This window comes from Thunnus albacares, chromosome 8 (assembly GCF_914725855.1).
Source record: "Thunnus albacares chromosome 8, fThuAlb1.1, whole genome shotgun sequence".
NCBI lineage: Eukaryota > Metazoa > Chordata > Actinopteri > Scombriformes > Scombridae > Thunnus > Thunnus albacares.
In genome coordinates, this window is record NC_058113.1 from 28,966,799 (window position 1) to 29,072,674 (window position 105,876).

Here is a 105,876-nt window from a genome sequence, read left to right on the forward strand (position 1 = left end):
ACATCATCCAACCAAATTGTCATTTTGGTTCTCTGTCACTCTTTCATTTGAGGCTAGATAAATATAATTGGCTTGTCTTGGTTTCAATAGAGTTTTACAGTCCCATGATGGTCTGATGATGTGATTGTAATTCTGTCATGATTAACTTCTGAGCACTTCTGCCGTTTTGTGCAAATTGGCCCAATCTACAAGCTTTTATGAGGTTTTTCAACACGCATGATCTTTTCATGGTGCATGTACACACACACACACACACACACATGCGCTCTTACTGTACTTCACAGATGTTATCTTCTTCTGTTAAGTGAAAACATTTGATAAGGTGTTTAGTGAACTCACCATGAACGTTCTGCACATATGTACCGGGGACTAACACCATCTGTAGACCTGTTAATATAACACATCATTAATATTCACACACCTGTTTCTGCTCCTTCAGTTTTCACAAAATCCATCCAGTCATTTACATATTCTGCATACTGTGATGTTTTCGTGATGAATATGACAGTTTCATACCAGTATTAAGATTTTTACATGTATATGTATGCTGCAACTGCTGTGTATGTTATGTAATTTACAGTAGAAATATTGAATCGCTACATGTAAATAATTAGTTTTCCCAATACTAATTCATCTCCACAATTGAATGTATTTCAGCATACAGTACCTTTACTGTATATCACTACAAAATGGTTTATTATGTATTTTGTTATCATTTTGTGAGACAGAGGGGTTTTTCAGGTGTATATTTAGGCCCTTGACATGTTCTGTGGTCACAATTAAGGATTCTGTTTTTTTAGTTTCAAAAAACGCTTAACAAGAAATTGAGTAAAAAATATGGAAATTTCCTGTAAGAAGAAGGCAAGAAGCAAAGGTTCTCCAGAACAAGCATCAATTATGTGTTAGGGACACATGTGCTGCGTATCATTAAGCTCCATGTGGAGACAGATCAATCCAATACTTACCGTTTTATTTTATAATAGAAAATACCTGCTATAACTTACTTTTAAGCTTTAGATTTCCACTTGTCAAAAACAAAAATTACAATTACTCAATGTCTTTTTTTCTATTTCTTCTTGACCTTGCTTGCAGTTGTTTTATTTTCACAGAGGTTCTTTGATATATGTCTCAATGTCACTATAATACTTCGATGTAACGCAGGTGCTGCTTGAGAACAAGGTGTTGATGATTTAAACGAGACTAATGACGGGACATAACAGCACCATCTGCTGTGGACTGTTTTTCACTCCCACACACAAGATCTGGAAGCTGAATGAAGCTTCTTGAAGCAACGCAGAGCTCACATGCTGCACATTCCAGGGTTTCATTTTGCTTCAGGTTTTTTTTTCTTATTTCGACTGGGAATCAAAAATGGAGACTAGTAAAGCAAAATTACACATGTTTTATTGCAGTAACAAATGTAAAATGATACACAGTGTTGCGCAATATTTCAAATCACAAGTGAAATTCATCAGTACGAATAACATTAATCGTACAAAGAGGTATATGTTGCATAGTCAAGGCAATAAAATAATAATTTACACTGTGGATCAGCTGAAATATCAAAATGCTGATTGGTTACTGTAGTGCTTAAATTAGCCCTTAGTTAGCACTTAGTTATATTAAATAAAATAACGGATGAAATATAGAGAAAGAGAAATTTATCAGAAGAAATTCATCATTTGATAAAAAAGTGTTGAGTACATTGCCTTGATAATAATCATACAATCAAACAGTCTTCAAACAGTGCAGTTGTTCCTAAAACGCTGAGTGACTCAAGCAGAAGATTACATCTGTTGAATCAGTTCATGTGTTTTCGTCTACAATAAAAAAAGAAGAATCTGACAGAGGAGCTGGATAAAAGCTGCTGCTTTGGAATTATGTCAATTATGACTTTACTGACATTTTTACGGACAAAAGATAAAATTCCCCCGCCCATCGCAGTCCTTGTTGGCAGCATGTGAATCTGTTTGCACATCTCATGTCGACTCAGACGGCCTTCTTCTTGATTCTGAGCAGCTGAGAGACGCTCTGCAGACCCCAGTACAGCAGAGAGAGGGAGACAAAGGCCTGGAAAAAACCAACAGAGATGGTCAAGATCAGAGGTTTTATATGAGTGCGTTTCATTCAAAGGTGAGGGTTGTGTCACCTTTTAGAGACTCAGAATGTGGAAATGTTTCTGATTTAGGGGAAATGAAAACTGTTATTTAAGCATAAAACACAGTGACGACACTGAACTCTGAACAACAAGAGTAAACAGTTACAGACTCTGCTCAAACTTTTAATACTTCTAGGAGAAAATTGGTCGATAAATTGGATTGTTACATAATGTTGAATTCATATATAATATTATGGGATATTTCCATCAATTAGTCAATTAATTGTTTCAGAAAATTGTTAAAAAAAAAAAAAAAAAGGCCATAAGAATTTATCAGACCCCAAGCTGATATATTTAATTGGCTTGTTTTGTCATGCAAACAGCTCAAAACTCAAAGAATTTCAGTTTACTATAATATAAGAAAACCAGATAATATTCAAATTTGAGAACCAGTAGTTTTTTCTTAAAAAAAATGAATTGATTGTCATTTTCATATCAAAATTGTTTCTGATTAAGTTTCAAATAATTTTAGGTCTAACTGTCTGTCAGTGCTACCACCTTTTCTGCAGCCTTTGAAACCTGAACTCGACCTTTTCCTTACAATTTTTCTAATGATTTAGTCATTAATTATGTATCCTTTTTTTCCAAATTAATTATTTAATTCAAAAGCCTGATTTATTTTAGAGTTGTTTTAATGAGGCTCACCTTGCTTCCTGGAGCTGCTAACACTAAAACAATTTCAATGTTTCATTGCTTTGCACACTTAAAGTTAAATGTTTTCCTTACTTAAATTCTGACCTTTTTGATTAAACCATATGACATAAAGATATGGATATTTTGGTGCACGTCTAGGACACTGAAAGCACTACTGATTCTTCAGACGGAGGGGGATAAAAACCCAATATCAGTTCCTTTTAATACTGATGGACTATAGATTTATGCACTTACTGTATCAGTTAAATTGTAAACTGCAAAAGTGGTTTTCACCGAGCAAAAAGCAAGCTGGATTGTCATACCATAAAAAATCTCTCCGACAAAAATAAGTCATAAGACTTGCAACAGGTATCATTTACGAGCAGTTAACATGAAGGTAAACACTGAAAGTGAAGCTCTAATTGAAAGAAAACAGTGAGACCCTCCAGATGCAGCCGGTCTCAGGATGATGTAGAAAGTGGGCTCTAAAGGTTAAGGAGCTGGTCTTCTCCCCCGATGCTCTCGCTGCGGGGTCAGAAGGGTCACCAATATGGAGGACCACGCTGTTAGGAGAGCGGGGTTCTGCCAGAAACAGTCCTCGCCTCCACCCCTCGCTGCGTTCTGGCCCATAAACTGCATCCTACATTGCAAGTCAAGCCAAAACCAGACCGCTGTCCATCACAGGCAAAAAGCCTGATGGGAAAAAAAGCAACGTTTCCCCTTCTGGACACGGCAGCTGTTTTCCTTTGAGAAAGAGTGCAACACAGACCTCCTCTCTCTGCTTTTCTACCTGCTCTGAAAACAGCCTCCCTGCAGAGAAAGAATAAAAGCCAAACGACAGACGAAACTAAGGAAAAGAAGGGAGAGACTGAAAACATGTCCGCCCTCTTTTGTTTTAGTGGCTCTGATCCTTAAAGTTTCCTTAAATTTCCTCTTCAGTGTTGCCACAGACGTTAAAGAAAATCCAAATTTTGTTTATATAGTTTTAAACTCCAAACCAATCAGCTACGAGATAAATATTAAGACTATAAAACTGTATTCAAATCCGTGGTGGAATTTATGAGTGTTGTACTTAAGTACAGTTTTAAGTAAATTGTATTTCCATTTTATGCTACTTCATACTTAAATATTGTACTTTTTTTACTTCACTACATTTATCTGACAGCTGTAGTTACAAGTTACTTTGCAGATGAAGAAGGCACATAATAAAACAATGGTGTCTTTATAAAATAGGTGGTATTTTTATAGATTAAACTATGTAATAATATCAAGCTACAACATTAAAATGATGTTTACACTTACATACATACATCAGTAATAATAATCTTTCATCTTATAACAAGATATTTTTCATGTCATGATGACCTATTTTTCTCATTTCACACCTGATAATTACATTTTTACAACCATGTGTTGGGTTAGGGTTAATTTTGTCCACTCCATTATCATACATGAGGGGGGGGCAGAATATTAGGAACACTTTTCAACATATTGCACTCCAGTACACCACCACCACCCACTATGACCTCAATAATAAACACAAAGTAGAATTATCACCTTTCTGACAATGCCACAATATGTATATGCTGGATTAATTATCCAATCAAAGGACCATAAAAACTGGGTCAAATGATGAACTGAACACCTTGAGAATACACACACACACAGAGGAAAGAATGCATCTTTTCTGAAACAAATCTGCACTCTCAAAAGATTAGAAAGAGACAAAAAGGTAAATAAGGGCAACCTGACAGAGATTATAGGCCAAAAGGTTGTATTACAGCAGTTAGCTTGTTTTCTGTGCAATGGTGTCGTATTTTTAGGAATTTATCCAAACACTTGAATTAATTTTCCCCTTGATCCTCATAATTATGTCTGTTTTTATTCGATTGCACTTCTCAATCTCTGTAAAGCTCTCTGAGCAACAGTTGCTGTTTTAAATGTGCTTTATAAATAAACTGACTTGATTTGACTTGACTAAGCAACGCTGTGGTGGTGTTTTCCAATGTTATTTAATGTTGCCAACAGGTTTACTAGAGGTTACGGGTAGTGTAGTATCTCACACGGAGATCAGGAATAAAATCCAAAATTAAAATTTGACATTTGGCCTCTACTGGAACTTACTGGATAAATTTGTTTCACCACTTACTGCTCCTAGTCCGCTTAATACAGCTTTAAACAGGACGGCTAAAAAATCTACATTCCCACAAGGAAAAACAGATGGAAGATCACAAATACATGAAGTTACATTGTGTCCATCTCAGAGACGGATTGGGATCGAGAGTGAAGCGCCAGCTTGGCAGAAACTCGCAAATCACATTTCACTCAAACAGACGGAAACATGACAGAGGTTTCTATCAAAGCCGCATGTAGAGGCAAAGGAAGGGCACCTATTTTTCTCTGCTCCCATCTCTCCCTGTTCGCCCCACTATGCTACATTTAATGGACTCTGTAGGAAATCCATGTGGGACAGATTACACAGTGGAAGGAAGCGGGTTTGATCGTCTACAAATAAGCACTACGGCCAGACAGCACCGGCTCCTAAAGTAGAGATCTCAGCAAATCGACTCACACTCACTTTGTTTTGGGGAGAAGGCACTTTGTTAAGGGTGGTAATAGAAAAAACCCACGAACATGTGGTTTTTGTAGATTTTCCTCTGCTTCTTCGTCGAGCTTTATTTACACAGGTACGACGAGGAAGCCTTGCTCAAGAGCAGCTAAGTGTGGGTTGTGTTAAATAAAGTTTAAATAATATTTTAAAAAAACATACTTTCAGGCCAAGTTTCATATGAAGAAAAGCACAGAGGACAAGAGGTGATACTGTAGTTAATACTTTTCAGCAAAAAAGCTCCAACAAACCTACTGTACACTACCTGCTCAGCTCCTAACAGCTGACAGACAAAGTTAGCAACTAGCTGGTGAACATAGCGGAGCATTTAACATCGAAAGAGATGGTGGAGATGCAGCTTTAAACCTGCATTAGCTGATTTTTTTGGCCACTTGGGGGCAGCAGAAGCAAGTTGTGAACACACCACTGACATATCATCAGCTTATAAATCGATAGGCTATGTTGCACTTGTTAGCAAACAGTTGTTTATTTGAACTACAGCAGTTACGGAGCAACATCATTCTTTAGCTGCTAAATGCTCCACTATGTTCACCAGCTAATCTACAGCTAACTGTGTCTGTTTGCCGTTTGGTGCTTAGCAGGTACAGTGTACAGTGGGTTTTTGGAGCTTTTTCTCTGAAAACAGCTGCCTGCTGCGGTCGAAAACGATGATATGAGGACTGAGAGTGAACCCAAAACAGTAAAGTTGCAGCTGGATAGCTAATAGCTGAAATTCCCTCGAGTCGAGCTGCAGAGTCACGACGAGCTACATTTGAAATGACACATTGTTATTTGATACAGTATAAAAAAATATTGATAATAGCTGCTTTAAGTACCTCAGGGGCAAACATATTATATAATTTGCTCCACTAGTGGTCAGGAGCTGTCTTTACATTTCATCCAGCATGTGTAATAAACAGTGAAAGTGATACTCAATGGTCATTACCAGGTTATAGCCTTTCAGCAATGATATTGTAATATTCAGATGTCCTATTATAATTCAAAATTATACATGCCATATGAATTTCCTGAGATGAAATGCTAGTTTAGATAACTAAACAGCTGCTACATCTAAAAAAATATGTCTTTGTTTTGTTTTTCAGTGAAGAGTTTCAGTGTCCCATGATGGTGTAAACACTGTTAAAAACTGTGGCTACACAAAAATTCTGGGGAAAATGCTGAGTATTTAAAACGGAATCAAATATAACATTAAATATGAATACAAAAATATCTGCAATAACCTTTAGAGAAACTCTGGTCCAACTCTACATTAACCAGAGTCATGTGTGTGCTGTTGATGGATATGAAGCATCAAGCAGATACGTCAAACACCCCAGGGTGCATTTTGGTGCCCCAGGCAACTGTCTTCCAGCCTTCGGCGGGTTAACATGGCAGAGCCTCAGCGCTCTCCAACGCAGCTGCACTCGTGATTGAAATGAAAACAAGGCAGAATGGCTGCTGTCAGACGTGTGATATATGACCTGTAATGGGATGTTTCCAGAGCTCCCTCTCCATATGGCTGCCTACAGTCCACCAGACCTGGACTGAACTGTATCGGAAAATAATTCAGAGCTTTTTGTTTTAACCTGGCTGCAGTGCCAGAGGAGGGGGAGTCTGCTGCATCAACATGCTACAAAAGCTGGTTAAAATAAACCATAAAAAATATTTGTTAATACTCTTTGTTCCAAAACTACAATGTGGAGCAAGTCAAAGAGAGAAAGAGACAAAAATGCACTCCTCACATATGTGCAATCTGAAGTTTCACTTATGTTTTTTCTTTTACTTCTGTAAGAGAATCTGGTTGTTTTGCAACTTATGCAGCACCTCTTTTGTATACGTAGATACTTTTTCTTCTTAGAAACAAAGCTAAAATCTGGTTTAAAAACAGTTTCTCCTGATATATTCCTATAAAAACTACTCACTTCAGTGAAAACCTGTAAAAAAATGACACTTATATCAACACTTAAAACAACTGGTAAAGGAAGGTAAGAATACATAACATGTACACCTACGAACATATACTGTGTGACATTACACTGTAAATATATTGTTAATCCTATCACAAGCCTTGTTTCCATCTAATTTTCAAGTGAATAAGCAAACTTTTCAAATGTTGCAAAAAAGAAAATGTGAATTAAGCGCGTTTCCATCATCTGGTTTGAAGTGAACAAACTAGCGTAGTTTGGTCAGAAGTTGGCGTTATAGGCTCCCTTACACATGGCTGTAATAAACAGAGTAGAAGAAGTAGAGGTTGCTAACAGGAAACACTTTGGCCATATACGAGAGAAAAATGGAGAGAGGTCTTCAGGAATTTGTTTCAATTGGGCAACTTGTAATTGCTCTTTCATGTCAGCTGGTATTGGCCATTTTTTAGTGTGTTATGGGAATATCCGGGAAGACACCGACAGAGGAAACAGCTGAGTCAAATGTTTGCTACGTCCCAACTTATTTGGCAAAGGTGTCTCTATCTTCCATTTAGCTTATTAACTCTTTTCAAAAAAAGCAAAAACCACCTCGAGCAAGCGTAAAAATTCAAGTTTTTTTTCTCAAATTTTGTCATTTCCATCACCCTTTTCTAATGGGATACTTCAAAATGTGCATAAAATACGTTGATGGAAACACGGCTACAGAAACACATGAAACAGAAATGCATGTGTACACACACACACACACACACACACACACACAGGTGCACCAGCACACACATCATATAGAAACACAAAGTCCTAAACAGGCACACCTGCACTTATGCACAGAAACATGTGTACCCTCACACACACACACACACACACACACACACACACACACACACACACACATACATACACACATATATATATACACACATACACTCGCACGTGTGCTCACACATACACACACGCACAGACACACACACAGGACTTCCTGTCTGCTCATTTGAGCAGATATACAGTCTCTGTGCGCGCGTTGTTTGAGCAGACTCAGGAAGGATACGCTAAGCAGGTTAACGTCCCACCAGAGAGTCAGTGTAGTGCCTGCTCTGTAGCACAGCCATGAGAAATATCGCCATCACACTCCCACGCATACACACACATACACACATGCACACACACACACATACACATCGTGCAGCCAGACAAAACACATGTGAAACGGCAGTTGCTGTACGCTGAAAATGTAGCAAAACATTAAGCGGTCTGATTATATGCCAATTTAGAATGATACAGTTGTTTAGAGGTTTTCATTTTCACATCTGGTATTTGTACTCATTTACCATGTGTCTGCTAGAAGGTCACATGTAAGGTCAACGACGACTCATCCAGTCCATTACGCCTCATTGAAAACATGAGACAAATCCCTGGGAGTAACACTTTTCATATCTGTTCAGTTCACTCCAGACCCCAGCAGCTTGGCATCACTTCAGCCTCAATAAGAGAAGTCTTCACCTCATCATTAACCACAGTTCCCTGGGTGGCCACGCTGGTGGACCCGTTGGTGAAGAGTGCAGTAGTCGGCGGAGATTTGAAAGGCAGGGTGTTGGGCACGAGTCCAGAAAGAAGTGATGAAAGAAAAACACAAAAGAGGGAAGAGAGGACAGGAGGTTGCATTTGTTTTTGCCAAATCAAACCCCTGTTTGCATTTTCAGGGAGCAAAGAGAAGACTTCTGGGTTTTCTGTGAATTAGTTCAATGGGATTCCTAGGAGAAGAAGTACAGATGAATGAGTCTCGGAGGGCCAGTAAAAGGTGTATCTTTCCCCCGACTCCTTCCATCCACCCACTGATATTTATAAAAATGATGACAGTCTCTGTTGTGCATTCCTACTGTGGAATTTGCAGCCAACTGTTCTTGAAGTCATTCTGTGTTCCTACCACATGTGTGGCATTATGGTTACAAAAGGCGGTAATCAACAACAATCAGCTCAACAATCAGAAAAAAATGTCCGTCTCTCCCAGCTTGGTCCAAGGTGCTGACACAACAGTATAATTAGTAAATTAAGATATACTGCCCAATTTAAGTTTATTTGACTACAACAACGGAACGGAAATAGGATCAGGTCAACTCATTGACACACTTTTTTAGAATTGCTTTCTCTTGAATCAGTTATTCTTTTTGTTTTTACTCTGTGTTTCAGTAATTTATAGCTCAATTGTTATTATTACTGCATCAATTCTACTTTTATCTAATATTCATCTGGTAATTTTGCGTGTTTTTATGTCTTTGTAACTTGTTTTTTAAAAGTGCTATATTAAAAAAAGTCGTCTTTAAAGAACAAGAAAATCAGCAACAGAGATATTATTTTGACATTCAAGGATTTGGCTGAGCAGGCAGACAAAGAGGTCATGCGGCAGTACAAAAAGAAAGAGAGCAGCTCAACTTGATGTTTCAAAAAGAAAAGGAAGTCTATCCCGAGAGGCAGCTCAGGACCTCTGAGAGGAAGAAATCCATCACCTTAAAAAGCAGCTCCAAGGAGGAGAATACATAGTGTGCTGAGACCTTCACGAGTTCAAGCCTTAGAGAAGCTCATGCATTAAGGTAGAAAAGGTTCACAGATTTGACCAACTGGGTCCAACGACATATCACTGTGAGTGTCCAGATGCAAACTCAAAGTATCGGGGAGTCAGAACAAGGTGTTGAGGGCTCGCACATGGTCCCCGAGCCAACCCACACACCATCTCCTCTGCGGATGTGTGTGCAGTGTCAGCAACAATCATTGTGTACATACTAGTCAGTGTGGGAGTTGCCATCGGTCTCTGAGACTGTAGAAGGCGCTGTGGACAAATCCAGAACACAAGAACGCTGCTGTTGAAGAAAAAGGCAATTTCTTTGTTAAAACTTTTACAGGGGCTGCATGTCTCCATTGAAGAGCACGTGTGTTGTTTTTTTCTTGCCTCTTTTTTTCTTCTCGTCCTTAAGAATATATTGCTATCTGATCACCGTGAGTGTTTTGGAAGGAGACAGAGGAGTAGATGATTGGGTTGGGGATACTATAGACCGACAAGCCAATCATCAACAAGAAGCAACACACAGTGGCTAAGACCATGGTGTTTAAAATTTCCAGAAGCCCTTGCTGGGTCCACGTGCCAGCTGAAATATGTAATTGCAGAGTTTTGCAGGTGTGCCCGCAAGTTTGCAGAGCATGACGCAACAGCCGTGCAGTGGGCCTTAAAACGATTTGGAGGACATGACTTAAAAGGCAGAGAAGACAAAAAAAAAGGCTACAGAAGCCTAACATCAAGGTCTGAAAAGAAAAAGGATTTAAGGAGGAATGCACTGATCAATACACTGGAGCAGTAATATACACTGATCTCTAATAAAATGATACATGGACAGCATTTTATATCACTTTCATAACAGTTTTATTCTTCATTCTTATTCAGTTTTATCCTTTCACACACACAGTTACACACTAATGGCAGCGACCTACCTCACAAGTCAGTTTCCTAACCATCGGGAGCAATTTGGGGTTTAATGTCTTGCTTAAACTAGTCACCTGATATGTGGCCAAGAAGTCAAGCAAAGAAAATTTTAATTGGGGAAAAAAGGGGCACTTAGATCGGTATTCCTTATCAGAGAATACCTTGAGTTTAGATATTATAATGGGAGATCCAAAGTTGGATCTTCTCACAAGAAATATATAACCTTGGAGCTTCTCATTTCATCCTGTCAACTGATTCTTTTTTCGATATTGAAAATACAGATTGGTGGAGCTTTTAATTTGTGGAGTATCTTTGCAGGAGGACATCAGGGAATAACATTATTGTAGTTTAATCCATCTGAGACAGTGGCTATTCCCAATTTTGGAACCTTAGATCTGAAGTCTGCCCAAAACTCGTGACCCCCTACCACTCACAAATCCTGGCAGCAGGAGCCATTTTCCAGCTGACTCCAGGCAAGATACTATAGCTTGAACTATTGTGAAAAAAGGACCATGAAAAATTTCATTTTACTAGAGTATCAGACGTGTGATTGTTAGCCAGTAAGCCAATGAGCGTGGCAGAGAAAGAGAGATTAATAAACTGAGCAGAGTGATGAAAGCTTGCACTGCAATAAAGATTGCTAAATTAATACAGTAAGCCTTCATTCAGCACTGCTCTGATAGATTTTATAGTAAAATTCTTTGACTTATTTATATTTGAACATTATGAAAGTCTTTTATCATTTGTTATGTTTTGAATTTGTGAGCAGACGTCTTTGGAAATCGCCGTTTTTAGTTCTATGAAATCGGCTTTATGTGCATTTTAGAAGAGTTAGAAATTATACTGTAAGAAAAAAAAAAAAAAAAAAAACAGCTGCTATCGTCAGGTTCAATCAGGTTCACATGCTGGCTCTGAAGCTGCATCATAAACTGGATGAATGTTGTGTTTCACCCATGAATTAAAGCACAAATAGGAAGACAAATTCAAAAGAAAGTGAACACTGGCCACAGAAACTAACTCCACAAAAGCCAAACTAAATACTGCAAGAGAACTCCCAAAGGGCCAATTGCTGTTGGATTTCCATAGCTTTACCTGGCAAGTGGTTTGACAACATAAACCAAGCGGTTACTCTTTGACGGGCACGATCCCCTGCACATTGAGTGATAATATTTCACACTGTGTACGGTCGACCACCCCGCTGTTTACTCCAACGGAACAGTCCTACCCAGCATTTCTCTTTCAAATCCCTCCATTTTCTCCCTGGGAGGAGATTTCCTTTCCTTTCCATTCCTGCGAGCTCTCAGATGATGTCATGCTCACCGAGTTTCCATAGCTCCAAACAATCCTGTTAACCTCAGAGCGGCTTCTTGCTACCACACATTCCTGCTTCAAAAAAAGGCCGCCAACCTCTCGCACCTGAGATTTAGCGGGTGGAAACAACGCAGTCAGATAACGGTGACCTCTCACCGTTTGCTTTCTTATCTGCCCCGCTCATGGCAGGGACGGCGGGAAAGACGGGGTGGGATTTGCAATTTTTGTCGACAAGTCAGGTGATGTGTCGAAGATAAAGCTGCTTTGTGCTTAGGCCGGGCCTTTGTGTTTGACATGAACTTCATAATATTGTTCTGACCTCTTCTTTTGGCCATTGGGCATTTATGTTTCCCTTAAAAGCCTGACATAAAAAGAGCTCTTTGATTGGAAAACACTATCAGTACAAAGCTGAAAAGATGGAAAGTCCAATGGGGTTTAAAAACTATTTAGATGACTTCTTTTTATATTTAGGATTACGTAGCTTTAGATTGCCTCTCATGTGTCAGACTTGCATGAGCTAATATACAATGTTTTGAACTATTTTATTACAAGGAAACATCTCAGTCATATTGCAGTAGTAAAGCAAAGCGGAAAAGTCTGAACCTCTCAGGCTTCCTATTCTTTTTATTTGGGGAATTTTCCCGTTTTATTTGATAATAATGAAAACTGTCAGAATGGATTTTAACTAAGAAAGTCAGCCTTAAAATACTTTGTACCTGAGCCAACAGGAAGCCCTGAGAAGCTCTCTCCTTCTCCACCAAAGACAAGTGTATTTTTACGAGCTCTCCTCTTAAATTACTGTGACTTCACCAGCAGTTAGTGGCCGTTTCGAGAGAATCGCTGCTTAATTACTTTGGGACATACAACGTCTAAGCTCTGCTCTGCAGCGTGTTTCCCTGAGCCTTCAGGCAAACCAGGGCCCCACACAGTAATACAACCATGTGTTACATCATTACAGTCCAAACTACACAAGTGCCCCCCTGACACAGAGTAGACAGAAATACATGTGGACACACACAGAGACAGGGGGTGGACAGAATAACACTACACATTATAGTGCAATCACAGACAGCATTTTGCGAGCTTTGTGAAGTTAAACTGTTGTTGACACATTGTCAGAAAAGTGCTGATTTGACATAATGACATAACGGATCTTCTGGTAGCCATATTGGAGATCCTTACTCAATAGCATCTTCTAACATCTGCTAACTACTGCAGCATCATCCCAAAAACACACCTGATACCGTAGCTAAAATATCTGGTAGACACTTGGCTGGTAAGGGGTATTTAAACAGAGCCTGCAGGCTAAGTGGCAAGAAATCAATGGAACAACTACCTTCAGGTTCTGTTAAATGAGCTGGTTTGTCTCAAGCTAAAATTGCTTTCGGGTGCGAGCTGATTATATTGCCATACAGGTTTTTAAAGACGAAATAGGAATTACAGCTTCTAGCAAAGAGTCACTAGACGCTGTTAAATGGTGTCATATTGTTGCTTTTGAGAAATTAATTTGATATAAAAGTTTGAAAAGTTGCTGAAAGTAGTGACAAAGCTCAGTGTTACTATAAGCAACTCTACCTTTGTAGGCTACTTACTTTAATTTATCATATTACAGAATGGATCTACAGCCATGTAAACCTGGAGTTTAATGCACTCCAGTCACTCTAGGATGTGGGTAAGAAGTGAGCAACAGTGTTTTCTTGATATTTTTTTTTTTAACAAACTGCAACAGCAGGACAGTATAACAGACCCAGCATTACTCTCTTGGGGGTCACATCAGACTCCCTGATATACTGACGATTGCCCCTGATAAAAAAAACTACAACAGGAACTATAATTACTGGAGGCAAAGGGGCATGACTGTATAGGCATATTAAATTTTACAGTTCTACAAATATTCATAGTATTCATAGTATAATAAAATAAGTAGTGGGGAAATAATGAAAAAATAAATCTGCAACAGTCCAACGAATTCATGTGAAATTATTCCAAATAAAAGTATATAATGTACCACAGTGTATCGTATAGTTTAAATACATAAATGATAACTTAATAAAATAATTAACAAAGGTGTAACAGGAACAGCAACTAAGGTTGCAGCTTCATCATAACAAATTCTTGTTAGTTATTTCTTATTTTCTTGTTAAATGACTTTATAATCAGCTATTATTTGTCAAATTGTGTGGAAAATTAGCCATGCTGATATTAGCATTTCACGGATATAGACACAGATTTTAGCATATTGTGTATGTTGGCCAATATGTGACATTTGCAATCCAGCGATGTCAAAGGTATGTTTGTATTTAGAAACTGTGTTACCATTAAATAGTTTGTTCAAAAGAAAACACTGACAAGTTTATTTTTCAACTGTGAAATGTCCCACGCAGTACATATCTCGGTCATAATTCTTCAATAATCAAATCAAAGTGATTAACTGTCAAATAGCAATCTCATTATCTGCCTCAGTCATCCAGTATCAGTATCCGGTATCAGTCTGGCTCTATTTGTGTACATCCAATTCTCCAAGATGGCACGAGCTGAGGTTGCTATGATCTATACACACAAACAGATGCTCATATTGGGTGACAGCACAGCGCACACACACACACACACACACACACACACACACACACACACACACACACACACTCACAACACAACTCGCACCGGCAGCTTTAACCTCACACCCCCCCCCCCCCCCCCCCCCCCCCCCCGCCCCCTTCCTGCTCCACCAGCCCCGCTCATTCAAACGCAACACACGGTTGCCAGCCTCGTCTTGTCTGAAGCAGCGAGGCCTTCATGTGAGCCGCACAGACGTGGGTTTTGGGCGGACGAGTGGGAGGCTGGGAGCGAGAGGCAGCCCTGGTTTACAGGTCAAGCCTGCAGCTTTACAAGGGAAATCTCCAGAGCCACTATAAATACCACTGTGAGCTTTGAGGGTGCAGTATATCACACCACTGGGTTTGAAGGACCACAAACCGACCTAGTTTTTGTAGTTTTTTTTTTTTTTTTTTGTAGTCCCCCCCCCTTTGCACAACTGTACAGTTGCATGGGCCTGAATACAATTAAATGTGAATTTCCCCTCCTCCATTTCGAGTGACTGTTAATTGATTGGCCCGACTTTAAAACACGCCCCCCTCTGCAACAAAGAGCTGGCCGTTCACCTCACGCGTCAGACCCATATATCATTAGAGTACCTTAAAGTTTGGGGGTGGTTTCACGTTTTTCCCCCTTTGCTGTAGTTCTGAGCAAAGGGCACAAATATGTCAGGAACCATTTCAAGTAAATTGTGAGGATTTTCAATGAGCCCCACCTGCAAGCAAGACATTTATTCGGCTCAACCTGATGTACTGCGACTTGAAATGAGGCCTAATGATTCACTTACGGAAACGGCCGCATAAAACTTACAGTGCTGTCAAAGTGACACAGCCGTGCAGCATGTGCAGCATAAATCAGGACATTTTTGCTCTGAAGCTGATTGGATATGCACTTCATTTTAGACATGCTTTTAAAAAAATATAATTCATTCAGTTTTAGTCTATTTTATGGTGAGGGGGGGAAAAAAAAAGAAGAAAACTGGGGAAAGTTGTCTTTTGAACACCTGAGCAGCACAGATGTGGAGTCAGAGGACAATAAAAGCAGCGACTCAGCGCTCACGTGCAAATCTCATCAGCCAGCTCTAGTTAGCGGCAGACAGCGCTAATTGGTTCCAGAAGTGTTGCTCTCGTTCACACTGGCTGAGATGGCAAGCGGCGAGGGCGGGCAGAGAGAGAGAGAGAGAGCAGAAAGAAAAGAGAGGGAGGAGGGCAAATAATGAGAGGTCAGCCGCCATCTACAGTTGGGCTGCCAGAGCCAGAAAGGCACGCCAATTTTATGGTCAATTGGGCGACGCATCTGGACTCATAGATCACAAGGCTGCAGGGCTGGACTTAGCACCCAGCTCACACACATTTCACACACACAAAACAGACCACACAATCACAGGCAAATACATACACAAGGTTCCAGACAACCATCTTATAATAATAAGATTTCAGTATGTCTATGTATAGACTTTATACTGGCATCACTGAGTCATCTTATTATAATAAATCACTATATACATTAAAACAATTCTTCATATTTCCTTCACTTCATTTTCCAGCACTTGTTTAATTAACTTTCCACAATTACCAAGACCTGGAATGATTTTTTCAGAATGTTCCCAGACTTTTAAGATCAAGTTAGGGACTCTAGATACAATGCACTAACTTCCAAGTAATGTTAAGTATCCCACCAATGTAATGCATCTTACTGAATGTGTGCAAAATTGGTCTATTTGTCTATTAGAGCGGCAACAATTAGTTGATTAATTGATTGGTCAATCGAAAGAAAATAAATTTAGCAACTGTATTTTGATAATCATTTAATAGTTTTAGGTATTTTTAAGGAAAAATGCTGAACATTGCTGGTTATAGCTTCTGGAACGTGAGCTTTTATGTTTTATACATGATAGTTAACATGAATATATTTGAGATTTGCATTGGTGACCAAACAAAACAAGACATCTGAAGATGTCCTGGGCTCTAAGATGGGCATTTTGTACAATTTTCTGACATTTTATAGACAAAACGATTAATCAATTAATCAAGAAGATAATCAGCAGATTTATCGATAATGAAAACAATCATTAGTTGCAGCTCTATTGGCTATAGATGGTTATAGATGTTATTTTGAATTGCTACAGAGCAAAACAAACTGCAGGTTATTACCTCTGTTGGAACAGCCAGTGAAGGCAGCAGGGGCTTCACGTGGCCGTACCTCTGCAGTGTCACCATGACGACACAGCGTAGCATCTCCAGGACAGCAGCTGTTGGCCTGAACAAGAGGACACATCAACCGACAACATTACACTGGGGCTCAATGACATTTCATCTTGATTTGTTCACCTTACAGACCTCCCGGCTTCCACGTCGAAGACAAACTTTGCACTGATGATGTTACAGGAATAATGGAGTTTTTAATGGGAGAACCTTCAATTTACAGAGCTGATTGAGTTCAAATAGATGTGTCCCCTGACGTTTCATGAAGAGAGTCATGGTCTATTAGCAGGTCAATTCCAGTGCTACATGGCGGATATATGACAACAGCAAGTATGTTGAAGAGACTAAAACCCCATTCAGATGAGATACATTTCTCCAGGGGAGGTTGGATGATTTTAATAATATAATCTATCAGTTTTTGCATTTGCTGTTATTGAGTTTCATAAGTGCCGCACACAGTTTGAGTTCTGTGTGAGAAGACTAGTAGAAGGGTTTTTGTAAACCTGACAAGTGCCAACTCACTAACACTCATGTCTGTTCTCATGTAGGAATCTGAATAACCAAGGAAAAGTTATAATAATTTATGACAAGAGTAAGAACACCCAGCTCATCAAATGGGCTAAATGTCATATATTATCAGTCCCTCCAGGAAATTGCGATTTTACAATTGTAATAATTAACGCAAATTCAAGAAATTTCCGCAATATTTGCGAGAGCTTGCAATTTTACTACATTACTGCAACTTTTCCGCATGAAACGGCCAAATCAGCAGACCGCTTATTTGGACCAATTGGTGCATTTCGTGTCATACTAACATGTTATCGCAGTGTGCGTTCAGCAAGGAGAAGCTACTACAAACCAAAACCTCTGAGCCTTATTTTTTTGTACCACAACCAACGACTCTGCTGTTAATGGATTTATTTTAATGGCATTATAGACTGATTGTAGTTGGTGCTATTGTTGAGGTGACAGTTTATGTAATAAAGGTTTATACATGGAACGCAGGTACAGTATTTTCTTTTTTTATATAACTTTGAGTCAATGGTTCTCATATTCAGAAAATACATTTAAATATTAACACTGAAATATAGTTGTTTCTGTGATATACAGTATGCTTTTTATCGAAGGAAGTGAAGACATATGACTCTTCATTGGTAGTAGTTTTTTTTAAAAAATCACTTTATTTTCCATTGCTTGCAATTAGAGATGTAACGATACACTCACCTCACAATTCGATAAAATTCACAACACGGGGTTCACGAATTTCTTGCAACTTTTTTTTTCAACAAAATGAGATTGACGACAAACTATGACTGAAACAGATTCCTTTATTTCTCAGACAAAAATACACAAAATATATTTTCTCTTCACTTTTCTTTATCAAAGTAAAGAATCCTTTTTTATTTCTGAGGTAGAGTATAAACAATGCAAAACAATGCATATGTCCTTTTCTTTGTGAAACTTAAAATATCTTAAATCTTAAATAACAAAAAAACTAAATTCACCAGGGACAGAGGTGACTGGTTTGGAGAAGTATGCTTTTGCTACAGCTGAGCATTTTCTTTCCACCACTTGAGCAGACAGCTTGTGAGGGTAATGGATGTCTCATTTCTGTACTTATCCATTTCTGCCTCAATCCTAGTGATGGACTGTGCTGCTGCTGGTTTAGTGAAAGTCCCTCCATAGAGATCTTCCAATGCTTTCTTCTTGGGAGGAGTTTATTCCAGCTCAGCTCCATATGCACAGTCTGTCTGGTCAACAGTCTGTTCTGCTGCAGGTGTGGGGCCACTGCTACCTGCCCCCCTCCACCGTGAAATGGGTCTGTAAGTAGCAGAAAACACTAAGCAAATCTAGGTGTAACAGATACAGGGGTTTCAACTTGTTATCATGGAAGCAACACTTAGAGGACCTACACTTCTGGAAGACATTTAGAAAAAATATAGGCCATAATAAACCAAGTCATTAAAAAATCCCTGGACACATTCAGAGAGAGAGAGTAAAATAAATACCTCGTTGTGTTGCAACTGCACAGCTTTCTCCTTCAGCCTGTGGAACACATCTTGGCGCTGGTCTTCCTCTAGAGGAGGCAGAGTTAGGAATGTGGGGTCCAATGCAGTGCACTCCAGCAGGTAGTTGTATTTCCTAGTGTATCTGTCTGAAAGGTTGTTGAGTATATCTCTCTTCACATTGCTCACGGTGAGGGAGTCTTCTTCGTTGAATGCCATGCTATGCTCGATCATGTGCTTTAAAGGCACGTGTCTTTTTTCTTAAAGGGGACCTATTATGTTTTTCTTTATTTTCAGTCACACGGTATAATGTTACAATGTCGGATTTTCATATTAAATGTGGCGAAAGTGTCAAAATAATGACAACGTACATAGAAATAATCCCTGTGAGCAAAAAGCACCAGCTTCAGACTGCTCTGAACACTCGGTTTCCAATGTTTTTTTCTACTTTCAGCCCAGGTTGATGTCAACTCATGACGGATTTATATGGTCATCTGCTCCACACACAGTGCGTGAGTTCACTGCTCCGCTCTGCTAACATTATGGCATTTTTCCATTGTTTTGGGGCAGTCACGCCGAGCCTTGACTCGAGTTGAGCTGGCATGCTGTGAGTGTTTTTCCATTATCCAGCGCAGCAAAGTAAAATAAATTGTTCACATCTTGGAAGTGTGTTGGTCGTCTGCAGCTCTTCATCTGACATCATCATCACTGTGGCTGTTTCTTCTTGTAATATTCCTCCCTGCATTATTTCTAACTGATCCGCTGAACAAATAGCTCCAAATATCTCCAGATCTTGTTGTGTCGACCGTTTTTTAGCGCTGCTAGCAAAGCTCCGCTAATTCGGTGAGGAACATGTTTCACTTCATGTAAATTATTCACAGTAAATGTCCCATTATTGGGTTCGCATCAGCAGTAACTTAACACAACTCTGATACAGTCGGCAGGCTTCCGGAAAGCTGGCCAATCAGAACAGAGAACATTTATGTGAGAACAACATGTGACTCATCTCACAGACACTCTTGGTTGACTTTGTAACTGTCTGTCCAAATAATTCAATTTTAAATAAATCAAATTACTGGCAAATAATTGAATACAATATGGCCTATCACAGAATTACCTTATGTAATTTGGCTCAAATGCTGTCCAGAACAATGAGTTTATATTTTATTAACCATTTCATCTTGACCCTGGGGTCACAGTTTGCATGTGTCTAAGAGATGCAAACAGCAAAAGAATGATTTTCCCTTCTCGGCTTGTTTCATTTGAATAGTTTTAGAAGCCTGAAGTTATATAAGTATCTAGTATTTCACAATGAAATGCATGGATTAGATAAAACATATTTGTGTGGTTGAACTGCACAAATGAAAACAGTGTAAAATGTAAGTCAGGAGTTCAGAACACAAAGTAGGACTTTCACTTTTTTTTAAAAATAAATCAGGTTTGAACTAATTTGCACTCACACAAAATTTCTTTGAACTAACTTGAATAAAAGCCCATGTAGTTGACTGACAAGCTAACGTTACAAGCTATGTGCGTTTTACACAGTCATCAAACAGACGGACAATACAGTTTAGACATAGCCTTCAAATTTTACCATGTTCAAAAAATAGTACACATTCAAAGTCATTTTCAGTAAATTGACTAATAAAGTAATCATTTCAAGACTACTAGCAGTGTGTTGTATTCCTTCTTTTCTGTCCTGTAAACCATCTCACGACCCCTCCTATTTATCTAGCGACCCCTTGGAGGGTTTCAACCCCCAGATTGAGAAACCCGAGGTTGAGCCTTCTTTCCTGTTCCTCCATAAACTTTGTCTCGCCCAACATTTCCCATCTGTCCACTGAAAAAAACAAATGCTTCTATAGAAATAAAAAACAAACTAATGTCGGTACTGTACCTCTGGTCCATGATGAAACCCAGGGAAGTGAGAGTGAACAGAATGTAGCCAGTCATCCCCAGAATGGTTAACTGAGACAGCATCTAGGATTGAGATACATTTGCACACCATGAGAGATGAGGTTTGGGAAAAAATACATTAGAATCTAAACCTTAAATCAATATCATGGCTGGTTAAGTTACAATCACAGGAGACCTTACTGGGAGAACAGTCATAAACCGCACGGCTGTTGGACTGTTTACTTGGCAATGCCAACCAAAACATGTCTGACCTTCAGAATATGTACTGGCACATACAGTATCCTGGAGCAAATGCACTCCGCCTCTTACTTTACACTGACATGCCTAGTTTACATAGACGCTCTAATCATCTCCGATGGGTCCTGACAGGGGACTTGACCACAGTGGAAGAGACTGCAGTTTGAATCCCGATAGCCTCCTAACTGAGCCAAAACAACCAACATCGGAGCAGAAATCCCATGCAGATTCGTACTGACCTTTTCCGAACAGGGATACACACACAAACAGAATCGCACAAACACACAAATGCTGCGAGTACAGAACGTGATGTACGGTCTAATTTGTGTTCTCTAACCTACGGCCTTGGCTCAGGGCAGCAGCTGGAAGCCCGGTGTCTCCTGAGGATGCCGTGGGCTGTCAGCTTAGGTTTATATTTCTCCGACACTCAATACAGAGCCTAACAGCCAAATCTCGCTGACTGCTCCCATACTGTACATACCCAGAAGGCCATATATAGTAAGCATAAAATCAACCCATCAACAGGATGCAATAAAACAGTATTTCTTTATATTTATCTGAAACTCATAATCCATAAGCCCCCATAAGAACTATTAGCTCTCACATGGGAACAGAGAGGGATGATATGGTGATGTTTTCCAAGACTCAAACAGGAAGATTCTGGGCTAAAAAGTCATCCGAGACTGTCAAAGTTTATTAAATCTGAATGATCAACAGCGAGTTGCATTAGAGTTCAAAGGCTACAATACAGTTATTTTTGGTAAGAGGTGTAATGACTGGAGAATAATTATGGTATCAAAGGTTATGTGAACTTATCTGTGTTTAATAACCCAGGGGGGGTCCAGCACACCAGACATGTTTGGTCACATGATCTTATTTGTTTGACTATCTGTCACCAGGAGGCACGCAGCCGAGATGCTACGCTCGAGAGAAAATCCTTCAGTGTAGTCATCTGGGGTCACATTTGCAGGATTTTTTTTTTTTTGGAAAATGGAAATTTAAGTGTTTTTTGTGCTTCTATCATTGTGTTAATTTTCAATGCGATCAAGTGTCAAACTGCAGCAATATCAGCAGAGGATAGAAATGAAACTTAACATCTGGTGGCAGCACGGTGCTGTAAGCAGCAGGCTGATTATGTTTTTACTGCTGTCCCCTGAGACAAAGCAGATTAACTCATTATTCAGGTCATTATTGCAGCCATTATTATGACGACATTCATGAAGGCTGGTTGGACAGAGTTACCTCTGAGAAAAGGCACCAGTACCTCATTAGTGAAATGTTACTGCATTAAATTACAAAGATGATATACATCTTACACCATTGATAATTCACACTGTAATCACACTCATGAGTGTAAATCTTTATTGAAACTCCACATTGAGATTATTTTGTAGAAAAATTGTTGTTACTTTATGATCCAATCACATATCAGTGCCCATTTTTTGTTGCTGATGGTTAGAAATGATGGTGAGGACATGGAAAAAATAGAAAATGAACCATACTTATGCAAATTTTTTTCCAAAATACAACATGGATTGGAAAGTCTGCTTTGAAAGCCACAAATCTTGGAGCTTGGTGAAGAAAATGCTGACTCACAAGTACTGTGTTGTGAAAATATTGTCATTTCAGTCTATGGTACAGTAAAAAATGCACTTATTACATCATGAAATGGGAGTCCACATAATTAAGCAAATTTAGGTTGCTATATTTTGACAAATATACAGGCTTTTTGTCCCTGTATGGCTTTGAATTATAACTTATATCACAGCAGGTACTCAAGTTTAAATTGTGCAATCATAAAAACACTAATGGAGAGCTGTTCTGAGATGAGAATTCTTGACTTGGTCAATTTCCTTTGCTGCCTCTAATAGGAGCTGTTTAGCAAACCTATAATAAAACGTACACATTGGCCTGCTGATGATGTAATTGAAGAGTAGCTTCACTTGTTTGAAATAGCCATGTTTTCATGGCTTTGAATTAACGCAAAAGCCCATAAATTGTCCTGCAGTGTATCATCAATTGTCAAGCTAAATAAGCAGCTAGCGAACATGTGGGTATAAATACATAACAGTGACATGATTTATTGTTGGGCCAGAGTGCTCACTTTGTTATTTTCCCTCCAAGTCCTGATTGCTGCATCCTGAAGGCTATTTGGGTTGGGAAATGGTTGACTCGACAATTAAGGCGTTTGTGTTCACTGCTGGACCACCAGCTGGTGTTTCATTCGCCGAGAAGGAGGGGAGCCTTCGACCCTGGAGGGGAGATTTGTGTGTATGTGTGTGTGTGTGTGTGTGAGGGAGGACCACAACTGAAGGAGCACCATGGAGGTAGTGATCACAAAGACAGGCCATTTTATTTGGGAGTTTGGAGGAGCTGGGCGTGACAGCACTTTTTGGCTAACCAAAACTATGCCTAGGGAAAAAAGCCTTCCAAAGATAACTGCTGAGGAGACCTGTTTCTTTTTTTTCTGAAGACGGAGGAAGGGGGTCTTTTGGCTCGTCGAGTGGAAAATAATAGACAAAGGTTGTTCTAAAGGGGAATGCCGATCAGTCATTCTGTCATGATGTTAGACAGAGCTAGTCTTTTCCTGCTGGCTAAGTAGAGGACTCTGCTCAACCACAGACCAGCCACAACAAACTGCATAATTAGGTGAAATAATGTTGGCAAACAAACATGCAGAACTCCAACAGTCTTAAATTAAGAGCTCTGGACCACCTTGTCATACTTTATATGAGTGATTACAGTAGCCTAAACATAACAGTAGTCAGTTTGTGACCAGAAGGTCACCAGCATCAATCCAAGGACTGAGAAGTCTGACTGAGGAAAAGGAATGTAAAATGTGCTTTTGAGCAAGGCAGTGAATCTTCTCATGAGGTTCAAATAACAAAAATCCTCTGTTTCTTTGCCTCTGATGACATTTAAAGTTTTCCTAATGTGACAAATACATACCATCTTGTTTTCAAACAAAACGTCGTAAGTCCGCAGCACCAGCAGGAAATGTAGGACCACATAAACTTGTAAATGCAGCGGCCAGCTGGGATCATAAGCCACTTCCTTTCCTGTAACCTGCACATGGAAAAATAAAACATGTTTAAATCACTTATTCTTTTGGGGGTTTTTGGAGTAATTTTCTGCACAGAATCTCACACCTGACAGCATTCCTACCCTTCAATAACACAGACAACAGCAATTCGTTTGGGCAACATCTAGTTTATTGTTGCATGTTCAGACCGGTTGTACTTTGCAGTGCAATGAAAAGCTTGTACACTACATGGCAAGTGTAAATATAGAGAATAATATGTTGTGTGTATTATTTTTGTATTAAAAGGACAATTAAAAGCCATAAACATGAACTACATGTCAAAGACAATTATATGCAGTGAAATAAAAATAAATGAATAAATAAAAAATTCAAACTTCTAATCTTGTGTCCTTTTGTATTCCCTCTAGTGCCCCTCAAGTATTCACTTATCTCTTGGTCCATGCTAAAAATACTGCATGTCAAGAAAATCATTTATATGTCAACACTCCTCTCTTTTTCCCCTGTAAAATATTCTTGATGACTCATCTTGAACTCAGGGGCGTAAACATACAGTAAATGTATCCAATCAAATACAATTTGGGAAACTACGCAGCTCACTGCAACCATCATACAAAACCACATTTGACCTTGTTGGCGGTAGCAGCTGGCAGAGCGGGGATATTATGGGTCAGAGGCGTATGTTTCGATCGCTGTCAGTTGACAAAAACTTTCTTTACATTTAGAAAAACGGTGCTCAGTTGTGCTCTAATTCATTAATATCTTCCTCATCCTCCACCTCCTGATCTCACAACACAGATGAGGGAGGTGTAGATATCTGTTTACAGCGCAGTCAAACAAAATGTAGACTGAGAAGATTCATCGCATCTAATGTTTTAAAGGGGGACATATGTTTTTTGTGATTTCCTGTTATTTTTATACTGTTATGATGTTGGTCAAAGTTCTAAAACATGAGGTAAAAGCTTGCTCTGAATGCTTCGTGCGTAATATTGCCCCTACTTCCTCCTCATGATGACATCGGATTGTTCGCACATGCAAACATATACAAGCCGCCATCTGTTCCCTAGCGTTTGTTGCTAAGGTTGTTCCATGGGTTGTCTGCGTTGTCCACTCACATATTTTGGGGCAGGTTTACGCTCGAACATGTACAGATGTATTTGAGAGGTTTCCATTTTGAGTAAAGTAAAAGAAAAAGAAGCAAAATCCTACTTACTACTGTTTATTTGCATAGCCCCCGAAGCTACTGGAAGCTGGCCAATCAAAACAGAGTGGGCCTATTGGGGGGCAACTACACTTTTCCAAATACCCACACTGGCTGTTGTCTTCAATATCACGTTCAGTACGTGCATGAATCGTTACCCATGAATCCCATGTGCATGAGTATGCAATTTGAATCCCACAAGAGAGAGGACTACTACTTATACAGAGAGGCAAATACTGAATGTTCATATAAAAAATGATCAAAATCTTAGGGATTATAACTTTAAGAGACAATAAAAAGGCAATAAAAGCAGCATTAAGGCAGGAGTTGAGTACAAAAAAGACAAAAACAACAGAAAACAAAACTGAGTTGAAGTCAATGATGGGGCCTTTAAATGTCTTTTAGGAAAATTTAATGGAGAAACAGGTTCAAACTTGTCTAATGACCTTTCTCACTTCACAAATCCTTTCTACTTCTTACTGTATGTGTATATTTTCAAGATGTCAGTACTTCACAGTAAAAAGCTGTTACTTGAGTCTCTTACTGGCTGAATTTCAAAACTGGTGAAAATTAGTTTGTTGTGTTCCATCTACAAAGTCATCCAGGATTTATTGGGTGTAGCGGTTTCCCCCAAACACTGAGGAACATATGAGTCCCTCTGTAAGAATTCCCTGAGTCATTTGACCTGTTTTTGTCTGCCTGTGCGTCCAAACGATAAGTAATTAGGTCTGAGGGCTTTATGTTGAAACTGTGTCCTCTTTGGGAATGGAGTATGAAAAAAAACAACTGGCCAATCACAGACGCCTGTCTCTCATTCAGGGGGTTTCCCAAGATCCTGAGGAACCAAACCACCACATGTGGGTTCCCCCCGCATCCCATCCCCAACCCTGTAGGTATTCCAGCACGCTGCTCTGCTTAGTCTCAAAAAGCTGAAACACGTTCAACACTCTCTCTCTCTCCTTCACTCCCCTCTCTTTCCTTTCCTTTCCTTTCCTTTCCTTTCCTTTCCTTCACCGGCAGATATCAGTGAGCAGCCGTCTACGAGAAGCCTTTCAAGATATTTCTGTTAAATGCCAGCTCTATCCGTGTTTAGAATCACCCCGCTGAGTTTAAGGGCCAATTTAATCGTAAAGCCAAAGGGGAGTTTTTTTTTTTTTTTTAAGTGTGAAGCATGAGGGAACTAAATATGTGACACCATCAGCGTTATTTCAAAGCTAACCGCTGGGTCATTCAACTGGTGCCTGTATTTCTTTCTGCACACACACACACACACACACACACACACATGCACATTTGCTCTCAACTGCATGCGGTTTTAATCCCGCAGACTGCGTTTAAAGACGGTGAAAATGAACTTATTGTGTTCCATCTACAAAGGCTTTGCAGCTTTTATTTGATGTGGCAGTACCTTGTAAAACTTTTTGAATATGTGAATCCTGCAATAAGGAATGCTCTGAGTCATTTAGGCCTGTGCTTTAAGTGTGACAAAATGATATGTAACGAAGTCTGAGGACATTATTGTGAAAAACATGCCTCCTTCGGGAATGATGGAAACAAAGAATATTTTTAACCAACCTTGGGAATTTCCAGGTGGTCACCCAGCCGAGATTTACCAGGGCTCCAACTGGGACCTTTGAAGAAAGTTGACAATTTGTTGCTGATAGTCTTGTAAGTCTTGGACTTTGTCCACAAATACCAATAGTAGTGAAACTGGAATAGAAAAAAAAAAACAAGTCAAACATCAATTTACAATCAAACGCTACATTTAACTGATCAATGTTAACGGAGCAATAGCTGCGATAATTAATCCTGAATAGAAATGTTTCTGCTTTCATTGGGCAGGACGTTGCTCTTGCTATGCTCTGCCAATGGTAAGGGCAGCAAAAATAATCATAGCATCTACCTCCTGGCATTTCATTTTGTTGGCCTCCCTCACCTCAGCTGGGAAGTTTGTTTAGAGTGGAGTAATAATGTTATGGTTACAAAATGGCCAGTCAGCCAGCGAGGGAAACATGAGCTCACGCCTCATCTACTGAAGGTGTCTGTACTCAGATGGATGCAAGCAAGCTGCTTGACCAGTGGGCCAATGGCAGCGATGCCATCGAAGGAAGGCGGGACTGACCTGAACATAGAGGATTTCAAATGTCTTGATAGGGAATACAAGTCCATACACCACTCTGTCTGTCTCTTCAGCAAAGGTACCTAGAAACAAAATAATATGAATAAATACCTTAAAATTGTATTAAAAGGATTTTTTGACACTTGGGACCAGTGCAACCAATTAGATAACATGTTTAGACATCCAGCATCCAACATTAGCATTGAATTTAGAGTTTCTGGCCACCTGGCTAATGTAAGTCCAATATTCCCTCTCTTTTAGCTCTGTTTTTGGTCTCTACCATCTCCTGAGGGAAATATCTGGCTCTTTAGCAGCTAAATGCTCCACTATGTCCACCAGCTAGTTGCTAACGGTGTCTGCTGGGCAGGTAGGGTACAACAGGTTTATCAGAGCTTCATTGCTAAGAGCTACCTGCTTCTGGAAACAAGGCTGATGAGACTGAACCAAAAGAGTGAAGTTGTGGGCCGTAAAACCAAAACAAAGGAGCTGAAAGACACTAAAAACTCTGTAGAGCTGAGGAGAACTGCAGAGTTTGTGATAATTCTCTGTGGGTGTATTAGTACATGTGATACCTTACACATGTTTGCCATTGTTGATATTACAAAAAGAATAGTGCAAAACGAGCTGGTCTATAAATGATAAAGCTGCATTAGACAGGATGTATATACCTAGGAGTAGAATATAAAACATGCTAGTGAGAAGCAGGAGGAAAGTTGTGATCACTTTTAGTGAGATCAGTCTCTTAAAACAATCCAACCGCAGAGAGATAAAATTGGCCCAAGTGATTTCTGGGTAATGTAGACCTCAAAATTTAATCAGTTGCCTCTTGCTGACAGTTGATGCAAAACTCAGTCCAAAGTTAAAAAGCTATTGGCGAACCTACAGTTTATAGAGTCACCTTTTCCCTTCATTTTGTTTCCCTGACTGGAGTAATAGATGACACCACAACTTTTGGTTTCTGTCTTATACATATGTAATGAGAGGGCGCACATCACAAACACTAATACACATAAAAAAATAACATCTTTGAATTATTAGTTATTCAACACATTGATAACAACACTAGCAAATATATATATGAATAAAAGCACATTTTACAGTGCAAAACTTCATGTGTATTACTTTGGTGCTTAATACATTTTTCCTGTGGAGATAATAACATAATAGAAAATAAGTTTATTCATAAAGCACTTTCTAGATCAGACGTCCCAGAGATGTTCAGAATATGAGATAAAGGAGAAAAAAAAGCAAATAGAGACACATTATAACAATAATAACTAAAACAGAGATAGAAATAGATTAAAAAAAAGAACACTACACTATTCAAAGTCTAAAAATGTGGGCCTTGAGCTGCTTTTTAAATGGATCCACACCTACTCTCACTTTAACACATTCTTGCTTAAGAGCCCATAATCTTTCAATAATGAGTGTGTCTGTGTGATGTGTTGCTGTGAGAAGGCAACTAGTAAAACTAAGCATCATGTTTGGTATAAAATGCACTTTGATGGCTTATTTTCTCCTAACATGAAGTAGTGATAATGCTTTTTTTGTATAAAAAACAGAAGAGGAAGATTACTATTTTGCAAAAAGATGCAGGTATCACAATATAGACACATTTTTGGTATTGATCCAAACATCATCACCACAGTTAGTTGTTAATACTAACATTCATTCTTAAAACAGCTGTCCTGAGGAGGCGCTGAAAAGACGATCAGAAATAGAAGCAAACGTCTGATTACTTTCGCTTACCGAATAATCGGTCCCATATGATCAGAATTCCGCCATAATTCTTGTCAATGCAATAAAGGTTCCTTCCTGTTGAGATAACATTTTGTAAATTTAGCACAGAAAATGTCTTAAAACCCACATCTCTGATGTCAGAATTCTCTTTTCATTACATTATTTTTCCCCACATCTGAGTTGGTACATCAAGCCTGCTAAAAAAATAACCTGATTAGACAAAATTAGACATAATCAGACATTATTAATGATCAACCTTTCAGCATTGAACAAATGTTTGATATTGCTTTTTATGGGGATGGTGCTGGTTGTCATTAATCAGCAAAACATTATAAAATAACATTAGATTGTCCCATATAAGACAGAACTTATCTCACCGTGGTGAACTCTGTGATGTTTCGGGGTATTAAAGACCCACTCCAGAGGTCCGAGGTCTCTGATCAACTGAAATAAAGAACAAAACATTTTAAATACAGCAAAACTTACATTTTGAGGTATTTACATGTAAATAAATAAAAAACTTAATATATAAACTATGGTTACACCAATTAAAAATTCAGGCTATTAAATCTAAGGCCGGGTTTGTACTGATGGTGACATTAGAGGGAAGGCCATGGGGATCATTCCAATCAAGAGATTATCCTCTTGAGAGCGTAAATATGCTCAGCAAATTTCATGGGAATTGTGTGTGCAAAGTTGATATTATGGACTGATAAATATGCAAAGGGGAAAGTTCATGTGTCCAAAACGGAAGGTTCAATAAATTTTGTATTAAGTTTTGATTTTTCTTGTTTACAACTGGAAATTCTGGAGCCCAATCTGGTCAAGAGTATTCAAGATAACTTGTTCTAGACTTACAGACAGACATGTTGTTTGGACAGACAGACCAGGGAGAAAACAAGTATGTACGACCTAACAGATGCTGAACCAAACTGGAGACATCATGGCAAAAAGTAGAATGGTCACAATGTTCTTTGGTCCCATCGTGTTTTATTTACTGTCACCATGCAACGCTTCGATCAATCAGATATTCTTCAAGCACAAACAGCTCTAACAAACATCACATTTTGTATATACAAATATAAATAAAGCTTTGGTGAAAGTTCAACAAGGAAGATCTTTTCCCTCACATTCTGCCTTTATTTTTCTCTGGGTGAATGTCACTATTTCCTCCTGTTCTATGTTTCTCTGCCAACTTCCACTTTCCCACGCTGTCAAAATCTCTACATTTAAAATTCTTATATCGCTTTACCAATGTTCTTTCTGCCCGCATTCATCGAGCCAATCAGAGTCGCCGTTCTTTAAATATCGCTGAAATTCTGCCAGAGCTACAACTGCACAATCCACCTCCTCCTCCCCTCCACCACCACCGCCATGATCTCATGATGTCCAGAGAGACTCAACCATCAACCATCTGCTGGCTTCACTCCATCACCACTAGCGTCTAGACTCCAGGGGATCCTTCCCATATCCCCGAGCTTCATATGGGCACATGCTTTATGAAAACACTTCACATCGATGGAATCTAATCGCCAAAATCATTCCATGCTGCTAATCTCAGTATATATTGTTGTATCCTTATCAAACTCAAAATGATGGCAATCTACCAACAGTGACCGAATTGGAAAGCCAACGGCTGTAACTCCATGTAACCAAATATGCATCTTCAGAAAATAATGAAGTCATTATCAATCACAGGTGCCAACAACCCAAAAGAAAGGTTATAGCCACAGTTAACACTGTAAAAAAAAAGTGTGCTGCCAATATCACTTTCATTCACATTCATAAATATTTATATTCTGTGTTTTTCTTGATTAACAAGCTTGAATAACAATAATTCTTCAATATTTATGGGCCGGTAGCATAACAACTACAGATGTGGGAAAAGAGACAACATTGCTAGTAATGGTTACACCCATTTATACACACACATACAAAAAAACAAGCACATCTAGCGTAGTCTAGTCTGCAGAGTACATTTTGTGCACAGAAATATTAAACTTGAATCATTTTTCATCTTAGATGTCAAACAGATGCACCAGTGAGTCATTAAAGATTACAGAGGTCACACAGAGCATATTTCACACAGTTCATGTTTCTCTTTTGGTTGCGACTCTCAGATATTTTGATGTTTTGCATCAATACGACAGACTTCTCAGTCTGGAGAATTGTGCACGGCTGGACAGATTTTCTCAGTGATTCATTATTTCCATGTAATGGCTGCGTCTGGCAGCCGAGCGTGAGAGTTTTATCTTGAATGAAAAGGGTCCCCACCACTTCACTTCGGCTCTGAGGCTGAAGTGGTGCAGGCAATGGCGTGCCAATAAATTACATGACATCAAAAAAAGCCCATAAAGGAGGCATAAATTACATCCCTTCAGAAAATTGTGAGTATTACGACTGTTTTCACTAATAGTGCACTAAAAGTTGGAAGGCGTTCCAAATCCATTCATTCCCTCTAACGATCGTGGGGATTGTAAAAGTGATACTCTCAGTCACTTTAAAGGCAGGCAGAGTGGTCATGCTTCTGTTTGGAATATTTCATAAAATCTCATTATTTTTTATTGAATGCAGGTTCCACTGCAACACTGAGTCTACAAAGGCTCGACTTAACAGACAGATTTGTGTTGGCACAGGGAAAAAGATAACTCGACAGATGTTTTATTCAGTCAGATTAACTTTTAACTTTTAACAGCAACCATGAATGGAGGAGTAAATTCATTCAGTGGCTGATCATACATTTCCATACTTGATTGTTGTAATATACTGCATGTAGTACATACATACAGTAGTATTCATATAGTGTATAAACCTGGTTGGTTGAAAGAAAAAAAAAAACAGCTACCATGACGACACAGGTAACCATGACGATGACAGTCCTCTAACCTAGACTCACAGGTCAGTGTCTAAACGCTTCACTCATTGAGACTGAAGACAATCTCCCAGGTTTCGTTGTTAAAACTACGTGGAAACAATTAAGAGAGTTTTAAAAAACCCTACATGGCAGAACCAATCCAAAGTCTTTAGGGCGGCCATTTATACTGGGGCTGTGACATGCAGTTTGCTGCGGAGGAGAAGCATCATTTCCGGTAAGGTGTGTCCTTGACAAAATGCAAGGGGTGTAGGTTTGTTAGCGGCCGTTTAAGCAACTACCTTGCATTTAAAAATCCCCAGACTTCGGTAGGCAGAGATCTCTGATTGTCTGGAAATTACATTTGAAAAAGTAGGGGGTCGTCTTATATTTAAGGGCTGGACAGTTACATAGAGTGTTGCATTACGTGTTGTTTATAGCCTTAATGTTGCTAGGTTAGCGAGTGTATTCAAGTCTGTTTATGGCGAGTCTTTTAGCATTAGTCAGCCCGAAAAGTGTTTGGTTTGCTCAGTCTACGCTGTGGGAGTTTCTGAAGGCTTGTGCAACACGTTCTGCTGTGGAGCAAATAAATTCATGATGTGTCACTCATGAGTGAAAACAAGTATAAAGCATCTTCCAACGTCTTCACTGCAAAAACGGACCGAGGACTGAATCGTCACGCCAAGCAGCCAAGAATTATTGCTGTCACAGATGATGAGGAGCTCAAACAGGCAATAAGAAAAATGCTAACTGCTGAAGAAAATAATTTTGACCTTTTCCAAGAGGCTGACAGGAGAGAGTGTGAGCATGTGACTAATAGACAAGCTAAATGTGAGATTCACGTTCTGCTTTAATGGCAGTATTTCACTTTTACAAGACAAAATGCTTTAAGGATGATGACTCTCTTCTCCTCGGATTAATAGTAGTAGTGTAACGGAACGCAGTTGATCCGTGATCCGTATGGATGTGAACCGTGGATTAACTGCAAAATGTTATGTCTCATTGGAGACAAAGTCAACAAACTGCTGTAAGTTCAAGTCATGGACAGACAGCGTGTCACTAACAGGGATTTTGAAGAGAAACAACCAAACCAGCATCTAACGGGTCCAAAGTGACATCTGCAGGTTTGTTTATACGCTGTTTAATGTGCTGCAGCTGAGCAGATAATTAGCTATGGAGCTGCTAACTGATGTTAGCGGTGTACTTTTCCCCAGTGAATGTTTGTTTGGTGGCTCGTTGAACAAGCTAAGCTGCAGGAAAAGACTTGTGTTCATGTTTGTAAGTTATCATGGAGTTTTGATGATGCGGACACAGGCTGTTTCATTCACTGCCATGTTTAAAAGGAGGAAGGTATCATGCTTCATACTGCGCTTTAATTGAACAATTGAGTATTGAATATTTTATATATTTTAAGATTCTATTTAAACACTGGACATCTTGAATGTCGTTTTCATTTAAGACCATGGGCAAATGTTTCTTGCTTTAAGTGTTTTACAAAACAAAAGGAAAGAAAAATTATATTTGTCTTCCTTTTTTCTTTTGCTGATCCGAAAAAATGATCTGATCTGTGACTCAAAACCGTGATATGATCTGAACAATGAGTTTTATGATCTGCTGCACCTCTAATTAATAGTATATCACTTTCCCAACAGGATGAGTGTGAAAGTATATCTTTAAAAAGTCTTTTTCCAAAACCATTTGTTAGAAAAGAGAGGGTCACCTTATAGTCGGCCCAGTCGGTACTACATTGTTCTATTTTATTGCTTATTTTATAGTTTTATTGAATCGTAATTCAAAATATTTGACCTTTTATCCATTTTTCTCTAAGTGAGGCATTATTCTATTCATTGAGCAATCCTATATTGCAGGAAGATAATAAAGATGAACCTTGAACCCTCCTTTGAGTTTTATTGAATCATAATTTAAAATATTTGACCTATCCATTTCTCTGACTGTAGCATTATTCTATTCATTGAGTAATCCTATATTGCAGAAAGATAATAAAGATGAACCTTGAACCTTGTTTTCCACAACCATAGACAGATTTGATTACAGAATCTATAACTTATGTTTTAATATTTACTTCCGTGTGGATCCAGAACTGGTAGAGCAGGTTTAACTGTATGTGAACAGCGAAGACCGAGGGGGGTATAGCCAGAGCCATGGGCAGGTAGAAGACCTGAGGAGGAGAGGAGAAGAGGGGAATCAGTACCAGCAACGTCTTCATAGCACAATCTCATGGAGTCCAGACATGTTGAAAAACTGACATCTATGTTTTCTATTAAAAGCGCTTTATTGACTTTATTGGTTTGCAACAGATGGAACATAGCACCTCCTAGAGTTACATCACTCCTCATCATGTACATGTGCACGGTAGAAAACTAGTGGAAAATTGTATACGTATTCAGTTATTTTGCTTATATCAGGTAATGTATGAAGTTGTTTCGTAAGCCTTTTTTATAACCTTAACCTTATGTATATACACCGGTTGGTTTACGTAATGTTCTCTTTGCCTTTTTTCCTTATAAAGCACTTTTTAATCTCTGATTTTATACATGCTATATAAGTAAAGATTATCATTATATAATATAGAACCTGTCATACAAAAGTCATGCACCTTTACAAAAGGAATCATAAATATACACTAAAGTTGTGCTCACTCTGGTCTGCACATTGTAATTTTAAATTCTCGTAATCAGAAAAATGCTAAAATGCTAACTGACAACTACCCAGTGTATATTCAGAAGGTAAGGATGCCCATATACTATATTTTACATATTTTTTAAAATATATTCTACGTTATATCAGTCATAAAAAAAAAGAACATGTCTGGCACTGCCCCTTTAAGCTAATTATTGTTGGTTATTTGGTGGCGACTATTTTAAGCTGAAGATTTGATGCTCCAGTAAGTGACAGGGCATGTATATGTATGTGGGATGGACTTAAAATAAACTACAGTGCCCATGTTGATGATAATAAAGCAATATGTCACCAGGTTCAACAGTGTGGCTCATTGGTGTATTTTTAATAGGTTCTGGACAACTATGGAGCTCTACGCCACAGAGGAATTACTTGTATAAGACTTTTGCTACACTCTACTCTACACTACTCTAAGGGAATGAATAAGATCTTACCCAGGATGCGAACTGCTGGGTGAGGGACTGTCTGAGGGCGGTGGTGAGGTTGTAGTGCTCTGAACTGTGGTGAACCTGGTGAGCTGCCCACAGGATGGCCACCTCTGAAGGAAATTACACACAAAAACACACGTAGAGCACATTAAACAAAACAGTCCAAGAGTCCAGAAGAATTTCTCATATGAGGTTATCACTACTTGACCTACTCACACCTACAAAGCCAACAGCAGTCATGTAACTTTTCCACACAAGATTTGTTCACAAGCCTTGAACCCTCACACACATTCAGCTGCCTTTCCATCACCACGACAAGTGATTTATCTCAAAAATCAACCTTGCTCCTTCCCCAGATGAGTAACTAGACACTTTCATCCCCAGAAGGAGCCATTTCTGTCCCGCTCCTGGCCAGCCGTGATGAAAAGCTGAGGCCTGAGCATAGCTGGCCATCGGGGGGGGGGGGGTTTCAGGTTCGGCGGGGGTATTCGGCTGCAGCTGGTTAGCGTCCAGCCTGATGTCCCAGTGCTCCAGTTTTCATTCCTCTGCTGTGTTGTGATACTTGCTACATTAATATCTGTGTTACACTTCATTTTAACATCCAAAGGGAACATGCTTGTTAAGTTTCACTGGATCTCCGGGCTGTTTCCGGACCACCCCGTCTGGTCTGTGCTTTTTGGCACCTCTCGTCCACTTTGGCTTCACAGCCGTACAAGAGAGAACAGTAACCTTCAAATATTACTGAACCACAAAGCCTCCTACAGACTATCTATAGTAATGTACTCATTATAATAAAAGTAGCCCAAGTTATTAAATGAGGTTAAAGTTTCATGTGGTAGCCTCGTTTAAGACGGGAAGCCTTGTGATTAAGAGATGAATTATAAAACAATTAAGCTTGAATTTAAAGAGAAGTATTAAGGGTGAATGAATGTGATCACATCTGGGTGGTTTAGAAGATAAAATGTGTTAAAATCACACATGACATGCATGGATGTGACAAGACAAACTTTTTTTAGCTCGATGATGATGCATTTTGTAGTTTATCTAAAATTTTTAAGGGATTTATCAGCCCATGTGCCTTTCCTTCAATCCATACGGGACTGTGTAAATCACCAAAATTGAGGTGGTGATGTAATCACATGGCAACGTGTATCCACGGATACACACACATGCGATAACAGCTTTGCACACTGTGGGATTACCGCCTTCTGTTTTGAGAGAATCATTCACAAGTCACATCTCAAACTCCTTTCTCGCTGTTTAATAAACCTGTGAATTCTGTCGAGGCCGGCAGTCATAAAACCCAATGGGTCGAGGGTCCGCCGCACCTGAACAAACACACTGCTGAAGGTGTGTGCTGTATGAACGGAGGAGCACCGCGATCTTTTTCCGGACACGTTTCGAATAAGTGAAAGGTGGAATTCCTCAAACTTTGGGGAAACCCCGAGGAGCTCCGAGAGAAAACTACCGTTCCCGAGCAATACTCCACACCTCGCTTATTTAACAGGGTTATTGCTGGATTTCAGCAGGTGTGAGTGAATAAATGTCACAGGGAATGTTTTTGGAAGTGTCACATATAACATTAAAAGGGTGTATTTTGGATGCAGTCAAAAGGGAAGCAACAGGATTGGATTTTATTTCAAACTTTATTTGCCCTCTCAACGCAACTGACAGGAATCTGCACACAAGGCATCAGAGAGAGAGGAGAGAGGAGGAAGACTGGCTGCATCTACAGCAGTCAAGCAAAAAGTTATGACGTTTCTTCCGCTCTGACCCATGGGGGATTCAGAGATGAACTGTCCTGCTAAGAGACATATTGAGAGGATAATCCAGCCTTTGTTTAATTCCAGCAGCCTGAGTCTTAGTTTTTTTTTCTTCTCACTGGAGTCGTGCTTGGCAGGATCCAGGACTAAGGGCGGCTAAGATTGATGCTCGTTGTCATTGATAGGAAGTAGGAACTGCTAGGCTTCACTGCAAGCCCATGTCCTCATCTCTGGACTCGGCGGGACACTGCATAGTTTGGCAGGGCCTATTCAGGAGGGAAGCCCTGTTAATGGTGAGAACCAATGCCACAGAGCCTGCGTTCCCAGCAAGAGCAGAGAAACGCTGAGGACAGCACTTCCATCTGGTCTCCAGAGAGCCTCAACTCACGATTTCTCAAGAAGGATGAGTGCTAGCTAATCAGGTGATAGACAGTTACGACACTTTATACCCTAGTCACAGAAAATACTGGTTTCTCATCAGCTGTCAGGTGTCCATTAAACTGACATTATACCAAGGTCACTGAGAATCCTCAATTCTGATTAGCTGGAAAGTGTGTATAAGCTTTCAGTAACCAGACAGATAGGTAGACATGTGCAATGCAACAGTATTAAACTGTAGGTAAGAACAGCAACAGTGAGGCTAAGCTAAATAGCTTAGAGCTAGCATTATTTGTGTAACCAAGAACAAAAGATAAAGAGCAAAATTTTAAATGTGTTTGATATTTGCATGAATCTCCTTGATTGAATCTCCTAACTAACAGGAGGAGGGAAGAGGACTTATTAATAGCATTAGCCACATTGAACCTGGTAGTCTGAAGTAAAGCTGGAGGGGAATGGGGACAGAACCAGAGAAGAAATGTGACACAAAAGACAAAGAGAGGAAAAGAGAGACTGTGTCAGAGAACACCATTACTCCCTGTATCAACCATTACAATCATGGAATGTACAACTTTTCGGATATTATCCCAAAATACAGGATACCTCACTGGTGAAAAGGACCTAACTGGGTCAAACTATCTGTAAACAGAGTTTAAAGGGCCATTCATCCATTCTGAAAATACATTCTTACTTACCTACAGTAATATTTAGCCATGCGGATAGATTTAGTTTAATTTGGCAGAGTTCTGAGATATCTGTCTCTAAGGTTTCTGCTGCCACCCTAAAACAAAGGAAGTGAATGGAATTTTCCACTGGTGCTCAACACATTCAAAAATGGGATTTAGACAATACCAGTGCTGCAAATAACAATTATTTTCATTATCGACTAATCTGCAGATTATTCTCGAATCGATTATCAAAATAGTTGCTGATTAATTATCTATCAATCAACAAATCATTGCACTTCTAATGAGGACACTACAAAAAGTCTACGGCTACACTAGCAGCTCTGTAAGTGGTGCTTTGAGCTAAACATCAGCATGACAGCATGCATGTAGTGAGTGTTTAGCAGATCAACCAGCTGGTATCACAGAAGCCTATTAGCATTCATCCTTCATTTGGTACCAATCCATCCTGGATAAGTGACAACCTTGACTTGCTGATTATGCTACTGACCTTAAATATCTGCAGGAAATTCAAATTTCATGGCAATTCATCAAGATAGTTAGTCGCCACTGTTGTATTGGGTGGGCAGCAGAAAACTTGGACAAGTAACAAAACTATACACATGGCTTGAATCCATGTAAGTGAGAAAATGTGACAACAACAGAGTCTGAGAGTGATGTAATCATCTACAATTTACAAGGTATACTGTTGAATAACATCATGACACATAATCAAGGCCTATAAGTCATAATCATTCATGTAATGTGACTGAGTTAGACTTTGACAAAGTCTGTTTATGTCCACCTCGACCCTGTCAGGGGACGTGCTTACATAAGTGGAGTCATATAAACGCAAGAACCAAAGTCCTCCATAAATTTAGCTCCAGTAGCGGCCTGTGCATGCCAATAATCAACCTCTACCTTGAATAGTGCTACTATAAAAGGAAAGTATGACAAGACAAACCATAGAATAAGATCCAAATCGATCTTCTTTAATCACTCAAACCTTATGAAATACTTTTACATCAATCAGCTGCCTAAATCATCACCCTCAGCGACAAACTCCTGGCACGAACAAGTAACGTCCTTCATGTGCAGCCCTCTGAGTGGTGGGTTGTCCTGTCAATCACAGGGGTAATGGGCTGTGAACAGCCTTCCAGTGTTTGGATTGGAGGGCTGTTGGATGGGGTGCCAACCCAAACAGCGAGCGCTGGACTTGGTCGGCCAACTCCCCTCCACCGCTGCCATACTTCATGCTGTCCACACAGCTCGGTCACACACACTAAACTATACACACTAACCATGGTCAGGCCCACTTACAGCTCTTACAAACAGGGTGTAAAACCTATGGATGATGAGCTAAAATGGCTTTTCCCTTATATATTTTATTATTTTAACATTCTGTTTTAATTGATCATAATCCCAATTCTGTTCTAACTTGCTGAAATCCTAAGCACTGATACTTTTCGCTCTCTTTTTTTTTTTTACTGCTCTGTGCTGCAAACTGTTTGAATCTGTAGGCAGTTCATGCAAGATTTTATATTTGATCTTATAGTTGCTCAAATATGGAGATTTGCTGTTATCATGGGGAAATAAATATCTTTGCATTTTGGACTGTTAGTCAGAAAATCAAGCAATTTGAAAATGTAATTTTTTGACATTTTATAGACTAAATTAAGAGAAAAATATAGCCTACAGATTTATCAATAACAAAAATAATTGTTAATTGCAAGTCATGTGTTTTAGGCCAATTTTCATATATGTTTATGTTAGAATACTTAAGAAAATAATCAGGTACTGGTGAAGGTATCATAGTAAACAGTTGTACTGTAAAGTGCACAACAAAAACACCAAAGAAATAAAGTGCGTAGAACCAGAATGTAAAGAATCTTTCACATAGTTACCTCCAATTTCAAGTTTCTGCATAATTTCACACCTGTAACATCCACAATAACCGCGCATTGCTAAGCTATTACGTGTGCGCAAGATAACATTACATACAGTACCTCAAAGCAGCTCTGCAATGTCTTGGCGTTTCAGCCACAGTTTTCAATCGTCCATTACACGCGTGTCTGACGGAACAGATGCGCTTCGATTTTAATCAGTACAGCTGTCTACACAGGCCACGCAACAGCTCGTGTTTCACTTGTGTTATACATGTGTAACTGCAAGCTAAAATGTATTTTTACACTTCAAGTCTATTTTTTTTTTCCTTTTTTGGCACGTAACTACAATGATGGTATGTGGAGCTCTGAGTGCTGCCAGAACTGTGCCTGTACGCCTGTGTAGAAGACAGACGGTTTTGAAAAGATGTTTAATATCTGACCGATCTTGTTAGATATTCACCTAAACTGAGGACTTCCTTACAAAATTTCTGATCATTTGACTTAAATTTCTTGCCTTAATGGACTTTATACAAGTGTTACCACATCTACAGATCTCAGTAAAAAGTTGACTGACAAAAAAACAATCCACATGTGAGGCATTACCCTCATATTCATCCTTCATCTTCACACCTCATCCCTCCAATCAGTGAGGTTTACCGTCAGCAGAGTCAACAGTGAAAATCTCCTCATCTGTCAACACTGTTGACAGACGGAAATCTGTCCGTGCAGCGAGTGGAGCACATGAGGGCAGCAGACAGCCGGACTCTGGCCTCTGCTAAGCTCAGCGACCCTCTCAATGATCATAACACACTCCTCTTTTCTGCACTGTGTTTGAATGCTGTACATACAGACCCGCTGAGGGTTATCTCTTTGTAATGTCTACGTTCCATTGGACCAGATTTTCTCTCTAGTAGTCTACTCTAAGTAGACAGTCTCTCTCTTTCTCTCTCTTTCATCACACACAGCAGACGGAGAGTGAGATCACAGTGACCTATAGATCACTGCTGATGTTATCTCTGCCTCCCATGAGGCCTTTCACTTGGTCTCTTCTACCGCAGTGAGCGAGACCCCCACATCCTGATCAAACCATACCAGCAGAACCAGCAAACCAAGCGGGAGCCCGGATTCTTTTGTTGGCCCTGCAACCTGCACCAGGCCAGGAACTCGCCGTCACAGTGAAGATTTATGGAGCCCCGGCCGCCCAGGGGCAGGGTAACCTCCTCCCCACCCTGCCATACAGCCAGGAGGAGCTCCTCTTTAAACAATAACATCCATGTCGGCTAGGTCTCCTTAGGGACGGAGGACAGCGGAGGAGAGCAGAGGAGTGCTGATCTGCTGAGCACATCTGTTTGTCTTAACAACTGCTGCTGTCTGCTGGGCTGGAAGAGTGGGAGGGGTGCGGACACATCAGCAAACAGATACAGATGACAAGGTGCTAGCAAAGCAAAAATCTAAAATTTCTGTCAATAAACCTTTTGTCTACTCTGATTTTTGCAGCCTCGGAGTTTCCTCGATTCATGGACAAACAGCATCCTCCGTCCTCTCAGCGTGTGCTTTCATGTGCTTTTATATTGCCTGTAAATGAGCAAAACAAAAACTAAAGAAAATCCGACTCTTTTGATGACGCAGTGAATGGAATAGTGACAGACTGTGAAGTGGGCAGCAATGAAATCGCCAACCGCGTTTCACATCCTATAACACAACATATTACTAAATTATTTTTCCAAAGTACATTGCATTAACAAACGTAATCGCTGCCTGGATTATGTTCACAGATGTTTTTTTTTTTTGTTTTTTTTCAAATGAATGACACGAATGAATGACATTTATGTAGCTGCAGGATCTTGACAGTGGGGAGCGGGGGTTTGCATCCTGAATCTTGTGTGTGTTTAAGTTTAGGCAACGAAAGCACTTTGGTTAAGGTTGGTGAAAGTTTGTGATTTCGGATGAATGTTAAACACATCATATCTCATGCTTCAAGTCACTGCAGACTTTTTTTGTATCAAACCGAGACCACAATCTTTCCCTGACATTAACTAAGTGCTGCCAGTGTACAAACATAAAAAAATAATAAAGCTGCAGGCTAGAAGACAAAATGAAATATGTTGTCACTGGACATTTTACTGATACCTTCAGTATCAACAATTCTGCAACTTGCCAGATATGCTAATCAACAACATTTACTCATTATGTTGACAGAAAACCTAATTCAGCCAACATTATATCTCCTGCCAAACGCATTAGCTGTTATAGTTTAGTAATAATGAACATAATATCTAGTGGAACAAACTTCTCTAAGAGCTTGGCTGAGGTTGTCATTGAACCCTGGTCATCAAAGTTAATAATCCACACTACCTGCCTATCTGACCTCCACATTATTACTTTTCCATATTGTCAAATTACTGACTGTTTCCAGTCGTGTTTCATCTCTAACTAATCCCTCTGTGGTGTGGAAACATTTGAACATTTCACAGCTAACACTCAATAACTTTAACCACATTAATAATATCATGCAAATAGTTTATTTCTGAAAACACCACTACGTCTCTCTCTCTCTCTCTCTCTCTCTCTCTTGAGCTTGTGGATGTGAGAAATTACTTTTTTGTGACAAGAGGACATGTTGCTCGAGGCAAACACTTAACACTTTTTAATTTAAAACATTGTCTGTTTGGGGATCGGATTAGAAGACATTTGTCAAAGATGACGGAAAACTAGGTGAGGTCCCAAACGCAGATTGAAGACAGCTGATGTCACGGAGACTTTACTCGACTCAGTCAGGACCAAAGGTGACACATGAAACAATCAGGATTCACAGGTAAAACAGGCATCACAGGAGGTAATCTAAAGAGGGCAGGACTAATGGCAGGAGAGGAATAACAGAGACCGAGCTGACATATACAAACAGGATGAAATTAAAGGAAACTTTAGACTGCGATAAAAGCAATCAAGTAAGGAGTCTAATGAAGTCTTCGTCGCAATCTGTATCAAACTGTATAATATCAGTTTTGAGGCTATTGTGTGATAAACGTCTGGTCGATTGCAGAACTACAATGTACCATCAGCACTACTCTTGTGTTTTTAAAAAAAACAAAATGATATACAAGCTTTGGCCGCAGCGGTTGAACCTCAAAAGATTTGCAGCGAGGGAAAAGACGTCAATGTGAAATGTTGATTTTGCAAAGTGAGTTTGAGATAAATACGTTTTGCGGCGGTAGTATTATGTTCGCTCGCCTGTGTCTCCTGTGTCATTTCATGTTGTGTTTTAATTGGCTGGTTTGTAAACACGGGTCATAGCTGAAGTCACATTGTGGGAGGTTTTGATGCAGCCTGTCATTAGTCGCCGAAGCTCTAAACATCAGTAGTCTCATACAGTGTGTTTTCATTCGCTTAAGTAACAGCTGGCGTTCTCCAGTAAGCTGATGTCTTTACTGTCATGTAAACAAGAAATCTGGTTTCTGTAATCAGGGGTAGGGGGACTAGAGAAACCTGATTCACCTGAAGAATGCTGATTTTCTTTGTCATGTGTACACAAAACCCTTCAGCTTCTTACAAGTATGCATGTGCATAATAACAGCCTGCAGACAGACAGAGAAAACAGGTCTAACAAGTAGCCTGTAGAAGACTGAATCAATCAGTTTTCACCACTGAACATTTGACTATTTGTTCACTTTCACACTTTGAGGAAAAGCTGCACTCTGTATGTCCTTGTCTCGCTGCACGGTCAGGCTGTTCTGACCCAGACACCAAAAAAATAACAACAAAAGGTCAAGAACTAGTGTCTTCAATCATTAATATAGGTACAATAAGTAAGCAAAGCACTTGTGGGTGCAACTAAAAAGTCCAACTGATATAATCATCACAATTTTTTCAATCACAACTTGTCCGATTAATTGTCTTTCTTTCCAAAATTAACAGCCGATTGCTTTAAATTTAAGACCGTTCCCTGGCTGTCAGTCTTCAGCAGGAAATACATCACGTTACCATTTCAAAAGACCTTTAAGTGACGCTCTGATGTTTCTGAGCTATAAGTGTATCACAGAGCAGCAGCTACTGTAGTGTGGTGAGACAACTGCAGCGTAACTCCATTACCTCACATATAATCAAAGTATGGACAGCTGACTGGCTGATTAATGGCTTCAGCCTGGCTGGCATGCCTGGATATAGATGCTGCCTGAGAGCAGAGCTGCTATTAGTGGCGATTGCGATATAAGGTTAGAATAAACAGAATCAACAGGCCTGTCAACAACATGGCCGCATCCGAACCAAGCTGGCCTCCCAGTCACCCAAAACCATCTGGTTCCAGGCTGGTTCAGAATAGAATAGTTATGAACATATATAGTCTGTCGGAGGAGGGTGAAAAAGGGCCGGAGGGGAAAGTAGCAGACAAAATGTGGAGTGAAATGGATTTTTTTTTTTTTCTAAACTTGTCAGTCAACAGGTTATTGAACTGATGTGTTTATGAAAAAGCGGCTTCAGTGGCTGTTAATACATAAACTAGTGGTTGAATCTAAAGCGAGGGTCATGTTATTCCAGAGGGTTAGAGGAGTCGCACTCTCTGGAAATCAATCAGCAGCAGAAATCTGAAATCTTTGCTTCTTTAAAAAAGCAAAATAAAACCACAAAGAGCGCGACAGGACGGTACAATCCTGAGAGCGGGCCTCACTAAAGTTACAGTATTTTGATGCTGGGACCATGCACCAGTGATAAGAGTTAAAGCAAATATTGATATCAAGAGTTAAAATAAACGAGCACCTCATTTGAGTCTGCGTGCGCACCAAAGGTCATTCAAATGTTTAAAATTCCAGTTTCGCCTCCACTCAAAATTCAACCACGGTTGGTATTTATCTACGCAGATTCAAACCAAATGCCAAGCACAAGGCCACAAATACGGTCTAGTCACAGGCTTTTGCTAAAAATTTCTGTCAATGGAGAATCCTGAATTTCATCCAGGCCTAAATGCCTGCAGCACAGTTTCCTTTCAATCTGTTGTTATCTCCAAGATCACAGCGTCTGGCAAGACCGAGGCCAAGTAGTAATGTCTCCTCTGTAAAGATGGCATCAGCACAGACGACTGACTGCCTTTCAAAGTACTTTCCACTTAATTATCTTTGAGTTGTCCTTTTATGTGGAAGTCATGAGAGGGAAACTATGAAAAAAAAAGGACCATAAAACTGGTTAAACTGAAAATGATATTTTACACTGAAGTGCTCATATTTCCCAGTGGAGGATGTCACTTTTGCTTTTTTTTGTTTTCTATTGTAGTCTCTCCATTATTATGCAATAAGATTTATAGCTCACATGTTTTGACACAATAGGATTATAGACATAGTGTTCTGTAGTCTGTCTGTTTTGAAGCATACATTGAACAGATTGTAAAACTGTTCCAAGATATGAGCGTAATAAAACCAGACAGGGCTCCTAAAGCATTGTTACATGACAATTTGACACTCATTAAACTGTGTTCTTAATGCTGAAAAACACTTTACCGCCGACCTACATCTGCCTTACTCCTCTGTGCTTCATTAATGGCAACTTCTATCCCACATATAAGAATATTTTGGTTGAAACTTGCTCTGAAAAGAGCTGGAGGTCAAACTTTGGTTGACCGAGATGACCCCAGCTGACCAGAGTAAGGATTGAGGACCGTGCCGGCCCTATCCTGTGGTCGGAGAGAGCAGCTTCCCACTTGGTAACAAGGGGAAAAGCTTATATCCTGAGCGAGCGCTGTGGCTGCTCAGCACCAGACAATTATCTGTGACCCCACAATGTTCCATAATAACAACCCCAACTGGCTGGAAGAAAAGGAAATGAGAGTAAGTGGAAAGTTGTTTTTTTTTTTTTTTTTTTGAGACATAAAAATGATTCTGCAGTTCAAAAATAAAAGAATTCCGACCGAATAAACCGAGCAGTTATGTGATACTGCGAGCGTCATTGCTCTGCATCGTCAGACAATGAGGGCAACGGCGGGAACACACTCTTCATAAAATCCTCCTTTTAGGTTTCACTGAATGTTATTCGGCAGATAGATTACCATGGTAAAAAATAAGATCATACAGATGGATCATCAACCCTCCAAATATAAAGCTGGTTTATTAGATCGGTGGTTCTCAAAGTGGGGTCCCCCAAAGAGTCCTCAAGGGGTTTCCAAGTGGTCCCCAGCAAAAAGGGGAGTAACATATTTGCACTATAATCCCATCCATAAGTAAGACAATGACAGAATGTAGGACTATTTTGGTCATGGGTTTCATACACTTTCTGTAATAAAACATCTAAAAGCATAAATTGTATCAGATGGGAGACCCTGGGATTTTGGAAATTTTAGCAAATTGGGCTCCGTAGTCTAATTCGTGTCAGTTTTCGGGGTCCTTCACGTGAAGAAGTTTGAGAACCACTGACCTAGATGATCAACACACGAGCGTGGAGCTTTGTTTACATGATTCACAGTCAGGCTGAGGACACGCAGGGTTAACTTGGTATTTTTCCAATCACAGATTACAAAACACCACAGTTTGCTGCCATGGCAACGTGCCAAGTTTTTTTTTTTTTTTTTTTTTGCCAACTGAGCTATGGAGATCATTGGCTTGAACTGTGAGTAATACATCTGATATAAACGTCCAATCTTATCTTATTCAAGAAACGCACAATGTTCTCATTAGTATGTAAACTGATATGTATATATTAATGTGTAACAGCTACAAGCCACTAAATGTGATTAGATCATCTTCTCTGCAGATAGTACCTGAGGCTTATGGATGATTAGTGCGTTGTTTTTGAGTTACTGGGCCTCGTGCAAGAATCACTCATACAAACGGATTTATTCTTAAGAAGCACATATGAGTGATTTAAGAAAATTTGTGGCATTCATCAGTTTTCTACTTTGAATTTTCTCTTAGGTATGAATTAAATTTACGAGCAGTCCAGACCTGTTGCACAAGTCATGAACAGCTAGCAGTTTAAATATGATAATAAAAAAAAATCTACTAAAATAAAATATATAACTAAAACAAACAAATATTCTGTTCACCAAATTATCATCATCATGGCTGCCAATTTACCGAGAGATTTTTCAGATTTTATGATTTTTATTGGCATATTTTGGCAACTTCTACATTTCAGTATTTGTTGTAAACAGCTGCTCAGGGTCTTTCTGCAGATCTCTGTCCAGTATCATCATCAGTGTAACATCACCTATTGTAGGCTATAATATTCTCTCCTCTAATATCTTCTTTTGTTTCTTTTTTGTCTTTTGTTTTACCCCTATGATTTTATCCCTTCTCTAGAATTTGTCTTTTACTCCTTTACTTTGTCTGATATTTATCCTGTTTAATATGTATGTGTGTGCGTATATGTATGTATATATTTATGTATGTATGCATATATATACGCATGCATATGTATATGTATATATATATGTACATGTGTGTGTGTATCTATGTGCTTGTGCATATATATATATATCTGTATCTATGTTTTACATTTCTTTTGTAAAGCACTTTGAGCTGCATTTTCATGTCATGAAATGTGCTCTATAAATAAAGTTTATTATTATTATTATTATTATTATTATTATTATTATTATTATTGTTATTATCATTATTATTATTATTGTTATTATTATTATCTTTGTCATTGCCATATGACCATATGGCATATATCGCCTCTCATATCAGTCATGGGCCGCATTTTTGTGAATGTAGCCTTGTATGGCATTTTTAGAGGCAGTGATTATGCTAAGGATCAAATCTCACAAACTTGTTAAGAGAGTTAAGAGAGTTTGTAAAAGCCGACATGGAGCAAAGCTCACAGACAAAAGTAAAAGTAGGTTTTGGTTTTAGGACAGGAAAGTGACCCATTGTGTTCACAAGAAAATGCCATGACAATAATAATGCTTCACATATCCTTTGCCTTGGCGGTGGGAGGTAAAAATACCTCTGGTGCATGTTAAAAGCATAATGCTGGAATACAGTCAAAATGAATATCAGTGTCAAACTCTACCAAAACAGTCCTGAGGCGATGTTCTCAGTCACCTCAAAATCATGTTGGGCAGTTTTTGGCGAGCTGCAGCAGACGGTTTGAAAACACGGCTTCTGTTTAAGCCAGATTCAAACATCAACAAAGTGGCAGTGGAGCTTTATCCAAAAACTATGTGGACTAGACGGCGGGAAGCTTAAAGTTCCACTGACACAAATAAACACCAGTTCAGGCCACAAATAAATACCTCTCTTCCGGTGTGCTATGTGTGGTAGCCGAGCATCTGGCACGTGCATCAGTGAGCCAACACACATGGAAAGAGGCAAAGTTTTTAAGGATGTCCAGCCACTACACTACTGTAGAAATACAGTATCCGGTATATATTTTTTATGTCTGCTTTTTATAGTGATGCTGCAGGACATGGCTGCTTCAGAGCCGTGACTATATACAGCTTGTTGCTATGACAGCTTCGGGTTAAGACCACAGCCCTCCGGAGACCACGGCCTCTCACATCTGCACAGCTCTGAACCAGCTGGATGTAACTCAAAAATAATTGCTTCCTCCGCAACGTCCAGGAAAGCATGATGTGTGTGCTATCTTCATGACTCCTCCCTGCAGGGATGGCAACTAAAAAAACCACTTTGTGGTTTTTTTGTTAGTGTTATCTGAGGGACACATGAAAGGGGAGTTTGTTTGCTAGTTAGGTAGTGAAGTTTAATATGTTCTCAGAGCTGGATGATATTGGCAAAGTAATCTAACATTCATTATACTATGAACACAAACAAAACACTACATGCTCCATCATCATTTTTGTAGTTTGAATGCTAGGAAGCTCAACTCTGAGGCATCAATACTGAGGGCTAGATCTGTTTCAGAACTGATTTTATTATATTTGAGCATGAGGAATGAGACTGAAGCATATTTTTAGGAAAGTATGACGTGTGTTTGAAACATACTGAGCGTATATAAGGGTAGAACAGAATTATGCTGGAGGCATAGTTGGAGAAGTGGTTAATATTCAAATCCATTGTAACCACCACAAAAACCACAGCTGCTCTGCTCCATGAACGAGCAAAGTTCTTGCATCCACCTTTTAAGCCTACAGCGAGTTGAGTGTTTTTGGGTGAGTATAACTTTAAAATTGTTCTTCTGAACACTCTTTTTATTCTTTTACTTAAAAAAAAAGATCCATGAGGTGCATAGTTGTTATTATGTAATACACAGTGCAGAAACCACACAGCAATGAGTGCTTAGCAACAAAACTACTGCCAAATAAATAAACAAGAACATTGTGAAAAATGTAATAAACTACACTTCAGAGCTCTGAACCCCTTTGTTTTCTGTGAGCTGCGGACATCAATGTGAGTTTCGTGTGTTGGTACCGTGAGCGAAGCGGTGGACCCAGTAGTAGCCGAGGTCCACTCCCAGGAACGTGAGCCACCAGGTCCAGGCAGAGTCCCAGGGCAGCTCCACCAGGTGATACCGGTCCCAGACATACATGTAACCGGTCAGCTCACAGCCTCTCATAAACAACCTGAGGGAGGAACAGTATCACCATGTACATAGAATATGTTACAGTAGATGTGTTGTACAGTATGGAGTTCATCTTTGCTGCACATGAGGATATAGGATCAAATATAAAAATTTAATGCTCTAACCATCACTGAATCTCAAACGTAGTCATGAGACCACATTAGTTTTCCATTTCAAAGGCTACTTCTGTGGAAGTCAGCGGCACTGCAAGAGATTTTGCCTTCTTTTAACCATTTTTTAGGACACAACCCTTATATCTTTTGTGGCCTTCACAATCCCAAAATCCACTGCATGTGATTTTTAAGGGTAATGATGATCCGGTGCTTCTTCTGTGGATCCTCTAATCACTCTTCAGTTATCTTCAGACTTCCTGTTGCTCACACCACATTATCCCATTAAAGATCCCCTCCAGACATGTGGTAAGATTTAAATAATAATTTGTGTCTGATATGTTTTTTTTTCCACAAAGAAAAGTTCAATTACCTCACTCTTTAAAATCCTTAACATATCTACTCCTTCTCCCTCATGTAAAAATACACTATCTATGAATATGCAACTATTTTCATTTCAGAAGTTCAACTGCTGGACACAAGATGTCTCCTACTTCACCGGCTTCATCGAGTTTCCACATCACACTTGTGTAAGTTGCATACTGGACCATGATTGACTCCAAACTAGCAAATCCTGCTCGTAGATACATTTGTTACACTGAGATTTAAGGTGAGCACAGATAAACTTCCACCCATCAGCAGATGAAGACAAACTACACATAAATCATTCTGCACAGTGAGGCTCAAATATCTGACTGAAGGAACAATAAGCAAAACAGTTTTTTGAGTGGAAGAGGACTTTAATGAACCTGCCCCTTCCTGTCAAAATGTGATACTCTGAACTAAAGCACACTTTAAATGGAGTTAAGATTAATAATACAATATGCATAATGATAAACATCTCTAGTAACGAAAAGAGTTTTTTTTCCAATAAAACATGCAGTACTACAATCCCATTATATCATACAGTATGACCTATGACACTCACATCGGGAGTCTGGAGATCATTCCAGCAGATATGGAGGTGAGTCCATCACTGATGGTGACCACTGGGGCTCCTGTCTTCAGCACACCCACCACCAGCTCCAGCACCATCAGCCCTACAAAGAAAGGAGTGGCCTGCAAACACACACACACACACACACACGCACACACACACACACACAGAAGGAATCATGATTCAGCACTGTTACAAACTGAGAAAACAAGATGGTTTCAAGTCCACTGTTGCTTTTAGCAGTTGTGTTGAGCATGAATATTTGTTTTGGCGGATGAGTTAAAGGCGTGCAGAGCTTTCATGTCTTGTGATCCATAATGTTTGTTTCACTGTACGAGGCTGGAGCAGCAGGACTAAAGCCACAATGTGCTGGCAGACTGGAGAGCATTTGTCAACAACAGATCTGCTCTGGAGGTGGAAGGCATCTCATTAGCTGAGTTAAATGTTAGTGAGTGGAGCTAACAAACCGATTTTTACTGATGTCAGGCTAAAGCCAAGCAAAATGAAACAATAATAAAGAGAGGAAGAAACTAGCAGAAGTACATCTTGGCATAATCAGTAAGTCAGTTAGCTTAACTAGCTGCCAAAACTAGCCGCCAAAACTAGCCATACTGACCTTTAGCTACCACATAAGAAAGTAAGCTGATCTTTCAAGAATGAATAAGTCTCAGAAGAAAAAAAAAGACTGTCAATTATATTCTCTTTATATTTTCCTCAGAGGTCTTCTGCTGTGCAACTTTGCCAGTTAGCTAACTTGTTCAAGAAGGTTGGAGCTTTTTGGCTCCGCCTGTTGGTTTTTCAATTCTTGAGGTATTTTTCTCAATTTTGAAACAAATGAATTGTTTTTAAAAAATGATGGCCACATAACATGTTGCTGTCATCTTCATTATTTTAACTTTACCCGTATGCAGTGTAGGGTGCTCAATAGCCAGCAGTAAATTTAGGGCCAGCTTAGCCTTTTCTAGCCTACATTACCCGCCATTTTTACTGCCAGTTTGAAACGGCATATGGCTCTTAATACTATAGTACCCATGAGCCTCAGCTGTTGTTTCTATTGAGAGGAAGCCAGTCAGAGGCCTGAATCAGAATTAGCAAATTCAGATTGCTTCCTTGTTGCGTTTGGCTAGAAAATCATTCACCCCAACAGATTTAAACTGCTGAATGTATTTTCAGGTTTCAACAAAGCGTAGTCTTTAATTTGAAGGGTTAGCCAAGCTAACGTTAGCCTCGGCTCTCCATGTGGATCCAACTGGAGCACTGAGCCCTGGTTTGTTATTCAGGTTAAAGTGGGAAGAAGCAGCAGGGTGAAGTGGAGCCTGCGTAGGAAGCACCGGGACCGTGAGGGTGACACAGTCCATCGAGGGAAGCACAGTCAGGCGGCGGAGGGGAAGGCGACATATCGGCCTCTCATAATCGGCAGAATTCGCCATTTTAGAGCTTTTATCAGCCGATACCGATGACGTGCCGATAATATCGTGCATCCCTAATTATATGTGTGAGAATATGAAATTTAAAGCTGCAAATCAACAGTTCTTGAGGCTCCATTTCATAGTGAGTACAACAATACAGAAGAAATTGACCTCCAAGCTTCAGCACATTCTGTAGCATTTCCCAATAATGCAGTAACCACTGGTTACCACCAGTTCTGGATGATTTGGAGGATGATTTTATTTAGTAATTGTATTAGCAATTAATTTGCGTTCTCCTTGTTAAATGAAGATGTTCCTCTTTATTAAACATAACTAGGGCTCCAAGGATTAGTCGATTAATCCATTAGTCGATCAACAGAAACTTAATCAGCAACTGTTTTGATAATCAAATAATCGTTTTAGTCATTTTTTTAAGCAAAAATACCAAAATATTTGCTGCTTTTACCATCTCAAATGAGATGATTTAATGCTTTTCTTTGTCATATATGGTATGAAACTGAATATCTTTATGTTTTTGTGACATTTAAAGACATCACTTTTGACTAAGAAATCATAACAGACATTTTCACTATTTTCTGATTTTATCGACAAAACCATTAATTGATTAATCCAGAAAATAATCCGCAGAAAATTGATTATTAAAAATGAGCCGCTAGTTGCAGCCATAAATATAACAAATAGCAACTTCTAACACAAGCTGCATCAGTATGGCTCACATATGTGTGGTCCATAAACACAAACAAAGATGTTTTTCATCTCAATTAGCAGCTGGTTTTTGCACGAGATGCCACAAGAATTTCTTTTTAATAGGACCAACAAAAATTAACACGTTTAAAATTATACTTTCCAAATGTTTCAAAGAATGGATTACATTTTGTAACTAGTCATGACAAAACAAATGGCAAGCACTAACCAAACAGTCAGTGCCATGCTTCTATTTTCTAACTGCGCTGGAAACATGTAATAACCTCTTAATAGGTCTGTCAAACATGGAACAAATTAGTGAGGGACGGGGTTAGCAAACAGGTCACGACTGCGACTTGAGCAGCGTGTCAGCCCTGCTGGTTAGCTTTAGCTTGAAGGCACTCATTGACCAAGTGACTGCAGTCGTAACCGGGACACATGGCCCCGCCAAGAGCGAGGAATGAAGGGTGTGACGAGACCGCAGAGGAGCACATCTGCAGGTGGGGAGGGAGGAAGTGTGTGTGTGTGTGTGTGTGTTTGTATTCATGTGTGGATGGAAGTGAGAGTGAGCGTGCATACATGTGTGTGCATATCCACATGTGAATGCTCACACTTGCGCATGCAGGTGTGTGATGCATGTGCGTGTGTGTGTGTGCACAAGCAGAGGCGAGAGCACCCCCAGGGACCTGCGATCACACGCAACGCTCCAACATCTGGCAGCAGACTGCAGAGCTGCAGCTAACAAATGGGCTCGCAGCGCAGGCAGACCTCCTCCAACCCCGCTGAGAGAGAGATTATCATTCTGGACACCGGCCTAAAACCTTCCCTCCTTTTTTTCTCTCCTGTCTAGCAGATAGTTTTACCTCTGCAGCCCTGCGTTCTTGACAGCCCAGGACAAAATTATTCAGCAGGTCAAGCTAGTTCTCATGCTGTGCGAGAAAGAAGACAGGGGAAAAACAAATTCTTCTTCTGCTCCTTCTTCCATTGTTGAATTTTGATGTAATTTCCCACCAGTTCTGCTTTTCTTCTGTTTCAGAGAGATATTTTAACGTCCCTTTTTGATCTTGCTCGCACTGAAAACGCGATCTTTTTTAGAAATAAACTGAAAATCACACTAAAGAAACCCTATTTTTCACTGAAGCATACTCACATCCTTTGCGGACTGTTTGTTGTGGTATCTAATAATTTCATTTTATTTTTTCTGAATTTACATGGAACATGACATTTGTGGACCAGATGTCTGCATTTTCCCAAACAGCCTTTTTTTTTTATAAGGTCACGGATGACTGATGTTGGCTAAAAACACGCAGCCTGACAATACACTTTTATCCCCACTGTCTAAAAAATTGTGTGTTTCCTTTCAAATCACTGGATAGCTGTGAGACCTGGCAACAACCCACAAAACCCATAATTCCAAACAACTCCAAAATTAGAAGATTGTGTTTTGTTTTGTGTAATTAATTTGGCCTGTTGGGATCAGAGAATAACAGTTGTGCAGAATAATTAATGACACATCACTAACTGTAAACAGTGCTGAGTCACAAACTTCTCACACACGCCCGTGCAAACTTTTATCACCATCAAGCCCTGCAGCAATAACAAATTTGTTTAATCACGTTTGGTAGTGGATTATAAGGACTCCTGCTGGGAGGGTAATTGTTCTCCTCCCATGATGTGCCCCATAAAAACCTCATAACAAACATGTGCTGTAAAACCTGCACCAGACATTCCCTATAATAAAAGGCCATTCAGACATTGTAAAGTGACAGCAAGCCGTGGAAGAAACCGCAAACTTTTTAGATTTACTTAAGTATTGTACTTAATAGTTTTGCGGTCTTACGCCGCTACGATTATCTCATGACTTAAGTTATAAGTTACTTAAACGCACTGGCATAACTGTGTTTTCATTCATAAGTAGAACTTTTTTTATGACACTAATTGATATGGGTACTTAGAGCAGAATATCAAAAGTACTGAAAGCTGATTGAATGGTTAAATATGTGCTCAGATTCCTAATCTTGTTTGCTTTTTCTTTGGCTGATATTTGTTGACTTAAATCACAGATGCAGACTGTGTCGACTGTATTTAATTTAGTTCTTGTACAGCTGATTGTGTTTACACCACATTTTACATTTTAGACATTTGGCTTCTTTTGTTAATTGAAAAAATTCTTCCATAGAAAAATATGTTTACATTCCTCATAGTTAGATGAAAAAAAAAAAGTTTTGTTTTGGCATCTGTAACCAAACTCAGCTGTTTCTATCACTAAAATTCCTCAGCAGGTAATTTGATCACTGAGAAAGCTAACTTCCGGTTTAGCCCTCCGGCTAACGATTCAGTCGTGTGGCTTTTCTAAACTTTCGTAATGTGATCAGACCGAATGGATCAAATTCTGATAGTGTAACGAGTCATTTCCCGGAGGTTGTGACGCTCAAAAAAATGTATCTGCTGATTTACAGGCATCTCTTTCACGTTGTAAGTCTATGGGAAAATGTCTTTTTGGGCCCAATAGCGTTACGTGACGTTGTAATTACATGGTTTGGCCACTATGTCAAATTGGCTACAAAGCCTGGTGCTCCTCCTGGGGGCTTGGGCCTATTAGCCTACTGGTAGGTTCAGGAGGTTGTTAACATCCATTTATTTCAGTGAGCCAATGTTGGTGGAGCCCAGTAGGCACAGAAGGCCTGTTATCAGGCATGTGCTGTCACATGACTGTCAAGTTTCTTTCTGCGTAAGCAAAAAAAAAGGCTGCCATTCCGTTTATTCTCTGTGGGAAATGCAATATAAGATAGTTTTGGCATTAAAATGCGTTTTGATAACATTTCTAGTGAAAAATGTGCATTTTATTTTCATAATCTTAGTTTATTGAATGTATATAATGTTTAGTTTGATAGTTATTGCAGAGATTCTTTGAGGTCTTTCTATCGTTGCTATGGTGGTTGCTATGGACGCTCAACCCATTATCACGGCAGTTCATAAAATAGTCACGAAATTTAATCTACAGATTATATAAAAAGATACAGAAAGACCTGAAAGAAAAACCTAAAATATTGCATTTCCCACTGAGAATAAGAGGAATGGCTTTGACTTCTTTTTTTTTTGTTTACATAGCAAGAAAACAGCAGTCATGTGACATCACATGCCTGATAACAGGCCTTCTGTACCTACTGGGCACCATCAACATTGGCTCAGTGAACGGGTGATAACAGCATCCTGAACCTATTACTAGGTTAGTCTGTCTGTAGTCTGTATATTTGGGACAGATGTGTGATGATAACGTCTATTCAATAAGCTGATAACTGTCAAATCAGGTGATTTGATAATTAATTAATTGTCATTTTTTAAGCAGAAATGTTCAATATTTCTCTGGTTCCAGTTTCTCCAATTTGAAGATTTGATGCTTTTTAAAAAAAAATCATTTTAAACTGAATATCTTTTGGACTGTTGGTCAAAACAAAACAAGACATATCAAGACATCACACTGAGAACTTTATTCTCTAACATTTTAAATACCAAACAATTAATCAAGGAAATAAACGGTAGCTTCATTGATAATGAAAATAATCATTAGTTACAGCACTATACGCCACTGTAACTGAGTTTCCGGGATAATTCACTTTCTTAATTAAATTCAAAGCTAATCACGATGACGCCAGATAACAGAAAACTTAAAAAGCTCCTTGCACCGACGCTGAGAGCTGGTGAATACTGTTTCTCTGGATAAACTGCCCTTTTTTGACCTAATTACATAATGACAACATCCTATGAACTTTGGAAAGAAAACTAGGTTAGATTATATAATTTTCTTATCCTGCATGGAAATGTGTAAACATTCAATCTAGAAATACAAAAATTTGTACTGAATAATTGATTAATCTATCACCAGTGAGTTCATCATCTACTATGCAATGGGAGGATTTGCTGCTTTTCTCTTTTTTATTTTATTGTAAACTCAATATATTTGGGTTTTGGACTGTTGGTCAGACAAAATAAGCAATTGGAGACGTCACGTTGGGAAACAACGACGGACACTTTTTCTAAATGTTTTGACATTTTGATACTAAAAATAATCATTTAGTTGATTAATCATTTAGTAAATCCACAAAAATTTACCGCCAAATACTTTGGCAGACGCTTTGAGTCATTTTTAAAGTAAAAAATACCACATTTCTCTGGTTCCAACTTCTTAAATATGAATATTTTCTGTTTTTCTATGATAGTAAACTGAATATCTTCAGGTTATCGACTGTTGGTCGGGACAAAACAAGACATTTGAGGTTGCATCTTGGGCTTTGGCGAACACTGATCGACATTTTATAGACCAAACGACTAATCGATTAATTGAGAAAATTATAATTGATAATGAAAACATTCATTAGTTGCAGCCCTTATCTCCAAGTTTTTGAGATTTTCTCATGATTTTATGGGAGAGGATGTTCATTTTCATACCACCGTGATACTGAACATTCTTCACAATTATTTATTTTTATGTCAACATTTGAATGAAGCTCTTTTGACTTGTATGTTGTATTTGTATGTTATAATTGTATGTTTCTAATGTGGTATTATTAGTTCTACTATAGCAGAGCCTCAGAGTTTTTATTGCACCACTATAAAGGTCACCTGAGGTGTCTCAGACTGATAGGGTGAACTCATTTGACTTCACATAATAAACCATCACACATATGAAATGTGACCGAGTGAGCGAGTGTGTACCCACCTGCTCCACATACTGAGGAACATCTTCCACTGTCTCAAACGATGATTCATTCGGTGTGAGCATGAAAAACAAGGACCGGACCCCCGTGGATACCGAACCGGGCTCCACAGCTGCAGCCATGGTGACACCACCTCTCTGTTACCTGCCCAGGTAATGCACTCACACAGGGGACGCTCCTTTGAACCGTATCCCTCTTATTTCCACAGTAACACCCTTGTTTTTCCTCTGTGGCAAGTTAAGTAGGTCAGTTGCAAAATGCAGAGCGTGTCAGCAGATGAGCAAACTTCTCACACACAGGAAACCGAGTCCGTGACAGTGTAACCGGCTGCAGGATACAGTTACTGTGACCAGTTACCTACTAATCCCTCATTTATAGACGGCGAAGTTTACCTTTGGTCAGGGTGATACTTCAAGGTGTCGCATTCGTCCCCCTTATCTCGCGAGAGTTTCTGCTTTTGGCAGCAGCTCGTGTCGCCTCCAGTTCAGGAATGCTGCAGGTATTTGCAGAGTGCAGAGTTTCCTTGCAAGCAAAGTCAGGTTATCCATCGGGCTTTGCTGGTGTAGTGTTCATTTTTTTAAAACGATTTAAATGTAAAACGTGCTTCTTTAATGTCAAAAGAGTATAAAGTGGCCTACTCAACAGGGCCGTAGCAGGATTTTAGAAATGGAAAGTTCCCCTGGCCCCCGTCCACCACCCACAGGATTTTTTTTTTTTTCTCATTTTGACCAGAAACTAAAATAAGGTCTGTATTTCTCTCTTTTTTTAATTAGCCTATTTGAAATGTTCACATTTTATTCATCTTTAAATGCCTATAAAATTTTATTTCACAACTGAAATAATGAATAAAAGAATACATAAAAGTCACCAAATTGAAATCAAGTATTTATTTTTTTATTTTATTTTATTTTATTTTTTAAGATTGTTGGGGACATTTCTGCCTTTATTTGACAGTGACTAGTGAAGAGGCAGACAGGAAATAAGGCGAGAGGCAATTAGTTTATAAAATATTCACTTAGTGGTTATTTTTTATTGCACTGTAAACTAGCTATATATATATATATATATATATATATATATATACATATATATATATATGCAGTATATATATGTGTGTGTGTGTGTGTTGGATTGGATTCAGAGAGTTTAAAGGTACATTAGGTCAGTGTTAGAGAATGGATGTCACCTGTTAGATGACTCAGTAGATTTATGATGGCAGCCCTGGTAGCCGAGTGGTTTACAGTGCATGCCACATAACCACAACGCCCCTGGTTCAGCTCCGGCCAGGGACCTTTGTTGCATGTCATGCCCCACAATCTTTCCATCTTTCCTGTCTCCCTATCTACTATCAGCTGTCAATAAAGACAGGAAATGCCCATGTGTGTGTGTGTATATATATATATATATATATATATGATTTGTGATTGCACAGCCTATGTATTAAAGCTCAGCTTGATGTATTTATATACATTTTTCTTGTTTTTTGTTTTTTTTACAGGACACGACAGGCAAGACAGTTATTATTCTCTACTTTCATATTTATTCTGAATGTATGATTTGTCTATATAGTCGTCTTTATAATTGTTTTTTCTCAGGATGATTTATGTGATTCATGCTTTACATTTGACTGAGAGCTGCAAAGATTAATGAACAAGTCGATCAACAGAAAATTAATCGCCAACTATTTTGATAATTGACTATCGTTTTGAGATATTTTTCAAGAAAAATGTCCACATTCTCATTAGTTGCAGCCCTAGTATTATATCATATATGGTCTTAAGTTTTTTTTTTCTATTTTTGTCCTTTACATCGGGGCATGTCTTGTCCCCTATATGGGAGTATCAGACAATGTTACCCAGCTCTGTTCTGACCGGTTATCTGAGAATAGACTGACTCTCAATCATGCAGATCACCACCATCTGAGTGATATATGTGTTTGTGGTTGCTCCGCTTTGTGACGCCTGTTTGACAACGTCTGACGGAAATCGCTGTTAGAGCGAAACATTGCTCTGTTAAATATCAGCGCAGCGTGTTTGACTTTTGCCTTCAGGTGAAGTAGCGAGACCGCATTCGGAGTGTGATGTGACTCATATATGAGCAAGTTTATAGTCAGCGGTAACTGAGCTGATACTGTTGATATTCTGCCCAATGTAGATTATCAAGGCCCAGTGGAAGAGGAGAGTGTCCTCCATACTTGTGAATAATTTGCACTGAATTACAGCTGCAGTGTAAAATAAAACTGGATCACATTCATCCTGTGGGTTGCTTTTGAGTGGGAAAAGAAAAAAAAAAAAAAAAAAGAAAACCTCACATGCCGTGTGAGGTGCCTCTTCAACAAATTAGAATGCACAATCACAATGTGGTGAAAGATGAGATCAAGTCATGAAATTATTTTCAACTGGATTTTGTAACAGAATCCGATCCTTTGCGGGTTCTCGCTCAGAGTCTTGGCAGGAGTCCCGACCCTGCCCCGAGGCAAAGGTGAATTTAGCATGCACCCCCATCACCAGCTTTCTACACTCCCTGCAATGTTTAATTCATTTCAGCTTCACTTCACTGAGCACACATGCATACATCACCCTGCATTCAAATGAATGGAAAGAAGTTCATAAGAAGTTCCTTTTACCACTGGTTAAATTTTATTCAATTTGCAACTGTCCCTGAAAAGATTTAATAAAAGACTTATTTCAGGTTTCAGATTTTGTTTACAAAACGTCATCTCCAGGCAGAAAAAAGTGTTGACTTACGAATTGTCAGTGTTTATTATAGTGTATTGCTGTTAAGGTAAGAAAATACTGAGGATTATTTACAGATCATTTATATTAGCTAGGCAAATTTGATTTCCTGGCACTTGATTTGATCAATAACTCAATTACATCATAATGTACATTTTATACAGTAGGGGTGCAGACTGTATGTTCAACAGTGCAAATCAAAGCCTTAGCCTGCTTCTCTCAAGGCACACAACATGGAATGTTTACAACACTTATGATTTCCAAAATTTACTGCAATGTTCAGTGAATTTCTGTAGCCAAAACATCACATTTCAATAGTCATAATATTCTTTTTTTTTGGCTTTTATCAAGGACATTTTAACCAATGGCACTTTGAAATATGTCAACATCTTCCTTTATGTGCTCAGTTCTTTAAAATTTACATTTTTTGCCTGCATGATGACTGCATTCTCTAACACACGTCATTCCTCTGTACATTTGTACACTTATTTAGCATCGTTGTATGACGATGGCAAATCAGCAAACAGCAGTCCTTCTAAGGACGGTCCTGAGGCAGAGGCAGGGCCTATACTCTGAGGGGGGCGGGGATGGTTGTGTGTGCATCATAAGTGAGCGTGCTCGGAGCTCTGGTCGCTGTCGTGACTGTCCTCGTTGGCTAAGGAGTCCGTCGAGTGGTGGAGCGCTGCGATGCCAGAGAACTCTGACGGCAGCAATGTCCCCTTTTTCACATTCACCAGTTCTTTCTCTCGAGCTGCGGCCCCCTGCTGGCCTCCTTTCACTCTTTTCCACTTCATCCTCCTGTTCTGGAACCACACCTTCACCTACGGGGCGAGGGAGACAGAAAAATGTCAAATCCATTGCTCATACGGAGGGAGCGAACAGTCACAAAAACAATCAAAAAGCAATTAGTATACCTTACTGCTTGACAGCTACTTTTTCTAAAAGTTTGGCAGCTATTCCTACAGCAGCAATTACTTGTGGATGGACTGTTCCATCTGCTGCTTGGCGTCTACCTAATTTTCCCTGACTCAACAGCCTCAACCGTATTTACGTCTCTCAGATTGATGATTAAGCTGTTGCTTAAAACGGTTTACACGTCAAGTAGCAAAGGCTTCCTGAGTGTCGACACATGAGGGGAGGGGGAGGAGGAGGAGGGGGGGGGGGGGGGAGGCCAGGCTCACTCTTGTCACGCTGGACGGGGTGAGTTTATTTTTGGGGAGTGTCATTCTGCGGGGACCGAGCGGTCACATGGTCAGGAAGTTAGTTGACAGCACAAACGTTTGTCTTAAACGTCAGGGGCATACGCCGTGCTGGGTATCACCTCAGATTCTTTACAAGCCTTGGGGGACTTTTTTTCTGAGAGCAGGAGAGGGGAGGGAACTCTTGCAAAGGATCGCTTATTTATGCCAAGCTTTTAATGTCAAACCAAACATGTGATCCTCAGGGCTTACGTGCACACACACACACACACACTCAAACACCCACTCTGTGCTTGCACCACCTCAACACTACTCTGTCATAAACGCTCACAGTTTGCTGAAAACATGACAAAGCTTTTGACCTCAAAGTCCATTTTTAGCATTGATATGCCAGAGGAATGGCTGACACATTGGCTCATTTAGCATGCATGCAACACTAATGTGCAGTTCGACACCTTCACTTTTACAGGATGAACTATAACTAGGATCTCTCTGAGAAACTCTGATAATGAAATGCATGTTTAAAGGAACCCAGCGAGCTCTGATTTGGTGGTTAAATTGTTGAAACTTGGCTAGTTAAAAAGTTTCATAAAACATTCGGGTTAACCTACTAAAAAACTATAAAATGTGGCCCAATTCTAATCTAGACATGTGAAAATGAATGGTTACAGTGATAAGTTCATCCAAAAATGCCAATACAGTCCATTTCTTTTCTCCTTCATTCTGCTACAAACTCATTGAAAGACGCAGGAACTCCAAACCTACAACAACGTAGGCCCTGTAGCTGCACTCCCCCTCTGCCATCTTTGAAAATATTCCAGGTCTCACGGTCTACAAAGACATAAAACATCCATCAAATTTCTCCAAACAGCTCACGCAGCATAAATCAAGTGCCGTGGCCAACTGATTGTATTGCCAATATTTACCTCAATATCTCCTGCTGTATATTTTCCCTGACAAAACTGAGGTCACACACAACTTATGTTGCATGAGCTGAAGAAATTTCATGCACATTTTATGCTGCTTGGAGCTTCAAAAAGATTAATTGCAACAGTCTGGGAGAAAGCTGAAGTGGAATTTTTGTGGCAAACTCTGTGCTTGGTGGCCTGTGGAGTTAAATTAAGTTTGGCCTGACGTGCTGTTGTTAAGAACTATCCCTTCAAAGTTTTCTGCACCTTTGTAATATGAGGGAAAAGCAGAGGGTTAGTGAGACAATTTATGATACATTTGTCACTTTTTGTGCCACAGTTTCCAGTTGCTTTCAGACAGATTCCCCTAGATGGACACTTTTATCTGAAGCCCCTAACCCCTAGTACCACGGGTGTATATACTTTACATTTTTAGCATGTGTGTCACCAGTGGAGACTGAACGCCAAACTCTGACAACATTACTGCTCTTCTCAACTAACTGAGCCACAGCAAAATGATGTACAGTCTACTAAAACTATAGCCAGAGAGCTATTAATGACATGTTGATATCAAATGTTTATGTGATAATCTTGCAACAATCTGAGACACTGCTGATGGAGACCTTTCTCACTGGCTGACATTTTAATATGTGATACCAGGTAACTAATAGTATTAAAGTCCCCGTCCAGTCAAATATGTGTTTTGCTTATTGTTGCTGCATGTTTGAGCTTCACTGTGCAGAGTTTGACACTAAAAGGCTGTTTTCACATTCATTCATCTGCTGAAAGGGGGGGAGGAAAGTTTCTCTGTGCTCTCTTTAAATCAAGCTGTGTACCCATGAGCATGATCTGTGACATCACAACCAGTTTGGAGCCAATCGCGCCAATCGAAGTGTGACGTGGAAACATGAAGCCTCCAGTGCACATGCACTGAGAATGGACTTTTCAGTGAAGTAGGAGACATCTTGTGTCCAGCAGTTCAACTTTTGAAATGAAAAATATGTGCATATTCATAGAGTCTGGATTTTTCAATGGAGGATAAAAAGTAGATGTCATTTTTAAGATTTAAAGGTGCAGTGAGTAGAATTTAGTGGCATCTAGCGGAACAGACTTGGCAGAAATGGAATATAATATTCATAAATATGTTTTAAATAGTGTATAATCATCTGAAAATAATATTTGTTGTGTTTTCGTTACCTTAGAATGAGCCTTTTATATCTACAGAGGGAGCGGGTCCTCTTCCGCGGAGCCCGCCATGTTTCTACAGTAGCCCAGAACGGACAAACCAAACACTGGCTCTAGAGAGGGCCTTTCACAGTTTTTGCAAGTTTCATTGCCACTGTGTAGGTTTTCCTACGCACTTAGAAGGGGGAGGAGAGGAGGAAAGGATATTCAGTTGGTGGCAATGTGCAACCTCACCGCTAGATGCTACTAAATCCTACACACTGGTCCTTTAACGCATTTATTTGACTTTTATTTTGTGGAAAAACCATATTAGACACAAATTATTATTCAAAAGAGTATTTTAAATATCTTAAAACATGAGGACAGATGGTCTTTAACATTGGCTCTGTTCCATTTAGGTGTCGCCGTGAGCTGTGAACCAGCATCCAGGGCCCAGATGTTATTAGTTCCACCTGATTTTTTGACAAATCTAAACGTCCACAATGAGAAAGGTTAGGCCCTCAGGCTCATCAGCAAATGTGATGTTTGTTATTTTACATGTTCTTGTCTCATGCAATCATTCATACTATTTAATGTAGCATGACGTGAGAATCATAGACTTTCTCATACTCACGAACACGTTCTACACAAGGCTCGTGTATGCACATCTTCAGGATCTCACCATCTATCACCAGAAAACTCTATACTCCTTTCTCACTCCAGTCTGTTCTATACATTCAATCTCACACTGCAAAATATCACTGGCAAGGTGTCAACTAGGTGTGACTTACAGCTTCCAAACGGGTGTCAGAGAACAACAGGCTGTTCGCTGTTTCCTTCCCCCCTAACCATTTGTCTCCTGTTATTTATTTCATGTGCCTGAATTTTACAGCAACCAGCCCACGCTCAGAGACCAATTTGTGCTTGCAAGGGTAGTGGGAGAGAGGAAGTGACTTGCTAGACAGCACTTCCTTCAACCCGTCTCCCTGCCTTGACTGTGGCCGGTCTGAAAGAATACACAGGAACATCTGGAATATGATAGTCCCGTCACACAGCCACATCTGGAGCACAATAGCCCTTGCTCCGAAGTTTCAAAAACACAGTAGCAAGCCTGAAAAGCCTCTTCGTCGTCCTGAGGCCACCTCTGTTTTCACAACATGGCATTAATGTGCTAATGGCGGGTTCAATAATGTCTGAACCCGGGGGGAAACGAGCAGCAGCAGCAGGGTAGGAACATACTTGTCTTTCGGTGAGGTCGAGGTTGACAGCGATCTCGTAGCGCCTTAGTCTGGTTAGGTAGTTGTGGTGGGCAAACTCAGCCTCCAACTCTCGGATCTGCTCCTTGGTGAACGCCGTCCTCTCCTTCCTGGGCTTGCTGCTCACGTCTGACTTGTAATTCCCGTCCTGGGACTCTGAAACGAAACACAACACAAGTTTCTGTTTCTGCTCAGGGCAGATTTATATTTAACAAAAAATAAAAATGAAATGAATGTTAAGCGGCAGGTGCAAATCTACCAGGGGGAAGAAAAGAGGCCAGGTAAGAGAAAAATGGGAGCTGTCAATCACTCTTTATTATTCAGTCGTTGTTTATGAACACTTTAGGTGGCTGGAAAGACTCACGCGCAGCTATACACATGTGTCAGACTGTGGCAGCTGTGCGGTTACAATAGGCTGGCTCTGATTCTGTCAACATGGGTTTCATTTGTATTACTCTTAAAGGAATCCACTTCTACAATCTTATTTCTTAAATATGGAACAAAAGAGCTTTTGCAGGATACATAAAATATATTTTCTCTTTTTTTTTTTTGGACTTCAAAGCATAAAGGCATCGCCTCATTTGGTGGCATAATCTGCCCAAAATTGTAGCTTTGTCTCCTTTGATTCAAAATGTCTTAGCAGATGTAAGAATGCCAGAATGCTAAGTCACAAGATTAACATTTCTGAAAATTGGAAAATTGTAGTTAAAGGTTACCTGATAATATCATGCAAAGCAGGCTGTGGAAAAATAGTTTTTGTGACCGTTAAATGCAAGCATTTTGCAACCGATTAACATGTGGAATATGCAGTGCATATGTGAAAAATACAAAATAAAAAAAAACCCCAGAACGTGTTATCTCCACTTCAACCCAGAAAATACTTTTTGTTGTGGTATCTCCACAAAACTTTCCGAAGCAAACATGTACGGTTAATTTGCCCTCCAAAACTTTCCTATTGTGTGCAGCCTTTGTGGTTTCTCTGTTGGACATGCTTCAGTTGCACATTGCACTTGAAGGCAGCAGTGATTGCATGCTAATTCATCTGCGGTCCTGTTTTGTAGTGTGTGTTAATCCAGCAGGCCTGCGTCAAGCCACACTGTAAATAAATCCTGCAGCTCAGAGCCAGACTCACAAAGGGTGCGAAGCCTGAAGCCACGTCAGAGGAGAAACTATCTCTTCACCTACATTAAGAGTCTCTCCAGAGGGACTCCTGTTGGCTCTGTTTTTTCTGTCAGAAAGAGGATCTTCCTTCTAATTAAGTGTATATTTTTTTTTTTGCAGAACAAAATAACTCCCTTGAGAGGTTAAAGAGAAGATGAGGGGTAAACTGAAACTGCTCTACAAAAGTTATATTTGTATGGCACTTGCACAGTTTTCGAGCCAAGGACAAACAACATAGATATATAAACTGCAAGAAGTCCTGCAAGAGTTTTATGAAATGAAACAGATCATTGCTTGACCCACAGCCTGTGTCCGGCTCCCCCTTGACCTTGCCTTTCACTCCCTGTAATTTCAAACCGAGCGCTCCAAACAGTGTGTGGCTGATTGAAGCGGGCCTTCAGACGCATTTATCCACTCTCTCTCTCTGGTAAACACAGACATTGTGTAAAGAGAAATAAAAGAATAACACAACCAGCTGCTTCAGACCAGCAGGCCTGGAGTTAAAACGAGCGTCAGGCTTTTATGACACAGCCACTACACCACAGCAATTAGGTCCCCGCTGTAACTTTCATCTCTCCACAAAAAAGGAGGAATAATATGAGAAAAATACACGCACCCAGACGGAGCACATCGTTTAGGGTTCCCAAGTGAACTGAGCTCAGGTCAGGAGGGACCCTCTCAAAAAAATAATGTCTTCTTCTTTTCAAAAGCTGGAATGTTGATTTTTTTTTTTTTTTTTTTTTGACGGAAAAATGTGTGTTCGTTGTTTTCCCTCAGTGAAAGTTGTGATTTTTTCATTTTCCTCTGGTGAAATAATGTTACAGCAGCACACACAAGAATGAAGTCAAATGCACAAACACACATCCGCAGTGTTTTTCTTAAAGCTTCTTCAAGGAAAAAAAAGCGTCTGCCAGCGAGAGGCACCTCGCTCCTCCTTTTTACAACACTGCCTCAACAAAATAAGACTTCATGCACCTTTTATTGTTCCACATAGAAAATCTAGTAACTTTTTTAAAGAAAGACCACTCCCTTAACAGAGCTTGTCTATGCAAATATAACCCAGAAACTCAAGCAAAGTGCACCAACCGTCACAAAAACTCTCCGGCTTGCCCACAAAAAAAAAATGAACAGGTTCTCCAGAAACCAGACACCCGAAATACCAAGGAGCTGGCTCATCTCATTAGCCGACCCTGCGGCCTTCCTTGAGGAAACAATCACAACCGAGTATTAGACACAGAAAGTCGAGATGCTTCATATTTGAGAGAAAAAGGTAAACCTAGCATGGAAATGAGCTCTCAGGTTCTGTTTTTGTTTCTGTATCTAAATTCAGGTTTCGTTCAAATTTCTGGTCCAGATGGTGAAACCTAATCAGGCGTCTATCTCATGCAACTGGCAGTGGTGTGATATTTAGACAGCTGATTGAGTCAGCAACCTAGTTAGCCCCAATAATCAGTGTGATTGGTGTTAGCATGGAGAGAATACACGGCACATGTAATGAGTATGCAGTGACTATTGTTACAGGGGAAGTGGGATTTGGGCGCTGGGGCTCGGTTTCCAAATGGTTTGACAAAGGAGGAAAGGAAATAGGAGGTGGTTTGTTGAATTTGTGGATTAAATATACAATTGCAACGTGTCGCATGTGGATAACAGGACGTTTAGCACTGTAAAAGTGAAAAGTAAGCCATCCGGGATCTTAAAAACTCGGTCATGTTACGTAAAATTTGGCATATTCCATGTGGCAGCACAAAACTATGACGTGAAGTTCCTGCTAAATCAGTGTGTGCTGATTCTAGTATTTGGTATAATAGCCTAAATTATTACAAATGCATGTTTTCAATGGCATTCTCTGTCTATTAATTACAGTCAGTCATGTCATATTTTGCACACTTGACTTCTCTAAACTGGCTGCAAACAGGTCGCCTGTCAGAGGGACTAAGACGCTCTCTGAAGTGACCAGCAGCATCCTGAGCGAAAACGAATCACACGCGTGTAGATGATACTCCGTGCATACAAAGAGGCCTTTAAAAGGCTGCAGGATCGGCGCTGAGGGCCCACAATCCTCAAATGGACACAGAGAACAGCCAGCACACTTTCCCTGGAAAACTTAGAACTCTCACTAATATCACGTTGCCTGCGAGAACTCTGGCGACCCGACCTCGGCAGTTTGTCACGCGGTGATTGATTATTGTGGTGACTGCAGGTTGGAAATGTTCTGCAGGTCATCAGGGAGGTGTTACCTATTTGAGTACAGTCCTAAAAGAAGGATTTGTGTATAAATGCGCAAAGAAAGATGTTTTTCTAAATCTCAGTTTCGGTCTCATTTTTATCTGTTATTGATAATATGCTGGTTGTATAATTCAGGGGCTGTGCACCTATTTAGAGACAATGTAAAGCTTTAAATACAGTTGAGCAATTCATATTATCTAAAAAAAAGGCTTTGCAAAATGGTCAGCAATTGTAAAGGTCAGGACTCCTGCAGCCGCTTTGAAGTGCTGTGTGACAAATTTTACAAAATCACAAATTTTCTTACAACAAAAAAAGTGTCTTTGAAGGTCACAGCGCTCGTATACGTTACTGTACAGCACAGTATTTCTGTTAATTATGTATATATATGAATATGAATCTGTTTGATGAATCTGTCTGACTGGTACTTTAGAGCAGCATGTAATAATTCCATTTTTTATTTGAGATTTAAAATATATTTTTTTTTAAAAAGAACAATAAAATATTCCACTTACGTGTTGAGCTTTCATGTTGATTTAAATAAGATTGCAGATTAAATTAATATTGCATTCTTTGAAATTCACATCAGCAATCAGTACATTTGAACTGAGCACTGATAACATCACACATGACTCACTGATTACTTCTATTTTATCCATTTTATTTTGTCAGAATCGACTGTAATTTATTTTAACTACGATACCGAGACAAAATCCTCAAATCACTGCTGGCAACCTGAAAAGCCTCAACGTCTGACGGGGGTGTTTAGTGTGGCATGCGGTGCTGCTGTAGTCATTTACAGTCCGTGACATTAATTCTTTACTGTCTGCCTTATTTTCTACCCTCTGAAAGAGTGTCGCAATAAACCAGATGTGATTTTTTAAGCAAAACGTGCTAGTAGTCAGACGTGCCCACAGAGTTATGATGTGGCCTTTTGCTCCACGCTTCAGCCTGCCTACTGCAACAGCCACGCTGCACGTCAGCCGACACCTACAAAGTGCTTTCCTGACAGTTTTTTTGTTTTTCTATCAGAGCTGCGAGAATAAAAAAAAAAAAAAAAAAGCAGTTATGTGCTGCTGAAATATTTAAAATGACAAGTACAAATGCTTTTGTTATTCTTGAGTTCTGCTTGGAATTTCTTATAATGCTGATATTTATCTAACATGAATAAACTGACATGCTGGCAATGTTTCCAAAGACTTTTACGTTAAGTCTTTCCTTGTACAAAGTGTCAAAAACAACTTATTTATTATTAATAGTAGAAAATCTGAGGGGTAAAATCTCAGCTGTTTTAAAAAACTGAAGGAAAGAAACTCTGATCTCTTTGCTTCTCTTACCTGAACTGTCACTTTTCCTCTTGCTGTTCCTCTTCTCAGCCTCAGCAGGTGACAGAGTCTGTCTGCCAAAGTCTGCAGGCACACAGGAGGCCCCTGTAGGGGTGCTGCCGCTGACCAGACTCGGGGTGCTGGCACACATGCTGGGCCCACCAGGGTGGCCCAGATCCGGGGGTGTGGGCCCGCTGTCGTGGGATGAGTGGGAGTGCGGGTGGCAAAGGTTGTGGCGCGTGCTGCCAGGTGATGGCATCTGTGGGATATGCCAAGCTGCATGGTGCTGAGGCGGGTGGTGATGCTGCTGGGAGGGCAGGTGGCCGCGGTGGGGGTGGTGGTGGTGCTGCCCGGAGAACACGCCGTCATCGGCCGGGTAGCTGGAGATGATACAGGGCGAGGGTGAGGAAGTAGAAGAGGAGGAGGATGAAGAGGCCAGGTCAGGGTAGGAGACGTGGTCCGAGCGTCCGTGCAGAGTCAGGGGAGACTGGGTGAAGGCGGGATGCAGGGCCTGTGCCGGGGCGTGAGGGCTCCGCAGGCAGCCGAACAGTGTGTGATCCATTTCGTGCAAACACACACGGCCCTCCAGGAAAGGTGAGAAGGGCAAGTAAAGAGGGTAAAGTTACTAAATCAACCAAAAACAAAAAGATCACAAGCACATATCCAAGATGCTTCTCTCTTTTTCCCGTGACTATTCCAAAACTTTTTCCTTCAGTTAAAAAAAAAATTCAAATAGTCAGAGAAAAGTAAAGTGTGTTTTGAAATTGGTGTCCTGTGGTAATCCGGAGCATGCGGCCAGTTGCCAGGCTGTACAGGATAAACAGTTAGCCCAGGATATGCTGCAGTAGAGCCTCTCAGATGTCAGGAGGAACAGGGGACTGGAGCTCGAGGCTGGGAGCAGAAGGAGGTTCCTAGGAACTGCAGAACGAGGGGAGCCGGCGGAGGGGATGTTATAAATAGGGTGTAACGTGAGAGGGAGGCTGGGTCACAGACTGCATACGCGCCACTGACCACATACATATGATCACCCTCCAAAAAGCACAGCACAATAAATCTGTACTATTAAAATGGCTGAGCCTCAGGAAAGAAGGCAATTTATTTTGGACCTGACCTCCGGTGGCCATCTTTTTTTCCTCCAAGAAAACAGCCTTAATGGTTCATGGGTGGGGCTGTGGGGGTGGGAGGGGTGGGGGGGGTGGAGGGAGGGAGGGAGGGAGGGTAGGGGCGTGAGGGGAGGTGAGGAAGAGTGTGGAGAGATAGGGGGAGAGGAGTCAGGGGTTAACTCAGCGTGTCACCCTGTCTTTGTCAGTTTTGACCCCTTTAAATACTGTTAGTCTTGTGGAAGTAAGAAGGGATGCTTGTTGCTTCCAGTTGAGTTCTGATGGTTTTCTTATGTTCATGATTTGTCACAGATATACTGTTAAGAGCTCAGACTCTCCTCTATGCTTTAAAAAGAATTTTTTTTTATTGCAAAATAATAATTTTAAATTAAAAAAACATTTATTGCCGTGCAAGAGGATCCAGTCTTAAATAAGGGTTAACATTTTAAACATTTTGTCATCCAAGCAAGTTACCTCCTACCCTTTAAAAAACAACCACAGTTAATTTAGTGTAACCAACCATTTTCTCAGAGTGTTAATCTCATTTTGTAATGAAACACATCATCAAACCGATGAACACATTAATACTGATAAAAGTTTGACCCCCCGATATGAGGTCGTGAAGTTGAAATTACAGCTTTTATTTCAAAACCGTGGCACAAATAACAAACTTTAAAATGACATGTAATTACTATAGAAATAACACAAATGGAAAGAAGACTTTATCAGTAAGTCGAGATGATAAAAAAAATCAAACCTGTGACAATTTTTATCAGTGATGAAAAATTACGGAAAATAACATCCGTAGTATTTAGAGTCGACAGTGACCAGGAATAAATCCTCGGAAATGGTTTACGAGCTGAGCTTATATAAGATGATAAAATATAAATATATAATAATTCAACAGCCTCCAACTTCAAAATCAAACATCAATCAACATCAAACACTCAATCAGCCATCACATCAGTTTCTCACTAAATCAGTTTGGCAATAAAAGTATCATTTTCTAGAAGTCAAGTTGGAATAAAAGCCAGTGATCTGCCGGGAATGAAAGAAAGACGCTTTCACTTGCTTTGTTTTATTCCTCTTGACAAAAAATATCTAAAAAAAAAAAAAAAAAAAAAGAGGCAATGCTATTCAGATAAAAACAGATTAAAGACATGAATTACCCTATAATAAAAATGTATGGTATAAATTACAAGTGTATACAGTGCGGATTAAAATCAAATATTACCAAAGATAAATTTCAAACTAAAAGCTGCTGGAGAGTTTTCGGGGCACAGACACATTTTACAGACGGACAGTCACAATAACTCCACTCTCCGGGGGATCCGGGTGGACGACACAGGCTGTGCCACAGGCGCTGTGGGCCGCCTGGGAAAGGAAATTAATTCCTCTTTGAGAGAAAATTACTTTAACAGATAGCATGGCTGAGGCAGGCTGTAACTTTGCCGCTGTCGCTCCCCCCTCCCTCCCCCCTCACCCCCCCCCCCCCACACACAGTCCCACCAAAGCCTCCGAAGGCAGCAGAGGCAGCGCAGCAGAGGAAAGGCACCTTAGGTGAGTGAGTGTCAAACTCTTCTACTGTTTACCTTACAAATTAAGGCTATTAGCAGGTTAGCCCGGGCTATATATTCGCTCTGGGGCTTGAGCAGGTATTAATACACACGTGTTTCCAATCCTGTCACTGTTCTCTCTGCAGTGATGGCCTGTGGCATGGGTGTTTTCAGTCAGTCCTAGCCTTTGCCCCTCGTGGGCTATGAGGCAAAATCTCCCACTGTGTGAATATAAGTGTGTGTGTGTGTAATCTTATGTTGGGCCAATGCTTTTATTGTGAAAATATTAAATATTACACAGGAATTTTATCCACTTCAGGTTGGATTTGAGTTCCACGTAAGATGCATCAATTACATTTTATTTTATTTATGGAATTTTAAATTATTTTTTTCTTTTTGTTCATGTATCTTTTGTATTCCACTGAATACATGTGGCACCTTTAAGAGCTGCTAACCCTAAATAAATGTCATTAGTCTGGCTTCAGTGAGGACTTTTAGTGTCCCTTGATGGTGTAAATGCTGTTTCAGGTGCTTTTCCGATCTGAATTGAATAAAAAATCCAATTGGAAACATTTTATTTGGGCATGAAAACGATCCCGGCATGAAGATATCGTGAGTATTATGGCACAAACCATCAATCATGTCGATCTAAAACTACCTGTATTGGCCTCCGAAAGCACATATTGGTCAAACTCTATTATGTGATGACATGTGAAGTGAAGAGGAGAATAAAAAGAGGTGAAGAGGTTCTAAAGATGAGTTTCTTATTTTTTTCCTTGTTAGTCATAAAAAAAATAAATAAAAAAAAGAGGAGTCAGTGGAGAGGAGAAGCTGCCGCTGTCGATGTGTTTCTGATAATCGTGTCGGGGTGGCGAGGTCGGGGGGGGCGGCACGGTTTCTCCGCAGTAGACAGAAACCGAAGGTAGACCTGCTGCTCAACCTGTGGCTGTCAGTCACCAAGGCAGGAAGGATTACAGCAAACACAGCTCAGTGCCACTGTCACCAAAACAAACATGCAACCACCACTTTAGTGCTTTTCTTACATGAATTTAAAGTAAACATGGTCATTTACTGTATAGTTTAGGTTTGGCTTTCTTTGGAAAATAAGCAACCATTGTCTTTTTTGCAGAAATATAATATGCAGTGAGGTTCTGGCTTTTGCAGAGGTTAATCAAAAGATAATATGGGATGGAAATGTGTCCCTAGAGTCACAAAAAGAATAAAAACTGTTAAAATTAGAAGCAGTGACATGACTTTATATGAACAAAACCTGCTTTTTTTTTTTTTTAATCCAAAGGCTCAAGTCTTAAAGTAAAAAAACATTAACGACAACAATTATTTATGTCTTCAATAGCAGAACTCGAATATGATAAAATTTAATCCTTTTAACTATTTTCATTGCCAATCACTGCAGCTACTTTCCTAAATTTAACAGCCCCGGATGTGTAATACGCTTTACTGAGAAAGCTTTGATGCAGCTCTCGGCGTCAGAGTATAATATGAGCATTTAAAAAGACCCAGTGTGTGTGTAATCATTATTGGACATTTTTCCTTTTTTTTCTTGAAATTCTCCGGCTAATATGGAAACATTTCAGAGTGTATAACATTCACCGAGTCTCTCTTGATATATAAAGCGTGTTGCCAAGTAGAGAACGATTAGAATTGATGTGTTTTGTACCAGCGTTAAAACCTAATATATCCAAAATTAGACGGCTGGCATGAAAACAAATGTCATCCTGGTAAATAAACGGAAACCTGCAGGATTTTAGGCCTTTAGTGAAAAGCAGACAGCAGAGATTTCTTTTGTCACAAGTTTGGATTTTAATGGAAACGTTTGGCTCTCTTCAGATATGAGATTTCCAACCTTTTTGAAAAACTCTGCCTTTATAAAACAATTGCTGCAATGAAAGTTAGAATTAAGTTACAGAGAATATCATCCAGAGATCATTTCCTACATGTAAGTTATGTGTTTAAATGTTTGTATGTCTTTTTTTTTATAAAATAGAAATAATAGTTCAGGATAAACTGTTTAAATATTCACCAGCAAAACTGCATCTGGGCCCTAAAAGTGACATTTTTAAAAATTTGGCCAAACTCATTAATTAAAACAAACAATCTCAAATCAGTATCTATATGTAAACAGCATCCACAGAGAGAGTTTGCACGATATGCTCGGTTTGATCCTGCAACTAATTAAAGAGCAGAGACAGTGACACGGCACCAGTGTTGATATGAACATCTGTGGGCGGTGTGGAAACGGTTGTCGCTGCTTGTTTCCTCTCAAACCTCAGCCGCAGATTTACAGCAGTTGTCAGAAATATTGTCCATACAAGCGATAGCAGGATGTCAGTGATATATGATGAAGTGAGACAGTAAATGTTGTCTCAGTTTGCAGCTTGATTACATGAAGAGAACAGCAGTCTTCTAAGGGAGTGACGGCATGGGAGCATAAAGGGAAACGTCGATAGCTTCATGTAGCTTGACACGGATGAAACCATTCATGCAGCAAACTTTTTTTTTTTTTTGCAGTTTGCATGATACTAAATTATGTGCTGTTTGCATGATAATTAAGAATAAATTGTTAGGATTGTGAGGCAACTTTTCATTTTTCCAAATTGCAGCTTGTGCAGCTACAAAATGTTTGTGTTTAAAATGTTTATTGGAATAAAATCCTTAATTTATCAGACACTGGTTGTGTGTTATGTTCCCTTAATTCAGTGAATTGTTCAAAAGTAAATAAATAACAGGAATAGTTTTAAATGTAATGTTGAACACTGCTGTCAGGAAAACCTTGCAGTAATAAATTATGTTAAATTAAAAGACAATCTGGTTACCTTATGGAGCCAGAAAAATCAGTGACCTTTTCTACCAATGAAATATATTTAATGAGTTTAAAAATGCCAAAGAAAGGTTTATTTCTTTGCTAAAAAGTTGACATTTAAGAGATATAAAAGCTCTTATCTGATTTTGATGATATCTTTGTTAAGAGTTTGTGATTTCCTGCTTTAATAGAGTCATTTAACACACTTGCTCCTCTTAGGTGGCCATTTTCTGTGTCTATAATGGCCATGGACAGCCGGGGTGAGATCATCATCTATAATGGGGGCGGTTGGAGCTGCCTGGTGTGATGGTTCCCCTCCGCCTCCAGCTTGAAGGCATTGGAGCCTGAGTAGACATGTGTGATGCTGTGCAGGGCCTCGCACCGAGTCAGACCACACCTCAAACAGCCCGGGGTCGCCGCACTAAAACCTCCATTTAAATCTGGACCCGGTACAACCGCCAAGACCAAAAGCGGCACCGGCTCCAGCCAGCCAGGCAGCCGTGCACATTATCCTTCAGTGCTAAGCCTGTTTCCTCCCAGACTAAATTTGTAAACGCCCTCCTTCATTTCACCCCCTTCGCACTCCTCGCCATCTTCGAGCACCTTCCAGTGGGAATGGGTGCCAGGCAGGGGAACAACTCCAGACTTCTCAGTCAGCGAACTGGGCCATTAGTGCTTTTATTTGGTCGGTTGGATCGCCTGCCCGCTCACTAAACCCACCCGCACGCTAAACTTCCTGCTCCAGAGCAAGAGTTGTTTCGGACGCCCACATGTCGCAGGCTCGGTCCAATGTGTGGAGAAGCTCTGGCCTTATTGCATCATTCCAACGTCCCTATGATGGTCCAGCTTCAACATACTGTTCCAATCAGGCAAATCATTCAGAAGAGTGAAGTCAACCTTTTATGATTTAACGGCTTCCTTCTCTCTTTAGGTTCCTGGAGGTTTCTGGATGATTCCCAAAGTATTCGCTCTGTTGAGTTACTGTACGACGGACCCGGCCTGTTTTCTGATTAATGTTAAGTCAGTATGTTGGGGCTGGTGAATCTCATTAACACTTAATTCAGACTCAGCGCCATCAGTTCGATTTTAACACGGCAGCGTCACGCAGTCATACCGTGACGGGTCAGAGTGACAGTTTTTTGATTTCAGTTTGAGCTTCATCCAAGCAGATCTGAACAGTAAATTGACTTTTAAACCTGGCTGATAATTCCCAAAAAAGTAGAGCTACAGCACAGGTGTACTTTATGAGTGGTTGTTTGGTAACCACGGAGACCATTGGCAAAGTTTCTCGTTTACACCTGTTGGTTATTCTGCAGATCTTTTCAGTAAATCCCTGTGTTGTTCGTTAGGGTTTTATTTACAGTCCTTACACACCTACTGTTCACCTTCACGGATGTTTTCACTTATTTTTGCCTGATTAGACCCTTTTAAAAAAAAGACAGCGTGACTGTGACTGATTGACAGTTCCCTCACTCTCCTGGTAGTTTTGTTGTAACTGTTAAGGCGAGACACATTACACCCTTATCATTTTTATTAGCATCTTGAGTTCGATGACCTCATAGCTTCACCCAATTTCCACCTGAGCAGATGTTTAATCAAATAACTGAAAACACCTGTGTGGGTTTACGGGACATTTAACTTCATTAAATATTAGCCAGACTGTGTCGCCTACTTCTGACTAGATGGAGGTTTTTCGTGACCACACTTACTATCACTACTATTAGTAGTGCTTTAATACTAATAATTATTGTTGTTATTCCACTTAAATGTTCTGTCTGTGATTTGGGGTAAATCCTCATATGCTCACCTGCTTTTTTCTGTTCTCTCCTGCACTTTTTGTTTAGCATTTGTCGTCTCAAATGTGCAAATGATGTACTACTATCACAACTACTCCTATACAATACAGACAAAGAGCAATGAAGACACAAAACTGAAAAATATCACTATAAATTGTCAACCAAAGCAAACATGTCTCCACAACCTTCCTCATGTGATTTCCAAAGCAGGAATCACTCAAGTTTACTGAGATGTTGCTGCTGATTAATAGAATTCAGGGAAATTTTCATTTTTCATAATTTTTTATTTTTTATTAGAGCTACAGGTTTGAGTTCAGTCTGTCTTAATCTTTTTTTTCTTTCCATCTGTGTCATTTTTCTTGCTCTCTTTAGAGTATAATTTCTGCCTGGTGATTGATTGATTAGATCTTGTTAAGCTTGTTTCTTGTAAAGGTCTTGGACGTGCTTTGTGATGAATGGTGGTGGAAATAACATGTCATGTCACCATGCAAATGCAGCTGTAGACTGTAATGATGGTCTAAATGCTATTTGAGAGGCTTTTCCACCATGACAAGCACAAACTCGAAAAGGGCCAACCTTTTTTGGACAAGCGATTGGAAAAATTTAACAGCATCATGAGTATTGGCACACTCCGTCAATGATTTTAATCTAAAAATATTGACACAAGATGCTTTCCTTTCGAACCTGATGAGAATAAAATCATGGTATCTGTCAATTCTAAAAGTATTGAATGCTTCCACATAGTAACGTCTACCAGCTTGTGGCTACAATATATCAGTTGAATTTTACTGTCTTCATCTCTCTGTCAATGCTAATTAAGTCATTTACACAACACAGTAGCGATAACTCACCGACATGTTCCTGTGTTGTGTATATACACAGGTGGTTTCTTGTATAACTGGGTGATTTTGTGGGGTTTTCTGAAGTTGCAGCAGACACAGGGGCTTCACAGTGATTCATCATTGCTGCTGCTGCTGCTGCTGCTGCTTCTGCAGCCCTCCACTCTGTGACCCGACGACGCAAAAGTGCTGCAGCTTCACAGGAGGTGCAGTGTGCAGCAGGAGAATAGGGACCTCTACTGGTGGACGGTGACAGGTGTGTGTGTGTGTGTGTGTGTGTGTGTGTGTAAAGCTGCAGTGAAGCTGCATTCGTACCGACATCGATCCCCACTGATGCAGCTTTAATATGCTGCAGAATAACAACAATTTCATGTTCAAACATAGAGACGCAAGGAAAAAATGTACACAGGTAGTCGGTGGTCAATCAATATAACTTCTCATTTTTTCATTTTCTGCAAAAATGCTTCCTGCTTAAGTTGAAAACCAGAATGAAAACGATGAAACATGGTGCTCAAAATTTATGTAAAGATGTAATCAAGGGGTGGAATCCAGAAGTAATGGAAATATATCAATATTTCTCTGTTGTCGGACGATAAGCCTCGTCTTAGTTGAATGACACTTCAGTTTTGGCACCATCCTAAAGGTCTGGAGAAGATTTTCGGGACCTCAGTGGTTTGAGAGATGAATTTGTTTAAGATGCAAAGGATTATTCTCTGATCTTCTAGGGCGACAAGTTTACTGTCAGTTGGTTGATGACTTGTTTGAGAATTCACAGCAGTAAATTCACAGCAGTCGAGTTGTTTTCTTGTTTTGGCCCTGCCTACTAAAAACGAGCCCTGTGTCAAACTCCATCTTTAAGAGGACTGAAATTATATTCATTAATCTTGTGTTTACATGGCACATACTCCTAAAATAATAGAACTGAATTGCCTAAAACTAATTAAGATTCAAAAAGAAAACATAGCGTGAAGTGCTGTGTACTGGCATTTTTCTCGATGTCGACACAAATAATGAAACCGACATGTAGTTTTCACAGTTCACTGCAGATTTTTGACCCGGGGCCTTTATCAGGTTATTGTGTCCATGGGAGGATGTGTCCAACAAGTAGAGACACATGGTGTTTGTATGTAGAGACACACAATGTATTAGTTACTTTAATAATTATGTGGGGTCCCATATATATCTTAAAATAATTATCAGATCTGATACAAAAGTTCCTGCAGTCTTCGTACCATCATTTTGTGCTTTTGTATCACTCATTTATCTGTTGCACTAATGGCAGCGCTCTTCCCTGTTCTTGCTAAACTGAGATTCCTTGTTACCCTCAGTTTACATCACAGATTGTTTTCTACTGACGGTATGTTTGAAATTCAGAAATGTTTGCTTGACATTTATCCGCCTGCAAATAAATAGCGTGTCTCCCCAGCAGCTCATGGAGTCAAGGGTTATTGCTGCTCGGTGTCAGTCAGATTTAGCTCTTGCCCAATAGAAACCCGGTGACCTCTGCATATTTTTCACTCAGCGGGGTCATCGGCTGCGCCTCCGGGGAGCCGTTCTGCTCTCCGTCTCCTCTCACGCTGGGAAGTGGAGTTCCCAAGCATTTCCCCCAACTGTGGTCCAGAACAATCCCATGTCGTCGCCCAATCAGGAGACTGAAGAGACTGGTTTTAGCCGCCCGCTCTATGTGGACATGACGCATGGACGGGACAATAGGAGGATACGGAGGCATGCGGTATGGGTGCAAAACCTCCCTTCATTATGACGACAGGGTTAGATAGGTTGTTATACAGTGTGGTGTCGATTTCCTGAATTTTATGTTGTGACACCTTAGGCCAGCTGAGGCCCTCTCTGTGTTTTGCCTCATTAAAAATGACAACCCATACTGCATAAAAGAAACCCAAACATGGAGCTCCAGCCCTGATAATATATAAAATGTGTTGCCTGTGGATCAGATCCACAGAGACTCACGCTATAAACTGACCAGAGCCGAGCTTTTCTGTTGCCTGTGTCGTGACATCTGTTGAAATCATAGCCCCGTTTTCAGCAGGACCCTGTCCCGTCCTGTTTGCAGTTGCCATTGGCGACAGGGCAGTGCGCAGGAGGCAGCACAGGGTTTGGTCCAAGCTCACTGGGACTGAAGAGGAGGCGGCGGTTTGGACGGGATGGACTGCATTCAGTTCCAGGGCTTTCCAGAACCTCCCAGGGGCTTCATTAAAACAAAAGGAGGAGGAGGAGGAGGAGGTGGGACTTCCTGTTGGAATGTTACAGACCAACTATGACCCCATAGGAACAGCAACACTCCATGTGGACAGAAGGTCTACAGTCATACTATAGTAATAGCATGAGTATCCATTACAGAGGTTCTCCATCATGCAGCAGAGCTGTTGCAGCCTGTGTCGTCTATTCTGAGCAACTTGCTGCAACACAAACCTGCTGTCAGAAGGCTGGTTGGCAGATCATCTTCTGTTAGAGTAATCTGTGACGCCTACTGGTGACCAGCAGGACGTGCAACAACTGCATTTTATAGCATAGTCCGCTTCCCATCCAAGTGGAACAGGGTGAGATTCATTTGCTTCCGATTGCTTCTTTGTGTTCAATCTGATTGAACTTTGACACCCAAAAATCACAAGGCTCTCCAATTTCTAAGAGGTTTGAGAGACAGGGTGAGATTGTTTTATAACAGTGAAATAGTACAAACAGAAGAGAAGGAGAGATGCTGCCTGGCTGCAGTGAGTGTAAGGACAGAGACAGAGATTATGGCAGTAAATGTTTGATTTGAAGCTGTATAATTCACAACTTTTAGGACTGTTGTTGCTAGCATGCTAGCCATGCTAACTCCTACATTTTATGTTTACAACCCTACTATACCTACACCGCCCCCCCCCCCTGCTTTTGGCCACACCACCGCAGTGGATTTTAGTCTGACTGCAGCTTCACTGTGGAACCCCGCCCATCCTGTCCCAGTCATTTCCTGTATTTGATGCAACATCGCATTTTCACAGCAGAAGAGTACAGCCAAGTTCAGACCAACAGTAGCTCTACATGAAACTCATTCATTTCAATGATAAATGTAGGAGCTCCAGGGCAGAGTGCTCCTTAAAAAAAAAGTTACAACATCAGTTTGCAATGCACTGCTTTGGCCAGTCAAACACATGCAAGTACACAATTCTTTACTTTGTAATATGAATTCTACCGTTCACCTTGCGATTGTGGAGACAATGATGGTCACTGTGATGACTTTAAACCCTGTTTCATAGTATTATAAACTGCTGTAGAGTGTTTTGACATATGACAAACCATCAGACTCATGGATCTATTACTAAGAGTGGTCTCATGGATCGTATTTCATCCTCTCACCGCACCTGAGGCAACACACCCCCACCGACGCAGTCCGTTACGTTTTTTAACTTAAACAGAGGTCCAATTGAAAAGTCTGACAAAAAATATGATATATCAACATGTAGCACAGCAATAATAACACTACTTTGTTGCTTTTATTTGGCTTGAGAACATGTGTTTTAGTTTTAGTCGTTGAATGATGAAGACCTTACAAAACTGTGTTAAGATGCAGTTCTAGTGAATGAAAACCTAACAGATGTTGACTGGACAGACTGGATTGAAGGGATGGGGAAAACCACCAGCTACTCTATGGATACACAGAGACTTTTTTACAGCAAGGGTAAGGATATCAAAATGAAGTTTCACTCTTTTAAGTGCTGCACCCGGGTATTCTCCACTTTAGTAGCTAAATGCTCCACTTTATCTATCCCAGCACCACCTACTGTTTGGTACTGCGCTGTCAGTGTACTGAGGGTTTATCTGAGCTTTTTTTTTTTTTTTACACTGAAAACAGCTGCCTGCTGCTGCTGGAAGCAAGGTTGAAAGACACTAAAGTGCTCTGTGGAGCTGAAGGGAACAGAGTCATGTTATAATCCTCTGTAGCAACATATTTTATATTATACTTTAACTTTGATTTTCAGTGTAGCATCTTTATGTTAACTTAACATTTCAGCTGCTCGTGAGCAGCCGGAAACACAGGTTGTGACACTGACACTGATGTCTGTATCAATGTATCTGTATCCTATTTTTCTACAATTCTACAGTTGCAACACTGGTTGCAATATCCTTCACTATTGAGCATGACAAAAGGATAATGAGTAGCTTGTGAGGGTGGGGGAGGATTGGAAAGCATTTTGATATTGCTTTGTTCCAAAGCAGAATGAGCCAGGGAGTGAGTTCTGAGAGCCAGAATTATCAACACGGAAAAATTATCCTTGAGTCATTGGTGATGATAAACAACCTGCAGATATTTCTTCAGTCGTTTTGTGACAGAAAGTTACCTACTGCTGCTATAAGAAGCAACATACAGAGATCAAACTGTGGGACGAACGTAGGACAAATACACAAAAGCATTCAGTGCACGAAATGAATTTAGGAGTGTCGACCTTGTGTGATGTGCAAAGACAACAGAGACAACAGAGAGAAGGTTAAAGATACAAACGGTGAGAGGAGGAGGAGAGGCTGAAATAGAGGGAAGAAGAGTGCAGCACCTGGTGTTTGACAGTTGCATTAGTGCAGTTCATCATCCAGCAGGAAACAATAGGGATGTTGTCAGTCTGGAGCAACAGACTCACACAGGAACGAGTAAGTGGGAAGACTGCCACTTGGACCAGAGATAGTTTTCCATAAAACTGATTTACATTTCCATTTTTAGGTATTTAAGCCGGGCTCAGACTACAGGAGTTTTAAAATCCTAACCGATTTTGAAATCGGGTTGCATCACGCACATAAGGAGAAACTTTACAGATGTTCTTTTTCTAATCTCAAACATGCACACACTACAAGATTTGAAAATAATGGCACATCACACACTACAGGATATTATTGAGATTATCGTGCCAGAGGAATGCACCACCTCTCGTGATCTCATGTGGAAGCAGATGTAAACGAAAAATGAAAACTGGAAAAACATAAGCAGAAGGCTGAAGGGGTATGGATGACAAACACACACACACAACACAGGTTGTCTGTTATTCAGGTGAGATTTTAACCGTCAGTTTCAATATCTTTCAACAGTCGTATGCTAGCTAACGTTAGCCTCAAGGGCTCAGTGTTTACCGTTGCTTGGCAACATCAATTAACATCCTCTCCTTGTAGACTTGTCTCTCTTATTGGCTACGGTGGTCTCGCTTGGAAAGTAGTAATGTAATCATCCAGATTTTATCTCCTAAATATCAAACATGTGTGAAATTATTGGGGGGTAATCCCCTCACACTACCAGATAATCTGGGCCGAACATCGGACCCGACCAAAGTCCCAGATCAGATTTCTCCTCCGATTGTCGGAGGTGAATCAGGGATAAATCGGCCCAGAGCTCCTGTAGTCTGAGCCCAGTTTTAGATGACTCTCTTGTCCTGTGCAACTTAGAATGAGTGTAACAAGAAAAATAAAAAAGGTCACCAGGTCACCAAATTAAAAGCAGAGATAACACAAATAACTGAGAGAAATAACAGGAAAAGAAAACAAGTAAGAGGTAAAGAAAGACAGGAGAAGGAATCATTTTTCACACATCACATACTGATGTCATTACAGAAATCATAACACTTAGGATACAAAAATTTAGCTGTTAAAGTGTCAGATAACACCAAATATATAATCATTTTGTGAAATTACTCTCTTAAATGCATCAATCCTGAGCGAAAAAGTTCTGAAAATCAGAATGAAATACTGTATCTTCCTGTTATTTGATTATAACTCATAAGCATGCAAACTGGATAGGAAAAGAAATCCGCTCCTTTAGGAATACACGTTTCCTGTTTTTATGAAATCACTTTCTATAATAAAATATTACAACCTTAATTAAGAAAAGACTTCAGCGATATAGAACTAAAACCTGTGAATGACAAGCTGTGATTTTGGCTTTATTAGCAAAATTCTGCCATCTGATTAAATAAACACTGAATAAATAAACTTTCAGGTTTCAATTTCATTTTGTGTCTTTTCGCTGAATATTTCACAGCTATTTGCCAAGTAGACAAACAACAGCTGCAGCTGTTTATTTTTATTGTCCATCAACCAAAGAGCTTTCTGGGCAATTTGTCCAAAACTGCACCACGTTGTACAAACAATAAATAATTACAATGAAAATACAGAGAAGAGTTACACATTAAATGCTGATGTACATGACAAAAGGGTGACGTGGCCTCAGAAACACTGATATAGATGTAATAGTTTGCACATCACTTCACTATGATGCGTTGAAAATACGTCAATACGTTGTCATTGGAAAGGTTAGACGGTGACACATGAAACATTTTCTACACCTATTTATTTTTTATTAAATTCATTGTAAATACCTTGGTATTGTTAGGTTCTATTGGACACACATGTTAGAATTAAGTTTTTTTTGTTGCTTTTGAACATGGATTTGTCCCCTCACATGTGTCTTTCATTTTACTGGAACGAATAAACATTTCAAAAAGCTTTCCAGTCCACTCTGAATTTGATATAGTACATCATAACATGTACATGCAGTTTAAGATTGTCAGTTTGATGGATGCGAAACTTTTTTTCCTGTCTTGGCCGATCCCTACTGACTTTTGTTATTGACATTTTAAAACTTTTCACTCCCAATCCTGTTCAATTTTGCATAATTCCTTCCAGTTTGGGTGAAACAGAGCTTCTAAGTCCAAAAGCTAAGAATTCCGGTACACTACAAGAACCGTTTTCAAATGTTTAAGTGATAAGGCTTGAGGCCTCTGCATTACACATCCCATTGGACTTGTCATGGTAGGAAAAGCGCAGGTGTTACAAACAACATAATGATGATTTCTATTCAAGTATCCAAGTAAACCATGACAGCGAGGCAGCAGGCACAATAAGACCCTGAAACTGAAGCAGCTAAATGGCATTCAGCCAACTTTAATTTTGTTTATTTTATTTTATTTACATCTGTGCCTTTTCCTACTGTGACATCTGTAGTGAAAATGGCTTTTTTAAAATTTATGTTGAGCAAACATATTAATTCATTATAACCCTGTGCTGAATCAGGTAGCATATAACATGACTGTAAGGTCATATTCCCATCCCCAAATGTACAGTACAGTAACAAGTCATTTTGATGTCATGTCCCACGTTTTTATATTTAGATTTTTTATTTAGAATTTATTATAAAATATCTTATTTACTTTGGTTGTGCTGCAAAAACAGGTAATATTAATTTAGAAAAAGTATTTTTTGTGCTCTATTATCCCTTTAATCATTAATCATTTTAATCACTTGAGGCCTAATTCCAGGTCATTTAAAACTTGGGTTTTATTTTTGTAGCTTTTGTCACCCTTAATATAGACAATATTTACTTACGAAGTCATTTGCTGAGGTCCTGGGAAAGCAGCGACGTCACGAAGAGTAAGTCAAACGAAGTAAAGAAACGAGCAGTCAGACGATCAGACAGGTTGTAAACAAACATCCAGGTTAGTTCAAGAAAAACAAAAAAAGGTTAAACTAAAGTGATTCCCGAAACTATCCGTTGTAAATATCCATAGAGGTATATAGACCGACTTCCTGATTAACTTTGATCTGCCATACTTACCGTACCATACCTACCATTTTGCAACATTTTGTTTTACCCCTAAATGTGGTTAAAGGTATAATGAGTAAGAACGGGCCAGAATTTTAGTTTAAAAACATTCCAAAATCAACTAAAATTATCAACCGAATATGAAGAAATAACAGTTTTGACATGCCAAGGACCCATATGTATTGTGTATGTAGAGATATCTACGGAGGTTAGCATGCTAACCAGCTAGCTCTAGCCCCATCTGGCCCATACTGTCTCGTAATACCACTTTGTACCTTTAGGAACAATAGTGAGTCACCGTAGCATCCAGTCTGCCCTCAGTCCAACACGAGCACTGCCCAGAGCCACCAACAGTAATGGTGGAGCCAGGCTGAAACATGGATGTATAATAAGAGCCGGATAGGTTGCCACCACTCAGCCTTGCAGCCAATTTTTCCCAGTGGTCACTCGCGGTATTGCAACGAAAAATCTCCCTGTAGCCCAAAAAGCATTTTCCCCATAGACCACCATTGTAAAAGAGACGTCTGTAAAACTGTTGACAGCACACCTTGAACTTCAAACAAGGTCAATTATGACTCTTTCTATTATGAACTTGGAGGTTTTATATTTGTTAAACTTTCCTCGAGCCGAGTCTATGGGCTAGCGGGAACTCGTGGGTGGGGTCACGGAAACACTACTGCGCATATTCAGTGGGCTGAAAAAACACGGAAGCAAACCCGGAAGCTAGAAACTTTTTTAGGTGTATGCCATCTGAGCAATTCCTATAGGACTGAATGGGCACCATTTTTAGTCCGGTACCCAGCTCTTATAATACATCCATGGGCTGAAAGCTGTTGAAATTTTCACTGTAGTACCATTAATATATCACTTTATTAAGTTTTAATATTTTTTCAAGCAAGTAAGTAACCATGTAGACTCCCAATATGTGGTCAGTTTATCCAAATAACACCTATTTGGCAAGTCGCACTGACGTTGTCGGAGCAGCTGGCAGCAGCTGCAGACACTGGCCGGCAAAATATCAGCTGTTCATGTCAGCTGATCCAACGAACTGCACTGGGTTGCACCAGCTATGTAAAAGCTTGCCATTTGGCATCATAGCACATCATAGTAAGCTGGATTGATATTGAAATATCATATCAATAAATTAAGTCTCATCTGGATTACTGTGTTGTAAAATGGCAGCAATTAATGAAAAATGATGCTCTGTGGCAGTAAAACTGTTGTTTTACCATTGGTGAGTTATGTGAAATTTTATGATTTACACCTACCCCAGGGGCATGTGTGTAACTATTTAGTTGATACTTCAAATCATGTTGTAACTTATCTCCGTGGCGCAACCACGTTCTGATCTGTGCAGCTCATTTATAATTTACCACTGTCTCTAAAGTCTCTGTAGCATTTTGATATCTCGACAGTGCCATAGCACAGATTCGCTGTGAACAATAAGCTTTACGCCGTATTCAGTGGGTGATAATGGTGGTGGGGTGATGTGTTTGGGGGAAAGGGTGGTGGTTGCGGGGTGATATACTGCCCCCTATTTGTTTACATCATGGGGGCCAATTCTTACACGTCGAACCTTTAAAATTGGTTTTTGATAATCTGGCTAAACTGTTGACTTGTTTACAGCCTGTCTGATGGGCTGACTGCCCGTGTTTGTTGCCCTGCCAGACTATGTTGCCAACACTATGAAAATAAGATCCAATTTGTAATAAACTAAAATTATCCATTTGGAAAATTGCTTAAAATCGGCATCTCTAGTCTAGAGCGAAGACGCAGAATGACCAAAATTCCTACATGACCAACATTAGAAGTATTAAAAAGGCTCAATGCAGCGGTTGGTACTGTAATGATGTTCTGTGATCACACGGCTCCATTTTCCCTCTTAATGAAGTGTGTTACACAACCAGGCCATGTTTATCTTCCACCTGATTGATCCTTTATAAGGCGCTGATTACAATCGACTAATTACACAATGAGTGAGGAGGAGGAGGCAGAACATACACACAAACTTGCAGGAACACACACAGAGTTAAAAGACACGTACAATTAAGGAGAACACAAGGCAACGAGCGAGAGGACACACAAGGACACATGCATGGATGCAAGGCTATAATAAAGACACACATGTTCAATAATAAAGACAAACAAACACAAAAGAGCACAAAACACACATTATCTACACCCATAATGTACACACACACCCGGGCGTGGGTATAAATACACAGATTCCCTGCCTCATTCTCACACCCACACAAACACTAACACACATTCCTGGATTCCAGCTCGTGTCGAGTGTGTTTACATGCCGCCATCACTTCGTGGTCTGGCGTGAGGCATTGAAAGTGATCAGAAATCGGACCAACAAAAGGCCGGGCCAAGCCGGAGAGTAAATAAGTAATAAATCTATCCCACATCAGCGGAACGTTTCACTGTAAACACGATCGTTGTGGCGTCCCGTGCTGATGGGAAGATGGCTGACATTCCTGCTGTTCTCCACAAGAAAGCGCGGCGATAGAAAAAGAGCTGCGAGTTTACGGGGTTTTGGCCGGTTCCTCTGAAGCATCTGGTGGCTTTAATCACAACAAAGCACAATTAGTCAAAGTCAGAGAGACGGAGGGATGGAGGGTTTGTCAGAGACTTACAACGTGTGAGAAAGGCTGAGAGAGGAAGAGCGAGTGTTGTGCCAGAATTTGTATCACGCTAAAAATGTGTTTCCTCTGGGCTGTAAAATGAAATTATAATGAAGGCAATTTGCTATGAGAATGACAAGTACATCAATATCCAGAACACTGTTGACGGACAGCTTCCTCACAGAATCAATGGGTGCGTTTTGGTTTAATAATAATAAGATCAGAAACAAGTGTGTTTTCTTTGGCTTTGTTTAAGAGTCACTTTAATTATTTGTGAAATGTTTTTAAAAAAATATACTTTTAAAATATATTTTGTAATACATTCTCACTAACACAAGCAGACAAGATTAAACAAGGTCAAAAGAAAAATGTAAGGAGGAATTAGAAATTGATATATCAGGATATGAAGAGAGGGAAATGAATATCAACACTCACAAAACAACAAATTCACTTTTTTGGCAGGAGAAATACAACTCTATTACTTTATAACACTCATTCAACTGGCAAAACACATTGATAAGTTTACTTCAAAGCGCTGGAGGAACTGTGGGTTATACAATGCCAACCTTTCTCATATATTTATGGTTTTGCCCAGTATTAAAATCATTTGGGAAGCAATACATAATGAAGTCCAGATGATACTGAAAGTACATTTCCCTACTGGACATCAAGTACTATCTCCTGGGTATGAGCCCATTACACATAGGCTAGTAAGAAGAACAAGACAAATACTTGGCAAGAATCTTTAGAACCACTGCAGTGAAAGCAATCACACGCAACTGGTGTCAAACATACAAACCACAAATACAGACATGAAGGGATCTGATTAACTAAGTACATGCTATCAAAGGGACAACATGTATAATTAGAAACCAAAGACAGATAGCTGATAATAGACGGAGAAAATAGACTGGACACTGCAACCATGTGAACTAAAATGAAATTTCAAGTACGGCCTATGTATTGACCATGTGTTGCAGTTGTTTTGCTTTCTTTTCTGCTGTTTTTTTTTTCCCCCTTCTTCTTCTTCGCTCCTTGGGGAAATATGTTTTATTATTAAACTGAGTAAGGGGAACTATTATGACGCCATACTGTAGAGTCCCTTTTCTTTATATAACTGTTTTGCAATCAGCTTTCATCTACATTCTAATTTGTTCGTATTTTTAAAAAAAAATGAATGAATTTTAAAAATATATTTTTTTTTTTATTGTTTGAAAAAGAACAGATTGTTTCCCTCCTGCTGTTGAAATCACAGCGAGGGCCAGAGGAAACATGTTTTGGTGGAAACAAATTTTTGGCACAACAATGGAACTTCCCTGTATTATTCCCAGAAGGGTTTTTTTTTTTTGTTTTTCTCTTTTCATTTAATTTTTTACTGTTTTAAAGAACATGTTCTTACAAAATTGAACATTTGAAATACACTTTTTTAGTTTTCACTCCCCAAAAGTCACAATTTAATATATTATATTTATATTAAAGCTGTATCAACAAGGGTTTTTTAACCACTTGGGTGTAGCGGAGGCAAGTTTAAAACATAAAATCTGACATATACTTCATCACCCTATGCAGAATGTGTTACCAAACTGTTACCTATTTACACATCAGAGCAACATTAGCATTCATTTGAAGTCCTGCATCTGGCCACTCAACATTCACTCTCCTTTTCGCTCTGTTTTGATCTCCACCATCTCCTGAGAGAAAATATCTGGCTCTTCAGCTGCTAAATGTTCCACTTTCTTCACCGGCTATTCGCTAACTTTGTCTGCTCTTTATTACTTGGCAGTTAGCATACAGTTAGCTGAAAACAGCTGCCTGCTGCTGCTGGAGAAGAGGTGGATGAAAGCATAGTTTGCCAGCCAGAAAAACAAAACAATAAGCTGAAAAAGTCTAGAAAGCTCTGTGAAGCCGAGGGGAACTACAGAGTGGGTGATGATTCTTTGTGGTTTGGTTGTTTCATCCAGTGTTATTAAAACATTGATAAATGCAGATTTAAACACGTTAAAATAAAAATAAAAAAATTAATTTGAATCGTAAATTCCTGGATTATGTGTTTTTTAGAAATACTAAATGACTATTATGAATTAAGTGTTTTCTCCTAACAGTGTCCACATGGTTTGAGAATTAAGTCATTGCTTCATTTTAAGGTGTAAAGTGCACATAGTCCATACAGAGATAGTGATGTGCTCTTTAAATAAACTGAAGCTGAAGTCCACTTTAAACCAAACCACGAAATGTCATTCACTGAGATGGTTTTTTTCTAAATATGTTTTTTTATATCATAAATCAATGTCCTTGAAGGAATACTGTCTTTATAGTGAAGTTTTATGCTTTCTCTTCTTAATTAGCGTGTTCTTATAACTTTACATAGTGTGGTTTGGACACTTTGTGTATTTTATATAATGTCTTGTCCTTTTTTTCTCTTCTCTCATTGTTTGAAGTGTGTAGTGTGATGCTCTATGAGTAAAGTTTACTTACTAACATCACACAGACATATAATAGACACATTTGTTTCTTTCCGTTAGAAATGTTTAGTCAGTCTTTCGTTAGAATTCTTTGTATATTTGTGCAGCAGATAGCTGCGTGGGACAATGAGGCAATCACAAAGCTGTTCTGTTGCTTTGTTTGTTTAAATCAGCCTCCTTCAAATATTCGGGGTGCGTTTTGCCAGTGTGTCTCCACAGCAGATTCAAGAGCTCACACATAAGCTTAGCGATCATTTTACTGGTCAACATCAGGTCCGTTTAATAGAAATGGAAAGAAGCTGGGATTTCTGGGGGAGTTTGAAACTGATCCCTCTCTCCCTTGTAAAAGTTGCACACTTAACTGGACGCATGCGAGGAGGTGAAATTGATCATAGCAGAGTGGGTGTGAAATATATGCACGGCTCTTGGGCCACCTGGAGGTGCATATACATGTGTTTGTGTGTGTGTGTGTGTGTGTGTGTGTGTGTGTGTGAAAATGTGTGTGACATATAAGACACCATGCAGGTCCCACGCACCACTGAAAGCTGGAGGTGAAGCGAGGAGCAATAACCCCAATAACTTCTATGGCTCAAATTAGCAGTGCTTTTTTTTTTTTAAAGAGCCCTCCCACACAGCTATCACCACATCCACCGCCGAAGACCCTAATTATCAGCCCAGAGAGCCCCGAGTTCACTCAAAGATTGAACCTGATATGTCATCATGAAGGCCACGCCTCCCTCTTAAGAATGGGAACACTATCATAAAAGGCCTTGATGACATAAAACAAAGCGATTGGCTTTGACATGGGAGGAGATTTTAGCTCATTTGGGGTTTTTCAAAAAAGGGAACCAGTTCTGAATTGATCCTGTGCTTTATGGCCTGCTTCCCCCTCTGTGCTAGGTCGCTGGATTTATTTCTGCGTCTGCACAGCAGGACATAAATCATCCCTGGACTCTCTTTCTTCTGCTCCCTCTTTCTCTTCTCTGCCCCCCTTTTTCCTCTCTTTTCTCTCTCTGAAGCGAGGGATGTGGCTGTCTGCAGGACAGAGTCCGGCTCTCTCCCCTCCGGAAGAATTAGGCCCGCAGACATTACCACATTGTATTTTGCGGTGCATAGTTTTTCAAAAGGGGGAACCAGTCCTGGCTCCACCACAGTCCCAGTCCTGCGGGCCCCTCGGGCCTCTTTCCCTCACTCTCTAATTAGATTAGCCGGGTCCCCAATCTGGCAACCCAGGACTCCAATCTGGCAATCCGGCTACCTTTGCGGCAGCGTAATATCTGGTCTTAAGAGGAGGAAATGACCTAAATGTCGGTCAGTATGGTATTCTGTTACACCCAATGGTGTGCTGACAAAACGACTTGGGTAATGAAGACGTTAGAGGCAAAGGAGAGAGAAGGGAAAAGAAAAAGAGGATTTACAGCCGAGCTCTATGAAAAGTGCTGGGCCAACCGAAGGCTTGTGGTCGCAGCAGCCATTTTGGGAGGGAAGCTGGCAGCTAAGGGAACCATCACAGGTCGGGTCAGTTCCAAAACAGCCAATTAGGCGCTCAGGGGCTGTTGCATATCAATAAATATCACCCGAGCATGTCGCTACTTGGAGGGCTCGAGTTAATTTGCAATGAAAAGCAAAGTGGATCTTTCAGTCAGGATGAATGTTGAATTCACTGCCACTTTCTGTCATTCTCTTCTGTCTGCTCTCTTGTGCAAGTGGAGTTTCAGCATCTTCAAGTGTCTAAGCAGAAGGCCATAAAATACAAAACGGCATCGGAAAGGAAGTCGTCAAGCCAACTGATGAAGCCAAAGTCAAAGCCAAGGTTTAGAATATTTTAGGAGCCTGAGAGTCTTACAGGACACTGTATTTCTGTCATTACGAATGCTTTACTCACTGCCAAAGAGATGATTAAGAAATATAAAGAAAACACAGAGTGAGTCGGTGCGTAAAAAAGAAAAAAAAAAAAAAAAAAAAAGCAGTTAAAAGTGAACGAGGACGGTCAAACTGTACAGAACTTCCCGCAGCGAAACACATGTGCGGACAAGACTAATCCAGCCGTGCACTAAATTCCACAGCCAGCCATCTAGATGGGACGTGACAGAGGAGGACGTCTGGAGATTTCACTGACAGGAAGTGAGTGCTGTGAATGATTCGGCCTCATAAATCATTTTTGGGGGAGAGATGCAGGGAGCTTCCAAAACCTGGAGTCTTTTTCATGCCTAGCTGATGAGTTGATCCCTCAAAGGGTGCTGCAGAGAGCGGCAGTGTGTGTGTGTGTGTGTGTGTGTGTGTGTGTGTATATCGGGAAGGCAGCACATGGGTGTTTTGCGTGCACGCATACGTGTGTACAGCTCCCACGCCATAAGACGAATCAACATGTTATGGCAGGTTGTGATGACTAACTTGCTGTTGGTTGTTGTGTTTGGGATTTTGCTGCAGAGAAAATAGTTACAATCCTTCACCGTGGCCCAGAGGGATCTGAGGCTCGGAGCCTCGGGCCGGGTGGAGGGGGAGAGTCTTGAGTCAGGGAGACATGTTCATGGGAAAGATCAACTGGGGATTTGTCTCTACGGTGTACTTAGTCTATGAATGTGTGTTTGTGAGTGTGTGTGTGTGTGTGCGTGCCAGGTATTCCTCATGTTGTGGGGACTCGCCTTGTTTATTGGGACAAAAAGCAAGTCCCCTTCACTTAAATCATTAATTTAAGGGTGAAGACTTGGTTTAAAGTTGAGGTGATTTTAGGGTTAAGTTAAGGTTAGGGTTAGGGTTAGGTTAGGATACGTCTACAGGAAATGAATGTAAGTTAATGTAATGTCCTCTGAAGTGATGAAAACACAAGTGTGTGTGTATGTGTGTGTATGTGTGTGTGTGTGTGTGAAAGAAGGAGTGAGAGAAAGATGCAGCCAAGTTTGAGACTATGTTCACAATAATTCAGATAAATTTCAAAACATCATTTATTCTTTATTTTGGCCACCCATTCACAGTGGGCTTCTGTTTTTCCGCCCACGAAAACTGATCTTTATGAAAAATTCTCTCCCTGAAAAAGTCTCTTGTGTAATGTCTGTAAATGTGTGAACAGGGAAAAATACCAGATTTTATTAAAACCTTCTAGTATTCTTTGATGCAGCAGAGAAGAGAGTTACAAAATAGTGATTCCATTAAGAGTAATGTTGGGCAGGTTAATTAAAAAATTGAATCATTCGCACATTTAGAAAGTAATGATGTTACTTTACTAATCTATAATTTTGTCATCCTGTTTTTTCAGATTGTAATTTGGCTATCTTGCTCTGTTCTGCACACACATCTATTACATTTCTGTCCGTCCTATTGCTCTTTGTTAGATTTCTACAGTTTTTTCCTGTTATTTTTCCTTATCCATCTAAAGATAGATGATTTTGTCTTGCTGCACAGATTGTAAAGCCCCCTGAGGCAAATTTGTGATTTGTGATATTGGGCTGTAAAAATAAGAATTGACTTGACTTGAACAATCACTAAGCAGCAAAAGTAATAAGTTAGGTCCATCAGTGGTGCCTTTAAACAACTTTAAAGTCTCCCCACTCACGTTACATCTTCTGTGTTTAACTCGTGCAGATAAAGAAAATGAGATGTGGTTTAACAAGCAGTGAGCCTACAGTTTGGAGATATTTACTGACCATCAGCAGCTGTCTTAACATTAGAAGTAGTGATTGCATGAAGTCCCGTCCTCTCAGTGAAGCTGCGTTATTCTCAGAGCCTCCAACTCTGAACTAAACCAGCTGATTCCTGAATGAAGCCGACCAGAGGCTAACATTAGCAAGCCAGCAAAGAAGACATGTAAATCAGACAACTTTGGATTTACCTGGTGTGACATTTCTCCTCTTTTGGTGGCAGCTAACCATGTCTCTGCAAAAATCTAGCACGCACTGGACCAGTCTGTTCACTAAACGCACAAACTGGTATCAACCCTGCATCAAACTACCGTTAAGACTGCGAACAAGGGACAGCAAAATTGTCAAGGAGATGGGGCTTTAATGAGATTAATAACTGACATAATTACTGAATTTGAACTTCAAATTGAACTCACCTTGACACCACCACCATGATGAATTTCCTCAAAACCTTAAGGAAAGTAAATGTTCTTCATATTTCAGTGATAACCAAATCCAAAATAGACCTGACACCTTGTGTCTAAAATTTATGCATGTCAACCAACAACAGCTGCACACTCCACAGACTTGAAGTGTTTGTTCTGTTTCCTTCACACACCATGCTCAGATCTCTAACACTCACGGAAAACACACTGTTGTTTTGGATTGATATATGTACTGCTTTTTTTTAAACAACCTGTATGATCGGGGTTTCACTCGCTAAATAATCCCCCTTTTGAAAGCTGTGTCTGTTGTTGATTTGTCTGTGAACCTGTGTGAACTGGTTATCCATTTAAAACTGTCAGTCAAAACATACAATAAACACACTCACAGGTGAACCTTATGAACTTTGTGTGCACATTGATGCAGTGCTGTCTCTGGCACATTGGCTCTATTGCTCTGTGTCCCCGGGAGACTCTCATTGGACAGCTAAGATCTACAAGGAGAGGTCTCATGACCGATGGCGGTGGCCAAGCTAGCACTACTGCTACCAAACTTATCCACTAGCATGTTTACTATCAACTGATCACTGTGTGATCCTTTAGCTACAAGTGTTATATTACAGACCACACTGACTATGATTGCTAATGTTCGTTTATGAGGTTTAATTTAAAGATCATGACAACGGACATACTTTAGTATGGATTTTCTGTTGAAAATTACATTTGTTTGCCCGAATTTAGAGATTAAGACCATAATGACTTGTTGAAAAAAATGATTGACTCAGTATTTCTAGAGAGAAGTTGATACTCTTTGAATGGGAGTCAGTTGGAGCCAGCATCTAGCAGCTCACGTCAACACGTCCGTAAGCCACACAGCTGCACTGGGTGACATGTTCCTTCACAATGAGGAGTTCGGGCTCAGTAGTTTGTTTAGAAACGGCTCCAAAGCCTAATAAAGGCGATCATGTTTTCAGTCTCTGGAGAGTAGTTCTGTGTGAGGCAGACGCCACTGCGAATGAGCAGGAACACGGTTCCATTTACACAGCTTTGCTAGCTTGTTGTACTACATATCACAACCTCTTGACTTTGTTCTACATTATAAGTTTCTCAAAGAACTTCAGTACAAAGTCAAGAGGGTGTCTCCCTTACACAAACTACTGTCCGGGGCCTGAAAATGTGATTGCTTTGTTTTTAGTCTAGGGATTGACCATTTGTCTGAAGGCCCATTATTCCGAAACCCCAGTAGCTCTAAAAATGTCCTATTGGACCGAAGGCCCATTTGTCTGACATTGTCATGACTGTAACTGTAACTATCCACAACTGATAGACCATAGCTAATCAGACATTTATTAAAGGAGATGCTCATTTCCAGCTCTATATTTGTATTCTGGGATTCCACTAGAATGATTCACGGTTCAAAAAACTCCTTATTTATCTTATACTGGCTCTTTATGCAGCCCCTCAGTTCAGCCTGTCTCTTTAACAGGCAGTTTTAGCTCCTGTCTCTTTAAGGCCCCCCTTCTGATGAGCCAACTCTGTTCTGATTGGCCAGCTTTCTGGAGGCCTGCCGAGGGGCAGCCGTATCAGAGTTGTGTTAAGTTACCGCTGATGCAAACCCAATATTTCCTGCTTTACTGATTCATATTAAAAGCTTTTAAATTACTAAATAATGGGAATGTAAATTAGCAGAGCTTCGTTAGCAACACTAAAAACCTGTCAACACAACAACATATGGAGATATATGGAGCTATTTCTTCAGCAGATCAGTTAGACATAATGCAGGGAGGAGTAGTATAAGCAGAAACAGCCACAGTGATGATGATTGATGCAGAGCTGCAGACTACCAGCACACCTCGAACAGGTAAACAACTTATTTTACTTCACTGTGCTGTGAAATGGAAAAACACTCACAGCGTGCCAGCTCGATTTGAGTCACAGTAAAGGAAAAATGCCACAGTGTTAGTGGAGCGGAGCAGTGAACTGGCGCAATGTGCATGGAGCAGATAACTATATAAAGAAATCCGTCACGAGCCGACGTCGGCTCAGTCTGAAGCCAGTGCTTTTTGCTCACAGGGATTACTTCTACATACGTTTATCTCATTATTTTGACACTTTGGCCACGTTTAATATTAATATGAACATCCGACATTGTAACATTATATACGTATATGACAGAAAATAAAGAAAAGAATAATAGGTCCACTTTAATATGGAAATGTTGTAGATCATTACTTTTCTGGATGTGTGTGTTCACATGTGCGTGTCAGTGTTTGTGTGGGTGTGAGCTGTAATGGGTGGACGTCCTGTCTCGCTTGTTGGAGGTGGGCTTGATTGAACGGCGCCTGAGGAGTTGAGAAGTAAAGAAAGCAGCCAGGATGGATGCGGAGAGGAGACGCTGAGCTCTGCTGATATTTCACTGTCTGAATCACGAACAGAGCTGCAACATGGCTGTCAGCATGATGGAGATCCAGTCGAGGAGGGGGCCGAGCTCGCAGGACCAACGGCCAAATCCACAGCTGCTTCTAACTAACTGCTCTACTGGCTCACTCAGTTGCAGCTCAATTCAATGAATTTTATTGGCATCAAAGAAGAGACAAATATTTCCCGAATCAAGATAAGACATCAGTATTTCTGACTAAATCTCATTCTCCCCTTCTATCAGGAAGTGTTTCAGTAGCTGAATACTGCAGGATCTGTTCTTTTTTCTTTCTTTCTTTTTCTTTTTTTCTGTCCTTCCCTCCATTCTTTCTTTCTTCCATTTTTGCTTCCTTCCTCCAATCTTTTCTTCATTCCTTCTTTCCTTCCGTCCATTTTTTGACTCCTTTCTCCCTTTCCTCTTTCTTTCTTTCCATTCTTCTGTCCTTCCTTCCATTTGTTCTTTCTTCTGTTTTGCTTCCTTCTGTCCATTTTTTGATTCCTTTCTCCTTTTCCTCTTTCTTCTTCCCATTCTTTTTCTGTCCTTCTTTCTTTTTGTCCATTTTTCCTCCCCTTCCTTCCATCCTTCATTTTTGCTTCCTTCTTCTCTTTCTTCCTTCCCTCCATTTTTTGATTCCCTCCTTCTTTCTGTCTTCCTGTTTTTTAGTCTCACCCTTTGTCCCTTACGTCCATCTCTTTTTCCTACTGTCGTTTTTACTTCCTTCTTTATTTCCATATCTGTGCTTCCTTCCTTTCTTTTCTTTCCTCTTCATTCTTTCCATTTCTGTTCTTATGTCCTTATTTTTCGTCTGATATCTTGTTACTTTGTTCATTTCCTTTCTCTTTCTTTTTTCTTTGTGTTCTCCCTTTTTTATCTTCTTTCTTTGAATATTTTTCGTAACACTTTACTGTCTGATTTCCATTTTACTTTTCTCATGTCATGCCTTCATTCCTTTCTTCTATCCCTCCTTTCTACCTTTACTTCACTTGTTTTGAACTCTCCTCCCCTCTGTCAGGTCTCCTGTTTCTCCACAGTTTCTATTCATTTACCTTAAATAAATATTTTTCACATTCTCAGAGTCTTGAACTCTCTATACCGTTCGATGTTATGTGCTTGCAATTTGGGGCATCCTCGTTTCTAAAGACCATTACACCAGAAAAAGAAGACTCCCATCCACCGCAGATGAGTCATTCTCTCCTGTTCTCCACCTATGATGGAGCACCCATTAACCCACAGCACCGAGCCGCCTCCAAACACAAATAATCAGCGCTGATGTGCGATCGCGTCCTCCCACCACTGTAATTGTAGATAATTGTTGGACCTAATTTGGACCAATTCACCCCATTACTAAACTCTCTCTTACATCTAATCCACCCTTTTGGCTCTGATAATGTAGACAAGGTTTGGATCTCAGTCCCGCTGAGTGTTTGAGAGTGATGGACTCTGCAGAGTTTACAAGTGAACGTTAGATAGGAGAGCAGAAAACCTCTGGATCGTAGATGGAGGTGGGAAGGTACTGTACTTACTCAGTATTTTTATATTAACAGTGAATCAAATATAACAATGTGTGGTGCAAAAGGTGTTGTGCATAGAGGCAAACTCAGAGAATTATCACCCATTTCAACCCTGTCTAGAAATTATGTTCATATTCTACTAAAGTGCAACAGCAAAAACATTTTACTAGAAACATAAAGCTGGCGAAAATGCAAAAATATTGATACTGAATGTGACAATATACAGTGGTTCTTTTTTCCAAGTACAATATTTGCTACTAGAAACTACAGCATCAACTTTTCATGGTTATGTTTAGGCACTGGCAGCATTTGGTTTCGGAAAGATTGTGGTTTTAGTTTAATATAGAAAAAAAGCATGAGCATAACGTGTTTATAAAAATTTAAACGAAATAACGATCTTTTACTAACCTTAACCGAAGTGCTTTTGTTGCCTAAACCTCACCACATGCAGGACTCACGATGTGAACCACCACGGTCTCTGGTGCCGGAGTCGTGCGTCTTGTACGCCTTCCATCCACCGCGACCTCCTCCCTTCGGTTTCAGAACGATACATTTGGGAGAAGGAGGAGATGTCATTTTAAGACATTTTAACTACTTAACTGAACTTTTTTTTGTGGTGAAAACTATTTTTAAGTAAAAACATGAATGCAGGACTTTTATATTTAATGTAATCTATGCTTCATTGGGATATTCCTAAATTCATTTAAGTAAACAGTTTCCCCTTCTACAGATAGTTGGCTGTGACTCACTGTGAGCCTGTACATGTGTAAAGCCTCCTGCCTGTTTTGGATCACTCTTTCGGTCTTATATATTGGATCTGAGTCTTGCTGCTGCTCAGACGCATTACCTCTGTGGTAAAGAAAACCTTGATTTCTGGCTACTGAATGAAACCCTGCCTCCATCTGCATTGAGCTGTGGCAAATCCTCACAACATTGCCACTCAACACCAGGTTGCTCACCACACGGTTGTGGCTCACCACAGCACCACCGTGGGCCCCGGGGCCCGTCCACATTTGCACACCGTGGGGAGCGGGCCGAGGGAGCTGCACACTGACTGACTGACTGGGCTGAGTCTTCATTTCTAGCAGGTTGTTTCAGTTGTAGCTGTCAGCGCAAGCCAATATCATGGCAGTTTGTGAAAAAGTCACGAAATTTAATCTAGAGATTGGTGTACATGGACACAAATTTTCCATTTTTTTTCATGGCACTCAGCACGACTAAACTATGTATTTCAACTGGAAATATCTTTCTTGCCTGCACCACTCTTTTTTTTCTTCTGTCAGTCGGGTCTCAGGAGCACAGAAGCTGTATTGTTCTTTTTTCATTTGTCATTCATTTTTTAAACTATAACCGCTATATTAATCAACACTTAATCAAGAGATTTTATCAATTCTATCCATAATAATTAAATTATGTAACAGTGGGGGTTGAATGCAGTGGACAATCTAAAGTGATGAAATATATGAAAGTGCAGGGATCAAATGAGGGATGTGAAACATAAAGTGCAGTTTAATAACCCTGTCTTCATCCCATTTACATGCTCATGTTGCAAAATTTGATTAAATTTAGTGCTAAGGAAGGTTAGGGTTATGTCAGGCTCAGACTACTGCAGTTTTAAACTCCTAACCAACTTTGAAACCAGGTTGCATCAGATACATACAGAGAAACTTCACAGATGTTCTTCTCTCTTATCTCAAACATGCAAACACTACACGATGTGAAAATACTGGTGCATCACACAATACAGGATATTATTAAGATTATTGTACCAGAGGAATGCACCACCTCTCGTGATCTCGTGTGGAAGCAGATGTAAATGAAAAATGAAAACCGGAAAAACATCAGCAGAAGGCTGAACGAGTATGGATGAGAAAGTGGTTGGGGAGATGCGGTCAACACAGATTGTCTGTTATTCAGGTGAGATTTTAACTGTCAGTTTTAATACCTTTCAACAGTCGTATGATAGCCAACGTTAGCCTCGAGGGCTCGATGTTTGCCGATGCTTGGCAACATCAACTAAATGAGCTAAACGAGTCTGGGTGAAAACATGGTTTGGGGAGACACGGTCAACACAGGTTTTCTGCTCTTCAGCAAGAACTGTAGGTGAGATTTTAACTGTAAGTTTTAATATCTGTCAACAGTAGTATGCTAGCTAACATTAGCATCAAGGGCTAGAATGTGTACCGTTGCTTGGCAACACCGTCAGATCTCTCTCATTAGCTATTGTGGTCCCGCCTGGAAAGTACTGACATAATCAATCAGATTTTAACTCCTAAATATCAAATATGTTTGAAATTTTCAGGGCAGCACCGATGAGTCTGTGAGCAGTTCTGGAGGTTTAAGACTGGATCTGTAAACAACTCACATTAATGTGGGCCCAACATCAGTACCAACCAAGGTCCCAGACCAGATTTCTCCTCCAATTATCGGGAGGGGTAGGCTACATCAGGGATGAATAAACCCAAAACTCCTGTAGTCTGGACCCTGCTTTAGGGAAGGGCATTGTGTTAGGGGTGGATTTGGCGCTTTCGACTCCTGTTTTTGGTTGTCTGCTGTGGGTCGGCTTCATTCCATTTCAAATTGCCGCCGGTGGTCGGCCGCAATCACAACTATTCGAATACAAATGCCACCATCTCTGTTGTGTGTGAGGGGAGGGACTCCATGAACACACAAAATCTTAATCAGTTTGGAATGAATTCAGTAATTAAAAGTAAATAGTAGATGTAGCAGACTGTCTTCATTGCATTGGTAGCCGAGGATCATGGGTAGAGTAGCCTTCTGCAATCCAAAACAGAAAAAAACACCCAGGATCGGAGGAGAAGTAATTAAAACTGATGGCCATGACATTAACCTATTGTATTGTTGAGTTATCGAGGACATGTTTTTGTGTTGAGAAATGTTGAGAATGTCATTAAAGAAAACATTAACACAGTGACACTGAGGAAAATACTTCGGGTAAAGGATAAAATCTTGTGATTAAATGTTGAGCAATTTAGCGGTTTATAGTTAAAAAAAAGAATAACAAATGAGAAAAAACAACACAACTTCTTTGCTCCCAAAGTCCCGACTGACAAACAAAACGTGACGCAGGAATGAAACATACTTTGAAATACATTAGTTTGAAAGTCGTGCTGAAGGTCATGAAAAAAATGGTAAATTCGTGTCCACGTACTCAAATATATATAGATTAAATTTTGTGACTATTTCACGAACTGCCGTGATTCTGGGTTGGTCAGCGACCTGCTGAGTCTCATTTCTAAGGCGAGCCTCAGCTGTGTTCGGACCAATGACAGCCCGGGAAGGGAGAAATGTGGAATTCATTTGGCCCTCAGGAGCGGTCTGCTTGTGGGGAGGGAGGAAATATTTGGGAGTGGGTACGGGGGCAGCACAATAAAAAACAATACAATAGAGTGAAATCTGCCAATTACTGTTGTGTGGAATTTGAACATCACCACGCAACGCTGAATGAAAGCTATTCTACCACAGTGTTGGACACTGAGATTTCTTCTAAACGATACAGACTGTTTATTCAAAACTCACTCATTCCTTTGCTTTTTGAAACTGATGTTGCAGTTTTGTGAAACTGATTTTGTTGTTTTTGTTGAGATTATTTCAGTTTTGTAAGTATAAACCTAGTTAGTATCATGCTTGTTTGATTGTTTAATGTGAAACACTTGTCTCAAGACGTGCTATGTAAATAAACCTTTACTTAACTTAATCACTGTATTCATAAAATGTGCCTGTCCTGTTTTCCAGGACTGACGTGATTCTCATTCACAGAGTATACAAAGTATGTTTCTGTTGCCTTCAAGTACTGTTGGAAATACTATAATCATAAAATTAAAGCACATTAAAGATAAACTCCCAGATTTTGTTATAGTGGCCAAAAGTGCCATCAAATCCACATATTCACCCCACTTTACTTACTGATGTTTTGAAACTCAGTTGTGGAGAAAGTTTTGGATTTTCAGACACTATAACAATATCCTGGTGTACATGAAGCCACATCAACAATTACAAGTGAAAAGAATTTCAAAATTAGTAGCATTGTATGCTGTTGTTTGTATTGTGTTGAAATAGTATTGAAATGCTGTTGCATTTTGTGTAAAGACTTTGTATTATCTAATTTTTTTTTTTCGAGACACTTTATTTTAGTCAAATGCAACTTTTTGTTACAAAGTCGGTTTCCTCATTATTTTCTGCACAAACAGTATTTTTATTAACTTTATTGAAGTTAAAATTATTGAAAATCAAAAAATAATTATGGAAAAATGATTAAATTGTTTAAAAAGAGGTTTTAAATGTGCATCAACGTCAGTCATATTTCACTGTAGAGCGGACAACTCACAAAGGTCCAAAGAGACCAAACGACCTGCAATCAAACTGCATAACTAACAAGAGAAAAAACAAATATGTGTGGCCGATACAACAAACCTTAGTTTCAATCCTGTAGCAATACTGATACTTTGTTATTATTAAAAGCATCAAATGTCATATTCAACAGCTCATGTAGGCGGGAGAAACACATCATTAATAATTACTACAGAGTAATTTGCCAAACATTAAACAAGGCAGCTTTTAATGGTAAATACATGTTTATTGTGTTTGAATTAACAAGGTGAGCAGCAGAAAAGCAAGTAGAGCATTCACTAAGAAGAGTGCACATGTGCCCAGAAAAATGTGATATGGATCTTTTTTTGGTATTGATCCTATTGATGCTAGTATTGCTACTAAAAACAAGACTTACTGTTGTATCTATAGTTTTGATATGTTGGTGATCAATCCGCTCAGACCTAAAATCAGTTCATATTTCAAGAGGAAACAGTCTAGAAACTCATGCTAACATGTGCACAAACCAAGAGAGACATAAACATGGGTGAACAAATACTGTTAATTTGCACACAAACAGATATAAACAACAAAAACTCCTTGTGAAAATGAAATTCTGCTTGTACTGTTCACATTTTTTCTAAAGTCACACCACCAGATCACAGAGGTTCACCGCTGGTGCAATTCTCAACTATTTAGCTGTTTTTCTCAATGGAATTTACATGTGTCTTGGATCTTCTCAGGCTGACTGAGTCTCTAACCTCCACACCAACAAAATCACAGCTAATCCCCCCAAATTTGTGTATAAACTCACCTCTTTACACACTGACATCACTCCCAACATGTTTACAAGTCATCTCAACAATCGCTTCAACATCCATCTGTTACTTTAGTTTGATGACTCTTTAGGGGAAGCTTAATCTGATTTTTATGGAACCTTTTACTGCAGTAATTGCAACTTTATGTGAGACAGCAAACCTGCATACAATTGCTTGCATTTGGTGGTTAAACTGTTGTGGTTTTCTCTATATATATTTATATATACACCATGAAATTCAAAAATCTCCACCAGATGGCACTATTGTCCACAGATGTCCCTCTGTGAGTTCTGGTGCCATTTGTTGGGCGCTGAAGTGACTTCCAGCACTGCAAACATTTATATTACATTTACATTGTTAGTGTTGGTGGGAATCCATAAAAATCAAACCCTGAGAGCATTTAGCTTTAGCTGCAGCAACACTGAATCCCACTCATGTCCAACAAATCAGAGTGAATTTATCATAGGAAGACATTCTGTGAGGTAATTCAAGCTCAATAGCTTTGCTTTTTGTCCCCACGCTCCGGGGTACCGAGCATTATGGGTCTGCAATGACTTCATGGGGTCAAATTCCTGAACACCTTCGCTTCTGTATTCATTGCTGTGTTATTGTACTTGGCATCCCACCTCATGGAGCTTCCTGACCCGTCCAAAGTCCTCATATTCTTAGTCTGCTCTTTTGACCCCCTCGCTGTGTTTGTTTTCTAGTCTCCAGGAAGAAGTGCTTTCTTGTGGTTTCTCTCTGTGTGCCCTGCTAGGAGCTGCTGGCATGGGCCTGCCGCTTTTATTGTGATCCAGATTTGGGAATCCTTGAAGCGGGGATGAACTCGGACACAGGAATCTATATTTAGGGACGACGCTTAGTCACATTCATGCACATTTATTTTCTAACACAGTTGAAGACACACACAGAAAACCTACATGAGCTTGTATGGAAAGACACACACACCTAATTGTGCGCTCACGGTCCAGGCTCTATTATGATACCAAGGCCGTAATCAGAGCTGCGGTCGGCTGGTCGGGGTGACGACGTGCTGTTTCAGCCTGGCAGGCCTACAGACAGTCAGACTGTGGGATCTGGCTTTGGTCTCTCTCCCTGCAGCTCCAACGGTGGTGCTGTGTAAACAGGACCTGGTCTGAGGTATCAGCCAAGGCCTGCGTCTCTGGTTAGCATAAAGCTAACTGGGTTCAGACAGAGCGCATTGCAGCGGCTACAGTAGCCAGGACTGAACCCTCTGGCAGCACCATCAACCACAGCATTAGAGGTTAATCACAGCCTTTGGAAATTAAAAAGAGGTGGATTTTCTTCTCCGCAATTTTTAAAAGTACCTCAAAATATTACATGTGCTTTTCCAAATAAACCTAAAATTGTTGCTGAACTCTTTCTGTGAAGGTTGATAATCATATGTCACGGTTTTTCAAAGTATTTTTTGGGGGGGATGTTGGATGTTATTTCTTTATTAGACTTGAGAGAGATGGGAAATGACATGTAACAAAGGGCTCCCACAGCAGTCGTGCATCATGGTCATCACCTTAAACTGCTAAGCCACAGTCAAGGGTTTTGAGAAGTTTTCCTTGTCCTCACCTAAATATAAGATTGAACGTTTCTGTCCACTTGGGAAAACATCTTCAATGGGCTTAGTGTGAATAAACATTATCATAAAGGACACACAATTGTCAGAATTGTATATAATGACTTACTTACATTATACTTGCTTACAAAATTGAAAAAAGTTAAGTGACCTTTGTGGTTAACCTAATGTTCTTAGCCCCGAGTAACATTCAAACAGTTAATCAATCAGTTCTTACAAGAGTGATCACTATTTGACTTAAATATGATGTACAAATAACGTAATCAGTGTAGTTACATAACATTTCAAATCAAGAAAGTAAAAGAAATGCTGTTGCAGCACGATAACAAGTGTCTTTTTATGTAGATTTAGACTCAACTTTATAAAAACATCATCCATCATTCCCAAAGCTGCATGTACGTTTGTAGGCCTTTACCAAGTCCAATCTCGCCCCCTAGTGGTGGAAGAATATCTCAACAACTACACTGGAAAAAAAAAAAACCCAACCTCTTAGCCATGTTGACCACCAGGTGTCACTATACTCAAAGAAAAACAGTGTGTTAATATCATTACCAAGCCTTCTTCACCACAGCCTGACATCACATCACTAATCACAGGCATGTCCATAGTATTGATGATCTTCTGCTCAGATTTACCTTTTCTCTATTTCATCAATGCATTGGCCTGATTCCCCACACTGTTACTGCCTTTCCTCCACAACCTGGAAACTCTTCTTTTCATGAGTTTGTGTCCTCTTCACTCCACCATCCCCCCCAGTTTCGTCCTGTTGCTCTGAAATGTTTCTGTCTTCAGTGGGGAGAAAAAAAAGGAAGCGTCCACTTTTCACCAGCTCTCCCCTTACCCTGAACCATGGACACTGTAGTACTGATCACCTTTGTTGTGTCCAAACAAATTCCAACATGAGTTGAGTCATCTATATATCTGAAGGGGATAAAGACAAAACAATACAACTTTATCATTCATGCATGGACCATCAGATGTAAGACATGTTTAAACCCTAATAACATCACCTGAAAACATGAATGTCATCATATTCATCTACATGTACAAGCAGTATCACTGACGTGCTAAGTATAGGATGCTTTCTAGAAACATAGGACTAGTATTAGCAACAATAAAGGGCTTTTTGTAGATATTCTTTCATGCTAGAGGCGAAAGAAATGCCTCTCTGAAG

The 105,876-nt window shown here is 39.9% G+C and overlaps 2 protein-coding genes across 4 annotated transcripts; both read right to left on the reverse strand.

The window, feature by feature from the left end:
- Positions 1–1,387: 1,387 nt before the first annotated feature.
- Positions 1,388–58,008, reverse strand: agmo (alkylglycerol monooxygenase). 3 transcript variants are annotated; one of them, XM_044360259.1, is made up of 13 exons: positions 57,223–57,710; positions 50,380–50,510; positions 49,191–49,342; positions 35,152–35,255; positions 34,101–34,196; positions 29,544–29,610; positions 29,176–29,241; positions 27,430–27,509; positions 26,883–27,017; positions 24,016–24,132; positions 20,810–20,892; positions 16,856–16,961; positions 1,388–2,070 (listed from the first exon to the last, which is right to left on the reverse strand). In XM_044360259.1, exons 1-13 carry the CDS (start codon positions 57,340–57,342, stop codon positions 1,990–1,992), a joined length of 1,338 nt encoding a protein of 445 aa, XP_044216194.1. In that variant the 5' UTR covers positions 57,343–57,710; the 3' UTR covers positions 1,388–1,989. The 3 variants fall into 3 exon arrangements, with proteins under 3 accessions (XP_044216194.1, XP_044216193.1, XP_044216192.1); XM_044360258.1 differs by lacking the exons at positions 1,388–2,070; positions 16,856–16,961; positions 57,223–57,710 and adding exons at positions 18,284–18,727; positions 18,916–18,983; positions 51,005–51,222; XM_044360257.1 differs by lacking the exons at positions 1,388–2,070; positions 16,856–16,961 and adding exons at positions 18,285–18,727; positions 18,916–18,983 and having other exon boundaries at positions 57,223–58,008.
- A 1,828-nt stretch (positions 58,009–59,836) lies between these two features.
- meox2a (mesenchyme homeobox 2a) lies at positions 59,837–77,553 on the reverse strand. Its single transcript, XM_044359159.1, has 4 exons — positions 77,316–77,553; positions 69,204–69,774; positions 64,466–64,638; positions 59,837–60,776 (listed from the first exon to the last, which is right to left on the reverse strand). Exons 1-4 carry the CDS (start codon positions 77,319–77,321, stop codon positions 60,558–60,560), a joined length of 969 nt encoding a protein of 322 aa, XP_044215094.1. The 5' UTR covers positions 77,322–77,553; the 3' UTR covers positions 59,837–60,557.
- Between the last annotated feature and the right edge of the window lie 28,323 nt (positions 77,554–105,876).

Bases quoted from the DNA above. Each gene is read 5' to 3' on its own strand.
- meox2a (XM_044359159.1), bottom strand. The intron at 64,639-69,203 runs GTAAGAGAAGCA...GTTTCGTTTCAG, and splicing joins GAGGAAAAGTGACAGTTCAG to AGTCCCAGGACGGGAATTAC. The intron at 60,777-64,465 runs GTATGTTCCTAC...CTCGCCCCGTAG, and splicing joins TCGACCTCACCGAAAGACAA to GTGAAGGTGTGGTTCCAGAA.
- agmo (XM_044360257.1), bottom strand. From the start codon at position 57,342: ATGGCTGCAGCTGTGGAGCCCGGTTCGGTATCCACGGGGGTCCGGTCC. The intron at 50,511-57,222 runs GTGGGTACACAC...GTGTGTTTGCAG, and splicing joins TTCCTCAGTATGTGGAGCAG to GCCACTCCTTTCTTTGTAGG. The intron at 29,611-34,100 runs GTAAATATTAAA...TCTTTATTTCAG, and splicing joins AGTTCTGGATCCACACGGAA to TTGATCAGAGACCTCGGACC.